We start from the raw sequence: 124,771 nt of genomic DNA on the forward strand, positions 1-124,771 counted from the left end.
ATTTTGAGTAATTTCATATAAACAGCAATTGGGATTTCCTTAGATTCATACTTGTGTTTGGCTTAACAACAGAAACTTCTGAAACGTTCTTCAGGACTTTTTAACTTTGCCAGTTTACATTTCTCCTATCCACACATACATTTCAGAAGGATCATGCTATGTAAGTCACTTTGCACGGCTTCTTTCAAAAACAATGGTGCTGAGATGTTGCAGGAGGGCCTGTCACCCTTAAGAGTAGAACTGAGAGCAATTTAAGTAACAAAAGTGTTTACTCTTTGACTTCAAACTACAGTTCTGTGCCCACTACTTGTGATGATCGAACATCAGAAGATGGATTGTTCATTAGAAAGTAGATGGCGAATCTCAGGACTAGCTTACAATGCAGCTGGTACACCTTTGTAAGGGTTTGATCTTGCTCCCACTTAAGACAATGGCTTCAGTGGGAGCAGGAGCAGGCCCAAACAGAACCATGTTAGTGTCTGCATACTGTCCAATTACCCCCCCCCCCCCCGCCGCCCCAGGTCATGAATCCACAGGAATGTAATTAGTTCAGATCACATATTTTCTGGATGGTTTGCCTTTCTCTTCTACTACAGGAGCCAGGGTCCCTGAGATCTCATGTCAGCTCTTTCTAAGGGTATGTCTACATTGCAATCGGAGGTGTGATTACAGTGCAGGTAGACATAGTCTCACTAGCAGAGCTAAAAATAGCAGTCTGAATGAGGCTGCATGGGCTAGCAATGCACATAGGTCCCTGGGGTCCCCAGCATGCTTGTATAGTCCACACTGGAGCCCCCGCTACCACATCAGTGTTGTTATTTTTAGCCATTTTAGCACAGGGAAAGCCAGTGTGGGTCTGACTACCCAAGCTGCAATCACATCTCAGATTGCAGTGTGGACAGACCCTTTGAAAAGGGCCAGGCTCAAATACAGCAACATCTGTGACCTTTCATTGCCCCCCTCATCCTCTTTTCCCCTCTCTGCTGCTGTCACTTGTTGGGTCATGTCTATTTTTATACTGCAAACTCTGTAGAGAAGGCACTTTGGGTGAAATCCTGGCCCCACTGAAGTCAATGGGAGTCTTGCCATTGTCTTCAATAGGGCCAGGATTCCATCCCTTTTATTGCTCTGTAAAGCACTGAGAATTCTTTAGGCACAACATAACATCATCAAAAATGTTAGTTTATAATACAGTACAACAAAAATCTCAAAAGTGCAAATTTGGTTATAGTCATCCTCTGAGTCTAATAAACAATAACAACAACAATACCATATAGCTCTTATACAGCACATTTAATCCACAGAGTTCCAAGCACTTTACCAAGGACATCAGTATCATTATCCCCATTTCACAGATGTGGATACTGAGGCACAGAGAGGGGAAGTAATTTGTGCAAGGTCTCTCAGCAGGACAGTGGCAGAGTCAGGAATAGAACCCGGGTCTCCTGAATTCCAGTCCAGTGCTCTAGTCACTAGGCAATACTGCCTCTCAAATATATACATATTTATATTATTAGGCAAATTATTCCCTGTATGGGGGAGATGTTTACAAGAGGGCTCCTCTTGGGTTAAAATACATTGCTCTTTAGGGCAGGGACTGTTTCTTACTCTGTGTAAACACAGTGCCCTGCACAATGGGGCGCTAGTCTCAGTTGAGACCTCTAGTTTCTACTGAATAATAAATTATAATGATTTATGATAAATTAATAATTAATAATTAATGCAAAGAGAACTGTACTCTATTTGTAACAAAAAAAGTAGGTAATGTTCTCTCTCTCTATTTCCAACAAGCCCTAAAACCACTCACAACCTGCTAGGAGCAGAGGGGGAGACTTTCAGTTCTTCGGTATGATCATCCAACACTGCATTCACTTAGGTGTCATAAGAGAGGGCAAGGAGGAGTCTGGGTTCAGTGCAACTCCTGATTAATTAGTCCCCGTGTTACTACTGGGGAAAGAACCCCATCCCTACCCCTCTTCTGTCACAGAATTTTACTCAGGCCTTGTCTACACTACAGAGGGAGATCGATCTAAGTTATGCAACTTCAGCTATGTGAATAACGTAGCTGAAGTCGACGTACTTAGATCTACTTACCACGGGGTCCACACAAGGCGATGTCAACGGGAAATGCTCTCCCGTTGACTCCCCTTGCGCTTCTCGTTCAGGTGGAATACAGGAGTCGACGGGAGAGCGATCTGCGGTAGATATAGCAGGTCTTCACTAGACCCGCTAAATCAACCACCGATGCATCGCGCGTCAATTCCCCAGTAAGTGTAGACAAGCCCTCAGCCTCAGTGATTCTCAAAGTATTGCAGCATTATAGCCCAGGGAAGAGATGGGATAGAGAAGGGAGTTGGCCCATGAAGGGTTTCAGTAGTAAGAATAATCTTCAATATGAAAGAGAGTCAGAGAATCCCAGCTCTTCCAAACGCATGAAACATGTACTTGAGGTCCTCTCACTGCTCTGAGCATGTCACTTCGCTCTTCAACCAGCTCCACTGACTCCCTCTCATCTCCTGGATCAAATTCAGACTTCAACTGTTAGGTTTTCACATGCCTCCCCAAATCAGGTCTCATTTCCTTCTATTCTAGCTCCAACTGCCTACTCTCCACCCATGCCTGCCTCCTTAACACCCCTTCATACCCTTCTCCTATTCCAGTCTTTGAGCCTTCTCTAAATTCTCTCCCTCTCCTGGTTTGCTAAAGTCAGCACTCAGATCTCTCCATAAGTAACCCAGACATTAGAATCTGGTCACCCCTGTACTATATGTCAGAATCACAAAGCCCAGCCTTTCAGTGAGTCCCATATGGACATATCCCTGCACCAAGACACAGCTGTATCAACTAAAGGCCACAGCCCTGGTTCTGCACCTTCCTTCTGTGAATTCTTTGGGACATGCATCTCTTAGTAGAAGTCCTGAGTGTTTCCATCCCCTAAGGGTCTGATTTCCTGACTGTCCACACCCAAATGCGCACTTAACTTGGGAGCTCACTAACCAAAATTAATATGTAGCTATGGTATGTGCATGGCAAAATAGTCACTTAAGAAGTTATCTGGCTAGCTGCACGTTACAGCCCAATTTGCACATACTATTGTGATAACTGCACACAAATTAAGCATGCAATTGTGCACATGTTTCCAGATGCATTTGCACACACATAGCTTAGAAAACTGTGCTTAAGTTAACCTTTGGGAACAGGCTTCTAAAAAAATACTGCCACATATCCTGTGAATGGTTTGGAAGAGCCAGATTAAATTTAAAGTGGCATCTGAAAAAGGAAAAGGGACTTCCAGGCACATGATTGCAGGCATAACGATACATCTTACAATTAGCATACAATAGAAGTTGTAACCCCATAAATTCAGCTCAAATTCCCCTTTTTAACTGTCAATTTTCATATCCTCTTCAGATGTGTGTTTAAATGCATATGGTGCTTGATAATTCTGCTAGGATGACACATCAAAGCCTGGAAAATGAAGTATTTTAAAGGCAGTGGCTCATTTGGGGTATTTTTTTAAAGCATTGCATTATTTTTCTACAAAACTGTAACTTATACCAATATATAGGTCTGAAAGGCAGTAAGGTGTCCTGCACAGAAGGGAGACCATGCCACTCTAAAACTTAAGAGCTCAACTGTAGCTCTGCCACAAGCCCTAGTAAGGGGCAGCATATAATTGTGCTGCTTGTTTCTCTACTTCCCCTCCCCTGGAGTAAGGGATCTGTGTCCACCCCTTTCCCTGGAGCAGGTTGCTCACCTCTCTGTGTTAGCTCAGAAGTGCTGGTCACCATCTTGGAAATTGGAGCCAAGACTCCATCCACTCCCTTCCCAGAGCAGCAGTATCCCTGTGAGACTGTTTTCCCCTCCATTCTGCTACCCACAATACAAATAACCAGCGCAGGGGGTTGAGGGCATGCCTTCAAACATCTGACTCGCTTTTGCAGGTGTGTTGGGCAAGTTACAGTCTTGCCCTATGCCATTAGTTAATAGGATGATTGTTGAAAGTCAGAGTTTATAAATTCAGCCCACAAATATTTTCCCGTGTATTTGTTTAAATACAGACACACGCACACACCAAAACACAGATTTAAAAAAATATCTGTTGGGATTAATACTTGCTGATGTTTAAATACTCTGGGTCAGATTTCAGATACACACCGGCATAGGTCTGGAGTAAATCAACTGAAGACAATGGAGTTACTCAAGATTTACACCACTGGATCCAAAATCAGAATGTGGTCCCATCTACTATCCAATCTTAAGAAGGACTATTTTGTTGGGCTCCTCCCACTCAGTATAAAGTGACACAGGCCTTACCTTGTCCTCAATTGAGCATGAGTGGTTCCCATTACTTTCAATGGGAGCCACATAAGTGTATCAAAAGCAGAACTAACCATAGTAATATACAAATAAAACACTATTCCGAGACTGTGCTCTTCTAACACCTACATATAGGGCCACATCCAGAGAGCAGCTGAGCACCTGCGTCTCCCAACCACTTTGGTGGGAGTAATTTAGTGCAAAGAGCCCTTTAATAGTGCCCATCTGGAACCACAATGACAGTGATTTGGTGACATTTATATAGACAACTTGTAACCTAAATTGAGAATTACCTGCTAAAAATTGCTGAGTATCAAAAAGTTTGCAGGTCTGCTCCCTTTCCAGTTTATTTGGCCTGTCACTGCATATCGCCAGAGGTCCATCCCAGTAGATCCTGCTTTGACAAAGTCTCTTAGCATAAAGCCCATCAGGTGCCATCCAGAGTATTACTCCTCGTTCCAAGTGGCTCAGTAATTTTTCTATGTTTTTCCTCTGGCCATTATCTTCTGGATAGGGGAAGATAACTTGATCCAAGCTGCTGACCTCATAATTTTGGGCATGAGATATTCTACAGCCTTCGGGACTTGAAGTCGTCATCTCTTTCACCAGTATTTCACGGTAATATAGACAGATGTGTAGTCGACAGTCTGTAAGTATATTTCAGAAAAAAATTACTGCCGTTCAATATTGTGAGTATTTTGCATTATATCGCAGTACTATTAAGGCCAATGGGCCAGATCTTGCAAGGTACTATGCACCTATCATTTCTAATACTCAACATCTCTCAGAATTTAGCCCTGATTTAGGGAAAAACATAGATTGAATTGAAATAATGAAATATGGAAGCACAAACTCCAACACCAGCTTCTACCAATACAGGCCCCTGGAGTGGGAACCGAATATCCTGTGATGCAGACAGCAGAAAATATGCTAGATATTAATGCCTGGCAAGCTGCATATTTTCATTAGTGGGGGAAAAAGTGTTTGTACTTCACAGGTATAGTTGGAATTAAAGCTCAATCTCAGTATGTTCTCCTAGATACATCAGAAAATAGCTATGCTTCTCTCAAGATGTTGTATGTAACCTTGTTAAGCAACTGCCCACAAGACTTGCAAAAATGCAATCAGTTGCCTAATAGAAGTGGTCTTTGACTGAAACGCAGACAAAATTATATTTGAAATCTTAGGCATAGTTTTAAAGTGGTCACTCGACACAGGAGAGTGATTGTTAAGGGCTCGATCCTGGTGGAGGGCTGTGCAAATAGACCCATTTGGGACAGCAGCCCTGCTCAGGAAGGGCACTTAGGTGTGTGCTTAACTCTGTCATTTGCCAGCCAAGTCTCTCCCCTTAATGTTGCATTGTCAATTTCTCCATATAATTTCCATTGTTAGTTTAAAAACCAAACTAGCTCCTACATTTCCACATAAGGAATAAAATAAAAATAAAAAATCCCTTAAGTCTGAACGACTGCAAAGCTGGCTGAACAGATTTCTTTTCAGAGAGTGAAAGTGCCATCACCAAAGTACCGAGAGGTTTTATTTTATCAAGGATAAATAAATGCTGCAAATCCTGATGCAGTCAACAGAGAAGACAGAAAAGTATCCATATGACAAAATGTTGAACAAAGGAATAGTATTTTTCAGAAAGGATATGGTCCAGGTTTAAAAAACAAAACAAAAAACTCTAGACCTCTGAATCCAAAAGCAATATGGCTTTGTGGTGAGCTAAAGAAGAATCTGCTTCCCCTGTCAGCAGTTGTCCTATCTGACGACCCACTGAGGAGCAACCAAGAATTTGCTTGAAATTTGCTTGAAAGAGCAAAGTACTTAAGCGTGTGTAACTTTAAGCACATGAATGATCCCATTGATCTTAATCTGAGTTACAGATTTCAGTGAGGACTACTCAAGTGCTTAAAGTTCCACATGTGTTTAAAAATCTTGCTGAACTGAGGCCTAAGTGTATATGCACAGAACTCATTTGGAAAGGAAATGTCACTTTCACTCACCAATGAAGTCCCTATAAACAGTGAGTAAACATTTACTTGGAAAATTATAAGGAGAGCCTCCTGGATGGTTCACCATGAAAGCCTGGTGTTGTAGACTTACCTGATAGTGCAAGAGCTTCACCAGACCTTATGCTTGGCTCTATTGGGATCCCAGGAGTCTGTGACTCAGATGGTGCACAAGCATAAAAGGTTCCAGTCACCTGACAACCTGTTTTCACAAAAAAAAGTCAAATGATATCTAGCTATCTAAAACCCAAGAACAAATTTAGAGTTCACAGCTATGCATGTGAGAGTTTCTGAGCTCCAGCTCTATAAAAAAAACTTCCCCTTGACCAAAACATTTTATCCACTCAAAATGTTACCTAGATTTTTCTTATTTGGATTTTTTAAATGTTGTTCTTTTACCTAACCATATCAATGCATATTATTCGCCCACAGAAATAATCTGCATTTTAACTAGATAATGGTGTTCTTGGAAGCTGATGAAAAATAATCCATTCATTCTCACAGGTCTTAAGGAGTTTTATCAAAGGCAACTCAAATATTCAAAGTCATTATGTCTTTAATTGTGTTAAAGAAAGAAGGTAATTGTAGGGAAAAGAGATTCTCCTGCAGTAGAGTATTTAATACTACAGCCAACATTAGTCCTTTCCCAAGCTATCCCTTCCTGTGAGTGAGATAATATTGAGGCAAACTGAAATGTGATAACACCTGTCCAAAGTCCCTTGAAGTCAACAGGAATCTTAGCATTGACTTCAAAGGGCTTTATATCATAAACACAATATTTATGACACAGGTAAGATACACTACTCTTTCCCATAGACAGATTTGACTCTTCTCAAAGCTACTTCACTTTTTAACTTATGCCAAGGGCATATGTGAGTGACTGTTGACAAACAAAACAATCCAGTGAGTAAGCCACTATTGCCCAATTCTCTGATACAAGCTTAATGCAGCACTTAGACCCTGAGACAGGAAAACACTTGAGAATTTGTTTACATCCATCCCTATACAAAAAACACTTAAGCATGTGCTTAATTTTAAGCATATGCTCACATCCCATTGACCCATTAAGCACGGGTTTAAATGCTTTGCTGCATTGGGGATTTACTCATTTTCTTTTAAGCCACAGAGATAGAAGGCCCTCCATTTCTTGTGTCTTCAGAATGCCCTCTGACCCCAAATGACACTTTTCATTTCAAAATTAGTATTTCTATTCAGCATAAGTTCAACAGATCATAAGGACCAAAACGTACATTCACTACCCCATTGAAGTAACTATTGCATGGGGTGTAAATCAGGGCAGAGTGTTCAGTTGTCAGTAGACAAGTGTAAACAGAAGTTTATTTCATTGCACTTAAACCAGGAAAGGACTGCATTTTGTAGTTCTAATACCCTGTGCACTTTAAGTATTCTTTCCTCATCTCATCTTGGACTAAGGATTTCTACTTTTTGCAAGATTATTCTCATATGGATGTGTGGGGAGCTGTACTTATGGAGCAAATCCCTGCATACTGAAATGAGCATATATCCCTTGAGAGTCTGAGCCTGCAGCCATACATGGCACAATGGATGATCATGTGAATAAGACACTAGACTGCAACTCAGGAAATCCGGGCTCAATTTCTAGCTCTTCTACAGACCTCCTGTGTCACCATGGAACAAGTCACTTAATCGCTGTGTACCTCAGTTCCCCACATAAGGTAAAGACTTCCCTACTTCGCATATTTTTCAGGTGCTCAGATTCAGTGTTGCCAACTCTAACGATACTTAGATTATGTGAGAATCTCAGCTTTCCTTTGGGGGGGGGGGGAGGGAAGTAAGTTTCTAACCTACATGATTGTGGAGAAAAACGTGAAAAATGTGAACCATAGAGACTTAAAAATCAGAAGGCAAATAAAAAAATTATCTATACATAGTCATTTATAAATCATTGGTGGGGGGCTGACTCAATTTTTGAATGCTTGGGGTTGGCAATATGAGATGCTATGGTGATGACTAAGACTCCTAGGCTCTACAGTAAAACAAATAAAAGAATAAAATAAAATAAAATAAAATAAAACAACAATAAGTGTCAATATGGATGATAGTCAGAGGTGCTGATCACCTGCAGCCGTCATTGAAGGATGCTCAGAACTTCTGAAAATCAAGCCATCAATACTTATGCCACTGAAGCTATGAATAACAAATATGAAATCTGTGGTCCTTCTATGGTGGTCACATATTGTCTCTTTAGATTAGCAAGCAATTGACCTCCAAGGAGATGTTCTTACCGTTTTCACAAGCAGGACCTTGCCAATGGTGACTGCGAGCTGCAAAAGGAACACTTGGGCATTGGTAGGGGATGTCAGGGTGTGGCTGCTCTGGGGCAAAATCTCTCCAGTTACGTTCATGAGGTACCATGTAGTTTGACACCTGTTCATTTAATGAGACATTATTTTATTTGGCTGTAATCAGAATTGATGCTACCTTTCACATAATCTCCCATATTAGAAAGTTTCCTTAGTTCTGCATGAGTCCTTTTGTTATTTGTTCTCCCATATCTCTTGTAGATCAAAATATCACACAGACCACCTGGATGATATTTTGCCAAAAGAAGGAGGCTTTCAAATGAGATGCATGTCACCATTAGTGTAAACTATAAACATGACAAAATTATAATAGGCAACTGGAGCACTGTTGCAAAACATTACTGTAGAATATCTGTTTCATCATATGTTCAATTTCTGGCACCAGAAGTACTAGGGCAATACATCCATTTTTACCAAAAATATCTAACAAAACAGAGCTGTAATTCACATTTTAAAAAATCCCAGATGGATCAGCTACCCTGTGGTTTCACATGATGAAAACATTGCTTACAGATTTCTCGGTTTCTTATAAAAAAGTCTTTTTTCCAAGCAGAACTAAATGGTGGTAGACCAGAATAGAAAGTCTTGTAGTATAATACGGTCCTGCAAAAATTAGCTCAATCGGCACCTAACAAACAAGCCAAAAAATAACACATGACTGATACTGTACCTGAGCCTGTAGTGAAGTATAAGGAGAAGTCATTGTGTACGGATGGTTCATCATTATCTGTTGATCCTCTAGGCTGAGTTGTTTTGCTCCTACATACATGATGAGGATAAAAACAAAGTTACTAACCATATCTTAAAGAAACTTGAAAATAATCTACTGCAAAGGAATTTGTACAAGGGACCATCCTTAATAAGCAATCTCCTCTCTTAAGAGACCATCCTACACCATCCCCAAACACACAGGGCTTGATTGTGCTTTGTACATACTGGCCTACAGTGGGAGTGATGCAGAGGGACCTTTAGGAGGAATTCTGTCTCCCAGAGCTTCCCAGTGCATGAAGAAAGAGCACTTGCTGCTCACATCCCTTCAAGGGGTGCAGCATATTTCCTTTATGTGCCCATCCAGCTCTGATGGCCAGTGCATAGGAGGGATGACTGATGGCCCTGCCTGCTGTGTGTCCTTTTGGGGGTGTCTTGAGGGTCTGGGGCTTCTAGAAAAATAGGGGCACAGGGGAGTGCCAGGACTGTGACCATACTTGACTGCTATGCAGAGGCAAAGAGGGCTAGGGAGGATAATGCACTCCTCTAACCTTGCTCACCCCTGAAGTAGTCAGGCACAATCTGGCTCATAACGAGTTCAGGTCTGCTCCACCTTTATTTGAAGTCCACTTCCATTAAGCAAACTTATTTTTGCCTGTCTCTTGAGTGGTTGCTTAAGACAGGCGTCACTTTATTTAAAACTGAAATAGAGGCTGTACACCCAAGATTAAGCCCTCCAGTAATTTACATACTGCATGCCTGTACCTCCAACAAAGGAGTATTTTTTCAAATGCTACGATTCAGACTCCTACCATTCTTTTTCAGGCAATGTAAGTCAAAGGGAAATTTATCCAAATAAGACGTACTTGAGTATTGCACATCTTGTTTATTGTATTGATTGCTACCAAGTCTGACACGAGTGACTGTATGGTTATACATGACACGAGTGACTTACATCTCTTCAGTTTTTGCACACTGGAAAAGGAGACTTTAAATGTATGTAAAATCTAAGATGGCCTACCTTTTTTAGCTCCTTCTGGCACTATTCTGTACACTTTATATGGATCAGAAATATCCAGCTGGCTTCTCTCAACCAGTTCTTCAAAGTCATTGCTCTTGTTCAAAGCACACCGTAGCCTTGTCTTCCAAGTTGGGGGATCTGGTTTATCAATGCCCTCTCTGAACTTTCCTTTAAAAAGAGCCCAAGCCTGAAAACGTTTCAAATGTTCAAAAAGAAAGAGAAAAAAATCAAGCTATAGGTATACAATCACAAAAGCTGAAATAGCACTTGAGTGGAGAATTTATTCCCTATTGGTTTATGCTAAAGTATATGGGAGGTGGGTTCTTGGTAAGAACAGTATTGAAGGCAAGAGAAAATAGTAAGAGAAAGAAGAAAAGTGACAGGGTGGATGCAGAAATAAATGTTCTGTAACCATACAAATGTTTAACATTACAGTTGGGGAAGGAAGGAGGGGGGAAAGCGTTCCATATGGACTCTGGCAACCCTGTCGTTAAAATAAAACCAAACCAAACCCGAGAGGGCTTGCTGTGGAAAGCAATTTACTGCATTAATTCTGGGAGAAACTGCACAGCCTCGCTCCAGGCAACAGCCAGTAACCAATGCGCTTGAAAAAGACAGACCTACGCCTGCCCTGACCCAGCTCCCGCTGAAGTCAATGGCAAAACTCCCATTGGCTTCTACGGTGCGGGCTGGGGCCTCGGTGGGTCCTGGCTGAAAGGAGCTCGGAGCTGGAGAGCAGGAACCCCCAGCGGCTCAGCTCGGGGTGTTGTTCAGAGCCACGTCCTGCCAAGGGGAGATAACCCACCACCCCCGTCTTCTTGCTAAGGACTCGATCCCTCCTGTCTCCCACCGGCCAGGGGGGTCGGGGCTGCAGGACGGCCAGAGACACGCCCAGAGGGCGGGTGAGTGGCCCTTGGCCGCCCCCTACCTTGAAGAGGGCGGCATCCTCCTCGCGGTTGTAGTCCTGCTTGCCGGCGTGTTTCCAGGGGATGCGGAAGATGCTCTTCTCGTCGTTCTCCCACACCAGGCCCGGGTACTTGCCGCTGTCGATCTGGTCAATCAGCCACTGGCGGAGCTTCCCGTTGCCGCAGCTCACCGAGCTCATCCCGCACTCGCTGCTCTCCAGGTTCATGCCACGCACCCGCTGCTCGCTGCACACGCCCGGGCACCAACTTGCGGAGGGGAAGGGGGGCGGAGGGAGAGGAGAAGAGAGGCGCCCGCTATTAAACCACGCGCCGGAGTTCGCAGACCCGCCAGCTGCAGCCTCTGGCGTGGGCTGGTCCGGGCTACTTAACTTTGTGCCCGGGCTTGAGCCTGGGAGGGGAAAGAGAGAAAGTTCCTCTCCCCGATGCACAGCAGCCAGGAGGCCCAGCAAGAGCCTCTTCCCGGCGGGGTGAGTCGGGCAGGCCCTGCCATTCAGAGCTACTGCGCCCTCACTGCAGGGATGCGCTCCTGGGCACAGGGAGAGACCGCGACAGACGCTGTATTTATCTCTACCTGCTCCTCCCGCGCCTGTGTGTGTGTTTATGAAACAGATACTGAGAGTATAGCTGGGCATGTGTTCATGTATACACCTGTGTTCATATGTAAATACTAACCCCCCGGCACTGCTTTGAAAACCTCAACCACAAATAGTCATAAATAGCGCCTATGATCTCTAAGAGTGCGTGTGTGTGTATATACATACACACGGTGTATGCATACATATGATGCTAATTCACAAGTCCGCACAAGAAGATATATTTCAAAACCATACATGGAGGACATAATATAGTCTACGTGTGTGTATCTATAATATTCACAAGCAATACAAGACTATACCAATCCCTATACCTAAAAGTCGATACAGACTGAGCTATCCTTCATACAAGTAAGCTGCTGTCATTTATCTAAAAGTGTGTAATAATCTGCATAGACCCACATGCAAGATGTCTGTCCCCACAGACACGTACTGAACAGATCTAAAATTGGATATAGACTGAAAAGATCCTAAATGAAGGAAATTCACACGAGTTATGAGTGGACAGGGAAAATGTACGTGTGATGCATTTTTACACACAAAGACGCACACAGACACGTTGTGTAGCTGAAAGTGTGTGTGGCGCTCCCTAGCTTTGCAGTTTCCCTTATGACTTCTACTCAGTGGCCAAGTTTTTGGTATTTGCACCCACCCACTAGTGCACCGCTGCTGCCGAGCCTGGGACTTTTCCATCACTAAATTGTTCTAGTGAACATCATTTCCACGCAGCTGGTGGGGGTGGGTCTGACCGACCGACCTCGGGACAGAGAGCGGAAAAGGTCATCCTGATCTCATGGTGCTAGCGACTATTTCAGCCCTCGGAGCGCTCGCCGGGCAGAGCACGGAGCGGTTCCACCTCCACTTCCCCGTTAGAGACCCAGCAGTAAAAGCCTTACAGTAACATTTACGAAAAGAGTGCGAATTGGGTTCCGTCCGGAGCCCGGGGTTAAGGGACAGGGATCATGACGCCCTCCCCGGCTCCCATTGAAGTCAACCAGGGCCTGCAATGCCAGGAGGCTCTTGGCATAGACTGGGACTCCCAGTAGCAGTGAGGACAGGTGTATTCCAGAGCCAGCATTACCAGAGCCTGGAATGGTAGCCGCAAGCCCAACAGCTTCCTATTAGACCACTGAGCGAGGCCAGGCGCATGTTTTAACCCAGAGCTGCCCAGCTGGCTTGGTTTAGACATTAAAGAAAAATCATTTTAAAAAGAAAAGGACAGGGAAAAAACGTAACTTGATGGAATCCACCGCAAACTTTTATTTTTCCTCCCTTTCCAAAATAATAGTATAGTCAGAAAAATCTGTGTCTTGCAAGACTCGTGGGCTGCTGCTGGAAAGCAGACAAGGAGAATAGGGGCCGAAGATCAAAATGTGTGATCTCCTACCAGGGTCTAGCCAGGGACAGGGTTACAGTAATTTAAGGATTGAAAAGTGTATATACACACGCACACTTCTCTCTCTCTCTCTCTCTCTCTCTCTCTCTCTCTCTATATATATATATACACACACACACACACACACTTTTCTAGAGCGAGAGAGAGAAATGAATATGTATATTTGCTTAATTACAAGTGCTGCAGTAACTCTTGTTCTCCTAGAATCACAGAAATTAGAGATTGGGGGGGGGAGACAGGTCTAGTCTATCCCCACCCCACCCCCAAAGGGAAAATGTAGGATCATTCACTCCAGCCAGGCTACTTTTAGAATGTATCATTTAAAAAACAAGAAATTCTGTAACTTTGTTTTCAATAGCAACACCCCCCCCTTGCATCTGAATTCATTTTATGCAATATTCTCACTAAATGCCCATGGTCAACTGTAATGCTAGCTTAATACACCCTCTGTCTGAGGGACAGCTCTTCTAAATTATGTCCATTTCTAACTTCTGTTATCCCAAACAGGAATCGCTCTGGGGCTAAAGGGGTGAGCATATGGGTCGAAGAGTTCTTGCTTGAGAAAGCTAGTGTGTAAAGCAAAACGAGGGAGGGAATTTGGCAGATAATGCTCATTCAATATGCTACCCTCCTAGAACAGGATCAAATCACTACCTGCTTAAATAAACAAAGGCATGCCCATTCCCCCCCACCGCCCAATTCTTATTTTTTACGATCAGCATTGTGGATGATCGGTCTCTTACCTCTTTCACCCAGCCGCTCAGTGCAGGAGGCAGCCTGTTTTCTCAAATGGTTAAAAAAGATATGAAACAACCAAACTGAGCGAAAGCAGGAACTTATATGACTGACGAACTGTCAGATGGGGGGGGGGAGGTTGGGGGCGGAGTCTTACAAAAGTTGGACTGAGGGATGCAGAAGAGCGCGGGGGCTGCACTGAAGCGGCGCGGGCCGCTGGGGGTTTACCTAGACACCGTGACACGTGGGGAAAAGTACAGAGCCTAATAGTTTTTATATATTGTGTACATAGACATATAAATAGAACGGGAAATCCCTGACTGATCACCTGCTTTACAGCCAGCTTTATTTTACTGTAAACGACCCGTAGATCACACCTACAAGAAAATGTATGATGGTGCTGGATGGAAGGTTTATAGTTTGTGGCAAAAAGGCCTTGCGAGAGAAGGTTGTTTATCTTTGCCCTCAAAGCAGCAGGTTGAACCGAGAGACAGGAAGAGAGCTGGTTCTGAGAAAGGTAGGTGCCGCTGTACACATTGCCTGACATTCCAGACTAAGAAGCTGCCACACGTGGGCTACCCAGGACTAGCTCCCCTTCCTAAACGCATAATCATCCCCACACGCCACTCCCCACGCCCTCTCTGGCACTTGGGATGTTTTACAAAGTGGATTCAAAGCCAAACGGTATATAAGGAGAATAAGCTGCAGTAGCCCCAAAAGTCATTTGTTCCAGAAGACACCTGCGAGTTGTGAAATAGATCTTGCGGGGGGGAGGGTGTCAGATTCAGATTGTTACAATTCAAGTCTGCGGCAAAGTATTTCCAATCAACCACTCTGATAAAGCCATATGGATTTTAGAACAGCGCTAATCTGTACATTGTTGGGTGACTCTTCCGAGTTTCCTTTCTCACATCGATGGATTACACGTCAGTTAATTGGATTCTGAAACGGATACATTTTTAATGCTAAAAGAACAGACGGTATGGGACAGACGCTGCTGTCATACACAGATCATGCACATACCATTCATAGCGTCAGAACTGCATGTATGCAAACAGGAGCGATCAACTTATAGCGAAAATTTTCAATTGAGCAAACCAAATGTCTCTCAGCAAGGTTCCTTTTAAACCGTGCAGCGACTGAACTCATGATACGCAAAAAGAGCACTGGCTGTAAATGACTTGTTAATATCTTTGTTTAAAAAAATATCAACTAAGAGACAGGATAACTGTTCACCCGACTCTCTTAAACTAGGCGCGGGGAGGAAGTTCGAGGTTTGGACTAGCAACAAGTCGTTTAGTGCTGTAACTTACAGGTTTCACACACGATTCATGTAGCAGCCCTCCCCCAGCCCGTTTTTAACATTTTTAACAGACATTCACATCCTCTGTTCTTAAAGACCACATTCAAAACAATCATCGCACACTGACTTTTTTGGCTTTCTATGTATAGGATACGTACAGTGTTTAGAATATTAATTGCTAATCTTCAACGCCATCTTCTGAAATTTAAATGTAATTAATTAAAGTCAAGGGGTTTTTAAGCAATTTTAGGTTTTGGTTTATAATACAACTCAAAGCCCTGTCTAAAATAAAATTTTAGTGTGAATCGAAGGCACTCACATTCCAAGAACTCAGGAATAATTAACAATTAAGTATACTGTTCACATCTGCAGCTATCACAGTCATAGGGTATGTCTACACTACAGGATTAATCCGAATTTAGATAATTCGAATTTGGGAAACAGGTTGTATAAATTCGATTGTGCGCGGCCACACTAAGCACCTTAATTCGATTTTAAACCACATTAATTCGGTGGTGTGCGGCCACACTACCCCATTAACTTAAACACAGTAATTCGGTGGTGTGCGTCCACACTAACCCTAATTCGAATTAACAAAATCGATTTAGGCTCTACTCCGTTCGTCGAGGTGGAGTACAGAAATCGATTTAAAGGGCCCTTTAATTCGAATTAACTGGCTCTGTAGTGTGGACGGGTGAAGGGTTAATTCGGATTAAGGCAGCTAAATCCGAATTAAAGTCCTAGTGTAGACCAGCAAATAGATGCCTAAAACATCAAAGCAAGATAAGATGTTCATAGCTTTAGCCATGGTTAAGCATAGCTATCTAAAGTATCCCTAATATTTTCCAGAAAAGGCCTGATTTGGATATTGTTCATTAGAAGTAAGGATGATAATGATGGTATAGAGAACTAAGGCAGAAGTTTCATTGGCTATATAAAAGTGTTGCATATTGATTTAGTTTAATTATAAATGGCAATTTGGAACCCTTTCCACTTTTCCCAGTTTGAAAGAAAGAGCGCTGTCTCAATGTGAAAAAAGTCAGTTAGAACAAGCCCTTCAGGATAGAACTAGATCCTTTCCCCAATTTGGAGTAATGTTGTTTTTTTAACCTTACTTTTCAGCTGAAGTTAAAATAATTATTAGGAAAAGCCCTCACCCCTTAAGAGAAAATAAAACCAGCAGAACTTGCAAAAAAATATTTTATGAAGACAGTACAGATGACCAACAATGTTTGGTTGTCTTTTATCAACTTTGCCAAAAGCATTCTATGGGAGATTAGCCCCAATTGCCAGAATTTTCAGACCTCTATGCCTAAAACTAGACTCCTAAATGCATATTTAGGCACTTCAGTAGTAGTGCCCTGATGTTCAGATGTACGGAGCATCTGCAGTTCATATCAATAGGAATGTGAGTGCCAAAGGTTTCATTTAGGTGGGTAATCAAAAGTTTAGGGGACTAATTTTAGACATCCAGGTTGGAAAACTCTGTCCAATAATTAAACTATGTTATTTTAATTAACTATTGCAGTATCAGACTGGTGACCTATATAATGTGCATATTGTATATGCTGGGAATCCTAATCATCCACTGATCTTGATTATGTTTTGAACAATACAGGAACCTTGCAGCCTAATCTCCCTTTCTAGTGATCTAAATATTAATAAAAGGTCCAGCAGACCTGACACAAAACTCACATCTGGCTTCAATGGAAGTTTCCTGTATGAATACAAAATTTGCAGGCCCGCTGTCAGAAAGCTTGTATTGCTCTATAACCCCTATGTTAACCACACTTTTAAGGTCACTGACTAAACTATCTAAATGTTTGCCAGGAAAAGTGGCTGTTTCTTCTAAACAGTCATTCTCAAGTATTTCATGCACAGGGGGCTGATTCAGCTTTCACATACACACATGAAGTCCCTGCTGACTTCAGAGGGAATTGCACCCATGTATCCATGGGAAAAAATTAGGCCCATAACGTATAAACATGGATGTGTGAAATGGTGCATTAGTAAGTGTATAATAAGGTTGAGAGGATACTTGCATTAGAAAGTCCTGTTTTCAGAGGTTTCTAACTCATCCAAAAAAAATTCCTTCCAAACTCCATGGGCCCCATGTTTCCCTAGGCAAGTTATTTCCATGTGAGTGAGTGTAAAGTCACATTTCAATTGGCAGAGTTTCCCTGAAATCCTTCTGTTATAAGGGTGAGGCTTGTCTCCTGGAGAAGAAGCTGTGAGCTCTACCGCCTAAATCAGAAAGTTACAGGGGAAATGTGCTAGAGGCAAAGGTTTATTTTACTGAGGTCCCTTGGCTCCACTGCTGCTAGAGGCCCCTGCACAGTGCCATTCATTCAGGTGTTCCCCCAACTGTGACTACCCTGAAATCCCCTTAGGGGTGGTTGGAGGAGAAGGGGAGTTCCAAGCTGCACAAGGGGAACCTGTGTAAATTACTGCAGACTATGGGCCACGCTCACTAATACATTACTCCAGTTTACACCAATGTAACACCATTGGTTTCAATGGAGATGCACCAACATAAAACTGGAGTTATTACTATTAATCGTGTTTATTGCAGTAGGGATCAGTCAAGATCAGGGCCCCATTGTGTTAGGCACTATAACAGAGGGCAGTAGCTAGTCCCTGTCCAAAGAGCTTACAATCTAAGGGCAGGTCTACACTAACCCCCCAATTCGAACTAAGGTACGCAACTTCAGCTACGTGAATAACGTAGCTGAAGTTCGAAGTACCTTAGTTCGAACTTACCTCGGTCCACACGCGGCAGGCAGGCTCCCCCGTCGACTCCGCGGTACTCCTCTCGCCAAGCAGGAGTACCGCAGTCGACGGCGAGCACTTCCGGGTTCGACTTATCGCGTCCAGACAAGACGCGATAAGTCGAACCCAGAAGTTCGACCGCTCGCCGCCGAACTACCGGGTAAGTGTAGACCTACCCTAAATAAGTAAATAGGTAAGGATTAATGCAATGACAATTCAGGCTCTGTGTAGGCATTAAAGGCCCAATCCTGTACCATTTGAGTCAATACAGGTTTGGCCATTGACTTCAGCTTGAGTAGGATCAGGCCCCTAACTATTCCACTTCCCGTGAGTACGTGTGGATCCCTGCAGAGGTGACGCTGATTTTTCCTTCCCTCCACCAAATCCCATGGTGCAGAGGGAAGAGAGCAGGAGGCTGAGATCTGGTTTATATGAGCTTTGCCTAGTACTGAATATCTCTCCCAAATTTGAAAGAAAATTAAACTGGTGCAGCCATTTTTGATTTATAGCAACAAAAACGCTACCACTTAGGTTCTAGGGCCCTACCAAATTCATGACCACGAAATCTGTCTCCCACTGTGAAATCTGGTCTTTTGAGTGCTTTTACCCCATACTATGCAGATTTCATGGGGGAGACCAGCATTTCTCAAATTGGTGGTCCTGAACCAAAAGGGAGTTCCAGGGGGATTGCAAGGTTATTTTAGTGGGGAGGCGGTATTGCCACCCTTACTTCTGCACTGCTGCCTTCTGAGCTGTGTGGTCAGAGAGCACTGGCTGCTGACTAAGGACCCAGCTCTGCAGGCAGCAGCTAAGAAGTAAGGGTGGCAATACCATACCATGCCATCCTTACTTCTGCACTGCTGCTGATGGCGGCTCTGCCTTCAGCACTGGGCTCCTGGCCAGCAGCCACCGCTCTCCAGCTGCCCAGCTCTGAAGGCAGCACCACCACCAACAGCAGTACAGAAGTAAGGGTAGCAGTACCGCAACCCCATCCACTAACCTTTCGACCCCCCCATGCCTTTTTGGCTCAGGACCCCTACAATTACAACCCCGTGAAATTTCAGATTTAAATTGGTGAAATCATTACATTTATTATTTTTAAAATCCTATGACCATGAAATTGACCAAAATGGACCGTGAATTTGGTAAGGCCGCACTTATGTCACCACATTTGGAGCTTCAGTGTCAGTGCTCTTTAAGAATTCAGTTAGCTATGTTGCAAAACACCAACTATTTGGTAAACGATTTAGAGTAAATTTTCAAAAGTGCCCAAATGACTTAAGAGCCTACATGCCATTTTCAAAAGTGACTTAAGCACATAAAAAGATAAATCCCACTGACTTTCAATGCTTTTGAAAATGTTATCCTTAGGGCTTATCTGCATGAACATTTAGTTCGAGGCAAGCTGGAGCGTGAATCTGCTCTCACTAGTCTGCCTCATTCTATAGGTTCTTGTGGACCCTGCTAACATGCATTAAGTTTGTTAGTAGACTTTGATCTACCCTGCTTTGAAACAAGAGTAGAATAAAGCACACTAACAAATTGTTAGTGAGAGTCAGCAGGATCCACTGAAACAGTTAGTATGCAGCAGGCTAGTGGGGGGTAGATTCACACCGTAGCTTGCCACAAACTAAATGTTCATATAGACAAGCCCTTAGTCCTTAATGCACACCAATTCCTAGGACTAATCACAGACTATAACTATTTTAAAATAAACTTTGAGTAATTTGTCCTAGGGCGATAATCAATGTTAACAATTTTTGAAAGGTCTTGTTGGAAGAAACCATATAAAGTTATTATGGAGTGCTACTTTTATCTGCAAGTATAAAGAACGTCCAAAGTTTATGTAAGATCTTTCTCCATTTCTAGGAGTGTCTAGTTTGATTGATTACAAATTAAAAAGAACAAAATATGTCACCACACCATGCTAGCTATATTTCTAACCAATAGTACAATCCCTGGGTGCAATCCTGAAAACACGTAAGCAACTGAGTAACTTGGTGTCATAGTTCCAGAGCTACTGCACCTGTATTCCCGGTCTGCGGTCCCTTGCAGGCATCCACTCTAGGCTCAGGCTCTTTAGCCCTCACTTATCTTGGGCAGAGACCCACGTCTCTCCCTGCTGACAGGGTTTTTTCCAGATTGCACAGTTCCCTGCTTATACAGTGATATCCCCAGCAAGTCAGACTGCCTAAACAGGCCAGAATTTGATTTTTGCTTTCTCTTCAAAGGCTATAAACAGCTGTAATTGCCAGCAGTTACAAGTTATCATGCAGCCCTTTATAAGCAAGCACATTTATTCTTAAGGCAAAAGCATTACAAAGAAAACATATACAATCAATAAAAGAACCTGCACTCATGCTAAAAGCTTACCAGATTTACAGGGTCTTAAAAAGGTCAACTCCTTCCATAAGGATTGGGCCCTGCCTTGCTTGAATAGAAGGTTCTGTCTGTTTGCTGGATTAAAGAGAAGGCCCTGAGTCAACAAACTCAGGCTATTTATCTAAAAGTCCTTTCTTTGTTGGTCTCTGGAGAATCCAGTTTGAACTAGTATATGAGGGCCTCCCTAGGATATAGTCCCTCTCTGAGGAGGTTACAACCTGCGTGATTTGCCTTAACCACCACCCACTGTTTTTAGTTCCTGGAGGATCTGTGGCAGCCCTCCCTTCTGGAGGGAAACACAGCCATACATACACCGTTCATGTAAAACAATGGACTCCAAGGGGTTGCAATCTTTGTCCCATCTTCCCCATGAAGAAGTTACATACAATCAGAGCCCATAATAATACATATACTTAATACCATAGGGTCTTTTAAAGATATCACAAGAAATTGCCATATCTGTCACACTTGGGGGGCAGATTTTCAAAGGTATTTAGGCATCTAGTGGGATTTTCAAAAGTTCCTATACGAGTTAGATACCCAACTCCCAGTGAAAGTCAATGCCAATGAAACTCCCCTATGGCACTTCTAAAAATTCCACTAGGCACCTATTGACATCTTTAGACACCTAAATATGTTTCTAAATCTGGCTCCTGGTGCCTAAGGCTAATATTTTCCAAAGGCTTAAGAGTAGTTTCATTAGCCTTGACTTTCATTGAGAGCTGGGAGCCTAACTCTCTGTGGCCTCTTCAAAAATCCCAGCCTATGTGTTTGCAAGATGAAATCCTGTAGGCTAGAACATAGCAAGATGGAATCTCACTTTAATTATGTTGGGGACTATGGTGTGGAAACCAACTCACAAGTCCTAGTTGTTTTTACAATGTAGAAAGACCCCAAAAGTTGTCAACACAATTCAAGAGTTTAGAGCAAGAACCTCACCAACTGAACATCTGGATCCTAAACATTCTCCATTGCTATATTTCTTTTTTTTTTTCTTTTTTGCCATGAGCACTGGTGATGTCTTATTTAGACGTAGCTTCTACAGCTGCTCTTCCTGATTTTGTGACCTACTGCACTCTCCTTTCATAAAATCCCCATATCATATTATTAATTATGTAATAATTTATAACATTTAAAAGCAAAGTACCACAGAAGTAAATGTAACTAAATCCCTGCATGACTAAGTAGAAAAACCACGTGCAATTTTATATTTTCTTACAACTACTTTTGTCCAAATTTGTTTACATTCTATTTCCTTTTATTTCCCTTTGGTTTATAATCTACAGTGATCTAGAATGTTTCTCATGTCTTCATACCCCCCTAAATTAACATGTGTTCTAAAAAGAGTTCTCTCATATGTAGTAACATCTGAAAGAGTAGTTGCAATTTTTCTTTAAAAAGAAAATTTAAATGGATTTTCTTCTGATGGTGGTTACTCTTTGCCATATAGGGTGAAGTCCTCTCCTAAACTTCAGAAATGGTACATCACTGGCTGCGGAAGTTTCACTGTACTGTTTAACTAACATACCTCCCTCCTCAACTCACTAGGGGAAAAAAGGACAGTTCGGCCTCCATGTCTATAGAATCTGGCAGTGAAATCCTGACCTCAGTGAAGTCAACGGCAAAACTCCCATTGACTTCAATCAGCCCAGAATTTCACGTCTTGCCTCTCTGTTGAGAGTCAAAGGGTGGATATTAGTTCCAATTGGAATGGTGCTATTTTATAATATGGATACCTGTCCACCAGGAACTGGACTGAGACCATAACCCTTTTCACATATGATAGGATACCAAATGGCCATCATCAGCTGGTAACAAGTAGAGTTGGATGAATTATTTACAGTACATATTGTATTTTAGTTATCAAATACAGCTCTTTCTGCTGCTTGTGAATTGTCTGCAGAGAGATCACATTTTCCATAAATATATTCATTGCTCAAAATGATTCACAGATTTTAGTATGCAAATATTTCAGCCTGTGCAGTGCTTGCAAATTGTTCACTTTGCACATTGCTTTGAATATTTGATATTTGAAATTGGGAATTTGAGCTGTTGTAATCTACGTGTTTGGTTAAATGGTACATTTTAACTCTTAGAATAAGATTTCTGGCCTGAATACTCGGGATTATAAGTAAAAAATTCACTTTCTATATTTTGTAATGTTTGTGTACATTTTGCTGGTTAGTAAATATTTATGTTGGTAAATTTGTTCTTATAACATTTGTAAAAAGTGACCACAAAAGGGGTGTGAACACAGGTGAAGCAAATTCCTTGAAAAATGGGAATGCTTACAAATAATCCTGCATTGTTTGCCCAGTTCTAATAACTACATTTGGCTACTACCAAACTATATCTGATTATTTGAACCAATCACGTAGAGATAAGAAGCTGCATATTCATAACCCACTGACTGACTATCATGAATTCCAGCGTGAGTAGATTTTCAAAACCTCTCATTTACGCATCTCAGACCTTATCTACCCTAGAATTTACTTCGGTATAATTTACGTTGCTCAGGAGTGTGAATAATCCACATGTCTGAGTGACGTAAATTACACCGACCTAAGCGCTGGTGTAGACAGTGTGATGTCAGCAGGAGAGCTTCTCCCACCAACATAGCTACTGTCTCTCATGGGAGGTGGACATAGGCGTGCACAGCACATTTTATTAAGGTGTGCACTCGGATTTTTTTTTTTTTAAGGCGAACATTTATTGAATATTTAATCATAAAGGACATTATTTTTATTTATCAAACAAACTAAAGAAACTAAAACTTAACTAAACTTATTTTTTTTAAATTAACAACTAAACTTTACTTAAAAATACAAACTTAAAAAATGAGACACAAAATACCAAATTTTTGCTGTAGTGATAACCAGGGGTATACAAAGATACAGTCAATTTTCATGATCTTTATCTTTAACCAGATAATGAGCTAACCCAAATTGACCAAAACAGATTAAGGTTTCTTCATCTTCCTGTCCTAGAGAATGAGATGTCGCTCACCAGGTGTTATGGACTTAAATTCCTCAATCACATCATTGTAATTAACTGATGAAGCCAATTCTTGTTCAATGTACAAAAGCATGAGTGAGTCGAGGCACTGTTGGGACATTGTACTACTTAGTTTGTTTTTTACATGTGCTAGTTTCGAAAAGGCTCTTTCACATGAACAGCTTGTAACAGGTAAGACTGCAAAGCATTGAATAGATTTGTAAAAGGCCTGGAACATGGAAGACCGATCCGATTCCTTTAGCCAATCAAGCCACCCTCTGGTGGTGTTCGTAGTGCTACCTTTAGGAACAGATCCGTCATAACCCCGAAGCAATCCGACTTCAGCTTCCAACTCATCCATGGACACTTTAAATTTGTTAGCAATGATTCTCATATCGTCCCTGCCAATGTCTAAGTTCAGTAGTTTTCCCACTGCAGTCACAATTTTACAAGTCTCCTGTTCAAATCGCTGGTCAATGCTGGTAATCATTGAGTCTAGGAGTGGGTAAAATGAAGTTATTCTCTCCTGCTCCTCTTTTGTATCAAAGCGATGCTGGGACTCAAACGCATCATCAATACGAGTGAACGTTTTTCTCTTCTTAACTGGGGGAATCGATATATCATTCTCTACACACATTTTCACACTGTCATTGAAAATAGATTGAAAATATTCTGGACCACTTCTCATTGCAGCCAAAGAGTTACTCAAGCTTTTCACCCCTGTCATTGCAGTAAGTTGAGATCTGGAGCTTGAAGAGCCTTACTCACTTTTATCACCATCTGGAGAATAGGGTGCATTATGTGGAGGGCAAAGATGAACTTGAATGAATTTAGTTCATGGATAAGGCTCCTGGCTTTTATTTTAGCATCAGCAAGGTGAGTTGTTTCGATAATCTCTTGTAAAGCTTGTAAAATGATGGAGTAGTTTTGTTTTACAGCAGCCACTGCTTCTGCTCTGCATGCCCATCTTGTGTTTGACAGTGAATTCAAAGTCTTCAACTGGGATCCTACTTCTTGTGAAATCTTCTCCATTACTGCATGTCGCACAGGACTCCCCTCCATGAAGGCATAAAGAGTCTGAACACCAAAAAAATCAAAGACAGTTCCGTTTTCTTTACTTGAAGTGCATGCATCTACTAGGACGAGGTTCAAACAACGTGCATAGCAGTGTGCATAGAGTATTTCACTGTTTCTTTCTTTACATTTCATTTGAACTCCCGCAATACATCCAGACATAGTAGATGCACCATCAAAACAGACAGACATCACTGATGACCAGTCAATTTTAAGAATGCCAAGGACGTCATTTAACTGGTAAAAAATAGACTGAGAATCAACTGTTAATAGTCTCTGAACAGACACAAAATGTTCAACTGGACTATGTTTTTCATTGTCAAAATACCACACCACAATGGACATCTGTTCATGGCGTCCACAGTCAGTAGTGTCGTTGGCAATTATTGAGACCATATTTCCATTTAGTGAAGACACAATCTTTTGTTGCACAACCTTGTGCCAGGCCACAATTAAATCATTTTAGATGCGATTACTCAGATAGGTAGAGTTTCGAGGAGATTGTTGCACATGCTTTGCCATTACGGGATCATATTTTTGGAGCATATTGACAAGATTTAGAAATAAACCTTTCTCAAAACTGTCAGCTTTTTCATTGTGACCCCTGAATGGTCTCCCACCTTTCGCCAAACACAGAACAATGTCAATCAGTCGCTCCATTACACTTCAGTTATGGCACCGTTCTTCTTCTTGTTTAGACAGATAAACCTGCTTGCCCTCATCCAACAATACATCTATAGGTTTCCCTTCATTAAAACTTGACCATGAAGAACAGCTCAACACATGAGATTTTGACAGTTGGTGGGTTTTGAAACATTCGTTAGCCCTATGCCAGTTTCTGAATCCCTTATCAATAAATGATGGATCAGTGTGACCTTTGTTTGCTGCATCATTAGAGGAGAAGAAACGGCAGTAAAAGCAAAATGCTGCGTCCTTTGATGGGCTATATTCTAACCACCTATACTTTTCATACCAATTGGACTGAAAACTTTTTTGTTTATTCCCTATTTTACTTCTAGGAAACATGCACAATCTAGGCTGATAAGGACCTCTAGATAATCAAGACTGGCGTTCTAATCTATTTTTTGGAATATCACAGACCAGGTCATCAGATGGAATGTTTGATGACTTTGAATAGGAACTACACTGACCTGAACTAAGAGACAAAGTCTGCTTCTGTTGGTCATTACTCAGTTTATTGCACGCACTGAAACTGGTGGTGGGATTATCTTCATGTAAGTTCTTAACCGAGGAGTCCGAGGTATTTGCACTACTATCAGCACATTCATTATAAATTCAGTTTGTCTGCTCCTTTTCTTATCTTAACAATGAACAGATCCATATTTTAAAATTAAAAGGGGGTATCATACGATTGAATTAAAACGTAAAGCCACAGGCTTGTTATGCTATTTCAGTAGAGTACACATGACAAAGATTACAAACACTGTAGACACTGCGCTGGGCATGCCTGATGCGGCCGCTTATATAGGTCAAAGAATTTTCTAGAATAGTAGTCGGAGGGGGAGGGGAGGACCAATGGTAATGCGGTGCCGCAGTAGTGGGGACGCATGCTGCGAGCGAACACAGGCTTTCCATACATTTCTACAACATCTATATTACACAATTCGGCACTTACTGCATAATACAACAATCCATACTTTAAAACTAAAAGAGCGTACCATGAGATTAAATTAAAACGCAAAGCCACTTTTTTTTGAGACATTAGGGTATGCCTGGGCCCAGCCGGCACACCCCGTACGCATGCCTATGGAGGTGGAGTAATTAAGCTGACAGGAGAGCTCTCTCCTGTTAGCTTAATGCAGCTGCGCCGCTGTAGCACTTCTAGTGTAGATGTAGCCCAAATCTGAAACGTGGTCAGCTCTTACACTGAAAAGAACTGAGAAGAATGGAAGTTGCTGAAGCTGAGCATTTTTGGAAATCTTGCCTTATAATTTTGTTACTGATAAAGCCAATAAAATCAATTATTCAATTTTAGCTCTTTGTTTCTCAACATTGACGTACCTTTTATGAGAGTAATACTGGCTAAAAAGTATCTCACATCCCACCTCTATTTTCTAGTTATTTAGTTTATACCTTCTTCAACATTTTAAACATTGCTGGTCACTCTTATATCAGTTCCCCATCTGTAAAAATTGGGATAAATGCTTTTCTACATCATAGGGAAGTTGTGGTGATAAATACCTTAAAGATTGTAGACCTACTGATGAAAAGCAAAATGTAAGAGCTAGACGTTATTATATGGTTATAAAATCCTCCCCCATTTCCACATCATGAAGATGGTTCTGTTCTCAAACTGCTGTATTAAATTCCTTAACTGGAATCCAACTGGTTATGGTTACCAATTCAAAATGTATAGAAGACAATGTAATTAACATCATAAGAATCCTTGAATCCAGATGCAACTAAATTATGACATTTAGTATCCTCTAGTTTGCCTATATCTTGCTTTTATTCTTATAGACAATAGAGTATTATCTTTCGATTGATTTTAATATATGATTACAGTCTTTATTTATTGTTAATAAGTATTGGACACTTCATTTTCCGGACTTTTTATATCATTATATTGTAATTCAATTAGTGACAACATAAACTGTCACGCTTTTTGTATCCTGAGAGACAGAACTTTGGAACTTTCATGATAGTGACAGTAGCTGACAGGAGGTTAGTGCAAGACCCCTGAGATCCTGTCTCTGCCATGGAGCAGCATACTGTAAGACAGCCAAGGATCAAAAGCATCTATAGCTGGATATGAATTCTTTCTGGGGAATTGGGGAGGATGAATATATTGGCAATGATTGGAAATATTGCCAGAATTCTGAGTTGTTTAGTCTATAGCTTGTAGTTAATTGTCCAAATGTAGAACTGGGAATTTTTTGGCCATTTTTTTTTTTAGGGGGCAGGGGGTAGGGAGTGCAGAATCAGTGACACCATAATGAATTTTCAAAATATTTTAGTTTCACCAAATTGTTTCAGTAAAAATCAAAAAACAAAAATGAAATGAAACGTTTCAATTTTTTGGTTCATAATTTCATTCCAAAAATTCCTTTAATTTGATTTAAAAGTTTAAGATAGTCAAAAATCAAAACAAACCAAAATAGTTTGTTTGATCCAAAGTGAAATTCTCTTTGAGTTTTTGATTCACAAAAAAAAATTTTTTTTTTAAATTAAAAATTGGTTTTGGTTCAACCTGAAAGTTATTTTATTGTTGAAAATTGCCAGCAATCCATAGCTCCTTTCACATTTCCTACCAAAGTGTATGAGTCCTTTAGAATTTATATATGTTTCCCAGGGTCTTGCCTTGCCTCCTACCAAAGCATATCTGTCCATAACAGCAAATCGAAAAAGCAAATTCAGCCTGAGTGCAATGCAATTTGGGATAATGGTTTTCATCAGGCCTGAATTTAGCACTAAATGTTTAGATTTAGACTAAATTTAGATTCAAGCCAGCAAGAGTCTTTCTACTGACTTTAAGGAGAGTTGGATCTGGGATGTATTTTGTATAAATTATATATGTCTAACCATGTTTACTATATACAGTGTCTTATTGGATTCATATTTTTATTTTGCCTATGTACTTTTACAAGGTAATCTATCTAATTTGCTGTAGATATCTCCATGTCTAGCTCTATTTAAGGAATACCCACTAATTATCACTGGGAACATCTGCAATACAGCTACTATCCTGCCACTATTCCAGATGAGATTAATGCATGTATAATGTCAAGGGAAAAAATCTGTTTGGGATAGCTCATGTGCAGTGCTGAGTAATGTGTATCTCATAACCTGAGCATGACATGTATGCCACATATCTCCTTTCTCATTATTATTATATTTCTAAGAATCTAATTCTTTTTGTTTTGGGAATATTATTGTTTTTGACTTGTGCAAAACATTGTCTTGTCTTCAGGCTGACTTGTATCTAGACGTTTTTCCATTTAGGAGTTAGTACTATCCTCATCACTGCAGTAATCTGCAATTACCTCTTATAATTAAAGAACTATCCTTCATTAAAAAAATGAAAAGGAACTATATGAAAAAAAAATTACCTGTATTTGGAGCATAGATATTAGCTTACATTTTCCTTTCACAATCAGTTTAGCTCTCTAACGTTAGGCTCTGACTTCTGCACACGTGTAATTTACCCCACAGGAGTAGTTCCACTGAAGTCAATGGGACTATTTAGGTAGGTGGAGTGAAATGTGTACAGAAGGCTATGTCTACATGTGCTATGTCTGTCTACACGTGCTCTTCCATTAGCATAATTAAACCACCCCCACAGAGCAGCAGTAGCTATGTCGGCAGGAGAGCTGTCCACACTGGCACTTCTTTCGGTGAAATTTATGTCAGTCAGAGGGGTGGTTTTTAGACATCGTGTAGACATAGCCGAGTGTTTTCAGGATCTGGGCCTGTGTAAACTCCCAACTACTTGAATTCTCATATGAAACAGCCCACTAATTTTTTTCGACTCTCCTTTTCCCATGTCAAGGTACTTGACACATATCACTTGCATGTGTCACCTGCATATCCACTCACCTTTAAAAAATTCATTTTTTTTTCTTAATTTGATTCTTGTGAAAAAAAGAAAAGCAGGATTTTTGTATATCAGGTCATTCTATTTTTTTCCTATACGTTCAACTCACTGACATGCCCTATGAGTGCCATTACATTCTTTTCCACTCTCAGGAATATTTTACTGGTGTTTGGTCTGCTCGTCACATTTAATGCAATTGTTATCATGGCATATTATTTTTTCCCTTTATATATGAGAAAATCCAATACTATTACATTTTACTCAGATGACACAATTATATTTTCCAATATTTCCTATATGAAAGTATTAGTGCCCTTCTGCCATCTTTGATCCTAACATCAAAGTAGTAAACAGAGCTGGCGGCACCTGTCATTATGAACAACATTCTTTTGTTCTGATTTTTGACTATCTTGAACTGTTTTAAATCAAATTAAAGGAATTTTTGGAATGAGAAGTTATGAGCTAAAAAAATTCTTTTTTGGATAGCAAGTTGTTCACGAATCTATCCTGATTTCCATGAATATATTCATTGTGAATAAGTATTTGCCAAATCATTTTCAGGTTATAGCTTGTTTGTGAACTCTTCACTTTCAACAATATTACAGCCCAGAACAACTATTATAATTTATTCTTGCTGTCTGCATAACACATCCTATAGAATTCCTTCTGACTATTCTTGTAGTAGACAGAATTCTTCTCTACTACATCAATGAATATTATTGAGCCAGTCATTGTGGATGAACTAAAGCCTATCTTTTAGAAAGACATGTCATTTTGATAAAAAGATTCCAAGTGATGATGAATTTACCACTTCCCTTGGTAATCTGTTCCAACGGTCAATTACCCTTGCCGTTTAAAGGTTGCATCTTACTCCCCAATATGAATTTTTCTAGTTTCAACTTCCAACCATTGGATCTTGTTATACCTTGGTCTGCATACTTCGGATATTTGTTGTCACCTAAGTCACATTGTTACTACTCCTTGATTAGATGATTGAACAGACTAACAAATAATATAAACTTTCATATCAAATTTTAGGAAAGATAATGATTTGGGCTAAAAATTCATGGACGCTTCATGATTAACATTCCTGAACGTTCACAGGTCATGTGAAAACTCACTAGTAACTAATAATAGGACCCAAGACAGCCGTAAACTAAACTAAAAGATTTTATTCACAAACATGTTTGCAAATCATGTTTGTCTTATGAAAAGAGAGAGAGAGAGAGAGGAAAAGTATCACCAGGAACAGTTTCTTCTTTCAGTAATGGCCCTCATGACTGCAAGTTGTATGCATAACAAACATAATCCTCCTGTTTTGTGATCTGGGTCGCATGACAGATTACAATTTTGCACAATTCAAGATTTCATTTATTTAAAACATTATGGTTAGGAAGAAAATGTCTCCACACTGAACTTGTGCAGTGTGAGCCTGCAGACAGATTGTAAGAGCTCCGAGAGGTGGGATCTGCCCCCTTCATCGGAACAGGTCATTAACCCTAAACCCTAATTATACCAATTTGTGTATCAACATTGTCAGCCATTTCTCAGCTAATCATTTGATCAGAAACAGCCAGCTAATACGCTGATCATTATTGTCCACAATATCCTTTCTTGTTGGATGCAATAGCAGATACTATATTGGGGGGGGGGGGAATGCACAGGTCTAAGCAACGAGTAATCCTGCTTGCATCTTATCACTTCCAAACGCCATCTCATATTCTAAGCACACCAGGTGAACGAACCCTTCCCCAACAGTGAAGGAGAAAAATAAGTTACCTCTTGTTTCTCCAGCCCCTACCAACACAGGGCACCAGACAATTGAAACAATACACTGCTGGAAGGCGTCTTTGCTCCCTACTCATGGGCTGTATTCTACTCTCAATCTCTCTGTAAATCTCATTGACACCTGCCCTCTTCACAGAATAGCTTTAACACACATGCTGTAGTACTTTTTGTCCTCACAGGGGTGCTGCAAAGAGGGTTGTTGTTCATACAAGGGGATTTTGGTAGGACTCGGATGTGGTGTTACTCTGCCATTATTACTATCAAAATTGGGCCTCCGATGAGAAATTCTGAGGCTGTCTATACTAGAGAGCTTAAAGTGGCACAGCCATGGGTGGCAGGTGAAGCTTCCCCTTGGGGACGCTAGCCCCCTGCCCACCTCTTCCAGCCGAGGCCCCGCCCCCACTCATTGCTCTCAGCCCCCCGCCATGGCCCTGTCGGGGGGGTGGGCTGAGAACTTGGCCCCTGCCCCCCATGGCCCCAGCTGGGAGAGTGGGGGGCTGAGAGCTCGATTGGAGCCATGGTGGGGGTAGGGGGCTGAGAGTTTGGCCCCGGCTGGGACTGCAGCAGATCTCTCAGCCCTGGCTGAAGCCCCAAGCCCAAAGCCCCCCCCCCCCCATTCCGCTCACAGCCCCACCCATGGCCCCATTCCGCCATACAATTGTGACAGGCAGGCAGAGCAATGGGATGGCAAGATCGCAACTGGATCAGTGTTAACAGGGCTCGCCGAGCACAGTGGCTGTTGTTTTAGCAGCGTAACCTTTATTTTGGAGAGCTGATTAAAAAACAAAACCAAATCAGGCTCACAAGTAATTTAACATACATAATGTGTTAAATATAGGTTAGGTGTTAAGGTGGGAATGTGTAAATCAGATTGGAGAGACTCAGGCCATGTCTACACTCCCACTTATGCCCGTGTAATTTATGTCACTCGGGGGGTGTTTTTTCATGATGGTACATATAGCTGGAAATAGTCACATTAAAGGTGCAGAGGGTCGGCTAAACCTTTTGTATGTATCCATATTTTGTCTTCATTTTAATAAGAAACGGGTAATTGCATTCTCCACACAAGATTATTACTTTTTTAATCTTTCTCCTTGTAATTTACCATTTGCGTATAATCATAAATGTTTAAAAAGAGTAAATATACAAATACCGCAACTTATAAAAATATAGCCTACCTATGGCATATGAAGAGACATGAGAACAATATGCTCTCATTTTGAGACAACCCTTTGGATATGTAAGTGAGCTGCAGAGTGGTTAAGGGTTGAGGCAGCAGTTTCCAATTCTCAGAACATAGCTCCATGTTCTAGAAAAGCCAGTGAACTCCTGCAGGCAAACAACATTTTGTTCTTTCTTTCTGGGTTAATACAATCTATTTCACTTTATATTTGGGCCTTAAATTGAGGAACACACATGGAAAGCAGGCAGTTGCTTGCTTATCTACTACAACTTGCCTAAAGTGGGCTGCAATAAAAATGGAGTTGGTATTGCTGAAGTATGAGAGGAGAGATCATAGCTGAAGTGTTTTTATAGATAATTCTAAAGTGGATACATAATATTACATGATAGTGGAAGAAGCAATAGTCTTCATTTTCTTCTAAGAGCACACACAACTTTTCAGTGAACAAAAGCTTTGCACCATGACTAAAATGATAAAATTGTGACTTGATTGAGTCATTTTATCATTCAGAGACTGAATGTGAGAGGTTCCAAAACCATCAGTTTCCATTGACGCCCCATAAGAGTTGAAGATGCCCATGCCCTGGCAACACTGTTGATCTTACTTGCATGAAGATTATGGGGGAAACCCTCAGATGGTTTAAACTGTTATAGCTCTATTGACTTCAATGGGGCTATGACAATTTATACCACCTGAGGATCTGTCTCCATGTCTGAGCATCATGAGCATTCATGAATATCTCATGGATAGTTCTTTAAATGGCTTCTGTATGCTGGTCTGATTGCTAGAAGCGTTGAGTAGAGCTAGGCAAAAAAAAATTTGGCAAATAGTAAACTTGCCAAAAAATGCATTTTGGGGCGGCCACCAAAACTATTCATAAATTTGGGTCAAATTCAGTGAATGGTTTTGGATGGATTTTTTTATTTATTAATATATATTTTTTAAATATCAAACCTTTTCAACATTTTCAAATCAACATTTCATTTAGAAAAAGTCATTTCAAATCAACATCTGAAATTTTTCATTTGAGCCCCATGAATTTTTTTCAGTTTTTTGTTTTGATTGGGGGGGTGGGAATCAGTTTTTTGTGGAGGACGGTGTTGATTTTTCAGTTCAGCCACGGACCTGAAAAATCAATTATTTGCTGAGCTCTAGTAATGAGTCTCCACTGTTCCTCTCATTGATTCTAATGCTCAGCATCCCTGAAAGTCAGGTGACCCCTCTTCCAACATACCATTTGTGCATATCCCCTGTAATCCTTACTGAGTGTATAAAAATGTCAGGAATTTTTCCTGGGAGGAAAAAAGGAAGGGTAGTCCCCTGGATGAAATATTTCATGTACCAGTTCCAGGCTACTTTGGCCATTTTCTGAGCAGTTCAATGAGGTACATTTTTGCTTAGGGTTTTTCAGAGACCATATATACATTTTTAAAGGAATACAGTGTGTGTGTGTGTGTGTGTGTCTATAATGGTTGACAGTGGACTTCTATGTTTATCCAGACTGCTGGTGGGCATGGTTTTATGATGCCTTTATCCTAAAGAGTGGATTGTTAGGCTACAGTAATTCACCCCCATTCCTACCATTACTTTGTTGTTGTTGTTGTTAACCGCACAGAATGTTCTTGTGCACAGAGATTTCAAAGAGATTATTATACACTGACTTACTGTTGGTTTCTCAAAACCCAGAAAGTAACATCAAACATTAGATCTACTGCCTTTGCTAGTAAGGGAATGCACAATGTTTTTTCAAATCCTTTAAAATCAATGTATGGGGTATTATGGTTCATTCATCCTAATATTTTACTGTTATATAACAGCTGAGGATCCCAAAGCACTTTAGGAACATTCAAATACAACCTCACAACATCTCTATGTAATAACATTCATTTTTAGAGTTGGACAAATAATTCATACAACAAATTTAGCATGTCTTTTATTTTGTGATTTGTGAATGAACAGACTGTAGTTTGCTTGCATTTGTTATTAAAATTTGCCAAATAAGGTCATGTCTACATGGGGAAACTGACCAGAATATCTAATGCAGAATAAAATATTCTGGAATAGCCCGTTGTGTGGGCACTCTTATTCCAGAATAGTTTTTAATTCATACCCTCCCTGGACTAACTTCCTCATGCAGAAAAGCCCTAATTCTTGGTCTAGGTCATTCACAAACAGTTCACTGTATTTTCATTCATAAAGTGAGATGTTTTGATTAGACACACAAATCGCAAACTATATTTCTGTTCACTCATTTTTGAGTGTAAATTCATTAAATGCAGGGTTTTGGTGCAAATACAGTTTCAATTTTGATATTTGTTTTCTGCAAAAATTCTGTAATATTCATAGTTGAAAATCTAAATGAAGATTAGCAGATTATTTTTGCAATGTTCACCCTATCCTAATCCTATTACTGATATATGTAAACTGTGATGCAGAGAAGGCTAATGACTTACTCATGGGTACGGAGCGAGTCTTCGAAAAAGCCTTCCCACCATAAGAATGACGCTGGCAATACTGACACCCTCTTCTACACACAAATGCAAAACCAACCTCTCCATTTCCCCCAAAATTAAATTAATAAAATCATTAAAAATCAGAAACAAAACCTCCACACCAAAGTTCTTAGCCCCAAAAGGGGGACGAGCCAGAGACTCCATAAAGTCCACAAGGGACTTTGCTACTGCTATTGATTTTATGTGGTAGGCACTAGATAGTACAGTGATAGGCGTCAGCATAAAACCCTAACATAGTCAGTATGAACCTGGACTAGATCCCTGCTATTCCAACTCTCATTTTTTTTTGCTACACTTTCTCCTTTTGATTATTCTGTTTATTTGACACTCTTGAGGCATTTAATTTTTGCTAAAAATTGTTATGAACATTTGCTGTTCTTCATTTAATTTATTTTTTTCATTAAAAATCTTCAGTCATCCAGTCAAGGAGCAGAAACAATGCCATGTGGTTTATGTGACCAATCATGTAATATGAATAACAAACACTGAAAGTGAAGATAAGTGGAAAACTGTTTACCAGATATAAATAATGAATACATTCACATAAATCAAGACTGATTCAAGAACAATTTACTAACCCAGCAAGAAGCTAAATTCATAATGCATATTTTCATAGTAAATATAGTCATTTGATCTATTTGCTATTTTGATGGACCTTACCTCCAATCCAGCCTTTCCATCTTGAAATCAGATAAGCCAGAGATTCTGCCTCTTCAAGGAAAAGGGCTATCACTCGGACATGAAATTTAAAACTTCTAGCTTTATGAGTAAACTGCAAGCATTTTGTTTGTAACCCAGTCACCATTTCCATTTTTAAGGAAAATGTTTAAGGAAGAAAAGCTGGGTTTTTGTTGAATAGCACCTTACCCCACAACTAGTCTTATTGAGCGATCCTGTTGAAGTCAAAGAGTAAGGAACTAATCACCATGAAAGGTCAGAAGATTCTGGTCCATAGTAAATAAAGATAAAAGGCTTAATGTGATCTATTCAGTGGTGAGCTGGAGCCAGTTCGCACCGGTTCACACTAGCCAGTTGTTACATTTTGAAGCAGTTTTAGAACCGGTTGTTAACCCACTTCCCTGCGAGGGGGCGCTGAGGCTTTGATGGGCTCTAAAGGTTTTCAGATTTTGGTTTTCAAAAGCTGAAATATTTTACCTACTTATTTATTTATTTTTGACTTCAGCAACTGATTTTTCCTTTTTTAAAAACAATAGGGGGGGAAAAATCTCACCAAAAGGAAAATTTTCTTCAAAAAATGATCATTCTGGTCAAAAAACATCTTTCAATGAAAAAATTTCAACCTGTTCTGCCTTGCAATTTGGTACTGGCCATGAGGTGCACAAACAACATCTGAATTAACTCAGATAATAAAAACTCCATATCCCAATCACAATCCCTCTAGCAAAGACTGAAGCGCTTTCTCTTTCAGAACCAAGTAACATAACTCCTTACTTGGCCAATTGCATAAATTGCTGCTGGGTTATACACTCCTAATCCCTAGAGCAGTGGTTCTCAACCTATTTACCATTGTGGGCCACAACCAGTACTACCTCTATGGCCTTGAGGATGTCACATGGGCCGCAGCTGTGTGCTGATTGGCCACAAGTGGCCCACAGATCATGGGTTGAGAACCACAGAGGGAAAGATGCTTCTTCCGTACAGCTCCTGAACTCCTGCTGGCCTGGAAATCCAAACAGTGCCCTTATTCTAAAAAAGATAGTGATTAAAGTGGGATTTTCTTCTGAAAAGTAACCATAAAAATGGCTCCCTGTGATGCCATATTTATTGTTACCATACTCAGCATGATCATATGTTTACAGTGCAGGACCTGGCACTGAATAAAGGAAACCAAATGATAAATATTTTTTAAAACAAATAACTAGGGTTGGCTGACATTTTTCCATTGAAACCAATTTTTCAGTGGAAAATTGGGTTTTTGAATAAATGAAATTTTTCATGAAAAGTGCTGTTTTCCGTGGGATTTTGATTTTTCATCAAACAAACGAAACACCTGATAATCAAAGAGGAAATGCATTACTGCTGATCCAATTACAGGAAAAAACTGGAGACTGGCAAAAGATTTAAAAAGTCTGATATTTTACTAATCACAAATTAAAGTGCATATTACAATTTTAAACAGGGAAAACACTTGTGCTAAAGCATCATATGACAGTATATTTATAAATGCAATTAACACAGTCCCATCCTCATTGAAGAAAGCTTTTAGAAACACAGTAACATCAAAGCAATCTCTCTTTATGTCTCAGATATAAATAAACTAAAAGAAGTCATACATGAAATGTGACTAGCGTGAGGAACACAAGGGCAGGAAAAATCACCGATAGCAAGCTGCCAAACCAAGAATAATTTCTAATTAATAAAAGTCAAGATAAAAATAAACATTTTTCCTTTTTCTATTGGTAACAGTAAATATTTTCTTCTACTAATTTTTACATGTCAGAGTGGTATTGTTGTCGGTTGCATTAGGGGGATCTTACACCGTGATTTGGGATCTTCTGGGATCTGCAAGAATTTCCAGGAGCAAACCTGGATTAACCAATGTGAACTCTGTACATTTGCACTGGGACCCTGATCTCCAGAGGGCCCACGACCAGGTTTAGGCCTAGGGTTGCTGCCTGGCTGGTTTTTAACTGGCCTGGCCAGCTTTTCTCTAGCATTGCCAGTTGCAATATGCCTGGGTTTTTTTTCCACTTGTAACTTACAGTTACTTGTAAGTTACAGGTGAGCTCCCACCACCACCTTACATTGCAACCAGCAGCCTTTGCTGCCTGCAGGCAGGAGTACCAGCAGGTGCTTCCACTATGGCTCACAAGTCACAGAGCACGGCACTCAGGTCCTGCTCTGCATGCCACGCCCTCAGCATGCTGACACAGTGGCTGAGGTTCCCTCCTCCTCTCCGTGCTAGAAAACAAGATGGACCCCAGGCTTGCCAGCAGGGATGGGTAATCACCAGGAACAGGGGTGGGGGAAGAAGGGGCCCCTAGGTGGGGAGGGTGGAGGGCTTCTTGGGCTGAGGCTTCTAAGAGGGGGTGGGTATAGATGCTCATGGGTCAGGAGAGTTGGAGGTTGATGATAGGGGTGCCTGGGAAGGGAAGAGGAGGATCAAGCTGGTGGTAGTGCATGGAAGGGAAGAAGAGGGTCAGGCTGGTGGGTGGGGCACCTGGGAAGGGAAGAGTGGCAAATTTTTCTGCCTCTCAGAGAGGGCATCCCTATTTGGGCCCTGACCAGGTTTGGCCCAGGTGCCTCTTCCTGAGTCATGACTCAAATGGGGCAAGGGGAGGCAGGCCAAACTTCAGAGAGTGGTTTAACCTGGCCCAGGTATGGTGAACCACACGGTTCAGGTATGGTGCTGTAGGCAGCTGGGTCACTTCTCTGTCTAGTTTAAGGAAGATGATGGGGGTGGGGGTAAGGGGGAATTTCCATAGTTCACAGAGCCCCAACATGCTTTAATCTGGCCCTGTCCTGGGAGACTGCAGCACTATAGCTGCCCAATTTCTCATCAGTGAGGGAAAAAACAAATCCCCAAATGTTCCCCACTGGGATTTCCTCCCTCCACCCCACACATAAAGGGAGAAGGTGTGTAAAGGAGGCAGGAATCTATCTCCATGCCCCCTTCAGGGTGGGGCAATGGGAGAATTGAGGGAGTCAGGCTGTGCCAGAGCAAGCTGTCACTGGGAATTAGGAAAGAAACCTAAGTCGGAAGAGATGCTGCTTTTTGACACATTGGACTTATTCTCCCTCTTTGTTAGAGCCCTGAGGCTGGTGTCCTGGGAGAAAGGTGAGTCAGAGCCCCCGTCTCCTTCCACTCTTAGCAGACTGAGGTAGCTCGGATCAGGCAAAAATGCCAGAAAGCGGGTGCTGGGAGCATTGTGCTCAGCAGGGATTTATTTTCGTAAACAACACTGCTGAGATTCTGAAGACCGAGCTAGTAGTTTCAGAGTGGTGCTGGTACGGCTATTTCTGAGCCCTGTCTGTTGGTGTAATGAGCACACCCATTTTTGAGAACCTGCTCTACCTCAGTCCTCCTGTTTGCTGCCACTGCTGGGCACCCTGGCTCACTCCCATGGAAGGTGACAGAGGGGGAGGTTGGAGGGAGCAAAGTGGGACAGGGCAGCCACAAATAGCCTAGAGCAGCCTGACAGGAGTGGGCTGGTTGTCAGGTGTGTGGGTAGGTGGTGCCAATTCAGATATTTCTTGCAGGTGTGCAAATTCTCATCCTCCCCCGTCCCCAGCAGGGCATCCTTGCTCATCCCCCCCTTCCCGCATGGACCCCAGGTCTCCCTTGGCAGGGGACTGTGTATGGAGAGGTCGGTGGGTCAAATTTCAGTGGTGTTGCAACCATGCAATCAGAGTGATGCTCCAGACCTCTCTGGCAGCAGCCATACTGCTTTAGTATGGGACCACTGCTTAAAAGTGGTCAGGGAATGCCCCCCCCCCCGGTCTATGGAACATTGAGCAAGGGCAAAAACCTGGGGAGCAGCGGCATTCCTCTCCCCCACCTCACTCCTCCTACGTGGCACCATTGTGTGTAGGGGGTAGTTGGCAGTGGTTGATGGAGGGCTTAGGAGTTTCCTTTTAGACACCTTCGTCTGCCCCATCTTCTTCAGTATCTAGGGTTCCCATCATTGTATTTTAAAAATAAGGGGCTGTTTTCTTAGTACTCCCACCCACCTCCCCTCCTGATACTATCATTACTATTAATAATAATTAGTAAGCAGTACTCACCTACATTCGCCAGGGGTATTTCTTGCTGCTTTTTACAGCATTCAGCAACTCCTGATCTTGTTGTACAGAGATGAAAAAATAAGGGATTTTCCCTTGTAATAAGGCACTGTTGGCAACCCAAGATTTGTATCCCCCTTTCAGCCCAGGCCCTATTCTGCTCGATGCTGTCCCTCTCTTTTAAATCCCTGTCATCTATCACATGCACCATTCTCTCTTCTCCCTTTCTGGCCTCTATCTTCCTTACTGCTGTGGGGAGGTTGGGAGAGGGAAGGGTTGGAGTAGAGGAGAACTTTGTTCGCTCTGTGCTCCCTGGCTTGGGTGAGCAGCACTCTCATACAGCTCCGCCTCCTTTGCTGGTGTGGTTAGAGCAGGGGTTCTCAAAGTGCGGGTCGGGACCCCTCAGGGGGTCGCGAGGTTATTACATGGGAGGGTCACGAGCTGTCAGCCTCCACCCCAAACCCTGCTTTGCCTCCAGCATTTATAATGGTATTAAATACATAAACAAGTGTTTTTTAATTTATAAGGGGGGTTGCACTCAGAGGCTTGCTATGTGAAAGGGGTCACCCGTACAATAGTTTGAGAACCACTGGGTTAGAGCTTCCCTTTCTGTTTCAAACTTCAGTGGGATAGCCAGGCACAACTCCTTTTCCCAGTTGCTTCATTTTTATTTGGATCCAGCAGGGGGAGCAGTAAGAGTGGGAGCTTTAGCTGCCTTATATTCCTCTCCAAGTGCTCAAAGAGAAGCTTTGGAGGAAGGCCTGCACCCTGGGTGAATCCCTAAGATTCCAGGGGGGGCAGTGGAGAGGTATAACAACTATATGAACATCACACCAGATGCCTGAAACTTGGCAGCCCAGCAGCTGCCTCTGTGTTCCCAGGATTGAGCTCAGGGAAGTTCCAGAAGCCTCTAATTATGCTTGTTACACAAAGGGGAAAGAGGGCAGTGACCAGCACTTACATGTTGCCTTGCTCCACACTGGGAAGTGTTCTTTTGATCCCAATTCTTCTTCCTTCCTTTCCACTAGAGAGCAAGAAAAAGGGAGGTGGGAGTTAACCTACAGTAACTTTCCAAGACTAGGAGCTGGCAGCCATGGTTATAGACTTCCCATGCAACAATGAGCTCTAGGAGCACTGCTTCTTATTTCTTTGAGGAAGCCACGTCTAGCGGCCTGGACTGCTACAGGACAGAGGTTGGAGGATACCATATCTGATGCGGACCTGTGGACTTCAATGGGAATTATTAGTGCTCAGTATCTCAGAAAATCAGGCCTGTTATCTGGGTGCTTAACTTTAGGAATCCAGGTTTGAATATTCGTGCCTCTATTCACCATTCATAAAACTGGCATCATACTTAAATGGATGAACTAATTGTGCCTAATTTCAAACCCTCACAGACATTATGGGTTCAGAAGATCAGTTACACTTTGAAAGCTTCTGGGTAAGTGCTACTGTTCAAAGAGAAAGTAAAGAGCAGAGAAAGACATTCAAGTTAAACAAAAATTAATTGGGAGCAAGAGAGAGAGAGATCAGAGTAGAGAAAAAAATAAAGAGTGTAAGGGGTGTGACATAAAAAGAAAAAAAACCTTTATATTATATATTAGTGAGGGAAAAAACAAATCCCAAAACATTCCCCATTGGGATTTTCTCCCTCCACTCCACACACAAAGGGAGGAGATGTGCAAAGGAGGCAGGAATCTATCTCCCTGCCCCTTTCAGCAGGGCAGGGAGCTAGATTCCTAGGGTATTTGTGGTCACTTAGCTTTTGTGGGTGTTAGGGAATGGTCTTCTACCCTTATACATAGCACAAGCAGCTCTTAACCAAAAAATAAAGCATCTGGGTTTTTTGTCCTTCTGTTTTTGTTTTTAATCAAGGCATCCTTGGGGTTTACATTACAGAAAAAAGGTTCATGAATGCAAACTTGTTTTGCAATCCCTAAGCACAGTTGGAAGGTTCACAACATCCCAAATGTCATGAAGTTCCCCAGCCCTGATGATAATACTTATTTATCTCAGGGAAGTTGTGAGGCATAATACATGTTCATAAAGTACGTGGAGATCCATAGATAGAGAGTACAGATAGAAAGTACACATATCATTACAAAGTGACTGCATGATCAGAGGTTTTAGAAGGTGAAAAATCATAGTGAAGGCACAATGTGCCTCATACAAGTCAAGATATTAGTGTATTGTTTTATCCTAACTGGATTAGTGAGGAGCAAAGCCTCAACCCTGGGCCTGTTCAGCAGCTGATACTAGTGTGGTCAGTGCTCCCGCTCCCAAAGCTTGTAGTACCTTCTTCTGAAAAGAAGAACTGCACAACTCAGAAACTGACCACTGAAGTACCCAAGCAGGGACAAAATCTAAATTCTTCAAAGGAAAATCCCAGTGATTCGTTATAATGCTTTAGGCAGCTGAATAAATACATCTTTTTTCTGTAGAACATTGGTCTGATTCTGTCTTCAGTTACATCACTACAACATGGTAGGAAAAGTGTGTGTGTGTGTGTGTGTGTGTGAGAGTGAGAGAGAGAGAGAGATCTTTATGAATGTTCTGTGGCAAGTGCATTTCACTTTGAAAAGAGTCCGTGCAGCCCCAAAAGATGTGCAGAAGGATGATTTAAAAAGAAATATCTGTAGCCAACGACTTAACGGGACTGCATGGTGCCTAAGTCCAGTCAGAATTTGTCACAGTGTCAGTGATCAGTCTGACCAATATATAAGCCAGTAAATACTTCCATCTCATTCTCAAAAATAGATAACACCCTCACCCCTTGATACATGATGCAATCATACTGCAACTTACATCAAATATCCAAATGTTTCTTTAAAAACTACATTTGTTTCACTTCTACAGCATGTGGTCAAATCACAATGCAACGTGATCAGGGCAAGTGGGCAAATGCTGCTAGAAACAAAAGTGCAGGCAGTGGGTTGATTTTCTAAACACCCTGTATCAGTGGTTCCCAACCTTTTCCATACTGCCTCCCCCACCCACTGCAGCTAGCAGGGACCTAGCTGGGATTCTTCCTCCCATTTAGCAATATGGGGATGGGCAGGGTAGTCACAACTTCCTGACACCTGTCTGCAACCCCCTAGATTGAGAACCCCGTCCAATCGGATAGTTGCCTAGATTCTGAATATTATTGTACATGATGGAATTACAAGGTTGGCTGCGAGCTCCATAGGGTTGACACCATATCTTGTTCTGGACAGTGCTGATCACATTCTTGTGACTCAACAAATAGTGCTAAATTGTGCCTTTAAGGCATGGTGTACATTAGGGGGCACTGTAGAGATGCCCCACCCCAAAGGAAGCTCCTTGAGGCATTGTATCTCAGCCAATGAACCTCCTGAACCACAGTGAAACTGTGGTATTCCTTAGTGGGATAAAGTGCATACTTACCCTGCCTAGGACAAGTTCCGGTGCGTGGAGTGGGGACTCTTCCCCGCCCTATTTATTCTGTGGAGTCTCTTAATGCTCGATTCTGGGGCCTAATTTTCAGAGGTTCTAAGAACCTGCTGCTTCCCCTGACTTCAATGGGTGTGTGGGTGCTCAGCACCTCTGAAAATCAGGGTAATTGCGTGGAGGATACACAGCTACAGGTGATAAACTGAGCCGAGTCCTTGCTCTGAGATAGGGGGCTGTGTGATGGCTTAAATTCCCCTCCCCCATCATGTTTGATGTCTCTGTGCTGGAGGGGTGCACTCTTTACAATAGAATCACCTACATATTGTGCTCGATGAAGTTTAACAGAAAAAAAATATCAGTGGGGCTGGTAGCAAAGCCTATTATTAAGTTTGCCCAACACGTCCCATTATAAGATCCTATTTTCAGTTGCTTATAACTTTGCCAAACTTTAACCATTTGGCCTAAAAGTTTCCATGTCAGTGGTCTGCCTCAGGGTACGTGTTTTGGAAACATTTCAGCTGCAACAGTTCAGCCATTTCTGAAAACAAGGGTAGGGAAAGCAACATTGTTTTTCAATGTTAAATACATGTTGGTGACTGTTTTTGAAAAGCTTTAGCGCCCTCATACTTTGAAGATGGGACTTGAAACGTTGCAGGTGGTGGCCTTTCTGTCAGCGATGTGCCTTTGATCTTCCCTTTGAAAATCTGTGCAAATTTGACCAAGTTTTAAGCCTCTGAAAAATTGTAGTTCACACATGCTCAGTAGAGACTTACTACAGCTTGGCAGCTAAAATCCTTAAAAGTTCCATCCTCATAGAACTTCTTACAGTTGGAGTTCTGACCAGACGGCGCCCGTGCCTTCCCCACAGAGCAACTGAACATATACTAGCCCCAGGCTACAGGGAGGAAGCTGGACTCTCCTTATAATGCCTGCTCCAGGCTGGGGTGAGCACTAGAGCTAACAGCAGGTAACTTAGAGAGCCAAGGTGGGTTGAGGTAATATCTTTTATTGGAGCAACATCTGTTGGTGAGAGAGACAAGCTTTCGAGCTACCCAGAGCTCTTCTTCAGCTCTGGGAAAGGTAATCAGAGCATCCCAGCTAAATACAAGATCGATACAGATAAATAATTAGCACATATTCTAGGGATCATTCAAGGGGAAGTGGCCCATTAATGGTCCTTAGTTTAGCTTAGCATATATGCTATCTTCTCAATAGCTGTGACATTCTGAGTACCTTTCCCAAACCTGAAAAGCAACTCTGTGTAGCTTGAAAGCTTGTCTCTCTCACCAACAGAAGTTGGTCCAATAAAAGATATTACCTCACCCACCTTGCCTCTCTAATATCCTGGGACTGACACAGCTACACCACCATTGGATACAGCAGGGAACCCGTTTCTCCTTTGCTATCAGTGACCCTCCTGCTGGCCTCCAGGCAGCGTGGAGGAGGAAACCATCTGATTCAAGTGCAGAAAGGACAAGAGTGCAACCTATGGTGTTACAGGAGAAAGCTGGAAAAGTAGATTGGGAAAAGGACTGCTGGGGTATGGAGACTGAGACTTGAGGCTAGCAGTGGGGCAGAGACTAACTTGGCAAGGAGACTATGCCTGGTAGCTGAGGAGCGAAAGCAGTGGGGAAAGAGACTGGGAGTCAGTGTGTGGGGGAAACTAGGACTAGCAGGGCAAGGAGACTGGGAACCGGTGGGGTGGAGGGAAGAAGATGGGGTGGAAGGGAGAGACATTTGCAAAGGACACAGGCTGCAGAGAGAAAACTGGCACTGGGTGGGCAGAAACTGGAATAAGGAGCTGGGGAAAGTGTGGACACCGAGATGGGATGAAAAGCCCGGGGAGAGTAACTGGTACTAGGCCCTGTAGTGACACGGAATGAGAGTGGCAGTGGGGCGAGGGAAGAGAGACAAGTAAGCAACAGTGCAGGGGAGGGAACCAGGTCTTGGTGTGGTGGAACACTTCAGAATGCCATTCCTGCACTCTTTTGGGGGAGTTGGAAGGGCGTTCGGGTACTGTCACTTCTGAGTGATAATTCCAGAAGAACGCAAGTGCATCCTGGCCCTTTTTTTTTTTTTCAGGACACCAGCACTGGAGGCAACTGGGACTGACTGGGCAAGGAGACTAGGGATGAGGGCAAGATTGGGATGAGGAGTCTGGAGGAGTGAGACCTTTGGGGCATAACCTTAATTTGGCCTCTTTGTGCTTATGCATTATGATACGGACTTTAATTACATGATCACATACTATTTTTTCCACAGTACCCCGGCCTCTTTCAGTTCACAGAATGGACAGAGCTCACTTAATAAACAAGCTATTCAATATTTCATTTTCTCCTTGTTGTTCAATGTGGCCCCGGGTCTTATGTACTACATGCTGTTCCAACCCTGCTTTGAAGACAGAATTATTAATTTCCTCAAGAGCTCTTATATGATGCCTATGACTATAATATCTGAGTGCTTCACAGACATGACTGAATATATTTTCAACCTGGCTGTGAGAGAAGGGGATATTATTATCCCCATTTTACAGATTGAGAACTGAGGCACAGAGAGGTCAAAAATACCCATTAATTTTGGGTGCCCAATTTAAGATGACTAGGACCTGATTATTCAGAGTACTTCACTTTATATAACACTTCATATGTTCAAAATACAGCTCCCATTGACTTCAGTTGCAGCTGTGGGTGCACAGCACTTGTGCATAACAGACACCCCGGTCTCAAGTAAAGCACCCCAAAAATGAGAAACACACAATTAGAGACCACATATAAAAAGCTGGTTGTAAGTGACTTGCCCAGCATTACATAGGAACAATGGCAGGAATAGAATCTAATTCCCCAGGGCAGCAATTAATTATCTTAACCATAAAACTGTCTTGTCTCTTCCTGCTATTCTCTGCCTCATTCATTACACCCCTTCCAGCTTCTGAAGCAAATGAAGCAGGGTTCCTACAGACAACAGTCTCCTTCACTACACAACCCAGGTTCATCCTGTGCACTGAATGAGGTAGGGAACCAGTGGAAAAAATACCATTTGATCATGTACCAAAGATTGTACCATAATACCTACGCACAAGAGGGTTGTATTAAAGTTGCACCTGGTGTTGGCCACTGTTGGAAGACAGGATACTGGACTGGATGGACCATTGGTCTGACCCCATATGGCTGTTCTTATATTCTTAACTGTTGCACAGACAACCTTAATTCTGGCACTTCCTAACTTTTGAGTGTGTCACTTTGCAACCTGGTTAATATTCTTTTAACACAGATTACACATGCACACATGGACACAAAAACTCTCAAGATAGCTGGTGCCTTATTGTGCAATTTTAAAAAATTGTTGAATAGGCAGAACAAGGAAGACATGTCTGTATTAACGTATGGGGGGGAAGGTTTCATGTATATAATATTTGTTTTTAGAACTACCGTACTTACCCCACAGTAGCAGGTTGAAGCAAGGTACTTTGGACAGTAAAAGGGAGATTTTCAAAGGCAAAAAGAGGAAATCGACTTTCAGTGGCAGTTGGATGCCTAACTTTTTTTGTACCTTCGAAAATCTCCCACTTAGCCATTTAAAAACAAATGAGTTACCCACCTTGATATTTCTATTTAACTTAAGGATATACAGGAGTCGATTCTGAATGTTCTGTGATTTTCATCTGACAGTTGATGTTGGCCCACAATATTTTTGACAAACAAACAGCTGCAGTGACTGTTGACAGCTGATATAATCGGGGTGGTCTATTTCATGAGCTCTGGCAACATATGTTCTTTTCTTCTGGTGAAAAAAAAGTCTCTGTATGCATGGTTACTCTTGGTTAACATGAACAGGAAGGACATTCTGAAGGGTGAGTTCTTAGCATGGGCAAATGCTTCTCTTCTGAAGCAAAATAAAGCTTTTCACATTACTAATGACGCAAATTTAGCCATGCAAGATGTGTTTAAGTAAAGCATGATAGAAAACACCAAGAATTTCCCTCACCCACTCAATAGTACTTATTTTATTGCATAACTTTTTTGGGAGGGGTCTGGATTAGACTAAAAAAATAGCCTCTGTTCAAATAAATCCTGGCTACTGTTTTTCATTTATGGTAAATGTAATTATACACATCACACAAAGGAAGGGAGCATGGTCTAGTGGTTAAAACAAGGCTCTAGATGTCAGGCAACCTGCCACTGCTTTGTTGGGACACAATGGGCAAGTCATATGACACTGCATACCTCAGTTTGCCCAACTGTAACTTGAGGATGCTCATAACTATCAGTCTTCGCAGAGCGCTTTGAGATCCTCATCAGGTGTTATGTGACAGATGTTATTACTGTATATGGAGTATAGAAACATTTGCTGCTAAAGTTGCTTTAAAGACTGCTTATTTTATAGTAAAAATCTATTAAATGTTAAGATCTTTATAACATCAATTTGCTTTCAAAGGCACGTATTCCTTTACTCCAACACACAAACTGTTTTTGCTGTGACAGGGGTCTGGTATGTAGAGGAAGAAACTGCCTTGCTTTCTTTTAATTAGTTATATATACACACACATAGAATTCTTATAATATAAAGAATATTCTAAATTCTCTTAATGATATATTAGCGTTTACTGACAGCTCTCACTCTGTTCTCTCTTCTATAACACTGCTAGTGAGAGCGTTGAAAGAAAGAACTAAATGACCATGTACAATGGCCTTAACAAACTTTGGCCTGTGAAACTTAAAGATGGGTTGTGTTCTCATTGTGGTCAATAGGAGTTTAGCAATTGATTTCAATGAGAACAGGATCTTGGTTTCTTGTCCGTTACAGAAGTTGTGAACTGCAAGAGTGGGGAAGATGGTGCACTGAACAGATTGTTTCTTATCTATCTAGGTCCTAATATGTCTTCCGTCAACATGTAATCTGAGAGTCAAATACATGGGAGAGATTTCCCTGACAACTGCAGGCAACTAGTTTTTAAAGTACCTAGCAAAAAGATGGGAAGTGATACCTAAAAGGACACACAAGAAAAATCCTCACCAGTATAACTGTTCTCAGGTAAAAGTAAATGTCCTGTGAAAAACTGGAGAGACAAGGTGGATGAGGTAATAATCTCTCTAATATCCTGAGAGCAACACAGCTACAACACTGCCCACTGTGAAAAATTGTTCACGTATACATTTGTTACTCTGGGTTTGACTGCACTGAGAAGTTAATTTGGATTAAGGGTGTGAATTTAAAGCAGACTATTTATTCCTTACTAACTCCCTGCGTGGATGCTCTTATTACAGAAGAGAACTGCCTTATTCCAAATGAGCTCAATTCAAGTGGATGGGTGAGATTCATAGATTCTAGGATTCTAGGACTGGAAGGGACCTCGAGAGGTCATCGAGTCCAGTCCCCTGCCCGCATGGCAGGACCAAATACTGTCTAGACCATCCCTGATAGACATTTATCTAACCTACTCTTAAATATCTCCAGAGATGGAGATTCCACAACCGCCCTAGGCAATTTATTCCAGTGTTTAACCACCCTGACAGTTAGGAACTTTTTCCTAATGTCCAACCTAGACCTCCCTTGCTGCAGTTTAAGCCCATTGCTTCTTGTTCTATCCTCAGAGGCTAAGGTGAACAAGTTTTCTCCCTCCTCCTTATGACACCCTTTTAGATACCTGAAAACTGCTATCATGTCCCCTCTCAGTCTTCTCTTTTCCAAACTAAACAAACCCAATTCTTTCAGCCTTGCTTCATAGGTCATGTTCTCAAGACCTTTAATCATTCTTGTTGCTCTTCTCTGGACCCTTTCCAATTTCTCCACATCTTTCTTGAAATGCGGTGCCCAGATACCACAGCCATATCCCATTATCTCATGCACTAAAACAGCACCAACAAGGGAGCTCAGGTTTACCTTTTTAAAAAAAAAAAAAAACCAACAACTACTCTCCTAGCCTACCCACAACTCACTGTGCACTTCAGCCAAGCTTCTTTGAGCACAAGATGCTGCAGGTCCCAATCTCCTATGCAATGGGATGATGGAAATTCCACTGCATTTTGGGCCTTTCATGGCCCCTCTGCATGCAGGCACAACTTTTCCTCTAACGTGTGAAATATTAGCATGAAGAGTAAAAGTTAGGGCTAGCATGAGGATGACTATTAAAATGTCAAGATCAGCACCTGCATGGTAGGCTTTTCAGTCTTATATTTGCTTAACTAATCAGTTTTCTCAGTCTACATGATTATTGCCCTCTTTTGGCCAATTAAAAGATCACTGTCTGCCTGGTGCTTGTTCTTGAAGAAATGCCTTCTTCATTTTGAGCTGCCTCTTTCCATGTGATAGCTGTAAAACCCGCCTTGTCCCTTGTTGGTCCTCTTTCAAGAAACACATATTGCTCCTAAAAGCTGCCCTGGATCTCAGATCTCCAGTTGTGACCATCCCCTATTTGTTTGATTATAAAGCTCCCACAGTTCGATAAAGCCACAGGAGCCTAATAGGCCAAAAATCAGAGCCCAATCTGGCTCACATTTGAATGTGTTCCTATGTTTTCTTACCTTTAGTGATCAATTCAGCCGGTCCTCTGTGATGCTGGTTTAGTTCTCATTATCCATTATGATTTTCAGCCATCACACAATCTAAGCAGCTGTCCACTGCAGGGCAACACCACCAACTGTGATAGAAGCTGAGAGGTGGCTCGTTGCTGTCATCCCTTGGGAGGGAAAATGAGTGTGGGGAATTTCATTATAGGACTGAAATAGATGATGACTCTGATCTTTCTTTTTCCATCATGTTCAGTAAATTACTTTCAAAGATGACAACTATCATCATCTACATATCTCAAATGAAAGACTGTCCTGACTCCCATTCGAGTCATCAAGTGCTATGATGCTCTAAGACACACCAGCTTACTGGAAATCCCTTCAAAATCTCAAACCAGCCTATATTCCATTTGCAGTCTTGTAAAGATTACATAGAGCCCATCTGAGAAAAAGTCTGCATGAAATGTTACCACACACCTATGTCCAGTAGGGAAGCCTTGCTGCCAAATGAAAGGGAGGGCTGTTGTGATTTCACACTCTCTGGATGCTGCTAAACTAACTTCCGCCAGGGATAGCTTTTATCCTTAGGGCTCACAAATACACATCTGGAGAACAAGGCCCACATTTTCCAAAGTGACCAATGATGTCAAGTGCCTCAACTTTTGAGTGCCCAACTTGAGACACCAGGACTGGGCCTGATTTTTAGAAAGCATTCAGCACCCATCCTGTTCAAAAGGGGCTGATTTTCAGCTTCTCAGACTGAGCACCCAAAATACGGAGGCACCCAAAATCACTAGTCACTTCGGAAGTCTTTTTCTTTGGAATGTACCAAATGCCTGCAACTCCCACTAAAGATTTGCATTCCATTCTCCTCCACAATCTGCTGCTTTCAATTCACAAATGGAAAACCTTCTACAATATCAATATACTCAGTGTGTCTTTCAGGAAACAGCCAGTGCGTGCACTTAATATAAATTTATTTGCCAAGTGGTGAAGCCTCCTTAGAGTACAATTTTGAGTTTCTATTTAAATGGGAAAACAAATTATTAGATTTCTCCAGTCCATTGCCCAACCTCTCTCCAAGCTCACGTACCCCTGGCTTTATGATACTTATCTCCATTAAAGGATTTTTTTTTTAATTGTAGCCCCTTATTAAAAGATTGGAAGCACTTCACTATCCCCATATATATTTGTGTAAATTTGTGTAGCTCACAGGTTTTAAAGACTTAATGGAACATTACTATGTAAACCATACTGTATTCTATTTAATGGCATTCTTTTCCTTTGTGGCTCATAGTGTTCCTGGTTTTGACAAAAGCCATGAAGAGACATTTTTAAATGAACCAAGTGGACTGATTCATGGATTGCTGCCTCCTCCCCTAAAACTTTCCCATAGTGATTGGGCAAATTAAAAAAAACCTGTTCCCTTGTCCCACAGTTGTTGAACTGTTTTCAAAACCCAAGTCCCCATATTATTTGGACGGTTTTATGTACATAATGTGCCTATCAGTGTCCAAACACTCTATTGTACACAATTAAAATAATCAGTTAAAACATCATATTGATTCAAGTTATTTAATGAACTCAGAGTTGAGTTGCCTTCCTCCTTCAACCCTGGAGTAAAAGGGGTAATTTGGGGCCAGATTGTGAGTATGAATCATAATCTATTTTCTGAGCTGCTCCTGGGCCAGTATAACTATGCACTGTCCCTTGCTCAATGCCTGTAGCAAAGCCCCAGTTTAAGCCTAAGGACCTAAACAATGTAAGGCTTTATTGATCAGTACCAATACACAGAATTGCAGCCAAACAAATAGCTGGAAGGTAGTACTGGAGCATGGGTGTTATATTCTCTGTCTGAGAAAAACTGCTCAGAAGAGGGGCAGCCACATTCTGCAATGGCCGAAGCTTCCAAATATTCTTTGGAAAAAAAGGTGTGGTTGATTCTTTAAATTAAATCCAAGCCTTCTAGACAGCAGCCCAGAAGCACCACCACTAGGACAATGGTCTGACTCAAATCAGCACTATTTTATGACCTAGTCAGTCATTTTGCCATACATTGTAACAGATTCTATTAAATGTACTAGCTAGCCACACATTTTCTCCTGTAATGAGCCCATCTTTAACCATGGAGAATGTGGGCATCACTTCTTTTTAGTATTGTAGTCATATGTCCAAAATACTGGAGGGATGGAGGTTCTCTTTCATTTCCATAGTGAATGAATTCTCTTTCTATGGGCTGGAATACCCTTTGGCATGTCTTATAGTGCTCATAATATTTTGGTCCATGATAATTTCTGATTCCTTTGTATTCTCGGTATGCCATTTTACCTCTGTGGTTTCACTGCTCTGAACAGTACTATGGAGGGTTGTTGTTGCATGACAATTACGGTTCACTAGATCCTGTATATGGAAAGCATGTTCAGTGCTTCCCTTAGTTCAAGTCAAAATGCAGCAATTTGTAGCCAAGGTTTACTACCATGATTTGCCTCCACTAGGGTCAAAACTCAGCAAGCAAGTATGCTCGGTATGCAGCTACCAGAATGCACTCCACCTGCCAATGGGAGTATTGATTTGCATATTCTCTTGCACCGAGGATTAACGAAATTCAAAAAAGTAATGTAATGATGAATTATCTACTATAGATGCTCATAATTTAATCATAAATATTTAACTCTTACCTAGTGCATTTCACCAACATGTCTCAAGTGCTTTATCAAGGAGGTTAGTATCATTTATCCCCATTTTACAGATTAGAAACTGAAGCAGAGAAGTGAAGTGACTTGCCCAAAGTTTCACAACAGATCAGCAGCAGAGGTGGGAACAAAATCCAAACCTCCTGACTCTTCGTCTAGTGCCTTATACACTGGACTATGCCTCCCTAATGGCTGGTGGACATAAATTGTGCCATGCGTCATTCAACATGTCCTTTAAACTAGAATCTTGACCTTTTGTTGATCTCTGCAAAGGACAGTGGGCAATGTAGGATCAAATCTCTGTCTTACTTACTGCATTTAAACTGTTCACATGACATTTTGAACCAGTCTTGAAATTTGGTGCACTTTTAATGGACCACTAATTACAGGGGAGATAATCAAAAGATCAGTTTAACAATTTGCAAAAACTGAATTATTTTCCCCATGTCATGGTCATGTTTGGTATGAAGCATCCAATCTGGGGAAGTTAAGGTCAGCTCTATTTACTGAATTTTAACCAAGAAAATTTTTGAAGGTGAGTGCACTGCAGATGCTGAAAGTGATAGCAGTCTGTCCTTTGTGTGGACTCGGCTGGCAACTAATATATTTATAGAATTAGTACTGATTGTGGCTGAGTCATTGTGAAACAGCCCAAAAACCTATTACTAATGGTGACACTGATAGTAGTAAGCCAGTATGGGCTGAGAAAGGCCCAGGAAATCCTGGTGTGATCCCTAAGGCTTCTAGAATTACAAACATTATTCAGTTTTTTTCCACCCAAAAGAGCATTTTATTTTCAGAGCAGAAGGCAGCATTACTTCTTAAGGAACTTAAAATGTAGGGCTGTCAATTAATCACAGTTAACTCATGCGATTAACTCAAAAAAATTAATCGCTATTAATCGCAGTTTTAAATCACACTGTTAAACAATAGAATACCAATTGAAATTTATTAAATATTTTTGATGTTTTCATATATATTGTAATCTGTGTTATAATTGAAATCAAAGTGTATATTATTTATTACAAATATTTGCACTGTAAAAATGATAAACAAAAAATAGTATTTTTCAATTCACCTCATACAAATACTGTAGTGGAATCTCTTTGTTGTGAAAGTGCTACTTACAAATGTAGATTTTTTTGTTACATAACTGCACTCAAAAACAAAACAATGTAAAACTTTAGGGCCTACAAGTCCACTCAGTGCTACTTTTTGTTCAGCCAGTCGCTAAGACAAACAAGTTTGTTTACATTTACAGGAGATAATGCTGCCCTCTTCTTATTTACAATGTCACCAGAAATTGAGAACGGGCATTTGCATGGCACTTCTGTAGCCAGCATTGCAAGGTATTTACGTGCCAGATATGCTAAACATTTGTATGCCCCTTCATGCTTTGGCCACCATTCCAGAGGACATGCTTCCATGCTGACAGTGCTCGTTAAAAAAATAATGCGTTAATTAAATTTGTGACTGAACTCCTTGGGGGAGAATTGTATGTCTCTTGCTCTGTTTTATCTGCATTCTGCCATATATTTCATGTTATAGCAGTCTCGGAAAATGACCCAGCACATGTTCGTTTTAAGAACACTTTCACTGCAGATTTCACAAAACACAAAGAAGGTACCAATGTGAAATTTCTACGGATAGCTACAGCACTCAACCCAAGGTTTAATAATCTGAAGTGCTGTCCAGAATCTGAGAGGGATGAGGTGTGGAGCATGCTTTCAGAAGTCTTAAAAAAGCAACACTCCGATGTGGAAACTACAGAACCCGAACAACCAAAAAAAGAAAATCAATCTTCTGCTGGTGGCATCTGACTCAGATAATGAAAATAAACATGCGTCGGTCTGCACTGCTTTTATCGAGCAGAATCCATCATCAGCATGGACGCATGTCCCCTGCAATGGTGCAAATGTATTCAGTTGCATTAAATGTTAATAATAATACTTTAAAGCGCTTTCTAGTGGCTGGGTGTGGTACCACCACCCTTTTCTCACCCCTGGTGCCCACTGCAGGCTGCCAGCCAACCTTGGTGGATCTTCCCTGGCTTGGTCACACAGTCCAAAAGAATCCCTTCTGGGGTAGTAAAGAGTTCAATAAATGAACAGTCCTGTTGCCCTCGCGAGTGTCTTCCACTCCAGCTCTGGGCCCTTTAAATTCACCCCTTTATTTGGACTCTCAAATAAGCCCTGTCCCCTCTTGGGGTTTATGCCACTGTGGCCAGTAGACAGGTCCACCCACTGCTCCAGGTTCCAACCCAGGGACCCTATAAACAGCAGCTATGCCCTGCTTGACTTCAGTTTGTTGCTGCTTCTTCTCTGGGCCTCTCCATACCTGGCCCCTTTTAGCTCCCCCCTTACCTCAGGATTAAGGTTCTTAGCTCCTCTCTCCCCGCAAACCCAGCTCAAGCAAATGCAGCCAGAAACAAACTCTGGTTATCTCTCAAGCTCCTTTGGCCAGAGAGGTGCACCCTTCCTTCCAGCCAGAAACTCACCTGCTAAAGCCCTGCAGCTCCTTTTATCTGAGCCTTCTAGGCTCTGATTGGCTGCATCCATGAGGCCCCTAGACAGGCCTTTGCTGCTCTTTTCCTGTCATTTCGGTGCTTCCTGGGGCACAGTGTAGAAGCAGCAAGGAGCCTCCTGTAGGGAGCCGCAAAGGCCAGATATATCCTATCACAGATACAAATAAGATACCTTGCAAAATTTTATAGTATGCTGGTATTTGCATTAATCAACCCATCTCAGGAGTCCTGGGGTAAATATCAGAATTTAAAAAATATATATATATTTAAAATATTAACAAGGAAAAAGTAACTTAGAATTCACTTATTAAAAGGTAGTCATAGCAAAGAGCCTGTTCCTTGTGTCTGAATAGTCAACACAAACATCACTGCCTTTTAACATAACCTAGGCACAGATTTTCAAACAGGACCTCCAGTAAATGCATGTGCACAAAACTTAGGCTATATACTTGCACCTTTGATTATCTGTTGGCCCAAGCAGCAGACATTGAATTACGTGTTTGTACCTGAAATCAAGTAGTTTAGAGGTCAATCTCATAATATTTTTATCTGAGTTTACACAGAGCTCTTCTTCAGGTCTGGAAAATGTACTGAGAGTGTCACAGCGAAATACAAGGTGGAACAGATTATGCTGAACAATTCGTTCCACCTGTATTTAGCTGCGACAGCGAGTACGTTTTCCAGACCTGAGGAAGAATGCTGTGTAAGCTCGAAACCTTGTCTCTCACCAACGGAAGTTGGTCAAATAAAAGATATTACCTCCCCTACCTTGTCTCTCCAATGTCCTGTGACTGACACAGCTACAACAACACTACAACATACAATATTTTTATTAATAATTCATTGGAGATGCAAACTGCAGGATACAATTTTTTATGTATGAGAATTGCACCTGGAATAGAAGTTGGGCTAAGACCATCTGAAAAAATCTATATTAGCAACCTAATTCTGCCTTAATTTGATGAAGTTGGACTGGGTTTATCTCAGGAAGAATTTGGCCTTTCATTAGGATTACGAGCTGTGCTCTATTTCCATGGTAATAATGCACCTGCTTATACACGGTTAGATGACAACTCCTAATAATTGCACTAGAAACTACACGAAAGCTACAGTATGTAATCTTGCAACTTGTGAGCTATTAACCCTTTGTAAACTGCAGTTTGCATAATTAGCTACAGCAAATGCAAACCTAAACTTGCAGATGTTCAGACATGTACAGACAAGAATTTGCCCACTTGTCAAAGGATAAGAGAAAAATATGGGACAGCTACAAAGTTTAGTCACAGATCGTTTAATTTAAATGAGCTCGGCCCATGTGGTAAAGCAAGAACCATATTTAAAGTGCTGCTGAGAATATAATTTATAAATAACTAACTTTGTAACAGTCACATATTTATGTCTCCAGGGGATTCTATAAAAATATCAATGACTTGAGAATGTCTTCATGATGAAGTCTTTCTAATACTCTCTAGAAGGCCCAAAGTGTATCCACCCCTCCAGCACAACCATCTCCAATAAGTGTAAATATTTGTTTATTTTAGCTCCCGCTACAATGTCCTGGGAAGGTCCTCTCCATATTTCTGACCAGGACTTTGGCATAACTAAACAAGAAATTGCCCTCAAAAGAATCACCCCACCGTTACAGTCAACCCCCGTATGCTAGGACAGGACATGGGGAGTTTTGTGAGTACTCTCATGCAGTCCTAATATGAGCAATAAAGCAACACTGAGGCTCAGTGCTTTGATTTATTAATATCCCCGTAACCTAGGACACATCTTAATCTTCCTAAGTGATAAGAGGATGGTGGAGCGATGAAAATGGTCACTGATGTCTGGTTACTTTATAGTCAGTGATATAGAAGAGGATGCACCTCACGCTCATACTGAATAATTAATCAAGATTCATTGTCAAGTTAGCAATTGGCATTGAATAGAGTCATGCAGCAGTCAGTTCAGTAAAGTCCAATATTTGTCATTAACACCACGGAAGATGGAGTGGAAGGTACGCGAATCAAATTCACAGATAATACAGGTCTTAGAGGACTGCAATTCCACGGAAAGTATTACATTAAATTAGTGAAATAGACTAAGGCCCTGAGTCTCTTCTCATACTGGTGTCCCTTCATTTGACTTCTTATTGCCTAACATGGTGTAGATGATAGAAAAATCAGGCCCTAAAACTCAGTACTAGAACAGATTATGTTGAAAAAGATTTGTGGTTCACAAAGGAATGAATAAATAAAATAAATATTACGGAATCATGGTAACTACCCAGCTGACTTGGGCTCTGGCTCAATTCAGCAAAGAACTTAAACACATGAACTTTACTTTTAACATGTGAGCAGTCCCAGCAATGGGCTCTGGATCAGACCCGATATCTGCAAATAATTTAAATATATCAAATACTTTGCATGAAATGTTTCAGAGCCTCAAAATTCTCTGGGACCAACATCTTGTCTATACTACAAATGCAACTCTTACATCAGCATAGCTGCATCTACACTGGAAGTTTTGGCAGCACAACTATGCCGGTTAAGGGGTGTGGGTTTTTTTCACACCCAACCAAACTTTGTAGTGTAGATCTGGCCCGAGGTTCATTTGGTTTAAACCATAAACCATGTCTTAGGCAATGGATAAACTGGTCAATAGTTTTGGTTTCCCAAAGACTGCTGACCAGTTATGAGGCAATAATATCTTAGTTTTTATGACACTATCTGAGTTAATTGGGCAGTTCTGGAAAGTTTAATTGTTTAACACATTTCATATATTGTAAACGGAATACACTTTGCGATGACTGTCCCATAAGGGTATGACTCATCAGCCTCTTAGATGGACCAGCCACTAGAGGGTGAACAAAGAACCACACTATGGTGATGTGGGTTATAACTAGCACAGTGAGCTCCTAGGCGCTATGATAGTACAAGCAATAAATACCACAAGTGCCACACTGCAACACATTGTAAAATAGTTGTATTAACATCTAAAATAATGGCATACCAGGAAAAGAATACATTCCAAAGGGCAAAATGACAACAAGTCACTGCATGTCTTGTTCTAGTTATCAGCTGCCTGGGGAACTATGTGCAACAGTTCTCGTCTGCTACTGCAATGATAACTTATATGGAGGGGGAACATGGTAATGCACTAAGCAGAGCACAGGAGCTATTTAAATATATACATTATTAATGTGATTTCTGATTTTCAGTTTCACGTCAGTTTTCACACTGGTCTTTAATTAGCTGAACTCTGACAAGAATTCAGACTACGACGACCTGGGTACTGCAGACACTGGCACTACAGTAACCAATTGTAGCAAGGCTTCCATTGTTCAGAGTAAAAACATTTGCTATTACTCCCTTTCCTCCCCTGCCCCCCCCCCCCCCCCCCCAGGTGGCACTTCTTGACTCATTTGGCAGAGATCAATGAACCCATGGAAGGATTCAGGAGATCCTTCCTGGGCTGCAGAGATCTCTGTGATGGAAAGAGCAACTTCACCCGAACACCAGAGTGATCAGTTTGTGATAGGCTCTCGTTGCAAACAGTAGGGATGCTAGCCAAGGACCAGGGATCCAGCAGAGAATATTAATTTAGGTCTTTCAAGAAAATACACAAATAGATAGGCTATTAACATTTACTTTTATTTATAGAAAATTGTAGAACTTATTAAATAAAAACCATAGAGAAAAGCAACCAAAGAGGAGGCTTCATTATGATGCCAAAAGGAAGACAGAGAACCAAGCTTACTGGGCTTACAGTTCCTAACTGACTGAAGTATTTACTCTAATCTTTCACTGACTTAGTTATATACAGTGACCATTATAAACAATCAATGCTATTTTTTTAAAAAGATAGAATTTGCCATAATATTTTTCCAATCACTCCAAAAAAAAAAAAATCAAAGCAACAACTGTTTCCAGGTTAAAATCAGGGTAATAAATACTGATGAAGTTACCTGTAGAATCATGCTAAAATGTTTGCTTGCAGTCACAAAAAAAAATTAAGTTTACAAAATAGTAAGTTATCCGTGTAAATCAGGATGCTCAATAATTTTCATGCATTTGATAGTGGAAGGCAAAATAAAGCAGAGGCTTAGAAATACAGAAAGGCGATACTGAAAGTATGTGGAAAAACTGAACACAGTCTATACTGCTAAAGTCAAACACCTGAATGTTGACTGTCCTCTGGTGGATAATCATATATCCACACAGTCAAGTAGCCCTTTAAGCTGTCACTGGAAGGCTGGTAAGAGAAGAGACTGTGCCATGTTTCTGGACAATGTCTGTTTCGCTCCTTTCTTAAAGGAATGGAGCAAGGTTTAGCTGTGATTGCCATCCCTTCTGTGCCTTGATAACTTACTAAAGTAGGAGATCCTACAGTCCCACTCCCCACAGGGACAGGACAGCCCAGGCTTCCCTATGCTCCTGTTGCCCTCTCACCCCCTTAATTCTTTTCTACTCTCTTGAAGGAGAAGATGGTGCAATTGTGGCCTGGGTTTAGGAGGGTGATACACAACCATTGAAGATCGGGGAGATGAGGATCTACTCTACCCCAGCCAGATACCTTCCTCTGGTCCATTAAAGAGAAAGAAGAGTTGGTGTGTGCTGGAAACATAACACTCCAATTCCCATCTATGGATCTTCTTACTTTACTCTTGAGTCTTCTTTCCAGTTGCAGCTTCACAAGTGTGTGGGCTTTATGGCTATTGAGATATGTCAACTATGCAGGCATCAAATGATGTTGTTTCAGAGGTTGACACTTTGGCAGTCAACCAGCCAATTAAAACAAAAAAGCAAAGAACAAACCTGAACACAAAACATTAACAGATGTCTCCAATTGTTCTCAGTATAAAGTAATTTTAAATTTATCAGCACCTACAGTGTTGCTGTGGAAAAAGAAGTGCAACAATACATTCTGGAACATGTGTCAAATGCAGTTAACATTGGTATATACTCTGTGTGTGTGTGTATGTTGTGTGTACACACACACACTTCTGCTGTAAATTCTTGGAATACTTTTGACAACTGTCTTTTTTTGGTGCAAGTGCCAAAAATGCCATACATATCTTATTGTGATTACACAGGTTTGAACAAGGAGATCATCATTCTTAATCTTGTGTGTAAGACTCTTTTACAAAGTCTCCAGTCTACAAAAACTAGTGAACGTGAATGGAAGCTTCCATCGGTCTAATGCATAGAAGGTAGTATTGTCTTGGGCAATCACTAAACCGGTCTCCTATTGAAATTCATACAGTCACCTGTTTGCCTGCTAGCCAAGTGTTATCTATTAATGACTGTGGTATGCAAAGATTAAGTAACGCGTCCACATGGGATTCAGCAAGCTATGAGGTTGGAAACAAAAGGCAAGACTTTTCCAAGTCCTACAATATCCCAACACCTACCATCAACACAGTCACAATTTGTTCTGACCATATGTAATATACTAGCACTGTGTGGTGCGATGAGGCCCACAACATAGAATTCCAGTGCAGATTGGAGATGGAATACAGTAGTAATGTAAATCCTAATGTTTGCGTTAATGGATTTTTAATACCCATACTTTCCATTCCATTAAAATGGATAAGATGTCAAAAATATTTTGGGGTTTACTTTACCCTACAGTCCATCCCAGAGCTCATCATTGTGTGAAGACATTGGCAGCAAGCATCAAAGGGTACCACGTTAAATGTTTGTAAGTTAGCATATCATAGGACATGAAATAAAAAAAAATTCTGGTTAAATACAGTGTGCTGAATCTCTCTCTTACTGTGGATGACTGGGACATTCAGCATATGCTGTATATTTAAAACAGCTTGATTCTCTTGAAATGTCCTTGCAGGTTGGGAGAGCATCCTTCTCTGTTCTGGAATCTTTAAGCAATACCTCTGCTTGCTCTGAATCAAAGACTAAAAGTAAGGCCATTGTATCCAATTCTCCTCATCATAACACCAGTGTAAATCTGGAACAACTTCATTAACTTGTTTGGAGTTACATTGTTGTAAATCCAGAATAACTCCAACTAAGTCAACTGAGCTATTCCAGATTTACACCAGGATAACCAGAAGCAGAATTTGGCCTCTAGTTTTTTTTTTTTACTCTGGTTTAAAATTTTGCTTACATGTGCACTCTGACAAATCTGACCACTGGTTTTAAATTCGCAAAATAGATGGAATTCACACATCTTGAATCTTCCTACTTAATCTTAATTTTTAATTAAAACTAGTGACAACTATGAATAATTTGAATGAAAGCCAGAAACCTCTCAAATAAAATTTTTTATGACACACACACTTTGCATTCATCAAGTGTAAAATCGAGGCAATTTTCAAAGTTGCATTTACAACCTCTGTGACAAGAACAGCATTTTTGAGGTAGCTAAGGTCAAACAGCAACCCGCAGCACAAGCAAAAAATACAAAAGTGCTCACACACTTTGGAAGCTCATTCTTTGGAGACAATGTTATCATGCGCACACGAGTGTGTTTTAGAGAGAGGCACATATTATAAAGGGGGTGGAGTTTGAGGGCAGTGAGAATCTGACATAAGGGGTGCCTCTCAGCAGAGAAGCTTACAGAGAGTGGTGTTACATAAAACTGTAAAATTGTGTCAAAACACACACATGCGCGGTATAGTATTTTCATCAAGTTTTCCACAAGGGTACAGCTCGCATGACTTCCGTAGAGAGTGGAGGGGACACTGGTGACATCTGTTTTTAAACAGGTCAAAGGAAAAAAGAAAGTGAATCCAGCCTGGAGTGATTAGGTCTCTGTTGTGTAGTTGTTGTATGACAGGGAAGGCAGTGAGGAAAAGTTATTATTCCACTGTCTTCCTCCGGCACCTGGTTGCATCATTGCCTGCTCTTTATATTTACTCAGAAGAACTTTGGCTTCTTGCTCATCCTGCAAAGAATTTTCTCCATATTCTTCCTTCAGCCACTGCCTGAACTAGAGAAGTTAAACACATAGTAGATAGGCTAATTATTAACACAAACCAGATGCAGAAGTAATACTCCTCTTACACCACGGTATCTTTAATAGTAAATATCAACATCTTTTCAAGAACATTAAAGGAGTCAAAATAATTTCCAAATCACATCATTTAAACCTTTTACATTCTAACCCTGATTGTCTAAAGAAGAGTGCCCCAAATACTGCACTTTATGGCTTTGAAACAGCAAAGCACTTAAACAAGTTAATGGGACCACTCATATGCTTAAAAAGTTACACACATACATAAGTGCTTTGTGCATTGGGCTCTAAATTTGGAATCAGGTACTTCCACAGCACGTGCTCGTTCACAAATACAATCACACTTTGGGCGGAAGAACTGGCAGAGTAATGGCCATTTTTACCAATTTAAATGCCACCTGGCACAAAGGTAAATTATGGAACTATTCACATTCATAGTGTCCTTGTCCAGACTGAAGCGTCAACAGAGGAGGTTTTGGAATAAATGAACGAATTAAACTGATAGTATTCACCCAAGAGTTCTGAAGGAACTCAGATATGAAACTGGGGTATGTAATCTATTGCTTAAATCAGCCTCTGTGCCAGATGACTGGAGGATAGCTAATGTAACGCCGATTTTCAAGAAAGGCTCCGGAGATGATCCTGGCAATTACAGGCCAGTAAGCCTAATTTCATTACCAGACAAATTGCTTGAAACTATAGTAAAGAACAGAATTATCAGACACAAACATGAACACAGTATGTTGGGGAAGAGTTAACATGGTTTTTGAAAAGGGAAAGCATGCCTCACCAATCTAAGAATTCCGTCAACAAACATGCGGACAAGGATGAACCAGTTAATATAGTGTACTTGGACTTTCAGAAAACCTTTGACAAGATCCCACACCAAAGGCTCTTAAACATAGTAAGCAGTCATGGGATAAGAAAGAAGGTGCTATAATGGATCAGTAACTGGTTAAAAGATAAGAAACAAAGGGTAGGAATAAGCGGTTAGTTTTCACAGTGGAGAGAGGCAAATAGCAGCATTCCCCAAGAATCTGTACTGGGATCAATGCTGTTCAACATATTCATAAATGATCTGGAAAAAAAGGGGCAAACAGTGAGGTGGCTAAGTTTGCAGATGACACAAAATTACTCAAGATAGTTAGGTCCAAAGCTGACTGCGAAGAGTTACCGAGAGATCTCACTAAACTGGTTGACTGGGCAACAAAATGGCAAATGAAATTCAATGTTGATAAATAAAAAATAATTTACATTGGAAAACAATCACAACTATACCTACAAAATTATGAGGTCTAATCTAGCTGTTTCCACTCAGGAAAGAGTTTGGAGTTTGTGTGGATAGTTCTCTGAAAACATCTGCTCAATGTGCAGCAGCAGTCAAAAAAAACTATGATGAAAAGTTAGAATGTTAGGAACCATAAGGAAAGGGATAGAAAATAATACACAAAACATCATAATGCCACTATATAAATCCATGGTACGCCCAGACCTTGAATACTGGGTGCAGTTCTGGTCGCCTCATCTCAAAAAGGATGTATTAGAACTGGAAAAGGTGCAGAGAAGGGCAACAAAACTGACTCAGGGGTATGGAACAGCTTCCATAGGAGGAGAAATTAAAAAGACTGGGACTGCTCAGCTTGGAAAAGAGACAAATTACGGGGGCCTACGATAGAGGTCTATAAAATCATGACTGGTGTGGAGAAAGTGCATAAGGAAGTGTTATTTACCCCTTTATAACACAAGAACAAGGGGTCGCCCAAGGAAATTAATAGGCAGCAGGTTTAAAACAAACATAAGAAAGTACTTCTTTAGACACACGATATACTGATTGCCAGGGGATGCTCTGAAGGCCAAAAAGTATAACTGGTTAAAAAAAGAATTAGGTAAGTCCATGGAGGATGGGTCCATCAAAGGCTATAGCCAAGATTGTCAGGGACACAACCCCATATTCTGGGTGTCCCCAAACCTCTGACCTACCAGAAGCTGGGAGTGGACGACAGGGGATGGATCACTTGATGATTGTCTGTTCTGTTCATTCCCTCCGAAGCACCTGGCATTGGGCCACTGTCGGAACACAGGATACTGGGGCTAGATGGACCATTGGTCTGACCCAGTATGACTGTTCTTGTTTCAACATACCAATGCTGGGGGGGGTGTAGTATATAGGCTGTTTAATACATACCTGGAAGTGCATTACTGTGCTTTTAAAATGATTTAGCTGGATGCAAGGAGAAGGGAAGGAAAACTTTTAAATGTTTAACATTTTATAAAATATGCATCTGCCCCCCGAAAAAAGAAAAAAAGATTCCATTGCAGTCTCAGATACAATGTGAGATAAAACTACAGCCTCAGACCCTGATCCTGCAAAGATTTATGCATGTGCTTAGTTTGATGTTGATGGGGCTACTCACGTGTGTCAAGTTAAGTATGAGCATAAGTCTTTGTGGGATTGGGGGCTAAACCAGGCGTTTTAAGCATTCAACATTTTACATAAGGGCAGTTCCTCAGCGGGTACAAGTCAGCATTGCTCCAATGACTTCAATGGAGGTATGTCGATTTACACCAGCTGATGACCTGGCCTATAATCTCTTGCTGTATCAAATAAGCACATTACAAATGTGTGCAAATTCTTTAACCTGCCTCTCCTTCTTCCTGCCTTGACTCGTGTCCCAGGGTAGGTCTATACTTACCTCCGGGTCCGGCGGTAAGCAATCGATCTTCTGGGATCGATCCCGGAAGTGCTCGCCGTCGACGCTGGTACTCCAGCTTGGCGAGAGGAGTACGCGGCATCGACGGGGGAGCCTGCCTGCCGCGTCTGGACCCGCGGTAAGTTCGAACTAAGGTACTTCGACTTCAGCTACGTTATTCACGTAGCTGAAGTTGCGTACCTTAGTTCGAAGTGGGGGGTTTGTGTGGACCAGGCCCCACTTACCTAACCCGGCAGTGAAGCCTCAATGCAGAAGCAATTACAATTGCTCCTACTCTGCTCAACTGTTTGGCGGGGGTGGGGGCTTCAAAAAATAAGTGGCTCCTGCTCTTTATTCTTGCTTTTGTAGCTCCACTACTGTCAATCAGCTGAGGAAAGCAAGGCTGACAGGCAGCACCTTCCCTCTCCAAGCCCTGCTATCACTGATTAGCTATGAATGCAAAACTATTTTAGGTCACATGACTCTTTCTTCATCAACTGTGTAATGTTTGGCAAGTTTAGGAAGAGTATGAAATATATTAGAGTGGAGGTATCCATTCAGTTAGTAACTATATGGGGATCGATCCTGTAAGGAACTCGGCAATTGCGCTCTAACCCAGCAAAGCACTTAAACACAGACTCACAAGTATGCAAATAGTCGTAAAGGTATTAATAGGATTGCTCACATTCTTAAAAGTTGAGCACATGCTTAAGTGCTTTGCTGGATCAGGACCATAGTGCTCAGCCTCTTGCAGGATCAAACACATACAGAATAAGCAAATACATTTATATTGAGGCCATATCAAAGATGAGACCTTAACATAAGAATGGCCCTACTGGGTCAGACCAAAGGTCCATCTAGCCCAGTATCCTGTCTTCCAACAGTGGCCAGTGCCAGGTGCCCCAGAGGGAATGAACAGAACAGGTAATCATCAAGTGATCCATCCCCTGTCGCTCATTTCCAGCTTCTGGCAAACAGAGGCTAGGGACACCATTCCTGCCCTTAATGCACATCTAAGGGAAATTTATCAATGATACACAACATGTTATGATCTTCAATGCCTAGAAGATCAAATCTAATGGATCAAATGTCCTGAAACCCCAATATACTTTGTACAGAGCTACCATGGACAAGTGGTGCTGTAATTAACAACTCAGGCCCAGATCCTCATTGAAATCAATAGAAGTACACCGATTCACACCTGCGGAGGATCTGGTCCCAAAAGTTGTGATTGAGAGATACAATAGCTTGCTACAACTTATGTCCACAGGTGAGCATTTTTTTTTTTGTAGCCTAGTGCCTTCCTTTCAGTGAAGAAACTGCTGCATCCTTCCATTGTGACATGAAAAAAAAAAGACGTTACTCTCTTTTCAAGGTTATTTGCATATACAATGACAATTAGGGTTATTAGCTCAGTCCAATTAGATCTGAAATGACTGTAAACCTTCATATAAGGGAGAAAGGAGACCAGTCTGGAAAGTCCCTTTATATTGTATCTTAAAAAGTCAGTTACTAACCCATTAATATCAGTTCTGAATGACGCAGGAAATATTCAGTTAAATATTTTCAAAAAACAAATATTTACAGTTGAAAACTGCATTCCTGAAATGCCACAGTAATTTCTCAGCTCTCTGCTGCAAGAAATCCTGGAAGAAAAATGAAGCCAACCTCCTCACCTTATTTACTTTCTTTTAAAAGAGTGGCTTGAGAAAGTATAGAGGACAGAAATGTGCTGATCAATGTAAAATGGAGTTATGGTCAGAAAAGCAATTATGTAAAAACAGTACCTCCTTACTCAACAGACCTGTTCCAGGTGTGTGTTCAGCTGTATTTGTTTATGTTATTGACAAAAACAGGTTGTTACTATTTTTCTAAACTCCCGTTAGCCCTGCAGAACCAACCCAGCTCAAGGAGAAGGAGCTGGATTCCATTCTGGTTCATGCATCATCCCCACAATTGTTAGTTAAGTTCCAGTTGTACAAAACGTTTATTACTGGTGATGATGCATAAGCCAGGACAAGAACCCAGCTTGACTTTCAGATCTCAGGTTTTGTTTACAACATTGTTAATTTGAAAAACTATTTTTTCTTGCTTTAACATCCTAGGTAGATGTGAAAAAACAATTTTTACATTAGCATCACTTGTACATTTGTATTATTGCCGCATTCTGGGCCATTTATCTTCTAATCTTTAACCTTCTAAAGTTATGATACAGTCCAAAACTTTATGCCTTAAGAAACCAAATTGGTCAACAAAAATCACTTACATGGTCAACATCATGTTTTTCAAACTCCTGTAGCTGCCTCTGGAAGCCCATGTTAGGATTGGCACAGGATCTCGATGCTCGTACAATAGACAATGCATCTTCCCAGCCAAAGTCTGTGATTGTCATGATGTAAGCGACTACCAAAGTTACGCTCCTGGAGACTCCAGCAAGACTGCAGCAGAAATGAGACAGAATAAATAGATACAAAATATGAAGTCTTAAAATAAATACGCTCATTATCTCATATAGCATCATAAATTTACACAGCAGTTTACAGAGTAATATATACTACCTAAATTAAGGAGTTGAAAGGAATGAGCACATTGTGGCAGCTGTTCCTATAGAACTATTGAGATATCTTTATGTTGTCTATGTACTGGACCTTAAAATGTAGAGGAGTGAATCTTGATTATCACTACAAAAGTTTTTTCTCTTAATTAATTAGCCTCTTAGAGTTGGTAGGGCAACTCCCACCTTTTAATGTTCTCTGTATGTGTATATATATCTCCTCACTATATGTTCCATTCTATGCATCCGATGAAGTGGGCTGTACCCCACGAAAGCTTATGCTCAAATAAATTTGTTAGTCTCTAAAGGTGCCACAAGTACTCCCGTTCTTTTTGCGGATACAGACTAACACGGCTGCTACTCTGAAACCTGCATGCAGTATGGGCACCCCAAGAGAGGAGCTGTACTGAAATTCAGTTCAGATGAGAGTTTTTTTAAACAAAGAACAAATACAAAGCCTCCATGAGAAAGCATGAGAACAATTTTGTATTGTTGTTTTTCTTAAACTAGATACGAGTTATCCAGACATAAAAATAAAACACCCCCCCATACAGAATAGGGTCATGAAATAAGAAGGCAGCCTTTTCCAGCACATATAGAGCTCTAATTCTAATGAGATTGGATTTAAATTCATTAAACCTTCAGACTGAGTTGAACAATTAGAGCACAGGACTCAGTTCTATTTCTGGGTCTGCCACGGACATGCCGTGAGACTTTATTTCTCAGTGCCTCAGTTTCACCATCTGGGACACTGGGAGAATGACAGAACCTACCACTGTCAAGTGGTTTGACAGCTCTGAATGAAAAGTGGTGTTATTACTATAGATAAAGAATACATTTGAGTGACAGTTGTAGATTTGCTCACTTAGCACTTAACACTTTCAAAGAATATAAATGATAAAGCACAATATCAGCGAACTGTCTCAGAACACCCTCATGAAGTAGGTCAATATCCCCATTTTAAATACGAAGAGAGTGAGGCGCAGAGAGGTTAATTGACTTGTTCAAAGCTACACAATGAGCCAATGGCAGAACAGGATTAGAATGCTGGAGTTCCTACCTCCAAGTCCAGTGCTCAAACTACTAGACCTGACTCTAGATATAGGTTCTGAAATGCTGGTTAGACATTGCAGCAATGCACAAGGACCACAAGCAATGACAGTAAGAAAAACCACGATGGGCTTTCCTTTTCTCTGTTCCAACTCTTTGAAGGCAGTTAATGTCTCAGGACTCCCTCTCTAATCAGTAATCTGCTCGAAACAGCTGTGATATTTAAATGCTTCAGTGAAGCTTAAAATATCAGTTTCTGTTGAGAGGAAAATTTCCAGCAGCCCTAAAGCAGCAAAAATAGTTGCAACAGGAACTGATAAAATTATTAGGATTACAGGAACTGTCTGTGAGAGAAGAAAATGGTGACTAGCATTAATCAGAAAAATAGATGATGCAACACTATTGGTAAAATATAACACAGGGAACAGATAGTCCCAAGGTCCGAGTGGGGGACTGGAGTCAGCAGCTCTGGATTTCACTCCTGGCTCTTCCACTGACACATCGTGCGCTCCGGCAGCCACTTAACCTCTCTGTGCCTCAATATCCACAGTGGAGCCAGGCTTAACGAGCATTTTTAATTTTGATGGGGGATCGTCAGATGTGAGGTGCTATATAAGTGCAAAAGTATTATTATTAAAAAAGAAAGAAGGGTGGGCAACGCTAATTTATCACTGACAACAAAATGGAGGGGGGAAATTAAGAATATTCTTAAACAATTGACATACGTACCAGTGAACAAGACAGCCCTCACCTCTAAGCCGGCACTCATGGATAAACTTGATGCTCTCTTTGAAATGTCTTGTCCTGAAAACAGAAGCAAGAGGGAAATACAAAGCACTGGGCTTTAGTAAAATCATGACTAAGAGAAAAAAACTGAGAAAAATATTTTAAAAGCCACTTAATATTGTTCGCAGAATACAGTACATTAAAAAGGCAACCAACAGATACTACACAGTTGCCTTCATTATTCCTTATTTTAAATATGACTGGAAACTTTAGTATCTCAGGCACCACTCTTATAGTCACTGTTGACAAATACTTTCTGCTGATGACTGACAAATCTCCCTCCCTTCCTCCCTGAGTGCAACTATGTTCGTTTGTCTTTCTGACATTTCCTTGTGGAGGTCCTGCCATCAACTGAAACTTAGCATGGCCAAAACAGAGCTCCTGATTTTTTCCGTAAAGACCTCCCTTCCCTCCTCTTTCTCTGTCACAACAGACATCACAACGACCCGAGCTCGTCCAGGCCATGTATAAATCTTGCCACTTCTTCCTGCACAATATCTCCAAGATCCACCTGTTCTCTCTGATCACACTGCCAAAAGTCTTGTTCAGCCCTTGATCACTTCGTACTTTGACTACTGTAGTCTCCTCTTCTCTGGCTTTGACAACTCCAAACTCCATCCTTCCCCCAACTCAAATCCTTCCAAAATGCTGCTAAGATCATCATTCTTGGCTCATTACTCCACCTACAGCAATCAACTCAAGACTCTCTCCACTGGTTCCCTCTCTTCCACTGCATGAAACTTCTTCTCCTTACTTTCAAAGCCCTCCACAGTGTAGCCCCACCACCACCAAGAACTTGCACACATCCTATTACAATTTGTTTCCCGGTCTTTCAGGCCTCCAGTCCCAGCCTACTTATTTGGCTCATCCACTCATTAGGTCTCATCTTTTAGACTGGAAGTTCTTTAGTGTAGGTGGTCATTTTTATATGCTTGTACTGCACCTAGCATAATGTGGCCCAACCTCATTGTGGCCATTAGGTGCTACTGCAATATAAATGTTTCATAACAAAAACCAGTTACTTACCGGTGCATCTGACGAAGTGGGTATTCACCCATGAAAGCTTATGCTCCAATACATCTGCTAGTCTGTAAGGTGCCACAGGACTCTTTGTTGCTTTTTACAGATCCAGACTAACACAGCTACCCCTCTGATACTTACCTGTACAGTCACTGTTGTTCTTCAAGATGTACATTCCACTGTAGGTGGCTGTGGACCCAACACGCTCCAGCCGGAGACTTTTACCAGTCATACCAGCAGGCAGCACATGCGCCCCTGCTATCCTCATGCACCAAACCAAGTGTATAAAGGGGTGTGATCGCCATCTCCTTCTCCCTTTCTTTGCACTGCTGGTAAGCTAAACTCAAAGTAGCGGGGAAGGTGGGAGAGTCGCAGAATCTCGCAGTACATTTCTAAGAACAACAGCTACTGTACAGATAAGTAACCATTTTTGACTCCGTGGGGCAATTGTGCACACACACATTCCACTGTAGGTGATTCACCCGCAGTTTCCTTGCAGCTGGTGGATATCAGATGACTTGAAGAGAGACCGCAACACCAACTGGCTGAAGTTAGTGTCCTCTAATGAACCTTGAGTAACAGTATCTGGAGAAGGTATGTACAGATGACCACATTGCTGCTTTGCAAATGGCTGCTATAGGAACGTTACTCAAGAAGGCTGACAAAATGGAAGGAACCCTCGTGGAGTGGGCTCCTTTGCAGAGCGACGTTTGCCAGATCATAGCAAAGCTTAGTACAATCTGAAATTCAATGTGAAATATGCTGGACTGTAACAGGTTGCCCTTTAACCCTGTCAGCGTAGGCAACAAACAGTCTAAGAGAGGATCTGAAAGACTTTGTGAGGTGCAGGTAAAATGTCAGAGCCCTCCCAATCATCCCATCGTTTTCACTGACCGCAGAAGCAAGGATGTTGTTGCCAAAGGTTCAAAGAGGGGTCTCACCAAATGGGACAATATTAAAATTCAGGTCCCATGAAGGTACTGGTTCAGACTCTGGAGGGTATACATGGATAAGAACCCTTAAAAATATGGGTACCGGGGATTGAAAACCTGTCCACTCGTGGACGTGCTGCAGAAATTGCTGCTCAATGGAGAGCTGAGAGACCAAAGGATTTCAGATGCAGTAACGTAGTCTGGCATAAATATGTCTAATCTCTGTGTTATCAGGAGATAACTGATGTGATTCCACCCAGACTGAAAACCTTTTCCATTCTGCTTCATACATGGCTCTCGTGGAATCCTTTTTGCTGTTCACCAGAACAGCTTGGACTTCTCAGGAGCAGACTTTCTCCTCATTGATCAACCAGAGATCATCATACTGTTAGGTGAAGATATTGTAGGTTAGGGTGCAGTGACTTGCTTTGGTTTTGAGATAAGAAATTCTCAAGCAGAGATAGAGGTATGGGTGGCCAGATGGAGAGTTGCTGTAGGTCCATGTGCTAGTACTGCCTTGGCCAGGCAAGCGCTATGAGGTTTAAGGTTCTTTGTCTCTTAGTTTCCTTATCATCCTTGGAATCAGAGGGACTGGAGGAAACATGGGCACCAGATGTCCCAAACAGGGAAAAAATAAAGACATTAATAATAGAACTGGGCTGTGACCTGCCCTAGAACAGAACCTCCTGCAGTTATTGTTCAGGTTGGTTACAAAGAGGTCTATTATTGGATAACCCCACTAATGGAAGTTCTGCTGCAGAATGGCCTCTTTATTGACCACCCATGATGATCTATGAGGTATCTGCTGATGGAATCTGCAATATAGAGTTCCTCACTCCTGAGAGGTGAAAGGCATTCAGTGAGATATTGATCTTTATACAGAAGTTTCACAAGTGGATCGCTTCCTGGCATAGCTGAGACAACCTTTCATCTCCCTGCTTGTTCAGATAAAACACAGCAGTGATGTTGTTGGTAAGATCTTGAACCACCTGATGGTGGTAACGAACACCTTGCTGGATGTTTGCTGGATGATATGCTGAGTGAAGCCAGGTCTACAGACATTTGAGGTAAAGTCTGGCATGCTGAGTCCACTTACGTACACAAGGCCATGTGACCCAACAACTCTAGACATGAATTCACTGTGGTCCTCAGGTTGGAATTGAGGCTCTCGGACAAAGACCATGGACTGGAACTTCTTTGTTGGGAGGTAAGCAATGGGAATTGTGGCATCGAGATCTACCCCTATGAAATTTACTTGCTGCACTGCTTGTAATGTTGATTCCTCTACATTCAGTTTTCGATCTAGACCAAAGAACAGATGTCTGATGACAAGAATGCTTTTTTGATTGTGAGATCCTGACCTTTCCTGACCAAGCCTACTGTCCAGGTAGGGAGATATTTCAACTCCTAAACGGTGCAGGTGAGCTGCTGCTACCATCATACACTTGATAAATACCCTTAGGCCAAGGATAGGCTGGTGGGCAGCACAGTGTATGGGCAGTGCATGTTGTTTGAATCAAAGATACTTTATGTGGCCAAGATATATTGCCATGTGAAAATACGCATCCTGCAGGTCAAGGGCAGCATATCCCTCTCAGAGATTGGTAATAGATGTCAAGTTGACTGTCTTTTTGATAAAATGGTTTGGCTTTCTTAAATCCAGAATGGGCCAAAGGCCACCTCTCTTTTTAGGAATCAGAAAGTAGCAGAAATAGAAATCTTTCCCTCTGTGTTGATAAGGAACTTCCTCTCTTGCCCCCAATTCCAATAGAAACTGTACTTCTTGATGTAAAACAACCTCATAAGATGGGTCCCTGAAAAGAGACAAGGAAGGCAGGTTGAGGAAAGGAAAGGACATGAACTGGATAATGTATCCTTCTCTTACTGTGCTGAGCACCTATTTGTCCAACGTAATCTCCGTCCATGCACTATAAAAGAGAGACAGCATTTCCAAAATGGAGGGTCTGGATGTCGTAGATGAAACACGGTCAGCATGCAGTCATCAAAACGACTGCTTCAAAGTGTACAAAAAGTCTGGTGAGAAGGGTCTGTGATGCCAATGGGGGACATCTAAGCGGCTTAGATCTCCTTCTAGAGGCATCCTGAGATCTCTGCTGGTAGTAAGCTCTGTACTGTGTTTTGGGCCTCAAATTGCTTCCTCTTTTAGTTATTGAGATGTAAACACCCAGCAAACAAAGCGATGGATAAGAATCTTTCAACATGTGCATGGCGTCATCGGTTTTCTGAGAAAACAGTTTAGCACCTTCAAATGGTAGGATCTTCTATTGCATTTTTAATTAATTGTTTAGGAATGCCAGAGACCTGCAGCCAAAAAGAGTGTCTCATTGAGATGGCTGTACCCATCAAACATGATGCGGGATCGGATACACCGATAGCTGCTTGGACAGACATTCAAGCAGTGAGATGACCTTGAAGACAATGACCAAAAAGTGATCCCTATATTCTTCAGGCAGTTTGTCCAAAATAAATAAATAAATAAATTTGAAATTTCTGAGCAGTTTATAAAGGTGCATTTGGACAAAAATGCCAGGTAATTTGATACCCTTACCAGAAGGTTTGTGGTAATACAAGCCTTTTTGCTATATAGGTTCAGTGTCTTACACTCCCTATCCTTCATGGGTAGCCTGAGGGCGAGACTGCCTCAAATGTTCTTTTGTTTCTGTCACCACTAATGAGTCTGGGATGGGGTAAGTGAAGAGATGCACAAATTCTTGCTGGGGAACCTGATACCATCTGTCCATTCATTTGGCAGTGGGTGGAATAGAGACCAGTGTCTGCCAAAGGATCTTTGCAAGTTCAAGCAAGGCTTAATTAATGGGATGGGCAACCTTTCCCAGAATGGGAGTTTGTACAGATGTAGACACTCTCCTAATGAGGTCTTGAAAACCTTTAAAGTCCTCAGGAGGTGGTGATGTTTACTCTGGGGCGATGGACTCCTCTGGGGAAGAGGAAGAAATATGTGGGGAAAATATTCAGGAGTTCCTCTCTAGTTTCCTCTTCCTCTCTGGGTTCCAAAAAGGAGGGAGGTTGTAGATTAGGAGGAGGCTCTTCTCTGGTTGCTATAGGTACTGGAGAAGCTGACTTTCTCTGGGACTGAGTGGCTGACAGGGGGCATAAATGCTCTTGGACCAATCCAAGCGGTCCCATAAGGCCAAGTAGAGCAGTCACCCCTCTGACATGGTACCCACCACCATAAGCATCTTTATAATATTGTTCCTTGCTCTGGGTATTCCTAGAACTTGATCTGTATGGTGACCTGAAAGACCTTGATGGAGATATGGGTCTATCATGGTCAGAGTCTAAAGAGAGGGAAATACAACTCTCCTCAGTGAATGGTGGAGCAGTCCCATTAGGCATCCATGGAGGTCTTGACACCTGCAACACACATGCTACCCCAATGGTACCAACACTGATGTATCTGATGGTGCTGGTGGAAGCAGATGAGGCAGACAGGTGAGAAGGCGACACTGACGGTGCTGATGGAGTTGATGCAGACTGTATCAATGAAGCGGATGGAACTGCCGGTGCCATGGTGATAATTGGTGCTAGTGATGTAGTGGAGGCCATTACGTTTGGAACTGGATGACACAAAAGGGAAAGTCCAGGAGAGGGAGACAAAAGATATTCTGCCACAAAAAAAGCCTGAAGCGTCAACGGCACCGATAGCAGAAATGAGTTATCAGCCACTATCACTGGAGGTGCCGGACGTGATGAGCCAGGGACAAAGCCCTCTTTAGTAGAAGTGAAGACACTGGTCTCAATGACTCTGTTAGAGCTGGCGCCAATGGTGTCCCTTTGGATGGGTGCCGGTGAGTGTTGGTGCTTGTGACCAGACTTTGACTCAGCACCAGAGGACTTTTTTGAGCACTTTTTTGTGAGGCAAAAAGTGGTACCTTGGGGGTTTGTCAGCCTCTGAAGACAAAGATGGTTTTGAGTGCTTCAAGGAGACAGAAGGAGAAGATGATGAGTGATGCTTCTCACCAGATTTTGGCTTAAAGGCTGAGGCAGCTGGAGGGGAAACCTCATGGACAAAATCTCCATCCTCTTGAGGTCAGTGTTGGGCTTGGACGAGGGCCACATGCCTTTCTTAAGGAGATGCACTCTAAGGGGAAAATCCCTTTGTTTCTTCATTCTTATCAAGAAATAGGATATTTGTCCCTCACACGTCCCTTGCCCAAGCAGACTGGGCAACTTTTGTGCTTATTGCTAACTAACTGTGCACAAGAGTTTTTGCTTTTCAAAAGCTGGCTAACCAAAGCTCAAGAGCAAGAGGGATCTCCAACTCTCACCATGGGTGGCAAGGAGGAATTGAGAGGGAGGCAGCCACTATGCCACTTTATCCCCTTGGCTCGGCACCCAAGGAGAGCGAGCCAGCATGCCTGCTGATAACAGTCTACGATTTGAGTGCATTGGGTGCACATACACCTACAGTGGAACATATATGTGCACAATCACTTGAAGGAGATCACTGAAATATTATCGGCAATAGTATATGCATACGGGACAGATCCTGCAAGGACAAGCAGTTGCAGACCTATTGGTAAATATGAAGCTGAAAACAGGATCACCGAATACCCATGAAACATTTATTGTATATTCAAGATGTTGCCCCCCTCTGGATAAATATTAGCCCACAAAAAGAAAAAGAGAAGCCTCAGCCTAGCCCATACAAAAATCAGGAATGCCAGAGAAAGGGAGCTTCCCTTTCCACTCAAGAGAGCAGCTGTTGAGGCAGCGAGCAAACTTAGCACTCCAAGAGACCATCAGGCAGAAGCATGTAATGGACTTCAATACCAGAGAATTACTGTCTTGTCTACACATGGACTTGTACTGGTTTACCTTACAGTGTGATTTTAAACCGATGTAGTTAAACTGGTGCAAAAGGCCACGTGGACACCTATTCAGGTTTAAACCAGGTTTATTTTGGCTTATCTTAAATCACTTAGGTACATGGTTAAATCAAACCAAAATAAGAACGAAAATAAAAAGATTGACCATGCATGGGTTTGCATTGGCTTAGTTACATTGGTGTGAGTTTGAGAGTTAGACAAGGCCTTGGTACAATCCCCCAGATCAGAACAGTGAGAATGCAGAGACAATACTTCTGCAAAATCTACCAGATTAACAAGAATGGGAGGGATTTTACTGACCCAATGGAAACCGGTTGAATTGCACACCAGTATATCGTTTGGGGAATTAGTATCTTGCTAGACACCCAGCCTGCTTGAGGGTCGACTAAATGACTAATTCATGGAGTAGTTCATTCAGAATCATACAAGACACTCTATGTAACTCACTCCTCTGTAATGCACAGGGATTAGTTCAGGAGAAACAATGAGGAAAAAAGTATTGGAGAAGATAGCTGAAGCGGCACTCTTCTCTCCTACCCCCTTAACTTGCAGGTACTCTAGAAAGAAGAATCCACAATGGGAGGAAAACTGTGTCACCAACAACACTACTAGCTCTTCCTCTGCCTGCGCCTGTGGGGGCTTTCAACAGACAGGCATCCTAACCCTGGAGCTTTTCACCCACACCCTGGTCTAGACTTGCTGTGAATACAGCCTGCATGTCCCCACCAATGAAAGCCAGGCAGGGGGAACCATCCAGCGTGAGAGGTGTGTATCCCTCAGAAAGCAGGTAAGATTGCTGCAGGAGGAAGTGGCTCATCTGTGTAGCATCCAGGAGCCCAAGGACTTCATCAACAGGATGCACATGAAACATCTGGGATGGAGGATGAGAGCCAACCATAGATTACAGCAGTACCAGAGGAGGAAGGAGAACCAGCTGCTCTATGGGGAGGAGACTGGCTGCTGGCCACTTCAGGTAGTAGACAGTGGTCCAGCCTGTGGTCAAGAACAAATATGCTATATTGGCAACAAGAGGCGAGGATCAGACTCCAGTGACTGAGGAGAATCCCGAAGGCTCGGAAGCTCACAGGCACCACACCCAAGATGAGGAAGTGTAGGTCAGGGACTCCCTTCTAAGGGGGATGGAGCAACTATCTGCTAACCTGATGTCCCAGGAAGCGGGCTGCAGTTGCAGAAGCTCACACATCCTTCCAATCACTACCCGATGCTGCTCATCCACATGTGGCACTCATGATACTGCCAGGTATGACCCTGAGCAGATCAGCAGTGACTACAGGACTCTGGGAGTGAGGGTGAAGGAGTCGGGCACTTAGGTTGTGTTCTCGTCCATCCTCCCAGCTGAGGGTAGGGGCTCAGGCAGAGATACAAGCATCTTGGAGATAAAGGCATCGCTGCGCACATGGTGTTGATAGGAGGGCTTCAGCTTCCTTGACTATGGGATGTGGTTCCTGGACGGAAGAGACAAGGCAACTGGACCAAGAATGGAAGAGTATCTTCATGCGCTGACTCACCAACCTAGTGAGGAGGGCTTTAAACTAGGTTCAGAGGAGACAAAAGCACACAAAAGCAAAAAAGGCAACCTTAATAGAGGGCTAGATGTCGGGGAGGGGGTGGGATGGAAAACTACAATAGGGTCAAAGAAGCAGCAAGAAGGAAATCAGTGGGGGAATCTGCTCAACACATTAGATGTCTGTACACAAATGCAAGGAATAAGGGGAATGAACAGGAAGAATGGAAGGATAAGTAAATAAGCTATATTATGATTTAACTGACATTATACATCAAGAATATATACACTTGTTCTGAGGTCCAGAAGGAGGTGAGAGGCAGACCAGCTGAAAGTCTTTGGGTAACAATAAAAGGCGGAAAAAAAAGGGGTGACATCATGGTAGGGCAGGGGTAGGCAAACTTTATAGCCCGAGAGCCACATCTGTGTGGGGAAATTGTATGCAGGGCCATGAATGTAGGGCTGGGACAGGGGGTTGGGGGGCTGGAGGGGGTGTGGTGTGCAGGAACGGGCTCAGGGCAAGGGGTTAGGGTGCAGGAGTGGTGCGGGGTTCAGGGCAGGGGGTGCGGAGTGCAGGAGGGGGCTAAGGGCAGGGAGTGTGCAGTGTGGGAGTGGTGTGGCAGGGGCTCAAGGCAGAGGGTTAGGAGACTCAGGGTTGGGGATTGGGGTGCAGGAGGGGTTCGGGGTGCAGGCTCCAGCCCAGTGCCGCTTACCTCAAGCAGCTCCGGGGTGGTAGCTGCGCGCAGCAGGGCTAAGGCAGGCTCCCTGCCTGCCCTGGCCTCATGCTGCTCCCGGAAGTGGCCAGCATGTCCAGCAGTGGTTACTGGGGATGGGGTGGGGCAGGCAGCTCCACCGTGCGCTGTCGTCACCTGCAGGTACCACCCCCGAAGCTCCCATTGGCCGCGGTTCCCCGCTCCCAGACAATGGGAGCTGCGGGGTGCGGTGCCTGCAGGCGAGGACAGCACATGGAGCCCTCCGCCTCCCTCCCCCGGGGCCACAGGGACGTGGTGCTGGCTGCTTCTGGGAGCAGCGTGGGGCCAGGGCAGACAGGGAGCCTGCCTTAGCCCCCCTGTGCCACAGAGCTGGCAATCCCGCGGGCCGGATTGAAAGCCCTGACGGGCCGGATCCAGCCCACGGGCCATAGTTTGCCCTCCTCTGTGGTAGTGGGTCTATTATAGACCATCAAATCAGGAAGAGGTGGATGAGGCATTTCTAGAACAAATAATAGAAATATCCAAAACAAGACCTGGTAGTATTGGGGGACTTTAACTCACCAGATATCTGTTGGAAGAGTAATACAGCAAAACAAAATTTCTAGTATGTTCTTGGAATGTATTGGGGACAACTTTTTGTTTCAAAAGGTGGAGGAAATAACTAGGGGGACAGCCATTTTTTACTTGATTCTGACCAATAGGGAGGAATTGGTTGTAAATCTGACGGTGGGAGGCAATTTGGGTGAATGTGATCATGAAATAATAGATTTCATGATTCTAAGACAAGGAAAGAGTGAGAGCAGCAGAATAAGGACAATGGGATTTCAAAAAAGCAGACTTTCAAAAAATTCAGAGAAATGGTAGGGGTAAGGTCCCATGGGAAGGAAATCTAAGAGAAAAAGGAGTTTGGGAGAGCTGGCAGTTTCTCAAGGTGACAATATTAAAGGCACAATTTCAAACTATCCTGATGTGAAGGAAAAAAAATAGAAAGAATAGTAAAAGGCCAATAGGACTCCATCAAGAGCACTTTAATGACGTGAAACTCATTAAGGAATCCTACAAAAAGTGGAAACATGGACAAATCGCTAAGGAGAAGTACAAAAGAATAGCACAAGCATGTAGGGACAAAATCAGAAAGGTTAAGGCACCAAATGAGTTACACCTAGCCAGGTACATAAAAGGCAATAAGAAGAGGTTCTTTAAATACATTAAGAGCAAGAGAAAGACAGAGAACAGTATAGGTCCTCCACTTAATGGAGAAGAGCTAATAACTGATGACATCAAGAAAGCTGAGGTGTTTAATTCCTCTTGTGCTTCAGCCTCCACTAAAAAAGGCTAATATTGACCAGATACTCAACATAATTAACATTAACAACGAGGGTAAAGGAAGGCAAGACAAAAATAGGGAAAGATCAGGTTAAAGAATATTTAGACAAGTTAGATGTATTCAAGTTAGCCGGGCCTGATGAAATTCACCTTCGGGCACTTAAGGAACTAGCTGAAGCAATCTCAGAACCGTTAGCAATTATCTTTCAGAACTCACGGAGGACCCATGAGGACGAGGAGAATCGGAGAAAGGCAAACTAGTACCTATCTTTAAAAGGGGGCACCAGAGAGGACCTGGGCAATTATAGACCAGTCAGCCTAATTTCTATACCTGGAAAGATACTGGAACGAATTATTAAACAAGCCATTTGTAAGCATAGAGAGGCCGATAGGGTTATAAGGAATAGCCAGCATGGATTTGTCACAAACAAATCATACCAAACCAACCTAACTTCCTTCTTTGCCAAGGTTACTGGCCTCGTAGATAGAGACAAAGCAGTACTCATGATATAGCTGGACTTCAGTAAGGCTTTTGATGTAGTCCCACATTCTCATAAGCAAACTAGGGAAATGTGGTCTAGATGGAATTACTATAAAGTGTGTGTACAACTGGTTGAAAGACCTCACTCAAAGAATAGTTATCAATTACTGTATATACTTGATCATAAGCCAATCTGTTTATAAGCCAACCCCCTACACAAGATGGATAAGTAAAAATGAAAAATTTTTATGACCCATTCATAAGCCGACCCTGTAATTCAGGGGTCGGCAAACTTTGGCTCTTGGTCCATCAGGATAAGCCGCTGGCGGGCCAAGACGGTTTGTTTACCTTGAGCGTCCACAGACACGGAGGTAAACCTAAGTAAACAAAGTGTCCCGGCCCACCAGCGGCTTACCCTGACAGGCTGGGACAGCAACTAGTGGGGAAATTTTGCGGGGTGGAGTGGAGAGGGGGGGAAGAGAAGCTAGGGGTCAGGGGAGTAACCCCTGTGACCACCCCCCACATGACCCCACCCCTAGCCCGGGACCCCCACACTCTCCCCATCCCTTCCCACCTTAGCTGGGGAGGGCCAGGTGAGGATCTCTCTGGCCTGGCTGGAGCTGCTCCGGCAGGCTGGGCAGTGCAGCCGCAGCCTGCTTTGGTGGGCTAGACCAGGCGGCACGGCCGCAGCCTGCTCTGGCGGGCGGGGCCGGGCGGCGCGGCCACAGCCTGCCAGCCCCAGAGCTGCAGCTGCTTTGGAGGCTGGGGGGAGAGCAGCGTGGCCAGAAGCGGAGAGACTCTGGCCCCACCTCTTCCCTTCTGGTTCTGCTGGCTGTGCTGCCTCTCCTTGCTCCCTCTGTTGGGGGGAGGGGCTGTGTCCCACCTCTCCCTCTCTATAACCGTTCATAAGCCGATCCCCTTCTCTGATGCTTCCCTTTTTTACTAAAAAAAATTCGGCTTATGAACGAGTATATACGGTATTCTCTTTCAACCTGGAAGGGCATGTATAAGGAGGTCCCACAGGGATCAGTCCTGTGTCTGGAACTATTCAATATCTTTAATGACTTGGATAATGGAGTGAAGAGTATGCTTATAAAATCTGTGGATGACACCAAGCTGGGAGGTGATTAACAAACTGACAAATTAGAGTTTTGATCTGAAATCCGTAAAATGAAACTCAATAAAGACAAGTGCAAAGTACTAAACTTAGGAAAGAAAAATCAAATGTACAACTATAAAATGGGGAATAACTTGGTTAGGTGGCTGGAAAGGAGCTGGGGATTATAGTGGATCACAAATTGAATGTGAGTCAACAATGTGATGCCGTCGCAAAAAGGCTAATATTGTGGGGTGTATTAACAAGAGTGTCTTATGGGAGGTAATTGTCCCACTCTACTCAGCGCTGGTGAGGCCTGAGCTCGAGTACCCTGTCCAATTCTGGACACTTTAGGAAAGATGTGGACAAACTGAAGAAAACCCAGACGAGAGCAACAAAAATGATAAAAGGTTTAGAAAAAAAATGGCCTATGAAGAAAGGTTAAAAAAAACTGGATATGTTTAATGTTGAGAAAAGCAGACTGAGGACCTAAATAACAGTCTTCAAATATGCTACGGAGCTATTATAAAAAGGGCGGTGATCAATTGTTCTCCATGTCCACTGAAGGTAGCACACGAAGTAATGGGCTTAATCTGCAGTACGAGAGTTAGATTAGATCAGAAGTCCCCAAACTGTGGGATGCGCCCTAGGGGGCACAGAGGAACATTCGAGGGGTCGCAGCGGGGCCTGGGCCAGCCCTCACAGGGGGCGGGGAGGGAGCGACACCCAGACCCACTCCGATCCCAGCTCTGCTGCGGTCCTGGCTCCCCGCTCCCAGCCTCAGTCCCTTACCGTGGCCTGGCCATGTCTCCGCACACAGCCCTGGCCCTGGCCCCTGGCTGTGGCTCCGTTCCTGGCCCCAGACCCATCCCCAGCTGCGGCCCCAGCCTCGTCCTGCTTACCCCTGTCCCACTCCCTCCCCCCCCACCCCAAGCCACGGCCATGGCTCCGGGAGGGCAGGGACATGGTCAAGGGTAAGGGGGGGGCCATGACCCTGAGCATTTCGAGACCACTGGGTTAGATACTAGGAAACACTTTCTAACTACAAGGGTAGTTTAGTTCTGGAATAGGCTTACAAGGGAGGTTGTGGAATCCCCATCATTGGAGGCTTTCAAGGACAGGATGGACAAAACACCTGTCAGGAATGGCCCAGGTTTACTTAGTCCTGCCTCAGCAAGCCAGGAGAGATGGATTTGATGACCTCTCAAGCTCCCTTCCAGCCCTACACATATTTCTATGAATGACTCTTTCAGAAGAGGATCTCCTGAGGAATTCTGCAATTCCAGACTTTTTAAATGTGTGTCTATTCTAACATTTTGACTAGAACTGGTCGGGAAATGTTTTTTCCTTGGGATAAATTATTGACATTTTGTTGAAAAGATGAAAGCTGAAATGTTCTGGTTTTCAGTTACCGAAAACTGGGGGGGGGGGAGGGGGGGGAAAAAAAAAAAGAAAAAAAAGTTGATACTTTGCGCAAACATTTTCATTCAGTCAAAAAAATTATTTTCCATTGAAAAAAGTTTCGACCAGCCCTAATTTTGACACCATATGGTGCTTGTGTTTGCTTGCAGGAATATAACCTGTAGGCAGCAGCTGAACCTAACAAATGATTCAGTCACAGTGAACAGACTTTACTAGTGGCATGCATGGGCTTTTTAAAAAGAACTGCACCACAGTTAAGCAGTATTTCTCCAAGATCTAACTGCTTAGGTCAGTTAAAAACTTGATGCTTTTATCTTGATTTTACTTGACCCCTTTTTACCCCTAGATCTCTGGGAAAATGACTTAGGTTGATGTATGCAGTGTAGTTGTAGCTTTGTCGATCCCAGGACAGAGACACAGAGAAGGTGGGAAGTTGGTCCAATAAAAGATATAAGCTCACCCACCTTGTCTCTCTAATACATTGGTGTGTTTTTCCACAGTAGCTCCAAACATCAATACATCTTCTGCAATGACCTAACAAGTTTTTCCCACTTTCTTATGGAACATGCTTTAGGATGAAAAAATATCAAAGGTAAATGGGTGATGTCTTTCTTGGGGGGGGGGGGAGAAGCGGGAGAGAGTAATTAAGCATGGCTAATAGTGAACTTTTGGTCCAGTTTTATTAGTCATTTTCCAGATATGACATTCAGTACGCTGCGTCACTGTGTATCAGCCAGTTTACTTGTTAGTGCATCAAATTTAGATGTGTGGTAGTGTTCACCCTTGATTGTCTTGTTCAAGTTTCATAGAAGTTAGAAGGGAAATCCTAACGCAGTCACGCCTGTGGAATTCATTGCCAGTTTGTGGAATCATGGAGCCCTGACTGACTCTGATCAGTGGGGCAGTTCACACCTCTTAGAGCTATTGTTTCAAGCAATCTGCCAACTCAACACGGTACTGGTTTACGTTTACGTTCACCCCTGGAATAGCAAATTATTCTATGTTAACAATGAAATGGGAAATCAATATTTATTACATAAAAGTGTAAGACAAGTGTCCTGATTAACAATCTACTCACTGGACTGACAATTCAGTGTAAAGACAATTTATTGTACAACAGCCAACTTTCACACTTCTCTTGCCAACTTAATATTATGAACGGCAGCTTCTTTATAATATCACTGGGCACATCCCACACAAAGTAAAGCAGCGAACGGCCTCTCCAATCACGTTTTAATAAAGAGGGTAATCTGATACAAATTAGATGAGGGATTTTCCATGTCAGCTCTACACTTCAGTGTTTCGTTGAGCTTTCAGAAATGCGTTAGGGTTGAAAAAAGCATCAGTAGGGAAAGAAATGTAGTGGTATTGTCTCTTCAGCAATCAAACCTGTAATAGTCAAGGACTAAGAACTACCTAGACCTTTTGTATGATTCTTTGGCATTTTGCTACTGTAGACAGACTGGCTGTAATATTAAATCTAAACCAAAAGGAAGGTTCAAAAGGCAACCAGGAAGCCCAATAGGCTCAGGGTGACCATACATCCCGTTTTGGCCAGGACAGTCCCTTTTATTAGCCATGATCAGTTGGCAAGAACAAACACGACAAATGCCCACTTTTATTTAAAAAAAAAAAAAAAAAAAAGGGGGGGGGGGGGGGGGGGGGAAAGAGGGAGGGGAGCACGCCGGGGGGGGGGGGGGGGGGGGGGGGGGGGGGGGGGTGCTGAGCGGGGGGGCAGCGGGGGCCAGCCCCGCGGGGGTGGGGGGCAGCCTTGGGCAAGTGGCTGGGGGGGGAGCTTGGGCCAGCCCCACATGGTGTCCTGTTTTCCCCTTGGGAAATATGGTCACCCTAAATAGGCTAGCATAACTGGGTATTAATTCCCTAGAAACATACGGTACAGAAATAAGGTGGAGTGAGGAAGGGTGTATTTAATTTCTACAGAATTAATTTTCGAGTAGCAAGTTCCTTAGGAGAGGGCATTGTCAAGGAAATCAGTGACCAGCAGAAGTTAATGGCCTGAGGCCAAATTCCCACCATGGAGGCCAAATTCACATTAAACTCCCAGGAAATGACCTAGGTCTCAATAATGATTGCTTAATTCAAATTCTAAGCAGGAGCAGAAAATGCTAGTAGAACTGAACCTTCACACAGTTTCAAAGAATGTGAGCATATTCTGTTTTCACTGTTGTATTTTATTGGGAATTGATTTCTCTCAGGAACAGGAGAGCCCTTAGTATGCTTACTGTAAGTGCATGTATATTATACGTCTTGAAAAAGAAAGTTCCATGAGGAAAACATAGCTAATGCGAACTTAAGTTAGCAACTCCACAGTCCCAAGATCCACTCTGACCATGTATCAAGCCGGCCCCCTTCGACAAATGCCAGCAGCTGCAGAAAAGTAGTACCACCACCTCAGAAGAACTTTACCTGAAAAGCCAGCTGCTGAGTGATACAGACAAGCATCTTATGTGATCCTAGTCAATTTCACTCGACAGCAACCACTAGGTAAAAGCACTTTATATGCAATGCTATTCTTTTCCTCTGCAGCTGTCAGTCTCACTCTTTGAGAAGGGGAGAGACACAAAGAAGTCACAAAAGGACAGATCCCCTCTTTCCCCAGGGGCCCTCCCCTCAAACTGATAAACACCCTATACTTTTAAACAGTGTTTGATAAGATCATATTACATTCTTATGACCTGAATAAAACAAGCTTCTTTTGACCTTATGAAGTTTTTACATTAAAAGCAAGTAACATCAGTATTTAAAGATGCTGTGCATTATACTTGAAGTTTTCCATCATATAAAGAAAAGTCAGTTACTCATCAAGTTTTCTTTTAAGTGATCAAATGTATCAATATCAGAAGTAACAAAATTTGTCTGAAACCATCTGATACCGAAGCAAGAACCGTAGATGCTTGCAGCATAACAGAAACAATACTCATGCAAATATCTTATCTTCTTGTTAGTGCTTTAAAAGACTTGGTACAGTGCCAGAAAGTTAATTGCTTTTGAATGCTATAGGTTGCTTTTCAATGTATTTCCTTGATATGCAGTGACTAGGGCTGGTTGCATTGCATGTGTAATTAACATTCGCTGGAAATGATGTCCTCTTTCTATTCACAAATTGGTCCAGATTTCTACTAACACAGATGGCAGATTTGCAAACATTTTCACAACTACCCAGTAGGATCTCCAAATACTGACACACCATTAATGACGACCCAACAAATGTGATTATGGCCTCTGTAATTTCTTAAGTTGCTTCCTTTCTAAAAGAAATGAACCTCCACAATTTTTCCTACCCTCCCACAAAAAAAAAAAAAATTGCACAAAATTGCTTCCATATCCACTGTCTTAGTTCTGAAAATCCTATTCTATTCTCTAACCTGGATTCCCACTTAATAGCATATGGGATACTATTATTTTTAAGGGAGTAATAACACGCGGTCTGATTTTTAAGAGGCACTGAGAACGTGCAGCTCTCATTGACTACAATCTGCACCTCTGACGGGAAAAACAGGCTCATGGTCTATGTTCTTACTACACAAAATTGTGTTAAAAAATGATTTTTATAATTTCAGAAACATGTTCTTGTCACTCTTTTCAGTGGCAATTAAGAAACATCAAGTGTCATGTTGGAATCTCTCCAAGGTATGAGAAACAAAATACTCTAAAAATATGCACTGAAAGCATCAGCCGGAATATTACTCTGATCTGAGAGAAAAAGCAGTGCTGCATTTCCTTCCGTAGGTACCAGGCCCTTTCAACTACTTCTGTTTCTCTACATAACTAGTTAGCAGGAAGTGGCTGAAACCCCCCGCACCTCTCCTCAACATAAACAGTGAACACTAGAAGAAAGAGTTGGTCACCATCCAAGTATTCTTATGAAATACATTTTGATTACTTCAAGATCATGATTTCCTAGATACCATCAATTCAAAGATTCGGAATGTTAAGCCCCGGGTCAGTTCAACTAACTTTCAGGACAGTTATATAGCCAGTGGATATTTAAAATAAAATTAAATTAAATTTAAAAAGCCTGAAAATGGGACACAGCAGCTTCACATAGCTACATACCTACTACAAGAAGCATAAGACCATAGGAATTGACATACTGGATCAGGCGTAATCCAGTACACTGTTTCCAGCAATGGCCAGGACCAGATGATTTGGAGGAAGGTGTAAGAACCCTACAGTAGGAAGACGTGCCATAATCTGCACCCCACATAGGTGGTCTCCCTATCTCTAACATGTAGAGATTGGCTAAGGCGCTCTCTCTACCAGAAATGCTACAGCGACACAGCTGCAGAGCAGCAGCTGCACTGCTGTGCTGCTGTTTTTCCATCGTTGTAGTAAAGTCAACTCTCTGAGAGGTGGTTGCTAGGTCAACAGAACAATTTTTCCATCAATCAAGCAGGGTGTATGCCAGGGCTTAGGTTGGCTTAATTACATCACACAAGGTGTTAATTTTTTCATAGTCCTGGAGGAATTAATTTCAGCAATTTCAGTTAAGCTGACCTAACTTTGCAGCACAGACCAGCCCTGAAGCACAAGGTTTAATATCCCTTCCAAAAATTTTGCCTTAATTATAACAACACTGGATATTCTTGGTAGCAAAGCAGCCATGCTAAGTAGGAAAGCACTTTTAATAATAATAATAATAATAATAAAAAAAAAAGGGACCTATTTTTCTGTTACCTCAATATAAATCAGGAGTAATTCCCCTTAAACCAACAGATTTAAACCTACATTGGTGTAAAACTGGTGAGAGATCAGAATCAGGTCCTTTAACATATTTCAAAACAACATTAGTACTGAATTAAAAAAACCCAAAACTTACAAATTCTGTGAGGGTGAATCGGCAGCAGGAATGCACAGATATTTCACTCCCTGTATAAAGTAGTAAACAGGAATGAGAACACAACATTAAGACAAAAGCATAATGGTCACAGATCAATGGGCAAATTCTGCTCTAGTATTTGTGCAGTTCCATTGATTATGAAATAATTGTAGTATTGTAAGTAACTGCAGATTTTGTCTCATCTGCCCAGATTTAAAAAGACAAGGTGGGTGAGGTAATATCTTTTATTGGACCAACTTCTGTTGGTGAGAGAGACAAGGTTTCAAGCTTATACAGAGCTCTTCTTCAGCTCTGTGTAAGCTTCCATAAGAGGAGAGATAAAAAGACTGGGATGGTTCAGCTTGGAAAAGAGATGACTAAGGGCGGATATGACAGAGATCTATAAAATCATGAATGGTGTGGAGAAAGTGAATAAGGAAGTGTTATTTACCCCTTCACATAGCACAACAACCAGGGGTCACCCAATGAAATTAATAGGCAACAGGTTTAAAACAAACACAAGAAAGTACTTCTTCACACTATGCACAGTCAACCTGTGGAACTCATTGACAGGGAATGTTGTGAAGGCCAAATGTATAACTGGGTTCAAAAAAGAATTAGATACATTCAAGGAGGATAGGTCCATCAATGGCTATTAGCCAAGATGGTCAGGAATGCAACCCCAAGCTTGGGGGTCCCTAAGCCTCTGACTGCCAGATACTGGGACTGGAGGACAGGGGATGGATCACTCAATAATTGCCTGTTCTGTTCCTTCCCTTTGAAGCATCTGGCATTGACCTCTGTCAGAAGACAGGATACCAGGCTAGATGGATGATTGGTCTGACCCAGTATGACCATTCTTATGTGATGAACCCACCCACCTTGTCTCTCTAATATTCTCGGACCAACGCTGTTACAACACCACTGCATACAGACTTAAAAAGTTATTTTCAGAAGTGTTTTGTCGCTAAGGAACCGACAGCTTAGTCATGTTTACACGAAAGATCCTTAAGTGAATTCTTTAAACAGCAGCATCTTTATTAGAAAGGCGTAAAACTTTTGTTATATTCATCAGCTTAAACATGTTATTCTTGTTATGTTTCATTGGAAACTAGTCGCATCTTATACAGTTCTCACTTTGTCAAAATGAATGCTGAAAATGAAATTTGAGAAAAACTTTTTTCTCGTGCAGAATGCCACATTCAGTTGTTTTTCCCTTACGTATTTAGCAACACAAAGGGCATTTTGGAAGAGGAATCGGTTATTTTTTGAAAGCGATGACTTTAAAACTCAGGCGTATCTTCCAATAAGAAGTCCTCACTTTATTAGTCAGCTATTATTGTAACGAATTATGTACTGAAATAAGGAACTGCAATATATATTCTTAGAAGAACTCTGATCTGAAAAGTCAAGTAGGCAATGCCTTTTCAGGAGTGTTTTACAAAAGACCACAAAAACAAGTTTAAAAAATGAGCTTGGACAATAAAGTGACAAAGTAATAGATAAGTAACAAATAAAAAGAGCGATGACAATAGAAGTTAGTATTCCATACGAACAGGCTGTAGTTTTAAATATACCTAGTAACTTCCCTCTCCAGGGACATCTCCAGGATCTCAGATGGTGATCAGGCTCATCATGACCTCCTCAAATATACACCTCTCCCCAGGCTATGATCTCCAACCCCACCTCTGGCTATTCCACACCTGAGCCAACAAACCACTGATGGTGCAACAGCTATGTTCTCCATCTGAAGAGCCAGAGGTAGTACGTCAGAGCAAGCCAATGCATTCTTCACAGCCACTCCACTACCGCTTTCCAACCTCTTCCTGGCCCTTTGAGACCTCTGTGGATTGTCAACTTGTTTCCTCCTGAAGTGTGTCACAGAATATAGCTGGTGAACTGTCAATGGTTCACTGACTAAATGGCACAGCCAGAGTGTGGGGATTATTGGAAATGTGGAAGGCATAGCCGGGGGAAATCATGACTTAGGGAGAGGGAAATATTTGAAGAGGGGTTTACAGTGAGAGAGCGCACAATCTCAGCTGAACTCCTGCAGAATGGGAGCTGGTGATATTTCGGGAGGGTAAAGTGGGGACAGTTGTGTGGGCATGATAAAACGTGGTTGTGGGGAAAAGAGATGAGATTCAGCTGGTGAACCATGGAGGCTGGACAGCTAAATGGCATCTCTGATATCTGTCAAAAAATGAAAACCGTCGAACATGGCAGCCACCCCCACTTGAATCTGGGCAAAGCAGCCCTAGTGTGGTTGCAAGGATAATAACCCTTATGGAGTCAAGATGGCTAGCAGAGATGCACTCAACTGGTGGTAGAACAATCTGCATATAAAACAACAGATTGCTAATATCATGGATTGATTTCTCTAGACTAGACAATGCTACAGTATAGATCTGGTATCATTACCTCCTTACAGGTATTCACCATGAAGCTTTAGCTTTGAACTTAAGAGGACTGCTCAAAGGAGTAAATTTTATAGAATTAGACCCTACATTTGCTGAAGCTTGGCAATTTACCTTTTCAGGTCATATTAAATACTCTCTCCTTTGGACAATTCAGTACCAGGAGCCCAGTACTCATTAGCTACCCTTCAACAAGGCAGAACACAGGAATGAAAAGAAGGGGGGAGGGGAGAGAGAGAAGGAAACATATTGAGGCCAGCATTGTACCATGCAATTAAGGTTCCAATCCTGCATCCCATACTCATTTAAGCAGTCCCACTGATTGCAGCAGTTATCACACATGCTGAATGCTTACAGTAGCTGAACTAAGAGGGGCTTTCAGAAAATGTTCACTTTAAAAGAAGAAGTACTGTCAGTTTTAGAGCACACAGTGTTCTTTTCTGTCACAGCTGGCTGATTCCCATTCTGCATGATGCTAAGAGGTACGTGAATTCACAGCTACCACAGAACCACACGTAAGCATGAAACTAGCTTACGAGAGACCACATATTGTGCTAAATAGCTCCTCCAAGGCCTGGTCCTGGGAGGTACAACTCCCAATAAAGCCAATGGGAGTTGAGCACCTCTCATTGAGTGTATCACCTCTCAGGATCAGAAGTTTAGTCAGGTTAACTGGGCCATTCAACATATAAAGGTTCTGGAAGTCTGTGCTTTACTAATGCGTGCCACCTTGGAGCATTTTGGAAGGTGGTGCTAATGAATTCCCCTCCCCAGACCTCCCAGGAAATCCCCCCCTCCTCCAATAGGAAAATGACAATTATGGGTGGGATCTCAAAAATGCTCAGTGTTGGCCTCTCTCTGTCCCACTGAAATCAACAATAAAACTCCCAATTACTTCAACCGGAGCACAGTTAGAACATCCCTGACCAACTTTTTAAAATCCTACCTTATAAACAGATTTGATCCTACATAGTTTAAAAATCTTAGAATCAAAAGCATTCATTTTAATTGCATGAATAAAATAGAGGGACTATACTGGTTGGTATTGGGCAGGTGTTTGTAAATGAAACACTTGGGCCACTGTCCAACAGAGATATTTATATGTCGCTGTTGATAACAAGACTTGCCACGCTGCATTCGCTTTTCTTCATGCGCTTTTGATATTTTTACAAACTTAGTGCCCCCCCCTTTTTTTTTAAGATATTGGAAACAGGAAGTTATTTAATTTCTGAGCCCTCTTGTCTATGTGATAATTAAAAAAAAACATCCGAGATCATTGTGTTCTTGTGCAGTTATGCCCCAGAGACATCACTGTCTTTCCTGTGCATGTACAATGCAGATAACATCTAAGAATTGTCCCAAAGGGACTCTAAGCAAAGCAGAACAGTTTGTGTCAACGTAACAAGTAAATACTGTAGACTAAGATTTTCAGATGCTCATGGCTGGTTCACTAGTGTACAAAAATGCCATAGGCTTCACAATTTCAGTAGTTAGTGGCGTTTGCAATTTTAGAATCTTCAACAAAGACCAAGCCAAAGGAGGAAGCAAAAACATCACTGAAGTGTCTGTTTCCTTGCTTGGGTATGTGCTCATCATGACAACACAGAGTCTGTGCCTGATCATAGATTGCTGAAGCCAGTGGGATGACTCCCAATGCCTCTATGGGCCTTAGAGCCTTACTGATTTATTCAGGAAGCTATAATATTGCTAGAAAATGTTAAGAATAAACCCTACTATAAGATTTAACAGGATTTAAATTAATAATATTAACAAAGATGGGGCAGGCAAACTAAACATTAAGTGTATATGTATAACTCAGTATTTCTTTCAAAGGGAAACTTGCATTTTGTCATCTGGTAGAACAATAGATGGATTTTTCAGTGAAAAAAGTGGATTTAGGTTCCAGCAGATTAGTTCCACTCATTAAATTTGTTAAGTTCATTGAATATTTGCCCTTCTCAAAAATGAAATGTTTTGTTTAGGTCAGAGATAAAACCTTATTACAAGAGTTGATGAAAAAGCAAATATTATTATAAATCCAATGTGAAGGAACGAATCCACATTAATTAATTAATTACTGCTGCAGTTGGTATATTCACAATGAAATATTCCTTCAACTGATATCTTGCATGCCAACATTTTTTCTTCTTCTTCTTTCTCCCTCCAAACAAACCCTTCCCTGGATTAAATCAAACCAGCTTTTTCATCAAACTAAAATTAAATATTTTCTCGGAGTTACAAAAAATTACATACATACATTGCTGTAAAGCAAATCGAATTCTATGCTCCAACTGAAAAAAAACAAACCTTCAGCAGTTCACCACACAAGTTCAAGTGTTCGTACAAACTTCCTAGATCTGTACATAAGCAGAATAACCAACTATATCACAGTGCCTTTCTCATGGCCACTTCTAAATTCAATGCTATATATTCTCCAACTGTTGTTTCTAAATCCTTAACATCACCCCACCCACAACCTACATTTTTTAAAGATGTTTTCTAAGGTTATCGATATTAGTTAGTTTTCGTATGATGCCAGAATCAATTGAGGTCACGCATGTTTCTTCCAGTGCAGTTAAAGATACATGATAGACTGGAGAGCCAATATACTAAAAGATCATTTTCTTTTCAGTTTTCTATTTCAGCAGACAGAGTAACCACCAAAACTAGAATTTTGTCTCTCTTAGGCCCTGAAACTAAAGGCTACAGTTAAACCGATACAGTGAGAGCTAACAAAACCAGAACAAGTATTCTGATTTCAAGATTGTCAAAGCTGAAACAAGCGAGAGTTAAGTAAAATTTCTAAAATTCACTGTTATTTGTGAAACAATACTATGCTTGCACCATTTTGCCAAACATCGTAAAATAAAGCCAAACCCATTACACTGTATCTCTCAAGTTTTCAAAAATGAAAAACAAAATTTAAATATATATTTTATGTAGCCAGGGTTTACACTGAGAGCTAATAAAAACCTATCAACTGAAGAGCAAATATGTTATAACTTCTAATTATTTTGGTGTCATTACGTATAAGATCTGAACACTGCACACTTGTTTAATGTTTGGAATATTCAATGAAACCGTAATAAAATCTCTCTCTCATTTAGAATGTTATTAGCTTTTTTTTTTTTTTTTTTAAGTCTTCTATAAAGTATTAAATATAATCCAAAAATGTAATGCACAAGAAAAAAAGTACAGGAAAAACAATGAGTATCTTTTATGACCCAGTTTAATTTTTTCCTTTTCTACTTATCTGTGGCTAATTCGAAATGAAAAAAATAAGTGGCTGTTACTTTCCTAGCTTAATTTTATCAACCAAACTTAAAAAAACAATTTGAACTTTCCTATGCAGAACAAGACTTTGCAGTAGCAAAATGATGCAATCACATTTAGTGCAGTTGAGATAGTAGGTTTGTATGTGAGAATGGGAAATCCAAACAGCACATTGCAGATTTCACCTTGACAAAAGCATTACCAAGAATAAGCTAATAGAAGCATGACAAAACATATATGTCTTGTTATTTCTTCAGGTTACAAACATAGGATAGTTAGTGAATTCAGAGTGTCTTTGATTATAACAAAGAATGATGCTTGATTAACAAACTATAAATAAATAGTATTGTATGGTGTATTCAGAAGTATAAAAAAATCTAATAAAGTATTTGGGTGTTTTTGCTTTAACGTTTTTGAGTAATCTAGCAACACACTGTCGGGGAGGGAAAAGAGTTATAGAACTTAAAAAAAACAGACTCATAATGCATAGTAACACTCAAGATAGAGTTGACTTCAATGCTCTATCCCCTTTGAGAGTTCTCCTCTGTTTTGTAACTTTAACATCTCAATTTCTAGTCAATCAGTGATGGGGGAGGGAGGGAGGGAGAGAGAGAGAGAAATACGAACCCTGAGTTGTCCAAAAACACCACCACAATTTCTATTCTAAAATCATTATTTTTTAAAGATAAATGTTACATTTTTGGCATTAAACTTCTCGGTATTTAAATTTATGTAAAGATACCATCAACGACTTCCAAGAAATTCTTTTTTTTTTTTTTTTTTTTTTTAAAAAACAACCAAAACCCCTCAGCTTAAATTTGTGAACCCAGATGCAAATAGGAAACCTCTAGCACCTGGCAAGTTCTTTCAGGTTAGTCAAAAGCCATGTGTTAATCTGACTTGTCACATCAACAGATGAGGATGGGAGTACTTATTTTTGTTCAGGGGCATTTCAGCAAAAAAGCTAAAGTGGGAAACAGCCAGCAGATAAGGTTTCCTCAAGGCAAACCAGCAAGAGGTTACCAAGAGTTTTGTCCAGTACAGCTACAGAACCACCTAACTGAAAACTAGTCAACCGTTGTTTGTCCTTTCAGTTACTTTCTGGAGCAGTTACAAATGCTGTTGATTTTATTAATGACTCATAGAAAACACATTTATGTTTCAGCAATAACCATTAATTGACCACATTGTAAAGTTATTTCATGTTTGCTTTTGAGAAAAGCATAAATACATGAAATAGACTTATGGGAAATCTGATCTACTGAAGCTGGGAAGATCCTGTAATATTTATTTTTAATAATAAAGTAGCCTTTTTATATTCACAGCACTTGATTACATAAGGGATCTCACAGCAATCTTATGAAGTATTTTCAGATTTTTTTAAAAAGTCATTAAGATCAGAAACAGCTAGATCTCTTTTTAGAAATGAAAATTAACACACTTTCCACATCTTTTCCTAGGTGGAAGTTGAAGGGCTCATTGTGTTCCAGTGAATGTGGTATTCAGAAGACTGCAGTCAATGGGTCAATACTGACCCATACTTTCAACAACCTAACCCCTAGTAGAGGTGCCTCATTAGTGGAAAGATTCCAAAACCACCCTTCCACCAGATGTTAGTGCTACTCAACAAAGGCTGGAGTTCACCTGGAAGGTGGAATAACTAGGGAAACCAAAGAATGAACTGAGTCAGTATATCACCTCAGCAGTCTCCACCAGAGATGACTAATGTTGAGTGCCCAACTTGAGACACTACAAGGAACCAATATCAAGAGGGCGAATGCTCAGCACTTCCTGGAATTCAGGCCTCTTTCAGGTGTCTCATAATGGACATACAAAATCACTAGTCACTTTTGAGAAATTAGGTCAGAGTTCCCAACTCCTCATGAACTAAGCCAAAGTCAGAAGAACTGTATTTTAAATAAAGGAGTCTTCTCGCACTACTACAGCTGAAAGAAAAATGGTAGCTATTTTGCTCAGCACAGTCTTTGGAAACCTCTCATAGGGAAATTCTTACCATGAATAAGCAGTGAAATGATATGAAAAATACATTTTTTATTTAAAATGAGCACTTCTGAGCTTCCTCTTGATTGTGACCTGACTGTTGAAGAATGACAATTTGTGACACTGGTTGAGGTAGGAGCCCATTGGAAGAGATTCACACAGAACAGTTTCAATCTGACTTTAATTACTTATTTAACAACTGGAAGAACTAATTTTCATTGTGGTAGCATGATAATGACTTGGAAATTGCATTTTGTTGTATGCTATCTGGCCAGCAGAATGCACTCATTAAGAGTCCCCTAAGATTTTGGCCTACATACAAAAAGATTGCAGAGCCAGTGTACAGAATGTGCTACACAATCATGACTAAAGGATCCATTTCTTCTCATCGGTTCCTCAAGAAGCAATTTTTATTTACAAATAGCTTCTTGCATCTCAAGAACTGCTCCATGTTATAGAGTACAAAAGCTGTATTTTTTTAAAGGTCTGGAGGTTTACACACAATGAACAGCATCAGTCTAGATTTAGCCTGAACTCAAAAAATGCATGATTGATTGGTTTCCTAACGTTTCGCTATTTAGCCATTATGTGTCAGAGCAATGATGCACTTCTAGTCCAAACCAAAGACTTACGGGTTGGTTTCTGAGTGTGGATATTCCCTTGAGATTACAGAGCTAAAGAGAGAATGCTGAAGCTTAGTTATCTTCTGCACCTGTAGTTCTACCAATTAGGGAGATGGAAATTGCTTCTTTCATCTTAACCCAGGGTTTCCCCCAAGAATTTTGGAAATCTCTTTAAGTGTATCAAAGGGGGGGAAGGCTATTTCAAATCTAAAGTTAAAGGTGGTGGTGGAAGCTTTCAGGACAGGGAACGTGGTATTAGAAAACTGAAACACACTGTGGCTATCACGATTTAATATTTCAATGGAAACCCTATGCTGAACATGTCCCAGTAATATTCTGAGGCACCAAGAGCTGATATCTTAGGCAGCAGCAGGAATATCAGCCAAAGACTGTGTTGAAGCAGCTGATCTGCTCTATGCTAAGAAACTAGCTAGTTCCTCTGCTCATCTGGAACCATTTTTAATCCAGAAGGTGCAAAAAGTACAGCCCACTTTAAGTTTGATATCTGAAATATTTGGCCACATGCAGAAATTTAAGAAATTTCCACAAACAGCAAATCTAAGTGTAGGCCCATAAGGATGTATTATTACTAGGTCTCTGATAAGTGTTAAACTGACATCTCTCTTCCAGGATAATAGCTGATAGTAGAGAGATCGCATGGCTTTTGCTAGCAGATCAGCCACTTTGTTAAGTTTCCTCAGAACTCCTAGATCTTCCATCCAGTCCTAGGAACTTGTTATTTATCAGCTTGTTCCAGCACATCCTCTTTTGACTTCTCCCCAAGAGTGCCTGAAAAGAACAGGTATGTCCGCAACATCGTCTGTAGTGAAAACTGACGCAAAGAAATCATTTAGCTTCTCTGCAACGTCCTCATTCTTTTATTTCCCCTCATTCTCTCACACTTACTGATTTGAATATAAAAACAAGAAGATACTCTAAATATATCTTTGGCTATATACTCAACCATTCACTTGTTCCTCTTAATTCCACCTTATATTTTACCTGCCATAGTTTGTGTTCCTTTTTATTAGCTTTAATTGGGCTGAATTTCCATTTTTTAAGAATACCTTCAAAAACTTTGTGGGTTTTACTCTAAATCATCTCTTAACTGCAGGCCTCAAAGAATTTGGCACACACTGATGGAGAACTATTATTTTAATCCAGGAGTCCAAATTAACATGCTGTCAACCTCTTGCCACTTCAGACTATCTTGATGAACTAGCATCATTGATGTTAGCAGAACTGAAAATAAGAGTCATGCATTAACTACTTCTGCAAATTCAAGGAGCTTGAAGGATTATCTTCATGGCTCTCAGAAATATTCCTTCCCCCGGTCAGTTTCTTAGTGACTGCATGGAAGATCAAATTTGGGATCTAAATTCTTTAGGAGGGTCCCTTGAAACTTTTTAGTCTTAAAGCTACAGTTCATTTAAGATAAGTGATGACAGCAGCACAAGAAAAGCTAATAAATCAACCAAAATTGACAACTGCATTAAATTGTCTCAAGAAGTTTTTTTGTTTCTTTCTACAGAGCATACAAGCCAAAGCTTATTTTACGTAGCCATTAGTATGGGGGCGGGGAGGTACACACAGCACTATTCTGGAGATACTGTGCACAAGATCTATCTTGGCATCGTGAATGGGATCAGAATTTTTTTTTAAAAGAATAAATAACTCTGCTTCCTGCAGGTGCTCTGGTTAACTATAAAGAATGAAAAAAACCACACTACAAAATTTACATTATAGAAGAGCTAATGGAGGAAGATTACGATGTTTCATTGGCATGCACCATAGACTATTTCCTAAGCAGCAATCATATCTATGTTATGCTCTAAACAACTATGTATAATACTTTAAAATCATGATATTTGCCCTAGAAAGAAACTGATCATCAAACCACAGAAGCTCTAATGACAGGACTACCTTCCTGATGGACCACTTATACAGACTTGTATCACCAAACAGGCTAGATATATCTTCTAGACCAAAGACTGCACCGGTGTGTGGATTGGCTATAGACATGTATTGCAACTGCCTACAATGTAAAGAGCGCGGTGTGCTCTTAAAAAACCCAAAAGCTTGTCCAGTTTGCTGGGATTTAAATATAGCCCAACTACTTTAGCCTCACCTGGACGGTTTCAGATTAAAATTGCAACTACATATCCCTTTCTCTTCTAATACCCATGAAAAAGAAAAATCAATTCTTTTAGAAACAGAAAGCAAGAAAAATCACACACATGCACAAAGCACAAAACCTAGACAAGGGCCAGCTTCAAATGTGACTCACTGTAAATGGAATGGTGAAGATCCAAGCCTTCTGTGACAGAAGATAGCACTACAGGCTACTTTAATGGGAACATTAAAATGCCTCTAAGGTCATGCTACTCTTCCTTTTGAGACCCAGGCCTCTGATAAAATGAAAATGTCTTAATTATGTCATAGAATCTTCAAATCATAGAAGATTAGGGTTGGAAGAGACCTCAGGAGGTCATTTAATCCAACTCCCTGCTCAAGGCAGGGCCAACCCCAACTAAATCATCCCAGACAGGGCTTTGTCAAGCCGGGCTTCAAAACCTCTAAGGATGGAGATTCCACCACCTCCCTAGATAACCCATTCCAGTGCTTCACCACCCTCCTAGTGAAATAGTTTTCCTAATATCTAACCTAGGCCTCCCCCACTGCAACTTGAAACCATTGCTCCTTGTCCTTGCATCTGCCATCACTGAGAACAGCCTAGCTCCATCCTCTTTGGAACCCCCCTTCAGGTAGTTGAAGGCTGCTATCAAATCCCCCATACAAATCTGCTATCCAACAGAGTACAGAACTTGCTGTGATGCAACAGAGGCCACTCTGCAAATGACAGAATATTGTAAATTAATGTCAGGAGACCGGATAGCCTCGGGAGACCGGGAACAGAATTCATACACTTACTGTTTCAACTCTGGTCTAGCTTAACGGCAATAAAAATGTACTAGTAACTGACAAACATTTGTTGGATTCTATAAAAAGAGTTGATAGTTTCAATCCAGTTCCTGATGGACATATGGCTACCTCTCTTGCACACACATCTTCTAGAGAAAATCCAGTCTTGATTTTAAAATTGCCAGTAATGGACAATCCACCACAAACCTTGATAAGTTGTTCCAATAGTCAATTACCCTGTCTGTGAAAAATGTGCATCTTATTTCTAGTTTGAATTTGTCTAGCTTCAACTTCCACACATTGGATCTTGTTATATACCTTGTCGGATAGACTGAAGAGCCCTCTATTATCAAATTTCTGTTCCTCAGGCAAGTCCTTATAGACAGCGATCAAATCACTCTTTAACCTTCTTTTTGTTAAGCTAAGCTAATGCTTGAGGACAGGCTAATAGTAACTACCTAACCCCTGCTCCAAAGCAGAGTTGGTTGACATTTGCTAAAATAAAAAGCACTCAAATGCACTCTCTCAGTATTTATATTGTGCTCCTCATTGCAGGCTATGAGCACCTAAATGAATGAATGAATGCAACACAAGAATACAATAAAATACAAACTTCCACCATGAAACAGTGTGGGGAAAGCTCATATTACTGCTGCCAGTGTTGTACCTGCCTTGGGACAGATTCAAAGCCCATAGAAGTCAATAGAGAGACTTCAACGGGCTGTGTGTTTGGTCCTTTGTGATAACTTTTTATCCCCCTTCAGCCCACAGCAAGAGAAATGAAAGCTGTAAAAATTAGCTTTAAGGAGCATGTGTTGGCATTGCTGAGAATCCTTGTAGATTCTTGTCTTCAGAGGTTTCAGAGTGCATGTGGACAACAACTCTAATGGCGTGGATATTCCTGGAAGCCATGGACTTTCTGGCTGTCCCACCACAAACATCAGGGCTGGTTACATGCTTGTTCTCACCTCTGGGTTTTGTCTGAAGATCAGATATATTGATCACACCCCTGGGTCAGGTCTGCCCATCAACCTGTGCATGTTGATGCTTGGTCTATCCCAAACCTGTGTCACCCCCAAAGCCTACTCCTCGTTGCATCAGAGGCACTGATGCTAAGGGATAGCTGACATCCCCTTCACACCATGGAATCCAGCAGATCACTGACGGATATTATCTTTTAGAGGAGGCTCCCAGCTCACTGATTCCTTGTTGTTTCTCATGCCCAGAGAGCACTGGGGTTAATATCTGGAATTTGAAGCATCCGAGCAGCAAATTGGTGAGGTGATGGCCTAAAATCCGAGCTTCTTCTATGCTAGGATTTTATGTGACATTCAGATCTATGAACAATCATCTGTGGCCATGCAAGTTCAGCCTCTGTGCTGGAGGAATGCTCGTCTTACACTGACGAGCTAACACGTCAGAGATACCTACTCCTTGCCCAGGCAAAAACAGAAATGATGCTGGTAGATAGAGGATGGTGGCCTGTGCGTCACTGTTTATTGAAGGCACTCATTTGAAGTAGTTCACTTTCTTGATCATCTTTTGTAGTCCCTTTTGTGTTGGACCCACCACAATCACTTCCATCGGTTTTCTCCTGACAAACTTTTAGGCATGTCTTTTTAAATTACAAATGTCTGTATGTGTTGTTAGGATATCTGTATGGTGATGGTGTTCAGCATTTGGACCGCTTCAATATTGGGGCTTCATAAACAAATTAATTACAGGCTCTATTTTTAAAAAGATAGCACTAGTTTACATTAAAATAGTGTTACATACAGAGCAAAAGAACTAAGCAGGCAATAGTGGCGTATTGCTCAATTCATGTTCTCTTTTTTCCAATTTAAGCCATGTCAAGTTTAATACCTATAATATGGCAGCCATACCCTTCCCTACAAAAAGTAAAAACAATCCTTTAAAAAGCTGTTTTCAGCCTTTGTTGTACCACAAGCAGAATACAAGACTTTATTTACTTTAAAAACATTTTGTCTGCAGATATTCCATTTTGAAAGCAAGCAATAGCTTCCTGAGCCGAATCTTTGTTAATTAGCCAACTATAAATAGCAAACTCCTAAGAGGATTTATAGAGTTGAACTTTACCAGAAAGGGCTTCTGAAAGCAAATCCCACTGAAAAGTTATTGGTTTCTCAATTATTTCTCCTGAAAAAACTTAAAGCATTTTTATATGAACCCCAAACGGGCAATCATTTTCATTGATGTGGCAAGCTATGGGGCAACAGAAGTTCCATATTTCCTAATAGTGCAGAAAACACAAGGAACAGAGCAGGAAAATGTAAGTTAAGAAGGTATTTGTTCAAATACACAATCATTCTCAGGTCAAAAATAATTTTTAAAATGTCCTCATTGGCATTAACAGATTATTAAAATTAGATTTTAGAATATACACCAAATATACTATTGACTATTTATGATGGCGGTTTGCTTTTTATTCGTCACTCAACAAGGACAATGAAATTAGACTGGTCAATTCCATTTTCTGGTTCTCATGCACTAGCAAGTTGCTACCATGTTGCACATTCAAATGCTACAGAATAATTATTATTACATCAAAACACAAAAATATTATTGAAATAAAAAAAAAAAAGTAACACCTGGTAACAGTAGGTTTTGTAAGAATTTTTGAGAGCTAACCTATGTGACAGTGACCCTTTAAGCATGATTCACTAGAATGATGAACACAATTTCTCTGGTCAATAAAAAGAACTTCAAATTCATTATCACATAATGTGTTATTTCATACTACTGATCATCAACTAACTCAATACAGCCATCACTTTAATGTACTATGTTTACCACTTTAAAAACAAAACAAAAAGTTCTTCCCACAGTTTTTTATTTAAGTTTAGTGAAATAGTTACAATATTTCTTAAACTTAGGATAGGAAATTAAAAAAAAAAAAATCAACTTTGGTAAATGGGCAATTAAACTACCATCTTGATTTTTAGGGGTGACTACTGTATCTATGTAACAGGAAAGTTTACTATGGGTCTGATTTTACAGTCATTCCATGCATTAATCTCAAAATGATTTCAGCGGAATTTCCACTGACTGAGCAGCTACAGAACTGGGTACCTAATGCTGCACCAATGAAGTCAATAGGAGCTTTGCTGTTGACTTCAGTGGGCAAGAGAAAAAGCCCCGAGTCTCTAAGAATGGAATAAAGCTACTAATCTTTTAAAAGCAAAATATAATTTACATAAGGCCTAAACTCTAAACATTGTTTTCAGCGTATCTTAATTACAACCTGACAAGTAATCATACCTAAATGGAACTAATGAAGTACTGTAACAAGATTTTCTAAACCTTCGTTCATCAGTAAGTACTTAGTTGCAAGTGACTACTGAATTAAGACCATGAATTAGAATGTAATTAATAATAATTTCACTGAAAAACAAAAGGAACTTGCAATCTTCCTTCTACTTAAAGAACTGCGGACAAATTGTAACATTTGTTTTCCACATGAGAGGAGGTTGTAAACTGAGACTACTGTGACTGCACCTGGATTCTGCAGTGAGTAGTTCCCCTACCTTGACTAGAAATTCATGACACTAGACACAAGCAAGCTTCTGTTTATTTTAGAGGACACCACCCCGGAGGAAACACATGCAGCACAGACATAAAAGTGTGATTACATCTTCCTTAGTGAGTGCCACTGTATATCAGTCCAGTTAGCAGCAGTCTTGAAATTCAATATGCTTTTAGACCATGCAGTAGGCACACCTTAATAAGTCAAACACACACACACTCAACAAAGAGAACAGTTTTAGCTTTGCTGATCCACAGTACGGATCCCAAAGACAATCTTCAAATTCCAGTTCACCTTTAACTGTCCTTTCCCCTAGGGCTGCCAGCCCTCCAGGATTGTCCTGGAGTCTCCAGGAATTAAAGTTTATTTTTTAATTAAAAGATTATGTCATGTGTTGAAACCTCCAGGAATACATCCAACCAAAATTGGCAACCCTACTTTCCCCAGGTATGACTATATATGTTATCCAAGCTTTAAAAACAAACTATTCACTGGCTTGCCAGGTCAAATGGAAATTTTGCAGGAGTGAGTGGCTGAATCCATTACTCTTTTTTACTGGAGGGGAACAGAACTAGAGAGAGCCGTATGGGCTCAGAAGGAGAACAGTAGCGGCAGCAACACCAGCAGTCATCTTCTATGATGCAAACGTTCACAATATGTAGATGAAAGTAAAATGGGGGAAGGAAAGGATTAATTTGCAGAGGGGGCAAATATCTGCCCATGTAAATTGAATGAGTGGTTTTTTGGGGTGTAGCAGCACAGGTGTATTCCCTCCAGGCAAATAGGCAATGGCATTTTTTGTCAAGCCTGGATAATTACATTTTAGACAGAAAAGGATTTGAAGCCTCTTGCACAAATAATTTGCTGTGCAGTGTTAGCAAGGGGCATGTTATGGTAAAGGGACATTTTTAAATGGGTTTTAAACATCCTAGAAATCAACACAGAATGTTTAGTTACCTCTGCTACTGGGCTAAGAACATGTACTCTCACCAACAGAAGTTGGTCCAATAAAAGATATTACCTCCCCCACCTTGTCTCTCTGATAAAACAGAATGTCAGTCAATAAAACACTGTAACTGAATCCTCCTTTGACAGCTGGATTGCCTGTTAACAATACCAGTGATGAAAACTGTGACTGACTCACAAAACTATGACTGAGAGAAAATACGGTAAATTGTGTCAAACAATTGTAATAAGGATCAAATTAAGTGAAGGTTGACAGGCCATTATTTCATGTTCAGGTTAACTAGAGCTATGATGGATTCCTCCTTACCTCAAGCATAGGCCTAGCACCGTCATGGATTGACAGAATGTGTGTAACATTATTCTTGCTCAGTTGCTCCGCATCTCGAGCATCTGTAGTGGGGGGGAAAAAAAGATTTCTTTTTAAGTTTCTCTTAAAAAGCTGTTCCTAGTTCTCTCACACATGTTGAGAATCATGATAATCTGTGAAGTTCTTCTAAAAACAACACATTCAAAAAGACAGGAAGGGGGGGGGAAAAATGAACTCCAAAGCAAATGATATACTATATAAAGAACAAGCTTAAGAAAACATCCCTAAATTATTAAGTCAACAGTTTCACACATTTTGCATCTGAAAATTGAGTGTGTCTATCTGTGGTGTGTCTCACACACCACATGTATGCAGATAACATACATGTGATACATTTCAGAGCCATGTGATAACATGCATTTATCATACACCTTTGACTGTCTCGCCTATTCTCTGCCAACTAATACTAATCCATCTGCACTTTGATTTATTCTTACATTTCAAACCCTGTAGCACTAAGCAGCTTCAAAACTGCCATTGTTGTTTAAGATCAATTTACCACACAAGTGTTCCTTCTACCTTCCACATAGAGAATCCCACCTTCATGTCCCCTTCCACCACCCCTACAGACAAGTTACACTGGCCAAGGTAGGCAATATTCAGTCATGAAAGGTTTAAGGCCTGATATCTCGCAATTCTGCAGAGCTAGAAACAGGAGATTTCTTACACTGAACAGGAGAAATTTCCAGCTTCCCAAGAAAATGCACCCCAGTTGCTTCTAATCCTGGAAGACCCTAAGAAATCACATTTCAAGTCTAGAAAAACAATGTTAGAGTTTTTTTTAAGAGGGGACTTACATTTATTATTTTCTTCTCCATCCAAGATTTGTACGGTTGGACTTTTGATTTTACCAACAAAGGGATACAAGAAATAGCGTGCGTGCGTATATATATATATATATTCCTCAATTTTTTGTATAATATGTGATACATATATATAGTGTATATGAAAATGTGGTATTATGATTTTATAGACGTTTGTTTTAGATGACCTGCAAAACTCACTGGGAAAGTTGGTGGGGAAAAGTTTAGGATTTTTGTTTTGTTTTTAATCTTCCCTGCCCACACCCAAATATTCAACATTTCATCAAAACTCACAAGATTTCTATTAGCTCTATAGGAAGCAGAATAACATGGGGGAAGTGAAATTTATAACAATTTAATCAACTTCTGAATTTTGAAATTTCTCATTACTTCAACCAGCTCCACTCATGGGTAAAGTAGCCATCCCAACAAAGCCTTTACATCATAGTGCCCCATCATGTATTCACTATGCATTATTCAAAAAACACACACAGAGTAACCCTCACAAACAAAAGTATAAGAGAGTCCTTGCCCAAGGTGTTTAAAACAAGATTAAAAGTTTAATAGTCACCAGTGAGGAGTGAATCTGTGAAAAAAAGCAAAGGCCACTGCCACTTCAGCTTCTGGAGTACTGTTAGCTAATAGCAATACTGGGTTCTTATTCTCTGTAGACTAGCTACTAGAGAGGGACATAGCACCTGTAACATACCATACCTGCGCTACTCCTTTTAAGTTTGGCCAGTGATTATAAAGAGATTTGATAAGTTTCAACATGGGAGAGGTACCAAACCACATCTTTAATCAAGTTACATAAAAAATAAGAAAGCAATTTAATACATTTTATTAAGTAAATTTGAGGAAGAAATTTTCCCAAGGTGACTTTTAATCTTGAACCCTTAATTATAGGCACATGAGTATTCAGAATTACAATTAGGTGCTCAGAACTGGAATGCAGGTTAAGGCCTGAAAAATTCGTGCTAGACATTTTAAAGAAATGTAGTTGATTTTAACTCCGTTCATGTAGACATAATCCAACAGCTCTGGAGTCTGAAATCTTCTGTAGCCACAGTGCAACTTCCCTACACTGGCCCATCAGCAAGACCAGGAGGGAGGACCCTGGTTTGTTCAGTTTGTCTTTAATCTTGATCTCTTGACTGGGAAAGGCTGCCATACATGTCATTTATGACAGTGTTCTTTGTGATGTGGACACCTGTCTTAAAACCAGCCTATACAATTGGTTTGTGTTAGCCTGGTTGAATAGATTTTAAAAAAGCACAGACCACAAAGGTTTCAAACCGGCTCTTCCTTGGTACAAAAATAACAAGAATATCACCTGTACGTTCTTTATGTACGTGCAAAAGATCAATTGGCATCTCTTAATTCGAGTCATTACTCTCTACTATGAAGTTTCAATACCCTTTTTAAATCAGAAAGCAGAAGGTGGCATTTAATCATATTGTCCAACAGACAAAATGCTGAGTATCTGAACACACTAGAATAGAGTTAACAAGTCCATACCCGATTATGAAAAATACTTAATCTTAAAGCTCTTAGCAGCTCTAAAAATCAGAGAAAAATTAAAACTGTCTAGTTTCACCTACTCTGAAGGTCTAGCATGTGTGACTACCGAATAGATGTTTATTCATTTGGATTCCCGTGTCACCATTTCAGACAGAATTCAGAACCAAATACCTGAAAGAATTTAAATTCTCTTCATAACGAGAATGAGCACTTCCAAAGATAATTATGAGACTTGCTGGTATAGACACTGTAACCTGCTAGATCTTCAGAGTTGTTAATAATATTAAGTGCATCCTTGATTAGTCTGAGGTCTCAGAGTCCACCTGTAAAGTGAAGGCTTTGGAAAACTACAGAAGCCAGCCCAGTTGGGCTTTTAAGTCTGTACTGTACTGTGCACCCTCCAAATATAGTTGCATATTTCAGGGCCAGCTACCTGGAACCTCCATTTTAGTTTTAGGGAGGTAGCATTTTCCAGTGGCTAGGACACTGGACTGCGACACAAGAGATGTGGTTTGGCCACTGACCTAAATGTAGCCTTGAGCAAGTCACTTCATCTCTATGTGCCTTCATTTCCCCCCTCCCAGTCTTTAGCTGTATTGTCAATTTAATAAGCTTTTCAAGACAGGATCATCTTTTATTATGCGTTTACACAGTGCCTAGCACAGTTGGGCTCTGATCACAATTAGGGCTAGTGCAAGACAAATAAATTATAATTTCAGAGAATGCTAATGGCTCAGGAGAAACGGTGATCCAGGTTCCCAAAGCCCTGGCAAGACAAGCAGCTTTGCAGCCCAGCCAGCTTTAAAATACAGATGGTTCCCTTTAAAAGTTGACTGGCTAGCAGTGTCATTAAGAACACACAGTACTACCCTTGCAACGTTTTAGTGCTTCTGTTAACTGGAGTTCAATAAAATCAACGCTGTATAGTAAGACAGTGTTTTGGGATATTCATAGAAGAGGGCAGGAGAACCACACAACATTCCTGAAGCTGTGTACCAAGATCGATGAGGTGGGTGAGGTAATATCTTTTCCCTTATCCACCTTGTCTCTCAAATACCCTGGGACCAACACAGCTACAACGACACTACAAACAATGCCAAGATAAATAGCAGTTCACAGTATACATAATTCAAACAACAGAAAATATATAGAGGAGGAAAAAAATACAGTCCCTGGTTGGCAAGTTATCGAAGTCTCTAGACCCATGGAATAGATAATTGAGAGAGGGGAAATTCCCTTGCTTCTCCCCACTGCAAATCACTAATATAACAGACAAGATTTAGAGGCTGTCCTCAGTAGCTATACAGACTGCTCACAATATTTCTGTATAATAGAGATGTATGTTCAATTTCATATCTAAAATTGTTACATTAAGGGACCAAAAAGCAAGAACATTCAGTGCTAGAACTGTAATTCTGACTCATTATTTAGCATATCACTATAGTACTGCACCATACAAAGCAGGCTGATGTTTCAAGGTCACAGTGTTAGATGCACTCTCTTAGAAATCAGAACTAAAAGAAAGCTATTAGGTCACCTCTAGCCTATCCGTTTAGGTTCTCCGCAAGATTCTTCCCTACAGCAGGCTGTCTAATGCTTCATCCAATATAATTTAAAACCTCAGCTCATGGAGGCATCAACCAGTTTCCTTGGGAAAGTCCTTCCTCACATAACTTGATACATGTACCCCTTTCTCCTGTTCCCCCCACATTCAGCCTACGTTTCTTTTGCTTCATTTTCTTCCACGCTCCTAGCTCTAGCCCCTCGTACTAGTATGGACAGCGTCACAGCCAGATAGCCAAAGGAGGAAGATTAATTTTGTAGTTAAGGCACTGGAACAGGATTGGTAGAATCTGGATTGAGTCCCCAACTGTACCACACACTTCCTGTGCCTCATTTCCCCATGTGTAAAATGGAGATAGTACTTCCCCTACTCCACAGGGTTCCTCTGAGAATATATTCATTAATGATTGGGAGGATCTTCAGTACTGAGGTGATGGGGCCATGTAAGTAGATAGGCAGACCCAACTCATCATTAATAATCCCTTCAAGACATGCGTGGTGAAAACGATGATTTCCCTTTCATTCGAATGACAGGAAAAGAATTTTCCCTAAGGTTTTGTCACCTCCCCTTCCTTCAAAATATCTAGAGTTTTCTCATCCCTTCTTATCCAGTAAAACCAAAACCATTCTGGTGGAGAAAGCCAATTACATTGATGCCGGTCCAAGTCTGTGGCATCAGACTGTGAGGCATCCCACAACTAAAATAATCAGATCAATGAGATTAGCTCCAACTAGATTTGTATTTCTTGGGGTGGGGGGGGGGAAAAAGGGGTGGGCTACTACCTTTCTTCTCACCATACACTGTCCTCTTTGTATGCAGTCTCTCTCCCTCCTCCAAACACACAACCCTGCAGCCTTGCCTTCACTAGAGAAAAAAAGGTGTGCTCTTACCATGTGTTAAACTAACACATATCTAAGGAGGTAAAACCCTAGTGAAGACAAGCCAGCTGTAGTTTTATCACATGTTAGCAGCTTGAGGCAAACTCTCAGCTTCCCGCTAGCATTTAGCTCAACCTGTGACTACATTTGAAAACTACAAACTGCCTTGCTTTCACTAGGATTTTAACACATGGTAAGAACACATCTTTTCTCCTAGTGGACACACCCTGAAGGCATTTTTGAGAAGAACTGGCTGGAGGCCTAGGCTAAAACTTTCAAATTTTGGTACCTTAGTTAGGCACACCTACATAATAGGTTTGCCAGGTGTTTGGTTTTCAACCAGAACATCTGGTTGAAAAGGGAAACTGGCAGCGTCCGGTCAACACAGCTGACCAGCCGCTAAAAGTCCGGTTACCTGCAGCAACCAACCTCCACCACTGAGGGTGGGAAGAGCAGCAGCTGCTGCTGGAGGAGCGGCTCTGCTTAGCAGCTGCTGCTCTTCCTGCCCACCCCATCCCCGCAGCCTGACCAAAAGAACTGACTGGCTCCAAGACCAAGCTCCAAAGTATGTACCGGTGCCGTCGGGGAGGGGGGACCTGTCTCCTTCCCCCCGCCCCGATTTCCTCACCCCCTCGCTCTGGGGACTGACCTCTGCCATGCCCCACTGTGCCCTAATTGGGCAGGCTCCGCATCAGCTCCTCCCACACTGGATCTACAGGCAGTAGGTGAGTCCCAGGGGATGGGGGAGCGAGCGACGGGGGCAGGAGTGGAGAGCGTGCAATGGGGGGATGGGACAGGTGGGGCAGGGGGCAGAGCCTTGGGGGAAGGGGCGGGGCAGGGGTGTTTGGTTTCAGGGATTAGAAAGTTGACAACCCTACTACATAAACTGCCTAGTTTTCAGCGATATTGAGCCCCCACAGCCATAGGCAACGACTCCATGTGTGCTCCGAGGCTGGAGCACCCACAAGAAAAAATTGGTGGGTGCTCTGCACCCACCGGCAGCTCACCAACCTGCCCCCCCACCTCAGCTCACCTCCACCTCCTCCCCTGAGCGCACCGTGTTTCTCCTCCTCCTCCCCCCCAGCGCTTGCACCGTGAAACAGCTGTTTCGCACGGCAAGCGCTGGGAGGGAGGGGAGGAGGAGGAACGCGGCACGCTCAGGGAAGAGGCGGGGATTTGTGGAGGTATCCAATAGGGGCAGCGTTGGGCGGAGGGCGCGAACACTCACCGGTGCCAAGGAAAGTTGGCGCTTGTGCCCACAGCTCCCACTGAGGATTGCTTCCCACCTCCCCTTGCTCCCCATGGTTCCAAAGGACACACTTAGTTCCATCCATAATATGCAATGACGTCACAGAACAAATTGAGTGTCTAGGCAAAACTTCCACCCTTCCTGTTCCCGAAGCTTTAATTCCTGTAAATAAACCTGTTCAAAATTCTAAGTAGTTCTATTGTAAAGGGGAGGGGCGGGAAGACTAGTTGGCTAAAAAGAGTGCTCCTGAACTAGAGCCCTGCAGCAGGACTCGCAGGACTCGCTGCCATAATAGCAGGAGCAGGTAAAATGTACTTTGTTGCAGGCAGGATTAGTTGGGGGGGGGGGGGAAGAGAGAGAGGGGAAAAAAACAACAGACTGCAGTAATTTGTGGGAAAACAATCTCATCAGTTTGTCATTAAATAGAATTTCAGCAATTTCTCTTTTTTTAAATAAAGGTTTTAATATGTAAATTTAAGCAAGGGATAGAAAGATTTGATGTCTATTACAACAGGAGTTAAAGTATTTTTTTGCATGGTTTAAGCAAGATTTGTTTTATTCTTTTAATGGTAAAAATTGTGTCTGAATTCCATATATATATATATATATATAAAAAATACATACATACACACACACACACACACACAGACTTTTTTTTTTAAAGTAGCATGGGGGAAATCGGTCTCATGGGCTTTGTGGGATCTAAGGTTTTTGTGGGTGAGAGCAGGATAAAAATGCAAGAAACAATACAGGAGCAGGTGGGAGTGGGAATTACAGGGCAGGACAGGAGCGGGATTAAAACAGTAGTCCCACACAGGGCTCTACCCTGAATCTTCTTCCCTTCCTAGGGCAATCCACATTTGAAGCTTTAGCTGTACTAGCCTGTAAATCTAGATTATCTGTGAATCCAGGAGAGCAATACTGAAAGATACTAACCCACTCTTCTTTGTTGAAGGCTGAACCCCAAATGGGACCCCAGAAAAGGAAGTTTTCCTGAAAGAACCTTGAACAAACTTATTCAGAGGAATTCAATGGCACTGTGAACACAGGAGAATCATTTCCTGTGCACTGCATCTTATGTTGAGGAACAGGAAGAGTGGAAACTTCACCTAAGCTCTTCAATTCATCCATAGTGCCACTGGACTCTTTGGGGGAATTAAGCCTCACATTGCGGCTTTCCCCTCAGAATCGAAAATCCCCCAAATATTCCATTGGAAAAACTCAAATCTTCCAAACATGTTTGCAAGCAGAAAGGACATGTATTACTTTGTATTCAAGCTTGAAGAACTGTGTGGCCTTTAACTCTTATTACAGTTTATTGAGCCCTGGTTTTTGGAATCAATTGTACTTGAAAAAACAGTTGGCACTCGTGTAGATGAAAAATATTTTCCTACTGCTGCATAGGAAAAGAGGCAAAAACCTCGTACTGTCCCACCAGGGTATTAGAAAAACAAGAAATTTCTTCTGATGGGAATACAGAAAGCTATCAGTTGCCGCAGAGCAGACACCAGCTTTCGTGTGGGAATAAAGGCTTATGGGGGCTTTCAGACCCACAGCTGTTGACTGACAGCTTTGCACTTCATCAAGGGAGATTACACTAGCTTGTGAGTGGACTGCAGGACTTTGGTTTCCATTTGACAGACCAAAATTCTTTCAAATCAGAGGGGGGTGCAGGGATTTAATTTGAAGAGGGCTTCTTCCCACCTTCAGCCCCTCCGCCACTACATCTCTTACCAAGCTACCAGTCCCATGGAGTTTAGACAGGGCAAGGCCTTGCTCCTGAACAAAAGAAAACCCAGAAGATAATCAATCTGTAAGATTAATTTTCTCCTGGGTTTTAAAGGTGAACTCTTCCTCAGTATTTTGTAAGAAAGGCAGCAGTTCTGCTTGAACTGCCGAGTTCTCTGGATGCACATTCTCCTAAACACTTTGTACCTTAGGAATGTAATTCAGTTTTAATTTTTAGCTAAGGTCCCAATTCAAGAAAACTCTTAAGTTCCTAAATCCATCTCTCTTCAGAAAAGTATTGTAAGTACATGCTTAAAGTCCTATGGACTTTAATGTTTTCCTGAATCAGTACTATACAAAAGCTTTCCATTCCCAAGGATTCCAAGATGCTATAAAAGCACTCTCACTCTGCCTGAAGCAATCTGTCTAAAGATAGGAGTCCTGACTTGCAGGCCACCGCTCTGAGTTCTATCCCCATCCATACCACTGACTTGCTCTACAACCATTTCATAAACTGTGCCTCAGTTTACCCATAAGTTAAACATGTCTGATTCTATTTACCTTACATAGATAATTGGAGGCTTAACTTCAGAACAGCAATTCAGGAGCCCTGAAAGACAGGTTCTACATAACTACAAAGTAGGAGTGCTAGTATGGTGAAAGATTCCATGGTCAGAACATTCATTGTCCCTTCCAAACAATGGAACTGCCAGAAGCACAGCACCCTCTAACATCATGCTGGGGTATTGCATCAGTTTTGATGAGAATGCAGGGAACCACCTGCTTGAATCACTCATACCACTTCCCATAGCATCTCAGTTTCCTTAGAGGTTTCCCAGGCAATTACTAACCTAGCACAGCACTATTCAACTTGTGAAAGGTGATAAAAATCACAGTTCAAGGGGAGTCTGTTGTATCACACATTTTTTATACTCAAAAGAATCACTTGCAAAACCCAAGCTTTCTAGGCATGAGACACCATAGAGGGACCCAATTGTCAGAAAGCACTGAGCACCAACTTTCTCAATATGGGTGTCAAGTCCAGCACCCAAATCTCTACTCACTATTCAAAATCTTGTCCTGTCTTTCATACATTGCATGTGATGTAAATCAGAACACTTGCAAAAGAACCCAGTAATCAAATTCCTCTAGGAATGTTTATAGTGGCAAGCTTATATTTGCCTTGTTCCAGCAGCACTGTATTACTTTGCAATGTTAGCGGTCACTGTTGCTATTAGCATTATTAGACTGTTTAGAAAGTTTTTTAGAAATTCAAAGATCATTAACTATATTAATTAAAGTGTTGTTCTATGCACAAAGTAAATGAGGTAATATCTTTTATTGGACCAACTTCTGTTAGTGAAAGAGACAAGCTTTTGAGCATACATAGAGCTTTTCTATAGGTCTGGCAAAGGTACAGGGTCCGAAGAACTCTGTGTGGCTTGAAAGCTTGTCTCTTTCACCAACAAAAGTTGGCCCAATACAAGATATTACTTTCCCACTTTGTCTCTTTAACAGCAATTGTCTCTCTTCTGCTCCAGAGATGTAACTAACTCAGAGATCAATTACCTACTGACATGACCTCACAGTGGTGGAGAGTATTGATTAAATACTATGTGAGCAAAGGCCATTTAAAAAAAAGCCCACCTTTATTTTTATTAACAAACAGCGATAATCGCTGAAGCACAGACATTCATATTGACACCAGCCCTTCCCCCTCCCTCCAGATATGAAATAGCTGACACTTCAGCTTCATTTATTTTTAACTGGATCCCAATACTACACAGTCACCCCACCTTCATTAACACCACGTTTTTATCATGCTAAAAGTTATTTGACATACCATTTATAGACCATTTGCAAGGCCCCTGGCTGAATGGTTACAGCATGACAAGCCAGAAGTGTTCTAGGATCTAATCTGGGCTGAGGTGCTGACTCACTCTGCAACCTTGGCCTACTCCCCTTCATCTTGCCTTGCCTCAGTCACTCAGTGGGTGAAAACAGTACCACACTGAGAAACAGATGCTGGGTCTGAGTTTCACTCTCTTGGGAGTATTATCAAAAGTTTTGCCACCACGGCTGGCATGACGATAGGGCCAGTTTCAGAGTCGCACACCGTGCGCTATTGGCAACTCCGGGGCCCCTCCCCCACACACTGCACTTTGAAAAACTGAAGCACTCTCACATGAAATGCGAGATATCGTCCATCCCTCTCCAGTCCTCTCCCACTTTGTCTCATTCAGCAGTGAGGCCAAGATTAGCTGTCACAAGCAGAAGGCACTGCCTCAACTCAGAAGATGCACTGTCTCTGGGTTTTCTCCCTCTCCCCCTCCTTATTTTCTCCTCCCAACCCCCCACCTGCCCCTTCTGATTTCTATATCTTCTTTGTTTCCAGTCCCTGTATCCCATCACAAACTTATCATTACCTGCACGCTCGTCTCCTTCCCCTCCATCCCTCATCCACACCGTTGACACAACCAACTTCCCTCCACCCCACGCAGCCCAGCACCATCTTCATGTTTGCCACCTGGCGTAGGAGTGCCCCTCAAACTCATCCTGCATCTCTGGGCTCGTTCCAAAGATGCTCCACACAGAAAGGGGAGCAAAATAACTATCAGGATGCTAAAGTGGACCCTGCAATCCCATCCCCCTGTCAACAAGGGATGGCAGGATCAGATAAAGACAAGACAAACAGTGCCACTATCCTGTTGTAGGTTCATGCTACCAAATACTTCACAGGAGCGAGCAGGGGGGAGGAGGGAGGAAGAGAAATATTGGTGCAGCACCACCTAAATATGAAATGAAAGGAACAGACCTTGTCCAGTCATGTGAGCAGACCAAATATATGGAAGCACGTGCAGTCGCCACTCAGCAACACGCCTGTTGCTCACAACTAAGCATAGCTCTAGGTAGATGATGTTGCCAGTTATTTATTGGTGGTATTGCAATAGCACCTAGAGACCCCAAGCTGGGATCGCGGCTCCTCTGTGCTAGGCGCTGTACACATATGTAATGAACAGATGGTCCCTGTCCCAAATACTTAACAATAAGTAATTACAGTCAGTGGGAGCTGCTGGGTGCCCAGTACTTTTCTCAGCCTTAGCTTTCTTACAGATAAGGCTCTAAAAGTGCTAGGTTAAAAACCAAATGGAAAATAAAAACCACACACAGAGAGGGAGAGGGAAAACAGGTCTGAATCTACAATATGGACATTGCATCCTGATACTCAGGCATCAAACTCTGTATCTGTCAGTTTCACAAGCATTTATAATAGGGCTCCTGAACGGTTCTGATCTATAACCACAATAATGAGAGCAATGAATTGGAGGCAAATTAAGCCATTAATAATGAGGAGGGCTTACAAAAATGGCCTGGCTCACAGGCCAGTCTGCAAAGTGCAGAACCAATCTACAACAGAGGCCAACATTTGGGAATTCTAGGTGAAGCATGCTCCCAGGAGAGTGTGTGCATTTTTAACCAGTTGTGCAGTGCAGTGTACAGATGACAGAGAAAACATTCTCTTTTTAGTGCTAGCAGGTAGATTCAGAAATTAAGCAAAATGGGGATAAAGAACTTGCACAGATTTTAGCAAATTCTGTAGGGCTACGTATGACCCAACACTTTTTCAGACTTTTAAGTAATCCTAAATTGTAACCATAAAACTAAACTTACCTTTAAAGTTGCCAAGGAACAAGCCAGGCAGAATCTGTGAGAAAGAAATATAGTATCAAATATAGAGGTCTTGTGGTAGCACAGTTCAACAATGTTCGATTTGCATACAGGATGGAACATATTTCTGTCGCAGACTATTGTCTAATAGAATCTAAAGATGCTGGCAGCATTATATATTTCTCCTTGCAACTTTCCCATTCTATAATGCTTCAGACACGCTGCACTTTGAAATGTTTCCAACATAACTAGGGGTTGATGGTAATATTTGACGGTTATACACCATCTTCCACCCAAGGATCTCAAAAATAGGCCTTGTAAAAACCTTGTTGTAATGTATTATCCTTATTGAATCAATGGGGAAACAAACACAAAAAAGGTTAAGTGACTTGCCTAAGGACACAGAACAAGTCAGAGAAGGGACTGGAAAATAAAATCCAACAGATCTTGTAGCTCTTGAAGCGGAGGAAGGCAAGTCAGACCACTGTCACCCTACATTGCAGTAGGGTACTCTTTCATTGATTCTCACTCAGTTCATAAGTGCTGTTTGCAGTGATTTCTTATAATTAAGTCACTCAGTTGCACTTCCGCACTCCCCTCCCCTGAACTATGTGCTCCCCTGCAGCGCTCCCATAAACTCTTGCTGTTCTCAGTTACATTACTTTCTTTAACTTAAGAGTTTCAAGGTCTGCTTCAAGGCCAGCTCTGTGCAGTCTGAGTACATGTGGTTAACATTGTGATGTTACCCATTCCCACCCTTTCATAAACCTCCTCTGAACTGAAGCCAAAACACAAAAGAGCATATATGAAAAAAAGGAACACACCACAACTCAAAAGTAAAACTTTTGTTCTCTCCCACTACATGACAGACACCTGGACATCTATGACCAACATCTAATTCCTCTGAAGAAGCTAAAACACATGATCCATTTTCCTTAACACGCATGCAAAGCATACCACCATCAATGACATGTCAACACCGACTTCCTAATGCCTTAGCAACGCCCTAATGTCATCACAACTGCATCAACAATCTCTCTGGCACTGCTATTTAAAGGAAAAACTCCACCCATTTTGCTCAGTCCAGCAATCCGGAAGTTCTAAAAGGTATGAAGCACTTTCGCCAGGGATTGGCATTTGAGCCCTTTCTTCACAACAACCATCTTGTTGAAAAGTGACATGATTTGTGTCACGGAGTGTAGCAGCGCAGCCTATGGGACTGTAAATTAGTTTCCAGCATGCTTTAGAATACTGGTTCCGCAAACGAAAACAATCTTTAACGCTTACTAGGCCATTGTCAATCAGGCCAGAAAACAGAAAAACCACACTTTCAGGCCAACATTATTTCGCATGAACCTCCCTCCCCTACATCTTTAGCTGATATTTCCTCTCCATGTCAGGTCACATCATATCTAACCCTAGGGTTCAATCCTGTTAACAGCTCTAGAAGGCCGTGTTGCCTGGACCCAAAGAACCTTTGCAATTCCCTCAACCATGTACAGAGCTGAATGACACTCATCCATTTCGTTTTTATTTTTGCTTTTGCCATACTGGGATCTGAAGGAATGTGAAACTTAAAGTGAAAGTCAAGGGTTGCAAAATCACATGAACCAAAGCTGACAATGTTTGACAAAAACCCACGCAAACAGACCTGCAAGTTTAACACAGCTAATGCGGTCTCACTATTTATCTCCTTTTGAGTTTTACTAATTAACATCCTTTACAAAGAGTGCAAAGTCTGACCCATCTAGAAAGTCATTACTTCAAGAGTGCATGTAATTTGGTCTCCTTTGTACGGACCACTTTGAGGACCCATCTCTGAAACTTTTCACTCGCTCTCAAACATGCTGGGGGGGGGGGGCGGGGAGAACCACTCATGGGACTCTTAAAATAAAGAAAGAAAGATGTGGTTGTGTCTCTGACTCAGCTTGAGTCTCTCCAAGTTAAACAGATGTGGGCCATTGCCTCTGTTTGAGAGTGAGGGTGGGGAGACAGCACATTAGCAGCTTCTCTCAGGAGTATTGTACCTGTGGCATGAGTGAAGGGCCAGCAACTGCTGGCATAGTATGCTCCCAAACAGATCACAATGGCACAAAATTCAACAACCCAACCCAGCCAACTATCTCAGTCTGAGCTTAAATTCCCAAATACACCTCTACCCCGATATAACGCGACCTGATATAACACAAATTCAGATATAACACGCTAAAGCAGTGCTCCCGGGGAGGGGGGGGGGGCTGTGCACTCCAGCGGATCAAAGCAAGTTCGATATAACGCCGTTTCACCTATAATGCAGTAAGATTTTTTTGGCTCCCGAGGACAGCGTTATATCGGGGTAGAGGTGTACAAACGCAATATTCCATATGTGTAGCAGTGAACTCAAATATAACAGTAACACTGTATGATGCTATAATATTTTAGACTGTACTGCAGCATTTATATACCAAGCGTATATTCCCAAAAGAGGATTCGAGTTTATATTCTAGTCATTATGGTTTCTAATCCTAGTGGTAAAGAGAAAATGCCAAGACTGGGTAGAGGGACAGACTGGAGGAGGGATAAAAAGGAAGATGCTCTTTAAATATGATGTCTCCAGTGAAGGTTGAAAAAACCAGAAGTGTGTATTTGTGCATTATGAAACCAATAAAGGAAATTAAAATGACTTGCAAGGAAGAGGCTGCCTCAGGAATCATTCTAAAAGAATGAAACCTTACCAAGGGGGAAAGCTACCTGGAAAAAAGTGACTCTTCCTAAAGTGCTTACTAATGTTTCAGCACTATGCTATGGTTGGGAACTTTCAGCTCTGTCATCTCACACTGACTTCAGCAAGTGCAATTTCAGACTATGGAGAAGGGAGGATTAGAACCACATGAAGAGTGATGGATGGGTGTTTATGTGTGAGAGAAGAGTGGGAACGTGGGTGGGGGGGAGAAGGGTGGCTATATCATGAACTTTTCAACCACTGCTTTGTGAATAAAACAAGAACTCTTCATATGAGCTGAAACACAATATGAAGCAAATGCTATTTAGTAAATACAACCATGGACAAGATCTCTACTTTGCCACCAATCACCAAGAACATCTAAGTCAGTCATCGGTTCTTAATTGCATTAATGGGAAAGTCAAAAGAATAAATATTGTGATGGCAGAGCCCTTCTAAGAGAACGCTACTGATACTTATCAACCTCCTAGTAATTCTTCAGATACATAAATCTTTTAAGTGGATGTCTGAATGCCCCATTATTTTCTAAATAGACACATACTCTCAGACTATATTAACATAACTTACTGCATAAAGTTGTTTTGACTAATATCTATTAAGCAATCCATGGAAATTCACTGCAGTTTAATGGGTTTTGTGCAGAGATTATGAGAAGATAATGTGATGCAAGGCAAGAACAAGAGGATTAGCCTATTTCACTAAGCCTCACAGGAAAGTCACATAGGTCGATGGACCAGATCCTCACCTGATGTAAATTGACATAGGTCAATTGATTTCCATGGAACTATTTACATCAGCTGTAACTCTCTAGATCGATTTACATTTCTTATAAATTATCCTCTTTATTAAATGCAATTTATATGGGGCACTTATAATTCATGTGCTTAATGATCTTGTAATAACAATTAAACACACCTACACTAATAAATCCCAGTTGCCATTTTAACAATGCCACTAAAAGAACCTTCCCCCATGAAATACTGAGACTTACACCATCCCTTCAAGAAAGCCTGAGGGTATGTCTACACTACAGGATTAATCCGAATTTAGATAATTCGAATTTGGGAAACAGGTTGTATAAATTCGATTGTGCGCGGCCACACTAAGCACCTTAATTCGTTTTTTAACCACATTAATTCGGTGGTGTGCGGCCACACTAACCCTAATTCGAATTAACAAAATCGATTTAGGCGTTACTCCGCTCGTCGAGGTGGAGTACAGAAATCGATTTTAAGTGCCCTTTAATTCGAATTAACTGGCTCTGTAGTGTGGACGGGTGAAGGGTTAATTCGGATTAACGCAGCTAAATCCGAATTAAAGTCCTAGTGTAGACCAGGCCTGAGTGAATAAAAAGATCTTGCAACATACAGTTAATTGATCTTCAGGGGATCAGACAAGAAGGGAGTGAATCCCAGTGGAAGGCTCTTCACTGAGAATGCCTTTCATTAAGAATACCTTGCTCTCACATAAATACATCTAAGTTATATCCGTTTGAGCGTTATCTCCCATCTGATCTCAGCTGCCAAACTTCAACATTAAGAAGAGGGGGTTCTAAGGTCCTGCATGATTTTGAAACACAGAAATCAACATGAACCTTGAACTAAAACCAAATTCAGAGACAAAGCATGAGGAGTTAGATTAAGAAAAGGAAAATGTAGACTATTAAGAAAAACTCTAGCAATCAGATCAGTTGGACTGCAGAATAGTCTTCCCACGGAAGTGGTGGAAAGCCCATCACTGGAACCATTTCTGACTGGAGTAGGAAAGATCTCTAGAAACTACTGTGATGGAAGATAGGCTAAGTGAAGAAAAAGATCTGCAGGATTTTAGCCCTCAACTGAAGAGGTTAAAGACAGAAGGCACTGAAAATTAATTGCAGTTAAGTGGTGAATTTGCAGTCAGAGAGGGCTTGCTAGCCAGCCATTTTCCCATAGTTGTGTTGCATGGGAATATGCACAAATGCTTTCAATTTACTTTGGAAGAATCCGGTGGATGACTAGGTGCCAGGCTTGAGAACAACAAACACAGCTATTTTTGCTAAAATGGGTAGCACAAGGTGTAACAGACAAAAAGTGCCCCAGTCCTCTGCAAGCATTTCTATAAGCCCCAAAACCCATATAAAATCAGGTACACTTACTACTATGAAATACATGTATACCACATTTCTAATTAAACAAAAAACATAGGAACCCCACTGCACTCATGACTAGAACACACAACAATGACAAGGGCTCAAGAACCAACAGCAGCTGTAGCAGTCTCTGGAGCTTTTCCATTCCTAAACCATTAGGGGCAACAATTAATCCTCTCTTGGCTTCAGTACAAAGAGATTCTCCTAATTGAAATAATCCACCATCTGATGAGCTGCTCAAGTCATGTCCCTCTGCAGTCTCCATCATATATGGCTACACTGCAAGAAGCACTCAAATTACCAACTACTGTCACTGGTACTGAGAGGCATTGATGACTCAGGGGAGCACATGCATCCAACAATCAGCTTTGATGATTCCAAGCCTCTCTTAATCCCTTGTGTTACTGCTGGCTCACAAGACTGACAGAAAAGGCAATGATTCTAAGAATAAAACCAGCACCCAAAATCTTCAAAAATGACTCCGGATTTTGGGCACCTCCATTTTTGGGTACCCAATTTGAGATACATTAAAATGGACCTGCTTTTCAAAAAGTGCTGACCACCCACCATCTGCAAAAGCAAAGTAATTAGAAGGTTATGTCCTAAATAGCCCAAATAAAGCAGAGGGAGATTCATAATTGATTTTAAATTGACCTCACTTCCCCAAAGTCTCAGATACGGCAGGTATGTGTTGTTATTCCCATTTTGCAAACAGGAAAACAAATGTGGAGAGGTTAAAGCTCTGATCCTGCATCCATTAACGTCAATGGGCCCAGGATCAGGTCCTCACCGATTTGCCCAAGGCCTCACAGCAAGTCAGTGTCAGAGCCAGGAAATCCTGGCTCCCAGCCTCATGTTCAGTCTACTAACCACATGGCCCTCAAGTGCTAGACAGAGATACATAAAAAGTGGGATCCTTGACACCCCCAATAGTAAGTCTGAGGCAAAAGAAACACCAGGAGTGTGTTAAATCTTCTCCCTGTAGTAATCAGTAAACAATCAGTCTCCATATGGTAGTTTGAAAATCTAATTAACTTGCATTAAACAAGTGTCTGAACACAAAAAGAGCTGATGCTGGAAGAGAAAAGAAAGACATCCAGATTCCTCTATGCTGAATGGTATCAGCTAGGAAAATCCTGATAGTTATAGAAATTCAAATATTTCTTATAGGATACACCCAAAAACCCACTTAAGAAAACAAATAATACAGCAAAAGAGCCAAGAACCACAACAATCACGATAAAGATTTTTGACTTGGCTTCTTCAAGGCATGTGGTATAACACAACATGTCCTGAGACTGACTCAAGGGGAGGTGAGGGGGAAAGGTAACTGTGGAACTGTTAGATGCCTAGGAGATTGCGAAACATAAAGAACGCCATTTATTTTCCTCCAGCAGCTTCCAAGTCTGGCATCTTGATCTTCCTACCCCTCTGCGTGATGGATGGTTTTAAAGGGGGTGCCCAGAATACTTCTTGAACATCTAGGTAGCTGTAAGGACTCTGGCTGCCAGAGACATTTCCGTCTTCTCGTGCAAAACCGAGAAACACACACACAACAAGGAAACGACAACCGAGAAATATACATATACGCCCTGAATACTAGTCATGTGGGCAGCAGTCTTATAAAGGCGCGTGAGGGCTCAGGGATCGGGACTAGAATTATCTAGCTCTCCCACTTTGCTAAACTAGTCTACAGCAAATGTATTTTGCAGGGTGAGGAAGGGAGAAAGATCTACTTAGTACCAGCTGAAACCAAATCATCGTGCATGCATGGCAGCTGCAGATTGCTAACCAGGAAACGCGCCCCCAGGGGGAATTTCAGCCATCATCTCCTTCCCTTCCCCAAAAGCCAAAATTAAAGTTAGGCAGAAAAACCTCATTTGACCTCATCTGTCCATAAACTCCTGTAGCAACGGCTCTTTACCCCTCATCGTACAAGGATGTTTACTACAAAACAAAGCAGGGAGGGGGAGGGCAGGCTGTGGGGCGGCGGTGGATTTATATCTTTACAGCAGCTTTTCGATCCTGAGGAGCCCTGCACACCCCGACGCACATGCACACAAAGAATAACAATAAGCAGCAGCATTACCTTGTTCATCCCATTCCCCATGGCTCTAAGCGGACTGAACTTTAGTACCACGGGAGAACGCTTGGCTGCAGGCTAAGCTTGCGTGCACGCTGCAGGTCAATGTGCATGGGAAAGTGTTTGCCCTGTGATGAGAGTGTGTATGGGGTAAGGGGTTTACTCTCAATTCTCAGCTGGAGCGCGCAGGATCATCTCTGCCCCCAGCGTGGCTAGGCTTTTCTCCTAGATGCCTTGTGAGCAGAGGAGGTTTTACCGCTTAGCTGCCCCAGACCTCGCTGCACGGGAGAACAGCTGAACTAGTCACCAGGGCTCCATTGCCAGGAACCACCTCTCGGCTCTCGCCCTTCTGTTTGCAGGGCTCGCCACCCCCACGTGTGAATAGAACCAAACGCCTAGGAAGCTGCTCCCCCCCCCCGCTCGCAGGCTGCCCTGGGGCTTGTAGTTCCGCCGCTGCCGGCTCCCCCCGCCGAGACCCGCCTGAGAAAACTACAGGTCCCGCCGTGCAAAGCGACCCCAGCCCTCCTCCGCCTTTAGCACACGCGGAGAGAGACTAGGGTGCGTCCTGCCCACTCTCATTCCTGGAAGGGTGAGTAAGCGGCGGCGGCTGGTGCTACGGGTGTGTGGGATGAGGCGAGAGGTTGTTTGGTTTCTCAGCAGCCAGGGCCAAAATAACACAAGTTGCCACATTGAAATAATCAAACCTATTTCTTGCCGTTTATGCAAATCAGGCTTGGTTTTAAAAAAGAAAAACAGGAGAAAAAAAAACCCTTCTATTCAGGGCCTTGTGCCAGGAAACCGCTGCTGACAGCTTTATGCTGATCTGTACAGTGGTTTCCAAGGACTAGGGTCTCTGTAAGCCCCCTGTGCCCCCCACATCCCAGCTTTTCCAAGATCTGCCTGTATTCCCAGTAGGGCTGTAATGTAGACACTACCGCGACGGAAGAGGTTCTTCTGTTGCGGTAGTAAATCCACTTCTCAGAGAGGTGGTGGCTAGGTGGACGCAAGCTTGGGGCTGCTTAAGCGTCACACACGTTGTGAAATTGTTCACAGCCTTGAGCCATGGTGTGAGGTCGACCTATTTTTGTAGCGTAGACCAGGCCTTAGGACATATCTACGCTCCAAAGTTAAGTTGACTTAAGTTACCTCAACAATCATAAGCCGCTTTAATTACATCCATTGTGCACGCCCACACAACGTTCCTTGTGGCAGACCGTGTCCTCAGTTGGTGCTCTTGCATTGACAGAGCATTGCATTGTGGGTAGCTATCCCCCTGGGCAACTCACCACCCTCTGCCCCTGGGAGCTCTGAGAACAGATCGCAGTGCATCATGGGGGGGAGGGGTGCTCTCCATCCCGAAGATGCAGTTCTTTCCCTCTCATCATTCCATGGGCTTCCGACTTCGTTTCACACCATTTTTGAATAGCCCCTGTAAACTGTGCGCCCGCTGACTCTGCCTGAAAGCATGGATCCTGAACTGCTGACAACAAGCTCCCTAGTTGTTTAATATGTGCACAGTTAAATGGGAGATGAGAATTAAATGGAGGCAATGGCTGGTATAGCTAAGGTCTTAGAGTTTGATCCTGCTCCTGTTGAAGTCAAAACCAGAAGTTCCATTGACTTCAATGGTAACAGAATTAAGCCCTTAGTCTGATAAACTGGCACAGTTGTTTGGAAAGTTTGAGAATCACTGCTTTAATATAGTCATGACAAGGCCATAGCTGTCTAAATGCCCTACGGTGTTATTCCTTATGTCGTTTTCTGATGACAGCAGTTCTGTTGAAGGAGAAGAGTATAAATTGGTCTCTGTGCAGTACTTAGTACCTCACTCCTCCCCACCCTTGTGCCTAAATAATACCAAAGAGCTACTCAACCAATGGAGAATAGGAACAGTCTTGAATATTTCATTGGCAATGCTCCCCCAAATGTATTTTATTACAGTATTTTTGTGAAATGTAGGCTCAAAAGAAATTAATTGCCGTTTGCCATAATATTACCTCTCCTGGAATTCTGCACCACTGCACAATGGAGAATTTGCACAGAATTAATGTTCCCCACAAAATTTTATATTTTCATGCAGAATTTGTGATTTCCACCAAAATGTTTTTTTTCTGGTTTTGCATTTCAAATGTATTAGTTACATATACACGTAATGTCTTTGCACACACATGAGCACTACTGCTGTGTGAGCAGCAAGGCTCAAAGTAAAAACCTTATGTATTCCCTGCCAGCCTGAACCCATCCCCCTCCGCTCCGTGTGCATACCACCTCCAGAGATGAATGGGTATTGGCTGGCAAACCACATACAGGACCCAACACACACACACACACACACACACACACACACAATTTACCCTCGGTCTCCCTTGCCCATGCTAACCACTGGCTATCCTACAATTAAACTACCACAACTCACCAACCCCCCTCCCGTTACAGTGGCATGACCCAAAAACCTTACAATACACATAGAAGTTTGAACTTGGACAAGACATGACAGACACAAAACAGTCCTTAAGGATGGTAGCCTCCTTTTAGGCCAGGTCGTTACAATACTTTTGTATAACATACTTTTGTATAATGATTTTGTTTACATGAAACATTTAGTTTCACTGAAACAGAAGATCGCTGTCAACAAAGATACATCAAGTTTGGTATTAATATGCTTAATAAGGAATCTATTTGTCAAAAAACATTTTCTGAACCTTTTGCGTTGTCTGTATTGTTACAGACATACTTGCTGACAGGTATTTTGAAATAAATTACCAAAATAATTGAAACTGGCATGATTATATTGTGCTATTTTGATAAATAAAATATGCAGAATTTTGCAGAATTTTAAAATATCGTGGGCAGAATTTTAAATTTTTTTGGTGCAGAATTTCCCCCGGAGTATAATATAGAAATGTAGAACTAGAAAGGACCTCGGTAGGTCATCTATTCCAGCTCCCTGCATTCTGTACCATCCCTGACACGTGTTTGTCTAACCGGTTCTTAAAAACCGCCAATGATGGAGATTGCAAAACCTCCCTAGGTAATTTGTTCCAGTGCTTAACTACGGATACAGCTAGAAAGTTATTCCTAATGTCTAACTTAAATCTCCCTTGCTGCAGTTTAAGCCCATTACTTCTTTTCCTGTCCTCAGTGGATAAGAAAAACAGTTTATCACCCTCCTCTTTATAACAACCTTTTACATACTTGAATGCTTATGTCCCTCCTCCGTCTTCTCCTCTCCAGACTAAACAAACCCAGTTTTTTCAACTTTTCTTCATCGGACATGTTTTCTAGACCTTTAAACATTTTTGTTGCTCTCCTTTGGACTTTCTCCAATTTGTTCACATCTTTCCTGAAGCAAGGTGCCCAGAACTGGCCATCACACAGTGCTCCAGTTGAAGCCTTATCAGTGCTGAATAGAGAGGAAGAATTACTTCTCGTGTCTTGCTTACAACACTCTTGCTAATGCTGTTCACTTTTTTTACAACAGTATTACATTGTTGACAAAGATCACTGCTCTACAGCCAAAATGCTTCTGAAATAAATGTAGTCAAAC

The 124,771-nt window shown here is 41.7% G+C and overlaps 2 protein-coding genes across 2 annotated transcripts in view; both read right to left on the reverse strand.

Moving 5' to 3' along the window:
- Positions 1-11,964, reverse strand: part of LOC113407925 (interferon regulatory factor 4-like) — a 14,996-nt gene extending 3,032 nt beyond the window's left edge. Inside the window, exons 1-6 of the mRNA XM_026658895.1 lie at positions 11,335-11,964; positions 10,407-10,593; positions 9,348-9,436; positions 8,600-8,741; positions 6,427-6,534; positions 4,614-4,967 (exon numbers count right to left, since the gene is read on the reverse strand). Coding sequence (XP_026514680.1) covers positions 4,614-4,967; positions 6,427-6,534; positions 8,600-8,741; positions 9,348-9,436; positions 10,407-10,593; positions 11,335-11,964 — 1,510 coding nt within the window. The remainder of the gene's footprint in view (positions 1-4,613; positions 4,968-6,426; positions 6,535-8,599; positions 8,742-9,347; positions 9,437-10,406; positions 10,594-11,334) is intronic.
- A 49,154-nt stretch (positions 11,965-61,118) lies between these two features.
- Positions 61,119-121,576, reverse strand: LOC113407929 (dual specificity protein phosphatase 22-like). Its single transcript, XM_026658920.1, has 7 exons — positions 121,231-121,576; positions 114,292-114,325; positions 102,817-102,899; positions 86,764-86,813; positions 68,481-68,555; positions 66,414-66,585; positions 61,119-61,433 (listed from the first exon to the last, which is right to left on the reverse strand). The coding sequence occupies exons 1-7, from the start codon at positions 121,249-121,251 to the stop codon at positions 61,248-61,250; spliced, it is 621 nt and encodes a 206-aa protein (XP_026514705.1). The 5' UTR covers positions 121,252-121,576; the 3' UTR covers positions 61,119-61,247.
- Positions 121,577-124,771: the final 3,195 nt, after the last annotated feature.

This window comes from Terrapene carolina, unplaced genomic scaffold, assembly GCF_002925995.2.
Source record: "Terrapene carolina triunguis isolate 2854851 unplaced genomic scaffold, T_m_triunguis-2.0 Scaffold57, whole genome shotgun sequence".
NCBI classification, from domain to species: Eukaryota; Metazoa; Chordata; order Testudines; family Emydidae; genus Terrapene; species Terrapene triunguis.

Excerpts from the sequence above, each read along its gene's own strand:
- LOC113407929 (XM_026658920.1), bottom strand. The coding sequence starts at position 121,251 with ATGGGGAATGGGATGAACAAG. Across the intron at positions 114,326-121,230 it reads TGGGGAATGGGATGAACAAG|ATTCTGCCTGGCTTGTTCCT; the intron begins GTAATGCTGCTG and ends TCTTTCTCACAG. Across the intron at positions 66,586-68,480 it reads GAGGGCTGTCTTGTTCACTG|TCTTGCTGGAGTCTCCAGGA; the intron begins GTACGTATGTCA and ends TTTCTGCTGCAG.